This window comes from Glycine soja, chromosome 11 (genome assembly GCF_004193775.1).
Source record: "Glycine soja cultivar W05 chromosome 11, ASM419377v2, whole genome shotgun sequence".
NCBI lineage: Eukaryota > Viridiplantae > Streptophyta > Magnoliopsida > Fabales > Fabaceae > Glycine > Glycine soja.
The window spans coordinates 7,430,016-7,530,991 of record NC_041012.1 but is presented as its reverse complement, the minus strand read 5'-3'; the positions used below and the strand labels follow the sequence as shown (position 1 = coordinate 7,530,991).

Here is a 100,976-nt window from a genome sequence, read left to right as displayed (position 1 = left end):
TACAACACATTAGAGTTCTACCCAGAAAAAAAGATGAGAATAGAGTTCGCGTTGTACATAATGCGGCAGAATACTACCACCTAATCTCCACCGTGAATGACAGCGACTTCATTGAAGAACTCGATGTAGGGTAGTTGGGGTTCGAGCAATTGTTGAACAGTTTCTCAGTTTGAAACAAACAATTACCAAACGCTTCAAAGCAAAAAATACTCAATATTTCACCTCTATAATTCAATTTCTGTCCCTGAATTGATCTTACCTTTTTTCTTTTTACTAAATCCAATAATTGCGATTCTGCATAGAAAATGCAGTATCTTCTGCATAATTATGATCATTTGGTCCAATAATTGCGATTCTGCATAGAAAATGCAGTATCTTCTGCATAATTATGATCATTTGGTCCATTCATAGGTTCAAACATGGTTAGTGTTCCGGACTTCTTTCAACATATATAAATAAAAGCTGAACCTTTTGTTCTTGGTTTTTTTTTATAAATAATTTAATCTAAACACAAAAAAATTACAGTATAACTCAATTATAAACTTCTATAAAAGAGTTCTAAAGATTAACTTTTAGCGTTATTTTAAAAATCATATTTAAATAATTTCTAATTAAGTGACAATATAAAAATATTTAAACTTGACAATACAAACATTAAACTCAATTAAAACCATTAAAGAATATGCTCGTAGATTAGAAACTCTAATCAATGATTAAGATTTAATAAGATAACAATTGGTGAAAGTGAATTAAAATTCGAAATTCGTATTTGTAAAAGACTATTTATGATAGCCAAGCTCCATACACTTTTTATTTTTTTATAATCGTAACCTATTATTCTATTTTATATTGATACATGGTGAAATTCTGCACTAGAATAGGAATCCCTCATCCTCTTGCCTGGCAATACCAAACGAAGTGGTAATCTGTTAGGAAGAAGATGCTCTGCCATGGAAATCTGTCATAGGGGTAGTTATCATTCTAGTAACGGTTATTGTAGTGGGGGTGCGGTTATTGTAGAGGTTATTATAGCGGTTATTGTAGTGGTTATTATAGCGGTTATTGTAATAATTATTGTAGCAGTTATTTTAGTGGAAATATAGACATGCAATTGTGTATAAAAGCTCTAAGAATCAATGAATAAGGCAGAAAGAGAAGAATTTAGAAAATTAGTTTGTAAGGAGGTTTTGGTCCTCGAAACCAAGTAGTGTAGTTTTCTTCCCCTCCCTTCTGCTCCTAACAATTGGTTCGACTTGCCACTCTTCAATGGCAGACACAGAACTTTCCACCGCCTGTGTGGATCGTCTCGAGGCCGCCATGGCCAAACTCGTTGCAATTCAAACTTCCACTGCTGCAGACCAAACTTCCATTACTTCCAAACTTGATGTCATTATTCGGATATTGAATACCATGGTACCTAAAAAGCCCTCTCCATCTTCTGCCTCTGCGAAGTCACCACCCACGCCATCTCTGCTTCCCAAGACAACCAACCCAACTTCTTCCTCTGCTAAGCCACCACCAACAGCAGAAACCACGCCGCCTCCACCAACAGCAGAAACCACGTTGCCTCCCCTTTCCATGGCAACTTTCCACCTTCCCGTTAACAAGCACCACACACTCTCCTTCGAATCCCTCCCGGTCGCCAGTCATTGGTCCCACACAGAGTCCTCTAGTCTGGCATCCTTCCCTCTGACATCCACTTCTCCCTTTCTGTTGTGTGTGCTGCCACGGTCAGGGACACAAATCTCAACCACCCCTTCCTCCTCCTCATCTTCGTCATTCTCGTTGCTGCCAAAGGGCTCTGTCTCCACAATCATCTTCAGGCACTAATTCTTACACCCATTTTCATTTGGGATCCAGGTTCTGTTTTCTACACCCAACACCTTGAGGACAAAGTGTTTTTGATGGGCTAGGGAATGTTAGAAAGAAGATGCTCTGCCATGGAAACCTGTCATAGGGGTAGTTATCATTCTAGTAGCGGTTATTGTAGTGGGGGTGCGATTATTGTAGAGGTTATTATAGCGGTTATTGTAGTGGTTATTGTAGTAGTTATTATAGCGGTTATTGTAATGATTATTGTAGCGGTTATTTTAGTGGGAATATAGACATGTAATTGTGTATAAAAGCTCTAAGATTCAATGAATAAGGCATAAAGAGAAGAATTTAGAAAATTAGTTTGTAAGAAGGTCTTAGTCCTCGAAACCAAGTAGTGTAATTTTCTCCCCCTCCCTCTGCTCCTAACTAACATAATCACCATGTCAAGTTACGATTGCACCATGTCAGTTCAGTACCCAAAATTGAGGAAATAAGTCTGTTTATACAGTATTTTCCAGAGTTCTTTAAAAGCCAATTAAATTCCAGACCAATAAGCTTTGGCTATATTTAAGGTTGTTTCCTTGCCCGGTAACGCATTTGTTTGGATCACTCATATAAATGCCTTGTAACCAGGATTGTCGTTTACTTTGCTGGCAACTTTTACCTATGTAATTTTCCTGGGTATTCCTTATACCTGGTTATTTATATAAATACTTTATTGCTCACCCAAAATAAAAATATGATAAGTAAACTACGATTTCACTTACATGATAGTCCATTTGCCACAAATTTCGAACTATGGTTAAAATCAAGTATTTGACATCCCTTGCACAATTGTGTCAAACTTGTCTACCTTTAGAATAGGTCCTGATCAAGCGGAACCAAGACAGCATTGGGCACAATCACCATCACCGACTCACCGTGGCACGGTGCATGGCCATACAAAAAGAATTCATTAACTACCGACAATCATGCAACACACTACCTATGTATTATCCCCAAGTTGATGAGTGGCGACAACCTTTTCTCCTAAAAAAGAAAAAGATAAATATGAAGAAGCACAAAGAACGGTCAGAAAAAAATTCGCATTTATATAACACAAGGAATACCTAGCTACATAGTGAAAGAAGACTGACAAATTGGCACTGTGAAATTCTGTACAATTAATAATGTGCTCTTTTGTCTACATCAAATCTTATAAGAAATTCTCTCCTTGCAGCAATCCAGGATAGACACACGATATCATCTGTTTTAGGGAGTTGCGAGATGCTTTTAGAAAAGCATGACCCTCCAATGCTGCACAACGCATCAAGAAATATTAGCACTTCTTCAGAAGACAAAAATAACAAAAGGGCAATGGAATCAAACACAGGTACTACATACGGATGAAGAATAATATTACCATTAAATAAAGATTTGGCTTCCTTTGAAAAATCCTCTTACAGGTCTTATGCCACAAATTTGCAACAATAAGTTGCAAACATCCTGTGTTTCTTGGGAGACCTTCAGTTTGTTGGCTTCACAGAGCTCTGTAGTAATGAAAATAGCTTGACCCTGTACCCAAAAGAAAATAAAGCTCAGACAGACATCCAATAATTTGCTTCTTGGATTCAGGCATCCCATAAAAAAGCATTTTTGGCATAAAGCAACCCTTAAGCACACCCATAAATCAAATCATTGACAGAACTTCACATACTTCTAAATTTGGGCTTATTATAAAAATGTAAACATTATATGCATGTGATCTGTGAAGATCATAGTACCTGTAGTCCATGCAAGATTTCTGGCATTGGAAGCTCGGGAAAATGTGCAAGATCAACAAACCCAACCTCCTCAGCCCTTTTAGCAGCACACTCAGTTTGTAAACAGAGAAACTTTAAAAGGAGAAATGCTATTCTATATACCTGCAAGGCAACAGTATCAGAGAAGCCTGTTTTTGGAGCAGGATCAGTACTCTCAGTTGCTTGACCATAGGTAGATAATGCAGTTGAGAAAGAAGAGATCTTTGGTTTTGGCACACATCCAAGTGGTGAAAGAGCAAACCACCCATTTCTGCTATTGACATAAGAAGGTTTTAAGCAAATTTCAAAATCCTCTTTCACAGTAGGTGGGCATAAAAGAGGGGCATTTCTGCTTGACAATTCACCAAGGCGTTGAGATCCCCTGCTAATGAAGGCTAAAAGATGGATACACTTCTCTCTAAGCTTTCTATCCACATTTCTTATGGCCTTAATCCATGAATTCCAATGTTTTGCAAGCTCACACATGAGCATCAAAGTATGTTCAGTTTCTTTAAGAGTGGCTAAAGAAATCCATGCCCTCTGTGCCTGAGGTCTTTTCTTGTCATGATCATCAGAAGGAAAGTCTGGGGCATTTAGAGAATTAAAAATAAGATGAGCTTTCTCTGAAAAAAAGTACTGTATCATGCTGTCCACAATAGCAGTGCCAGAAGAATTGTCTCTCAAGGATTTAACCATAGCAGTAACCACAGCTAATCCAAGTCCCCAAATATCCTGAGGTATTACAAACTTCTCACATGAGCTTCCCAGATTCTCACTGCCAATTCTCGAGAAATCCTCACCAGATTCAGCAAATAGCGCTCTCACAGAAGACAAGAAGCCAGAACAATAAAGCATCTCAGCACCTCCTCTAACCCGTGCAAGGGTCAAAAAGAACTTCAGTATTATTGGAATAGAGGCAGAATTTTTATCATCAAGTTTGAGCATAACAATTGGCACTTGGAGATGATTCTGCAGGACAGGTAACCAAGTCCTGGGTGTCAAGAAGCACCTCAGTATCAAGTCCATAACTGACAGGGATAGCATGCAATGCTCAGAAGTTGCAAAGAATGGGTAGTAGTCCCAGGGTTGCATTTGAAACCTTTGAGAAGTCCTCACCAGAACTCTCATTAGTTGCCCCACCTGAATGTGCATTAAGGGAATCGGACTGTAGTACTGAAAGCAGCAATGTGAGTAAAAGTTTCATGATCACATTAGCCTCAGAAGGTAACGGCTTAAGTGCACTAAATAGTTTAAGACCAGAACTAGAACATTTCAGAACAAGTAGGGATACATGTAAGGCGAGGCTTTTAAAGACAGTTCTTGTCAACTGGAGGAGTAATTCTACTTGACATGCAAGAAAGTTGAGAATATCCTCAGAGGCATCTAGAGCAGATGATAATGTCTCTACGGTGGCAAGGAAAGATTGGCATATATTATCCATGAAAGTGAATATCCTCCCTCCAGTTGTAGCCCTCCCTTGTGACTGCAAGATCATGTGAAAAATGAAAATTTAAAGACAAGTCAGAACCAAATGGCAGGAAGAAGAAAGTTACTCATTCATAAATGACAAAACCATACAATTATATATATATAAACTAAGGAAAGTACATGAAACCTGGAACATCAATGTTTAAACAACTTTTCATGCTACAATGTTTCTAATGGTCCATAGTCAAATTTTCCTTTCCCCTATGTAATTTAATATTGGCCCATTGGGATAAACTCATGCAAGAACTTGAATGCAATTCTTGTTCCAATGTTAACAGAAACCAACCACAAATTATGGACAAAATTGATATGGTACCTTTCTCAAAATAATTAACAAAACCTTTAAATCTCATCTCATGATGCCATCCCTGAGAAATAAAATACTGGATTTGCAACAAGAACCATGCAGTAACTATATCCTTACAAAGAACCAAATTGAAAATAAATGGTCAATTAAACTTAACCAACTTACAGTGTTAAAAGTCACCAATCTACTAAGCAGGTCAAGTGTATAAACAACTTCATCCTTGCTATTCAAATACATCTCTTGGGCCAAATGTAGGAGTAACACAAACATTCCAGATGGTGAATACTAGAAAAAAGAAGAATTTGTCAGGACGAATTCAAAATCTGAGATAATATTGATAAGATATAAATCCCACCCCAAGTAAGTTCAAACTAAGGTAAAATTTATAAGGCGTGTAAAGCACAAGCAACATTTATAATTGCCAACTAAACAACATTTGAAGACTGGAAACTGAAACACCATCATTTATTTGATTATCACTGTTGAAAATATATAGTTTTAGATATTGAGGGAGGAAAAGAGTTAAAAGAAAATGAAACACTGAATTTATATTTACTGAGATGTATTACAATGTATTGATATATTCATAAAACCTATAGTACTAACCCTTATTTATACTAATCATAATCCTAGCTAATTATGGAAATAAATCATGATAAAATAAAGAAATATGGTAACTAATCCTAAGGCATAAAGAGGAAAAAGGGAAACTGATCTTAAAGGATAATCATAGATATGGTAAAGTATTTACATATATTCTAGCAATCACTGAAGAATAATATTTCAAATTGCAAACCAATTACTAAAGAATTTACAGATAATTTCTATTAGGAACTTTTAGAACAGGCCTCACATGATATGATTGGGAGAATTTTCAGGTTATTGGTTATTCCCATCCAAGTCCAATGCAAAGAGGAGACAGAAAAGAAATACTAGAACAAGCAATAACACTTTAAAAAAAATAACTCATTTATTTCCACGCCACCATAAATGAGTTGTGAAGAAAATTTATTATTATAGATGAAGGTACAGGAAACACTTAGAAATGTAAACTAAAGCATCGTAAATTAGTAGCAATATTAGCATAATTCACCTCCCATCGTACAAGGGCAGTGTTCTCTCCAACAACTCTCAAGACACGCCCACGAGTTCCAGCTGGAATAAAGAAACCTTCAACCCCAGGAACTTGCACTGCCTGTAGTGCCTCAACTACCTCCAAATCACTATTAATCTCAAACAAGGATGATATACCAACAGACCTATTTAGAAAGTTATACCTGTTGAAAAAATGCATCCATAAGAAAGGCTACCAAGGGCTCGAGAAACAAAAATGTTCCTTTGGCTTTGAGACACCAATGGTACTGTTATTCCAATTTTACAAGATAACAGAAAAAACATGAATTATTTATTTACTTACACACTCTGTAGGCCAAGTTCCTTCACAAAGGGATGACAGGAGTCGTACAATTTCAAGTGTCCTGAAAGGGAACTCACTCTCTAGGTTGCAAAGAAGAGACCGAATTGGACCATCAATAAAACTTTCCTTGTCCCAAAACTGAATACATAATGATTCCTGAAAGTTAAGGAGCAGTCCTTGAATTGATAAATGATCACTGGCAGATATCATGACAATGAAGCAATGAGTGAAATGAACGATTATACATCCAAACCTCTCCACGGTAAATCTTGCAAAGAATATCCAGTATCAAAGTGCAGTTACTGTCCTCAGGCTGTACGTTTATTGAAGCAGAACAAATGAGAAAGACGTAAATAATCTCTCAAAAAATAACTACAGATTTTACAACCATACCTGAAGCTTGAATTCATAAGATGCAACAAATGCAGATATGAATGTCCTCAAAACACCGCGATATCCAGACACTGAGCCCTGATGGAAGGGGGGAAATCATTATAGTATAATTTATACAGAAGAACATACAAAATTAAGAATATATACACTATACTACCATTATAGTATGAATATAAATATTAGAATATATCATGCTTAGTTTGCTTTTTACAAACACAATTTAGTATAGTAGAAAGCTGAATGATTCATAATAGAAAAGAAAGGAATTGCTCAAGGTTTAACAAAAACTAATCCACTATAACAAGTTATGCTACCCAAGTCTGAATGACGCACATCGTAATCCTTCAAAATGTCACATTCAAGAATTTCAAGACAATAACGCAAGGATCCAGCCTCAATGGCTTGACGAACATAACTAATGTGATCAATCTCCTGGATGCAGAGAAAAGAAAAAGGGTTAAACTTTGTAATACACTCACATGATAAGTAGTAAACCAAAAATTCACATAAAACTTAACCACAACCATCAGCTCATTGTTTTCATCTTTTTCCACAAGTGTCAAGAGTAGATAAAGAAATACTGCCCATGCTAGAACTAGAGGACCAGCTTCTTTCATTTCAAAAGCATTGAACGTAGAAACTAATGCATCCATATCTTGAACATCAGTCATGGAAAAAGTAGACACACCTTTCCTGGGAAATCCAAATTCCAAACAGATTTTGCAACATTCAACAAAACTTATTAATTAAAAAATCAATTGTAAAATACAGACAGGCAATTTATGCCACACGATGTAACTAATATAATAAGATCATATGTACTACACTATGAATGGAGAATTTGACTCAATACCCACAGATCTAGGCAAAGAATATCACTACATGAAACTAACCAAATGAACATGTTCCATATCCAAAGCTGATAAATAACACAAAATTAAAATAGACATGGAATTATTGGCAAAATCAACGAACTCTAACAATGAATTATAGCATATAACTTTGCTATTTTGAACGCCCAGAATTAGAAGTCTTAGAATGTGGTTTTATGCCTAACTCAACCCCAAAAGCTAACTCAAAGGGTGAGGGTCGTCCCTCACTTATATACTCTATCTTGGCAGTATCTCTAGCCTATGTGCGACTTGAGAGGCAACCTTCACCCTATGAGCTAGCTTTTAGAATTGAATTAGGCCCACAACCCACATTCTAAGTTGTTATCAAAGCCTATTCTAGATCCATTCAAAGGGTCACACACCATGTTGTCCACGCACCAAGCCCAAAAGTGTTGGGCATGAAGGGGTGGATTGGGAAAAACCCAAGTCTCATATCGGCTAGAAAGAATATATAAGTGGGAGGCAACACTCATCCTGTGAGCTAGCTTTAGGGGTTGAGTTAGGCCCAAAGCCACATTCTAAGAAGAAGCAACAAAACAAGAACATTTAAGGTGAGAGATTGATAGATTTCAATGAAGAACAGAATAGGACAAAGTATGCAATTTCTTATCCAGTTACAAATTGAAATTCTACTTGGTTAATGAATGAAATGACATATTTAAGGAAGGCAAGCCTCAAAGAATAGAACATCTGTCTCATGATTGCCTTAGGGCTTAGACCACAAGATATTTCCTATAACAAAGAGAAATTTATAAGCCTAGAAGACCACATTCAGTTCAGCATTCAGCCAGTCATTGCATCAAACAACGAGGTTTCAGATTATGGCCTGGCAATTCACACTTCATAGTACTTCATGGTTTAACCAAACTGTTCGGCAACATGTTTTCTTCATAACTTTGAAGTACTCATCATGGTATAAATAAATACTAGGCTAACCTGTAAGGTACTTCATCATGAACCATTTGAAGAACATTCTCCAGGTTCAGGGTTTCTATTAAAATAAGCAGCAGCTGAACTTTAGCATGATAAGACAACTGTTGTGTTTCTGTAGTAATTGCTAGCTTTCCCAAATTATAATCACCAGCTAAGATTCCCTGGATCAAAAAAATGATTTTAAGCAACGATTTGATTTAAGAAAATATCACAAGCCCCAGCAGAAGTATAACATTATACCTCGTAAAGAGAACCAAACTTCTTCCACATTTCACCGCCACAGGTACAGAACGAATCATAATATGCCAGGTAAAGGATGTCTAAAACCAAGTTGTCTTCAATTAGAGTCTCCTCAGCCCACAGAGTAAAAAAATCAGCATCCTTCAACCATTCCACAATTCACACATGTTGAATCATCAAGCAATAAATTTTTCATTCAAAAATTCACTTGATCCATATTATAATTTACAGTCACAACATCCTATGGCTTGGAGATACATAATACATTAATCAAGAATATGAAAGAATAGGGCAAGAAGGCAATGCCATACAACAAGATTCAGCCATTAATGTTAGGATGGAGACTGAACATAGATCAAAGTAATTGCATCAAAGTTATGTGAGGATCACATACCAAACACAAGTTAACTACCCATCTAATATAATCATGCAAAATTAAAAAATAGTAGATGGAGACTGAACATACCATTTGCTCTGGGTAGCTACTTGACAAAATATTGTTAAAGAACAATATTAATTTATTTTCCAGTCCATCATGAAACAGTTTTCTTGCCTCCTCCTTCATAGTATTGTCTTCAGACACAGAACCATTGTGTACTGCATGTAAAGTCAAAATCCAAAGAAATATCACCAAGTCAATTAAGATAAAGTAGAAATGTTTATTAAACCTATACAAACTGAATATGTGTGTGCTCACAAAGGCGTATCTTCCAATATATATAATTAACAAAACAATTACTAAGTGGCCATAAAATCAACATGATACACTTACAAGCATGCATGAGAATCCACCTGATGCACTTCAGCAAGCACTGTCACTCCATGTAATATTGAATTAACATCTTCATAAAAAGAAAGAAAAGAAATCAGAAACAGGAACTAAAAGCAAGTATCACAGAGAAAATACTGTCAGCAAGCCCATTTCACTTTTTGGGCAAACAATTTTCTAAATGAACTATCTATATCAAATTAGACCTTATCAAGTTCAGAAGCAGCTAAATACCAGTATATTTTGAACTCTCGAATATGCAATGAAGGCAATCTAAAGAAGCAGAATATGATTAATAACACAAACTATTAGATTTAGGAACCTAGAAACAGGTTTTAAGCTTTCAGAGAGATGAGAAATACAAGGAAAGGAAAACATAATACTTTGATATTACTTATTATTTATTAAATAACATACATGGTGTAATGCCCCTAATTGTCGACTTTTTAGTGACTCACACACTACGACATTTCACACAATGACACTTCACTCAACATTTTCATTGGTCAGAACCCTCCGTAGGGAACCATTTCTGAGACTTTGACAATTTGTTTCGTCTGTTTTCAGGATTAATGACTATTCCCACAAACCAACACGAGACTTTTCAACGTGTTTTGTCGTCACTCACACGTTTTTCGAGAACTTTCAAAAAAGTTACTCATCTAATAACTACTCCAAGTCAAACATGCTTAATTGTGGAGTTCTTAAGTAATAAGTTACCAAAAAGTAAATGTATCTTGTTGGTATAGGTAATACCAATTAATTCCTATAAGTCATTGCCAACTATATAGTCTCATACTTGCACAACCCCTGGATCCCTCTCATTATGGTGTGATTCGTCTAGGATGTTACATGTTCACCTGTTTTCGCCTGGTTCGTCCTCGAATCATACCGTGTTAGAAGAGAGGTCTGCTATGATACCATTTGTAACGCCCTTGATTGTCGACTTCTTGGCGGCTCATGCACTACGACACTTCACACAGTGAAACTTCACTCAACATTCGTTGGTCAAAACCCTCCGTAGGTAGCCCTGTTCAAGACCTGGACAATCTGTTTTGGATGCTTTCAGGATCAATGACTATTCCCACAAACCAACACGAAACATTTCAGTGTGTTTTGTCCTCACTCTCACATTTTCCAGAAAACTTGTCAGAAGGCCACTCATTCCATAACTACTTCAAGCCAAGCATGCTTAATTGTAAAGTTCTTAAGTGATGGGCTACAGAAAAATAAATGTATTTTGTTGGTATAGGTAATATCAATTAATTCCTTTAAGTCATTGTCAATTATACAGTCTCATACCTACACAACCTCTGGATCCCTCTCATTCTGGTGTAATTCGTTTGGAATGTTACACATGGGACCAATGGAGAGGATTTTCCTTCCAAAGGTTTGCCTTTCACAAAGGTTTGCCCTTTACAGTTTACACAATAGAGCCTTTGCTCAGTTCTCAAATCTAAACTCCTAAAGGCCTTTGCTCCAGCTATTTAAACGCCTATGCCTAACAAACTATCGACTAGTTAGATTCTAACTAAAACTAGCTAAACAAACATCCAATCATCTAACTAACTCTGACCTTGTTCCCATTTATTCTTTTGGGTCCTATAATGAACCCATTAATGGAACAAGAGGGGAAAAGGAAGAACCTAAAAGGTTTCTAGTTGGCAGAACACACGCACATATCATGTTCTGAGGTTCAACGGCAAAAATACAAGAACAAGGAATCTATGGAATAGATAATCAAGGATTACTACCTCTTAAGATAACTCATCATGCTATACAACACCCAAATGAGGGATCAAAGCAAGGTTATCAATAGCATGCTTTTGCAATGGTGCATGGCAGAGCAGCTGTTGGCCTGTCCATGGAACACGAATAGTAGTGTGTTTATAGTTCACAAGTGTCAAGCATACCAAAAAGCAGGGTTTCTCAAAGAGGCTATACAAAATGTCATTCTAGCCCCCAAAACCGCATCATTTTAAGCAGCCCAAAAGACAGGGTTTCTCAGAGAGGCTATACAAAATCCCATTTCTCTTAAAGGTTAAAACTTTAAAAACCCTAAGGGCTATACAAACTTTAGTTTTACACACTTCTCTCTGTTTGAGACATCTCTTCTCTTTGTTCTGATTTTGTGCAACCAGAGTGATCGTTTTCAGGCAACAAACCTTCACTCTTCTTTGTGAGCATTTATATGCATATAGCATAAATTATACAATTCGTATAAAAAATATATCACAATAGCAGCCATGCCACTATGTGCTATACCACTATAGCATTTTTGTAATCAGTCACTATCCGAGATTGATAACTATATACAGAAGTCCAACGTGTGACTTGAAATGCATTGTCTGTATGAGTATAAATCATTTAAATTATTACACTAAACTTCCAAACTCTACTATATTCCAGAACAATGAGTGTCATAAAAGTTAAAAATAGTTTTTGGGAATCCATCCAACTATGACTTCCCAGTTCTCACAATCCACTAAAGTTACTCATTTGAAAGTATAGTAAAAACATATTGGATCAGCCAAATCCTTCTTATTATTTACAAAGTATGACCATTGTAGAAATCAGCACTCGACTGCATCAATAATGTACAGAAAAAGGGGATTAAGCTACTGACCATGTGAAGAAACTCTGGAGCCATGGAATCAGCCGCAACAGCATTATTATATTTCACAGACCTTTCGACAATAATGTATGACTGAACCTCGTCTAGCAGCTGAAATTATCAGCATAACTCACTGGATAGTGGATAACGGACATTAATAGGTAAATTCCCAATAATAATACAGATAATGAAAAACAACATTATCCCCTCCCCACCCCACCCCCCCCCCCCCCCCACACACACACACACAGAGTAGCAACAACATTATCCCCACCCCACCCCCCCCCCCCCCCCCCCACACACACACAGTAGCAACCAAATCAAGGATAACATCACTTACAATAAACTTTCAAACTTCAATGTCAACTTTTCTCTCATCAATTGAAACTTTTCATTCTATTGTAAACACCCGAATCCCCATGTAATGATCATAAAGCGAGCACAAACAAGGAACTACTGACCAGACAGGAGCTAATCTGCAACGCTTTATCTTTCAGGTGAGGTTGAATAGTGAGCTGGTGAGATCCAATTTTCAGCGTTTTTGAACTCAAAGCTTCCTTGGAACTCTGATTGGGCGGCTTGAAGCGCGTTAGTGTGTCCACGAACCATGCATGGTTGTCTTTCAACTTCTTCGCCTAAATAAACATCAAAAGGATTCATGTAAGTGCACAAATTCAGACACATACGAAGGCAAACGGAGATTGTTGAAAGTGTACCAAATTCGGGGGGAGATCTGAGGTCAGAGAGGAATTCTCAAGCTCAGAGAAGAGGACAGTGAATGAGTCCCACCACAGAGACGCGTCGACGGAACTGGTATCAGCCATTGTTAGAGGAGAGAACGAGAACGAAGAAGAGAAAGTTAAACCCAAACACTGCGAAACACACAGCAATGGAAGGGTTTAGTTTAATTTATTTTTTTTTCATTTGATTTTTTTCCTTTTCGCGATTTCCTTGCTCTGACCGATTGCGATTGTCTTGTGTTGCCCGAGCTGCTGGCTTACAATGTATTTATGCATCATTTTCTAACTTTCTTATTTTTAATTCATATTTTCGTTCCTCTAAAAAAATTATATATTACAATAATTTATATAATATTATTTTATGTGTCTATCTTTCTATGTATCATTTGTTACATTTTATTTTTTTTCCTTTTTTTATTATAAGATTTGTTGTTTAAATATAATTTTTCAAAAATTTATATTTTTTTCTTATCATCATATTAGTGCTTCCAAAAATAATCCTTAGTGATTAATTTTTATTAAAATTGTGAGTACACTTAAAAATAAATATTTTTTTCTTAACATAATTTATTCTATATTCAAAAATTAAATAAATTCAAATCTTAGATTACTCGATTACAAGTTATATTACTTATCAACCAGTTGATTCTTTAAAAAAATCATATTTTAGTTTAATTTTGTAGCTTTGTTTAAATTAAGTTTATTATCTCAAAATTTTATTCAATAATTAATAAAAATATATAATGTAAACTTGTATAAATTCATAAAATTAAAATATATAAAATATTTAAATAAAAATTATAATAACAAAATATTTCAAAAAAAAAATATTTTTTGCCTTGAATATATTTTTAATCAATAAAATATGATATTTTATATTTTTATTTTTATTTTTCTATAATAAAAAAAAAGGTAGTGTAGTTTTTTTTTTGTTTCTTACAAAAATTAAGGTATTTCGTTGATAATATTTGGGTAAACACATGAGGGGTGTAATGATAAACTTTGACATCTGATGCCTTCCTTGCAAGCAAGTATGCAACAGAATTAACTTATCTCTTTATAAATTCCACTTTAAAATTTGGGTTCTGCACAAATATGGCTTTACAATCAGCAATGATATATCCAATCTTAGTAACATCTCTAACAAAATAGTTAATTTTATCAACAAATATTTTGCAATTGGACTCCAAAACAACATGAGAAAGGCTGAGATCTGTCATCCATTAGAGAGCTTTTCCTTCAGTGTTATTCCTTCATGGATACTCTGAGTCTGTCCTGGCTAGCATAAAAGCCCCAGATTCATCTCTACAACAAAATCACCAACCGGTAGTATTTCCCACTTTCAGCAAAACTCAGGAACTGCATATACTCCTCCATGAATAAGTGGATTGTGACCTAAGTTTGCATCCAAATATTCTTCCCAAGAAAGTATTTGGCTCTTAAAATCCTAGCAACCTGAGCATTACATGTTTCTAAATCCCACTCCCCCTTCATCTTTACTTATTGAGAGATTATCACAAGACAACCATTGTATGCCTTTGTGGCCACGACTTTTTGCCCCCCACCAAAAAAAATTCATCATCTTCTGCAATTCGCCACCCAGTGAGTGACGGAAGAGATACACACTGGTAAAATTTGGCACTGCATGCGCAATAGCTTTGATAAGAACTTCCCTTCTAGCAACTGAGATTGATAGTCCCTTCCATGAGTTTAGCTTGCTCCACAATCAATCCTTGATATATTTAATATGTCACGTGATAAGAATTTATTATGTCACGTGACAAGATTTTATTTTAATATACAATTAACTCGATTGTGAAAATATATTCATAATTTCAAAATCACCTAAAATTTTACATATTCTCATTAAGCACTAATTAATAAGTGATCAAACTTTAAAATATATATATATATACTTAAGTATCACTTTTATCCACATAAAATATCCTATTTTTTAAGTTCTTCAATAATTTGTGTACAATTTTTTTATTATATTTTAGTTCCTATAAAATTTATAATTTTAGTTTTTATTGTCAGATAATGACATAACAATGATCTATTAACTTCTCATATTATGAATGAGTTTGACACAGAATAATCTTATAATTTTTTTGTTTTAATCTCTCATTAACTAATCAAACATCATCCATTGTTATAAACATACATTAAAAACACAATGACTAGATGAGTTGTCAACATCGATGTTATCATCCGTTAATGTTGTACTTAACAAAGGGACAAAAGACCAAAAAGAAAAAAAAAATACTATGACTAAAATTGCCTAAAAATGACATGTAGTTGGAAGCAGGTCTAATTGTCATTATAATGTCATGATCTCGAAGAGAATAATGGATAAGAAATATGGTTGATGTCAATCAAATTTATCTTTTTTAAGTTATATATTTTTATTTATCAATTAAATTTAATTAGTGTAACGCTTTTTGTAAATATGTCACTAAGCTTTAGTCTCTATACATCTTTTTTAATACTTAAAAATAGGCATTTTTTATTTTATTTTAGTCTTTGTATTTTTTTGCTTTTAATTCCTACAAATATATATATCACATATTTTATTTTAACCTATGTAAGTATGCTAATTTTTGTTTTTAATTCTTACAAAATTGTCTTTTTTTATTTTGAGTTCTTGCGAATATTTTTTATTTTAGTTATTGTAAATATGTAATTTATTAGTGCTTACGACGTCACATGATATTTTTTATGATGTCATTCTTTCTTAATTAAGCAAATTAGATTATATGGTACGTGATGACATAATTGTTACACATTTAATTAAACATATTTATCATATAAATTAAAACCAAAATTTTTTTTATCAGGAACTAAAAAAAATAAAAGGAACCAAAACTAAAACATCCTTATTTTATGGATACTAACAAATTCATTTAAGCTCTTGATTAGTCGATATTTTTTGCTGATTTAAATCTTATAAAAATTTATTTATTTATTACACTCATTATTTTTTTAGCTTTATATTTTCTTGTCACATCACATGATATTATATATTGCACTACAGTTCTGATCTTATTTCTTTTTATATCGAAGTGTTTATTATCAGGTGCCTAGTCCTCTAAATGAAAAAAAAAAATGGTTATGAAAGAAAACTTTAGTAAAAGTTATTTGATCATATTTGTTTTTGGAACAACTAGTTATAAATGAATAGGACTAATAGATATTTTACCGTAGAAAGATGGTGACAATAAAATATCGGTTAAACTTATTGTATTTCGCAACTGAGACTTTAAGTATAAAAAAAAAAACATATTAATTAAAATGCATGGTTGTTGCTATTAAATGAGCATAAATGAACTCTTATTCTTTGAAGAGATATTAGAAAACTTAACTATCCAATCACAATGCATTTGTATACACATGAAATTAATTAAAAATAAATACAATGATCTGGGTTGTCTAACTTGCCCCGATGATGATCTTCATTCGAGAACAACAATATTGATCACACTCATACTTCACATCACTTTAAACTTCTTAATCATATCGCTCTATTTTAGTTTAAATTTTATTTATATTCTCACCCCAGGCTCATCACATGCCCTATCCTTCCAAGGCTTTATTAGCAACAAATAGACTTCCTCAATATACTTGATCATACGGAAAGCACAAAAAAGAAGACAGAAAAAATGCATGCATATTTTGCAGACCCAACAAGAGTAATCATCTACCTCTGCAATATTAATATATAAAGCCTAAGGATGAGAGGAAGAAGGTGGTACTGGGAACCATTTGGGGTGATGGAAAAAGTGCTTTGGAGGAAGTTTGGGAAGAGGTGGAAGTGGCTTGAGTGGAGGCAACTTAGGGAGTGGAGGAAGAGGTGGAAGTGGCTTCTTGTAGATTGGAACTGGATGAAGTGGTGGAAACTTAGGGAGTGGAGGAAGAGGTGGAAGTGGCTTCTTGTAGATTGGAACTGGATGAAGTGGTGGAAACTTAGGGAGTGGAGGAAGAGGTGGAAGTGGCTTCTTGTAGATTGGAACTGGATGAAGTGGTGGCAACTTAGGGAGTGGAGGAAGAGGTGGAAGTGGCTTCTTGTAGATTGGAACTGGAGGAAGTGGTGGCAACTTAGGGATTGGTGGAAGTGGTTTCTTGAAGATTGGTGGACATGGCTTCTTTGGCGGTGTTGGAGGAGGCTCCTTTGGTGGTGTTGGTGGCTCCTTTGGTGGTTTTGGTGGAAGAGGAGGAGGATTCTTTGGTGGTTTTGGTGGAAGTGGAGGCACAACCTTTGGTGGGCTTGGTGGTTTCTTCGGTGGTTTTGGTGGATGAGGAGGCTCAACCTTTGGTGGTTTTGGTGGATGTGGAGGCTTAACCTTTGGTGGGCATGGTGGTTTCTTCGGTGGTTTTGGTGGATGAGGAGGCTCAACCTTTGGTGGTTTTGGTGGATGTGGAGGCTTAACCTTTGGTGGGCTTGGTGGTTTCTTTGGTGGATGTGGTGGATGAGGAGGCTTAACCTTTGGTGGTTTTGGTGGATGAGGAGGCTCAACCTTTGGTGGGCATGGTGGCTTAACTGGTGGTTTTGGTGGAGGCTTAACCGGTGGTGGTTTTGGTGGAGGCACAACCTTTGGAGGGCATGGTGGAGGTTTCTCAGGTACAGGTGGAGGGGGTTTCTTCTCAGGTACAGGTGGAGGAGTATAAACAGGTACAGGTGGAGGAGTATAGACAGGAGGAGGTGGTTTATGGAAAATCAGTGGTGGAAGTGGTGGAAATGTTATAGGAGGGATGGTGATAGGTGGATGAGGGGGAAAGAGAGGGTGCTTCCAGAAGAAGGCTGAAGCACATGTTTGTGATGAAAACTTGAGTTTCCCAGCAGGACCAAGGGTGTGTTTCTCATTATTAGTTTTTGACTTTATCACTATTTTGTGGCTCAATGGGCCATCATGGGTAGGACAAGGTGCAGCTGATGCACTAAGTAGCTGAGCATAGCATTCTTCTATCAGTTTATCGTCTTTTACAGTGTCATGAGGAAGGGAAACTTTGAAGTTTCCATATTCATCAAGCTCACCGACCCCTCTCCTTTCAAAGTTTCCACTTGCTGCCTTGCAGTCTACTGTCACACGTAAACCTACACAAATGTAATGCACATTAATATATATTATTGATTCTATTTGACCCAGCTAACATCCGATATATAAGAATAAAAATATGGACAGAAATAATAAATATTAATTGAATGTTTGATATATACGAGTATTATATGTAATCTAAAATTTAGCTTCTATACTATAGTCTATTTAAAACCAATTAGCTGGGTAGGAGAAGCATGAGAGTAAAATTGTCGGCCACGCGTTACACAGTATATATAAATTTATAGTATATACCCCCACAAAAATGGACGTGTAACAATGGGTACATTTCTGTGTGCTGACAAGTAAACAATACAACTGTGGTTAAAAAAATCTACAATACATATGCATGTACTATATATGTCTCTGAGACAAGACAATATAATGTACCTGAGAAAGCCTGGCTAGTTTGAATGTTTTTCTCCTTGCAATCTGCGCATTCTCCCAACCCTACTACCTCGACTGTACTATGGTCACCATAGCAAAAGTCTACTACCACAAAAAGCACAGACAACCAGAAGCACAAAAATGCTCCTTGGCGCCGCGTTAAAATCTGCATTAGGAACTGCAATCACAGTTCCTAATGAGTAGTATATATATATATAAGCAAATACTATATATATAACGGGAGAGAAAAGAATAAAAGCAGACTTAGCTTAGAACTCAGAAGCTGTTAATTAAACTTCTATGGAAGTGTGTGTGAGTATAGTGTTGGATTCGCAGGCCTAATATATAACACTGGGATTATCAAACCGACACCGAAATTAAGAACTTCACATGGGTGCAAGGGGCCAATACGTGCAAAGAAAAAGACAATAACGTGCACACACCAGCTTTCATATACAAGTTACCATCCAATTCATTGAATGCAATGGTTTCTCAACCGCACAGCTAAACGCCATATCTTTATGTGAAATATCTGTCACAACCTACACTAATAAATACTTTTTACGTACATTACTGAAATAGTAATAATGTTAATTGTTTTGACAAAAGAAATTCCGATATTGTTTCTACTCATGAAATGAAAGGATACATGTGAAGTTTGCTAACGGCCAACAGAATTTCCGAGCTAGCATGAGCTGTTAGATTAATTAACGTGAGCAATTCAAGTCAACTGTTTCTTTGTAGTCCCTACCACACATTTGGAAAATTTATAGAAGATGGTGAAAATAGTGTTGTTGCTAACTACTGAGGAAAGAAAAAAGACAACGTATATACTAACTATGTATGTAGTCACGTACACTAACACGCATGTAGTTAATTATTCAATTTTTTTTATAGTTTTATGACTTGATGACCTTTGAGTAAGATATTTCTTTTTAATTTTTTTTTTATCTATAACTCAAATTCAACATATTACTAAAGAATGAGATCAGTGAAATCAAAACTTTTTTTTTCATCAAAATTAAATTCAGGTAAATTAATTTTGTTAATTCAAAAAACATTACTCAATCAATTGAATTTAGACTCTGGTAAATCAACGCCTTATTGGTTACAAAGTTATCTTCAATTTTAAAACTTCTTCAAGAAAAACACATCCGTTAGACACAATAGGAGGTATGTAACCCGATCGAAAGGATATAGCTATATAGTCCATTCAAATTACAGATTTTAATATACATATGTGATTATTTATGTTATTGAATAATAACCTGTCTGGGAAAAAAATTATAAAACGAGTTTAGTGCACATATGTTTCTAAGTGAAAAAACAAAAGCACGTACACACCCAGATCAATATAATCAAGTAGATGCGCTATACCAAACTTGATAAAACTCTCAACGGACCTTACACCAGTGATCCAACTTAATTATTACATGTCATCCAAACTCAAAAATTCATTTAAAATTTCATAAATTAATTAATCAAGTATTGTAATCAAATTAATAATCTTCATAATTAATTAGCCCTATTTCATAAATAATTTAATACTAATTAAGTTCTTTTCTCTTCATTTTTTCATGTGAGAGCGAACTCTGTCGTAAGGACTCAAAAATATTCTTCGCCAAAGTATGACTTTCGAAAGGTTAATTACCTCTCACAGACAGGGTCTCCTTAATTAGTTTCACAAAATATTATACCAACAAAGCAAGATCTAGGAATCATTTTTTTTATCTAATCTTTTTCTTTTTTAAAAAAGGAGCCAACTAACTGAAATATTATTGGATTTTTACAACTGTAAAATGCATTTAAATAACCAAACAACAATTAATACAAATGATAACGACTTGTTTGGTCAATATTTCAAAACCCTCTAAATAGTTAGGCACTATTCCAGTAGCATACAGTGAATATTTTCTTCCACTTCCAGCAAAACCGAATAGTATCATGTGTAATGTATCACACAAATTAAAACAGCAGTAAAACAATGAGGTATCATTTTTCTTAAAGTATCGAGAGATACTTTTCCTCAAGATCTTATATTTAATAGCCGCTTTTCCTGTTCTGGTTTTGCATTTCAATACTTAAAATATGCCTATCCATCTCTTTCTTCGTTGATTGACTTTGATACATATATAATTGATGGTTTTATAGAGCTGTGTTCATCAATTCAATTTTGGTGGAAAGCAAGGAGAGCTCTATCAATTTTAGAAACAAATGTGACATTCTGCTAATTGCTACGAAAGTATTGTAGTTGGCAATCACTTTCGCGCTGAATCCAACTCTTGTTTATTTTAGTACATAGCTATACTTTATTAGGGGCTAATCATATCCTCCAACTATGTCCGGAAATGTTTTAAATATAAGCTCAGAGACTAAGCATTTACTAATAAGTACAATGGATGGATGCAGTGGCCCCAAGTGCCATATGTGATTAACATGACTTCCTCAGATATTTATGAAATATTTACTTTGCGAGATTTATTGGTACTATACTCTCTTGTAACCTTCTTTCAGTAATTAAGACACTGTTTTTAATGAAATTAATTAGGACACTAGCTGGTTGAAGGATAGCCATTTTTTTTAATTAAAAATTATGTTGAAATTTATAATGAGAATGCATTAATAATATTTTTTTGATAGTTTTTATTTTTATTCATTTAAAATTTTTTATAGAGCAATGTTATATATATCTTGTTAATTATAACATTTTTTTATTAAGTCTCTGAACAGTCAATGTCATATAAAAATATTGAATAATGTAATTAATATAATAAAATATATAAAATGTTGGTTTATGTTTTAACAAAAAAAAAAGGATTACTAAGAGAATATAATAGAAGGATTTGGCATTATTTTTATAGAAATACGTATAGAGATTTATGAAACATTAAGTAACACAAACCAACGTGCTGCTACATTCCGGACACAATCAGTCGTCGTGTAGGCTGTAGGCATTTGCTGTAACAGATAATTGACAGGTATATAAATCGTGATTGAATATTTGAATACAAGTGTTACTGTGTGTTAGTTGTCAATGATCGAGCAATTAATCCTTAATTATAGAGATTTACTGATTTAACATATTGTTTTAAGTTTAAAGAAAGAAAAAAGGATTGTCTACTGTACATCATTAATGCAACTTAGATACCATGTGTTATTTTACACCAATTTTAGAGAAAAATATACTTTGGTTAATACACAGCAATAGAAAATTTCATAAATACTAGTACTAGCCATATACATTCTGAAGTAAAATCTTTTCTAATAAAAAAGATTATAAGTCTTCAAAATCATTTTAAAAAATAGCGGTGTTTGTCATACATTTGTTGTTTTTATTTTTTAAAAATAATTTAAAATAAAACAAATCATTTAAAGTGAAAGTTATTTTAAAATAAAAGTATATAAAAGAATTTTGATAAAAAAAATTAAGAATACTTGATAAGAAATTAAAAAAAAATACATCATTAAATTCATTTAGAAATTTGAATTCTTTTCATTAAATATTTTTATTTATCAATCCTTAAAAGTATCTTAATTCATTATTTGCATTTAACAAAATATAACAATTTGGTAAAAGAAAATGTTTAATTAATCATTTGATCTTATAGTTTCATCATTTAATTTGTACATTTTAGTCTTTATATAGTTTATATTTTAATTATTTTTTAGTTTAATTGAAAGTGATTTTTTTAATCCTTATCATTTGCATTTTAATTCTGTGTCCCTATAATTGGAAGTGATCTTTTTAGTCCTTATACTTTATATTTTAATTCCTTTTTAATCTTTATCATCAAAATATTAGATATACTATCAATTACAATAAACTAAAAAAAAACATTAACAAATAATTTATAACTAATTTAGCGCAAGATAACTTGTAATAAAAAATAATTTATAATTTATAACTAATTTGTAACTAATTATTTTTATAAAATTTTTGTAATAAGAATTAAAAGTTAATTAAAACACAAATTATAGAAACTAAAAATATCACCTTCGAACTAGAATGATTAAAAAAGAATTAAAATATAAATTATTAGGACTAAAAAATCATTTTTTAAACTATATAGACTAAAAAAAATTAAAATATAAACTATAAAGACTTAAAAAATCACTTTCAAACTATATGAATTAAAAGATATAGATTGTGAAATTATAAGAACCAAATGAGTAATTTAAAAAAGAAATAATGATTGAATTTTTGTCTGTATATTTAGAAATGAAGGAAAAATCAGATGAAAGAAAATAAAAATAATGATTACTTTACATGACATTATTTGATTTATAAGAAAAAAAAACAATAAACTTTATCTCCTTTTCTCAAATTATACTTTTTAGAGAGAAACAAAAATCAATACTAATATCATTTTAGAAATTAAGGTCTGGGAAAAAAAATATTCAGTCATATCCCTCATTAATAATTCTACAAACAATTACAATTAAAACCATCTCAATACTTAAATGAAACAAGATGGAATTAAATAAAGACAATTAATTTGTCAACTTCAACCGTTTTGTGCATGTTTGATTGAGATGAGAACTCAAAAGTACTTTTATTTCCAAAACAACACATTCTTCCTTCTCCACTTTTTGATGTATTAAAATTAGCAAAATTACCATACATTGATGGACTAGATGAATTCTTAAGAAAGAACCAAAAACATACAAAACCTTTAAAAGGATAGGATAGATACCTATTAGCTGCATTCTCAATGTCTCCCTCCCGGGTACTTTTCCACACCCAATCAAACTTGCCTTCAACATCATCGGTACCCCGAAAACTATGGTTTAAGAGGAAGTTCAACGTTAAACCCTTCCCACCCACCCCATTGATCCGCATTCAAATTCATGATTTTTTTACCAATAAGTCATTAATCTAAGTAAAACCAAATTCCAATCTCCTTAAACAATCCTCAACAAAACCAGTAGATATTCTATTTCCATTCTGATGACATGATAACAAAAAAAATCCATAATTTTGTTTCATTGCGTTATATTGCATTTCTTTCAACACCAAAGATTTCATTCCTCTGTTTTCCCAAAGTTTTCTCACCACCCAAAAAGTTCGTGTTTTCAACTTGTACAAGAGTCAACATGCCACTTTGAAAGGATTTCTCTCCTCACTTTTATTTCTTCCTGTGTTCTATGGTTCCAAATAATACCAGCACCACATAAATATCTTGCAACAATAGTCCTATCCCACTAGGTCAAGATAATATCTTACATCCCCTACGAATTTACTTTCAATCAATCCCATGTCTATAACTTCCATTCCACTAATAAGCTCCGTCATAATAAATATATAAAATGAGGAAAAGGCATAGACTAGAAACCAAAAATCCAAATTCACCCACAAACACAGGATATAGGTAAAAGTAAAACAAACGTTATCTAATAAAAATTATGCCACATCTCAAAAGTTGTATCCTTCCTAACTGAAATCCTTGTTAGTTTAGAAAAAGCTCAACTTCATTCAAATGTAGAAAAGTAAAAATTCTTAAGCTACAACAGAAAGCTGGATCTTTCAGCCAAAATTTCACAACTACTTCCTCGTGTTCTCTCATACTCAACCCTAGTCAGTTACAGGATTCTGTATTCCATATCCATGGTAGAGTCTAGTGAGTGGCTGAACGTGAGAAATTGTTTATCTACTTCTTCTTCTTTGACTTGCTTGACAGAGACTGAGTATAAGCAGTTCCCTGTGTGTCAAAATAAAAGGAATAGGAAGAGATTTCATAAATCCAATAATGTTACATTGCAGGTTTAAGCATCAAATATGACATCAAAATATGTATATTATTTTATCCTGATTTTCAACATTATATAAAACCGTAAAGCATACGAACAGACCTGTAGCCATTCATCTGTTGAAGCATCAGTAGTCTTAGTCCCAACTTCAACTTTTGGAGCCCTCTTTGTTTTCTGACCAAATATTCATTTGCAGGAATGAAATTATCAGAAAGAGTAAGCAAATAAGTGACTTAAGTGGGAAACAAAAAGAAACACTTGAGATTTTCTTTTAAATGAAAATTCTGATCAGCTGCCTTTCTTAATATTGTATATGCATGAGATCTGAAAAACTCATCAAATTAAGAGAGAGGCTCTTGTATGCTCCAGGAGTAAATGGATTCTCTTGCTTTAGATAACTAAAAACCCACACCAAATCACACAAATCACATCAGTTATAGCTTAAAACCATGCAAACATGACTTCTCCTAGAAAGCTGCTGATTATTTTACAGACCTCTCCGTCCTAGACCATCTAACAATCTCCCGCAAAGGACAATTTCATAGTAGTCTTCGTTACGGAAATGGATATAAGGTAGAACTCTAAAATTAATACACTGCCAAATCGCAGTTAGTATGAACTATGAAGTAGTGTTTGGCAAGAATTTTGAATGAACCATGGAGTTAGGCAAAAATAATCAAATAACAAGAAAACCAAATAATTCTGAGTTCTGACTTATGATCTCATGACACATTGTAGTTAGCAAACCAAACAAGTGCAAAGTCTGAGTATAAATCAGGACATATTATGAGGAGTACCATTAGCAAACTCTAATAGTGAAGGCAATCCTTGATAGCACATTATTTGAAAAAGATAAAGATTTTAGTACCTTAGATAGGTACTGTATTTGGCCATGAATCCATAGCCCCAGGAGGACAAGGAGTGCAACCCCAAGAGTAACAAGAAAAACGGATTCCATGCTAAGAAAAGCACCAGATTCAACAACCTCAACAGTGCCATTAAAAAAGGTGCTTTGATATGGATGTTCATCTATCTCGTATATAATAGTGCCCACAAGGTCAAAAGTTCCTGCCTGCAAAACAGAAAAATTATTAGGCATAATGAGTATAATAGTCCCTAGTGATGCTTTCCCTTGTGATGCGTTACTCACTGAGAAACTAAAAGCGTTGGCCTTTAGAGCCATGGAGATACCTGCAAGAACTTACTGACTGCAAATAAATATGGGAAAGTAGCTTGTGCTGAGGCTGGTACAGAACCATTGTTAAAACCCTGCAATTAAAACAAAAGCTTGCATTTAAAATATTTATGAGCAATACCATTTGCTGAATCAGAGAATAAGCTGAATAATGTGATACTGACGTATTAACCAAAAGTTCCCAAAGTAATTTGTTCAAGGTAATTCAATGTTCCCAAATGAACTTGCAGAACTACTTAGACGGTTGGCATTATCTAGCCTGACAAAATCATTGGCTCTCATATTTTATGGGGAACATGGACTCTGGATGAAATAAAAAGGAAATGAAAAATATCACAAAACATCTATTCACCCTTTTAGCATACAGGAGTGGCGGCGACAACTCTATGATATGCATACACAAATATGCTGAAAAACCATTGTCAATACAAGGGCCAAATATAGCATTCCTTGTCATATGAATATTTATAGTTCTAGTATTTTAAAACCTGGTCTTTGAAGGGGAGAGTATGAAGTGGAAAACTATTAAGAGTTTCTTCAAACTCTTGGACCCAAACAACATATACTTTACATTTTATTACCCAAACTATTTTCAGGAATATTTGAAACTCTCTTTTTAGAATAAATAATTAGCTTATTCCCAGTATTGATTCTAATTCTATAGAATCTTCATTAATTTTTATCAAGCATAACTAATCCTTCAAAATAATATGGGCAGTATAATTCTTAATCACAAATAAATAGCCACGTTTAATTTCGAAATTCAGCAACTTATTACCTGTGCAGTAAGATTTTGAACCAGCATACGGTGATCAAAAGGAAGGTGAACACTAGCCTTGATCGCAATAACATTCAAGCTTGAATCCCCTGTTTTCATTCCACACAACGAATGGAATTAGCCAATCTGCTAATGCATGAATACCTCTATTTTCTTTTTTTGTTTCCACTCTCTCCGTATATCAATAAGAAAATTATGTAGAAGAATAATGAAAAATGAAGATATGTTCCAGTGTCATACGAAAAATGAAAGGCATAACTACTGAATAGTGACAAACATAACAGTTAACAAAGTCAAAAGCATCAAACTGCAAGCTAAAATACAACAATGAGTATCAAATTTGATTGACTTACCATCATTTTTAACACCAACAAGCAGCTCTGTCTCTTCTCCAGCTGTTATCACTGCATCGAATTTACATGAAAAAGCAAATTCAACCCACTATCAAACAAAACAAAAGAATGCATTATGAACCATACTTTTGGTGAACTAGACAGAACCATTCTTACATCTCGCACTATTTTTTGGAAAAACACTTATTGTTTCAATTCCTGGAGCAGAAGGGAAGGTCCCATCACCAAAGTCTTGGACATCATCACCAACAATGCCGATATCACTTGATTCTTCAGCAGCCTCCACTACATCTTCGGAGTCTGACTGACACCTAGCAACTAGCAAGTAGAAAAAACCACATCTAATCATGACCATGCACAAAATGCATGAAAACATGCATATGAAGTTATTAGACAGATCCAATGGGGCAAATAAAATAATAAATAGCAGAGAGTAAGAGACATGCTGAATTTTTAACATCTATGTATCTTTGACAGACAAACTTAACACAGCGCAACAAACATAACCAGATTCCAGATAAACATAGCATTATACCATCAATCCACCCCTATAAGTCAATCTAGCTCGGGAATTCAATTTTGAAATCTATGTTAAAAGATACAAATTTTCGACAATTGTAAAATGCCCATCCCTAAAAAAGCGATCTTTTCACTCTCCTTGATATCAAAGCAGGAATGCAGTGCAAGCAAAAACACATGGTCCCAGCAAAGATCAGAATCCAAAAAAACAATAATAAAGCAGATCAGAGCTCAAAGGGGCAGCTGGAAAGGGAACGATTGGGTCGGCACCAAAGTAAAAATAGGAACCTTTTTATAAATCTAATAAGAAATCACGATAATCGTGACATGCAAGGATCGAAGGAGAAACAGATCTGGATCTAGAAAGAGAGGGAGCAGACCTTGGAGGAGAGGGGAGGCAAGGAGGAGAAGAGCGAGGGCAAAAGCCCAAAATTTGTCTACGGAGGCCATGGTGGTGTAGGGTTGGTGTCACGATTTCCAAATTTCAATTCAACGTGTGAATTTTCAACCCTGAAATACAGAGAATTGTAATGGGGTGTGTTTTAGGGAAAGAAGTTGCGCATTCCACGAACGATGTCGTTTAAATATAGGGCGTACTCTCTTTGCTTAGATGTTGGAATTGTCGCTTTTCATTGGTCGTTTCACGTGGCACTTGGTGACTCACTTATCCTACTCATGTATACTAAGACCATAAAAATACGATATAAAAAAATGTTTTCTTTTATTTTAATCAATTATTTGACTATTATTTTATTGTATGATTAACTAATATTTTAATTTGTGTAATGTGCAGTATAAATATTTATTTTATGTAATTAAAATTTATAATAAAAAAATATTTTTAAACATATAATTTATATTTTAAAATCATAATAAATAATTTATATTATGATATAAAGTTATTTTAGTTTTTGATAAATTATTTTAAAAAGTATAAAATTTTAATTTAAAAATAAATATGACAATAATATATTAAAAGAGATGAAAATTAAGAAAAAATTATTGCTAAACAAAAAATCATAAAAACACTTATTGAATAATTGTTCTTAGAAATTGCTCTTATAAAGATATATATAATTGTCCTTTGAAATTGATCTTATAAAGATATATATTCATTATTTAATTACAATTATATATTATATTTAATTAAAGTAGTTTTTTGTGGATATTTAATTAAAGTAGTTATTATATATAACTAGATAGTACCCTTGTGATGTAAGGATCGCACAGGAAAATTTGGAGGAAAATTTTTTAGATTATATAAAAAATATATTAACAATTTTATTCATTTTTATATTATTAAAAAAATCAATTCACATGTCTATAAGTTTTTTTTATTAATTGGAAATAAGAAAACATAATTGAATGTGATTAATTTTTAATACAACTATAAAATAATCTTGATAATATTACTCTCCCAAAGTCAAAGAAATATGTTTAAAAATATGAAACTACGTAATAAAACTCCAATGTAAATTATAATAAATCATTTTTATTAAAAAAAAATTAAATTGTTCAATTATAATCACTTTTTATGCAGATCATTAATTTAATCCTGTAAAAATAAAAAAAAATTAAGTGAATGAATGAAAAAAAATATAAAATTGATAACATGGACTTAAATGATTGAAAGTAAATGCAATAATACGTAGTATGTGTGTCCGTGCATTATGTGTGAGGTAATAATAAATAAATGTAATTTAGAAAAAAAATTGATAACTTAAAAAGAATAATAATAAACAAATATAATTTTATAAAAGTTAATTTGGCATTACAACATTTTAGTTTTACTTCTTACGTTCAATTAACCTCTAACCCGTACATTATGTGTGGGATAATACTTTTTATTATTTACAAATTTTAATTTAATAATAAATAAATATAAATATGGTTATATTAAAGTTAATTTGGCATTATAATATTTTAGTTTAGCCTTTTATGTTCATTAACCTCTAAGTACATTTTTTCTTCAAACAAAATAAAGGATGATTATTCTTGAAGGACAACAATCACTTCAATTACAAATAGTTTGCCGCACATGAAAAATCTTGATTCTATTAGAACTATATTATCTTCATATGTAACTGTTGTGTTAAGAGAATATATTAGTTGATTGGATATAAAATATTTGTAAGTTTTAATATATTAGTGTTTGGTTACATTTTTATTAAAAAAAAAACAGCATCTCATGAGTCATATAACCTCCCTAGCAAGCTGCCAAGGTTTCTAAAGGATACTATAAATCAATATATTATATGAAAGATATTTGTTGACTAAGACTGTCGAACATTTTTAAAATAGGTCCTGCCTTTTTTCATCTTAATTTTTTTCATATTAATTGTGTAATTAATTTTTTTATTAGATAATATTTTTTTTCAAGAAAAATAAAAGTTTAAAATTAAAAAATGATAATGTATTATCAATAATTCAATATTGATTCCAATTGATTTGTTTCCATTTAACCCAATTATATCTAGGATAAGTATAGAAAGATTTTTTTAGTATCATTTATGTTATTTTTAATTTCAATCAAAATTTGAATCAATCAAAATATCATTAAAAGTATAATAATTATGTTAAGAAAATATGATAGTTAATTAAATATAAAATATTATGTGTGTTTTAATTTACTAGTGTTTGATTATATTTTTATTAAAAGAACCACATCTCATGAGTCATATCATAGCCTCCCTAGCATGCCAAGGTTTCTAAAAATACTATAAAATAGCGAGAGAGAAAAATATTCAATCGAATTAAATATATATTACTAATAGTAATTAATTGTTTCAATCAATAATTAATAACAAAAATGTTTTACAAAATTAATTTTATCTCATTTTCTTATTTTTGGTGTAGAAATTTTTGGGGGTTTTAATCTCGTTTATTTTTAAATTTCAAATGTGTATATTCAGAATATAATAAATTGTTTTAGGATTTCTCAAGGTCAATTATCATAGATGCATTGGTGGGTTTTTGTGGAGAAATTTATGTGGTTTTTAATTTCTATTTATTTTCAATTTTTAAATGTGTATTGAAAATATTTTAAATCTGAATTAGCCACAATATTTCTCATCAGCCTTTGCTTCTATATATTCTTCACAAATCTGAACGTTCCCCCCTTCTCCATGAGATCATAACCAACAAATGTTTTCAAATATAATTTTTCTATATCAGCTTGTGCGACCCTTTGGTCTTCTATCTTCGCTCTCATTATTCACAAGTTTATGCTACTTTGGCTTAATAAGGTAAGTTTCAATTACTGATTTCGTGGAGAGAAAAAATGTGAGCAAAAAACTATCCTTTCCATCTCTCCATATTATCATTTTATTTTATCTTATTAAATTTTGTGTTATCATTTGTATTACTGCTGTCGTTTACTCCCCAAAAGTTAAGATGTAATTTTGATATTATTTTTGCGAAATAAAATCCATATAACCCATTGCGGAAAAAATAATCTTTACATTTATTTGTCTTATGGTAAAGATATGTTCTCCATATAACCTAGTGTGCTTATGATACAGTCTAGTTCTGCATGTTTCATTAAGTGAGAAAGAAAGAGAGCAAAATGGGGTGGTTCTATACAAAGAAGAAAAGTGCAGAATGGAAGCAGGAATGCATATTGCAAGAGCAGACCATAGACACTGCTGCTTCTCTTTCTCCAACTCTTCACTTGCTTGTGATATTAGGCATTGTCCTTAGCTTGTTGTGGCTCTCCCAATACACCACCTACAAGGCTCAGCAGAATCACACAGCCATCTACATTCAGTCATTCCTCTTCCTTTCGCCCTTCATGTTTGGATTCTTCTTGCTCTCATATTACACCTGTAGAAGGCTCAACTTTTGCTGCATGCATTCCAGGCACGAGTCATTCCATCGAGTTGTCGTGTCTCCCTCCAAGCTGGAACGTACTCATCTTGCTGCTACCGCTGCCACTGCTATCACTTTGTTATTAATCTTTATTTTATTCTAAGTGGTTTTTAGGATCTCTCAGAGAAGGAGACAGAATTCCCATATGTTATCACCACACACACAAGTATAAGGCAGCTTTTGTTGAAATTCTTGTTCTTGTTCATATGCAGGTCAGATATACATATATTGATATATTACTGAATTATTTGCTGACATTCTGTATGTAAATTAACTTGTGAAAATAATGGAACTTGATCTCCACGTAGCAATTCAATGGTTTGTTCTTGCTATCGTTTTCTTGTGCTTATGTTGGTGAGATTTATGAAAGCATGAGTAGTTAGTTTAATGGGAATGCGTAACAAGTAACAACTATTTTCCCTTGTGAACGAAAACCTTTTATGGCTTCAAATAAATTGTTTTCTTTTTAAGCATTATATCGTAATTCATTATGCTTTTCATTCACTAGTCTCTTCCAATCTCCGGTTGAAGTTGATATGCCATGAAACTTGCCAATGTTAAATTCAAATCTACATAAAGATAAAATACGCCTCTAAAATTGTTGTAGAAAATGCATTATAATATTATTTTTTTATGATTTGACCTGCATGAGTGAAAAATAATTTCATCAATAATCTGGACATATTTTCTTTTGAATTGACCCGAGAGTTACCATGAATAAAAATAAAAAATAAAAAACTGGTGCGAATAACCAAGCTTTTTAGAGTTAGAGCAGTTACATAATTTTATGACGATGGTTGAGTCAAGTTTCTTAAAATATTAGAATTACTTGTTTTTATTTTGTCATGACTTGTGAAATCGCTTTTGTTTAATCAAATTTAACGTAAAAGAACATATGCAAGGAAGCAGCAACCCTCTTTTCCAACTAAAAAAAATTAAGAAAAACTCAGAATCTCAGTTTCATCTTATCTTTGCGATCATTTAGAAGGGACACACACAGCTATATGAGAATCACCTAACCACCTTTAACATGATTCATATATTATATTCATACAAGCACCGTCACATATGTATCTACATATTTACAAATTACACTACTCAAAGGATTTTTCCACAGACTCCTAGTTAGTAAAAACCAAAAATCAAAAGGCACAGAAAAATAAAACCAACCTATAGAGAAAAAATCAAAATCAAAGAAACCAGCTATCAAGAAAGTTGGATTGATATTGCACCATTATCAGCAACACCGGGATCAAAGCAGCCCCACCCCATGGAGAGCTCCTTTCTGAAGGGGCTTAGTGAATTCTCCAGCCGCGCCTTTCCCCTGGTAACGAAGCATAGAGGAACCAATCTGAATTTTCCATTGATGATGATAACTAACTAACTATGAGAATTAGCACCACTGGGGTGGCAAACAGTAACCAACCCAATTGTTGTTCAGCAGTTTCAACCGCTTATTCTTAGGAAAAGTACCATGAAAGGCCAAGCAAGATGAAGATCAGTGCTAAGATTAACAGAACAGGATATGGCAAAGGGATTCAGAGTGAAGCCATCCAAAACAGCGGAGGCTCTGCTTCTACCATAAGCCATTGAATTTTATGGTCTTTTGGGTATGGGAGTTCTGAATTTTGTTAGATTTTATTAAAATATTTTTGCGCGACTATTTAATCTCATTTTTTAAAGAATATTTAATCACAGACTGTGATATTCTTAAACATTGAGTTTGTAATAACTACTTTATGGATTTAATTTGGATACATGGAACAAAAAATTGTATACTATTAATCAATTGGGTGGTGATTGGTATTATATAGCAATGTAAAAAGCTTTTATTTGGTTGATTATTTTTTATACGAACTTAAATTGATATCGACTTAGAAAAAAGAAAGAAAGAAAAATTGATAACGATTTGTATCAAAAGTATGATTCTCTTTAGTGTCTCTTTCGCCCACTTCCCTCTCGAGTGATTGCATCTATTATGTTCAACAAAAAATGATTACCTCAAACAACACTATTTGCATTTTTAACGCATTTTAGATGTCTCTGTCCAACTTCTTCAAATACCTCTGTCTCATTTCTGCTAGAATTTAACCAGTGCTAATTTTGTGTTGTCCACTTCAATGCTGAAACTGATACCGCATTAGAATGAATCAGAGATAGCTATCATAAAAAAATAATGGAGCTAGTGTGGGGACGGATGGGCCATTACCTACTTTATAAATAAAGTCACACTTTTCCGGTTTTCCCCTTCTTTCTACCCCTTTTGAGTTTTGACCTTCTCTCATAAGTTCTTACGTGCTATTCTCCATGAAAAAACTGAGTTTACACAAAACATGACATGTTTGTTTAGTTGGAAAAAAAAAGATCTTTTTTTTTTTTACCAGCTCTCTCTAAAAGATAACAAGGAATTATTAGTTTTTTTGAAAATAAATAAAACGAAGCACGTAACCTCAACAAAGAAAAATGCTAAACATACACCCAATTTTTCTTCTTATTCCTCTCTTTATTACATATATTAGTTTATTGATTTATTTCTCTTCCTAATTTCCACCATACACTCAATAAATGTGGTGCACCGGTATCATGAATAGTCTGTACAGCTGTTTTAATATTGTAAATTAGAGGGTACACCATTTTTCATCGCAAGGATCACGGATAAACTCGTGTTGATCATGCAGTTGTGATTCTGTTTTCCTACGGTTTACGGTATATCAGCAAACTGCAATCCAAAAGAAGAATTCATTCCTTCCAAGTTCCAACTCTAATCTATCTATCTAGCTAAAAGCATAACTAATAACAATTTAACTGAACACAGAATGGTCACTTCAAAAATGCTAGCTAGAAAATTCAATCATACAGCATAACATATTTAAATTATAATGTGACTTGACCGATAAGAATATATGAAATAGGAACATTATATATAATTACTGTCCCGTAATACATTAGTAACATAAAATTTTGGTGCACCGACAATATGAAACAATAAATTACATGTTCATCATTGTCTTATTAAGACAATAGTAAAGATAACAAAGATGATAGAGCACAATACCATTTATCCTCATCCATCAGCAAGGTATTGGACAATTTTTTTTATTTTTTTATATCTCTAGCGAATAGTCAACGACTAATTCTTTAAAATACTAAAATTTATTTAAAAATTTAATTTCACACATATAAACTTAGAGATCAAATCCGTGATCACGGCGATAGCACTATCTGTAACAGTAGCAGGCATACGTACACTGACAATATGGTGGCTTGACACAAACCCTTCTTCTGCTTGAACCTCCCAAAAAGGACAACAAAAGCAGGATGAGTACTACGATTATTGGCACCACAAAAGGTGAGGTGTTATTCGTTTCTTCTTCTTCCTCTGCTTCACCTGAGAAGAGCTTTGGTGCACATAGAAGAAGCAAGGCCACGGCCAAGATCAGAACAACATTGGGAGTACGAGTATCACAAGGCCTGGGTTTACAATAATAGTAACCCATTGAAGGCCTGAGAAAATTAATAACAAGGTTTATAGAAGAAGAGATTTAGAACGATAAAGTCAAAGCATAGCATACAATTACAATAGCAAGCAAGGAAATTAAGGCTCTACCCATGTGACATGGATTTTTTATCACTACATATAAAACAAATCAAAGGGAATCTCAACAAGAAGGAAGGAAGGAACATATTAATAGGCATTATTTGTCCTCCACACAATAATTTGGTACGTAGTTGCTCTTTTTATATTATCTACTAGGCTATCATATTCCGTGAGAATGACGATATTATCATCACACATACCAAATTGTGGGGTCAACTAGCACGTATAGATGATGCAAATTGCGAGGACCTATGGAACTCTTTCGAGCTTAACATTATTTAATTTCAATTTGCTTCAAAATTATATATAAAACATACACAAATCTTATTCACCCCTCGTTGTCAAAATTCATTAAACCGTGTAGTTCTTTGCACCGACAAATTGAATTGAACCGAATGGATGAAATCCGATTTTTGTAATTGGCTCCATTGTCAGATTCATATTTATTGAAAATGAAACGATCCGTATTATTTTAGAAAAATATATTTAAATGATCAATTTCCACTAAACTTATATTTTAAATGGTTTTTTAAATTCAAACCAAACCGGACCATTTGATTTTGATTGGTTGAGTTTTTTTATTTTTTTTCCCAAACCAAATTGACATGTTCTGTGCACCCTCAACGAAGTGGGTGATTATTGTTCTCCCCTTCACAAGACAAACTGGCTTGATCGTGCAAAGTTAAAACAAACAGGTTATGTGATTGATTTGCATGACAAATGATCACAGACTGACAGTCTCTAATAATTCACAACTTTTTTTGCAAAAAAGTCGGTGTCCTGTGAAATTCTGAAAAAGGGTTGGTTATGGCTTTGATCATTGTATATATTATATCATTTCTACCCCTTTTGAGTTGCTATGGAGAGTTAACCTATGATGCTATATTTGTGTGTAGGTGTTTGTAAGAGACTTTGTCCCTAGTGCTTTGGTTTTTCTGATGAAGGGGGAACCTGAAATTGTTAGAAATTTTATCTTGAAGACCCTTCGCCTTCAATCATGGGAGAAAACTATTGATAAGTTTCACCTAGAAGAAGGAGTAATGCCAGCAAGTTTTAAAGTACTTCATGATCCAGTCAGAAACCATGAGACCTTGATAGCAGACTTTGGTGAAAGTGCAATAGGCAGGGTTTCCCATATTGATTCGGGATTTTGGTGTGCATACACAAAGTCCACAGGAGACAATTCCTTGGCTGAACTGCCTGAATGTCAGAAGGGCATGCGCTTGATTTTGAATTTATGCCTTTCCGAGGGATTTGACACCTTCCCCACTCTACTATGTGCGGATGGATGCTGCATGATAGATCGTAGAATGGTGACTTTGTTGAACTCTATAAGAACTGCACCATCATATTTTACATTGTCTAGGGAATAAAACAAGGCATTAGCTGTAGGAAAACATTATTGTTCTAGTTCTAGGTTTCTCAATTTTTGCAGATTAATATTTTGAAGAGTTCAATCCAATTTATAAGTCAAGAACAATCCAATCTTGTGCTTCCATTAATACAACACATCCACAGTTTCCGTAATTTTTCTTACTTCCATTTTTTTGACATATTAGGGTGTTTACGGTTATTCAATTGAGATTCAATCACTTTTCTTCATGGCTTTAGGGTGTGCCTTGCTATTGCTAAAGGAAGATGCTGAAGGCGAGGAGTTCAGAGAACGAATTACCACACGCTTGCATGCCTTAAGCTATCACCTGAGAAGCTATTTTTGGTTGGATTTGAAGCAACTTAACGATGTATATCACTTCAAAACAGAAGAATACTCACATACTGCAGTCAACAAGTTTAATGTCATTCCTGATTCTCTACCTGATTGGGTTTTTGATTTCATGCCACTTAAAGGTGGTTAATTTATTGGGAATGATAGTCCTGCTAGGATGGATTTCCGTTGGTTTTGCCTTGGTAATTGCATAGCAATTTTGTCCAGCTTGACTACTCCTGAGCAATCCATTGCAATCATGGATCTCATCGAATCTCGGTGGCAGGAACTGATTGGGGAGATGCCTCTAAAAGTTTGTTATCCAGCCCTTGAAAACCATGAGTGGCGGATCATAACATGATGTGACCCAAAAAACACCAGATGGAGAGTTACCACAATGGAGGATCTTGGCCAGGTATCAGTTCTTCTGCCCTTAGGCCACATTTGCATTGAACTATGTTACAAATTTGAATTTTCAGTTACTATTGCATACAATACTTTTATTTGAAAAGATTATTGATTCTATTATTTAGATTAGAACAGTGAATGGTATTGCATACACTACAGCATGTTATTTAATTAGGTACTGAAATGAGATACACAGTCTTTTATCTAGTGTAAACATATCTCATGAGGTCCTTTGAGGCAAGGGGGCATTTAGCATATAGTTGAAGAAATTCTGAGTTACATTTTTGGATATTGTGGTGGATGCAGTTCTTCTATGGCTTCTTGTTGCTGCCTCTATCAAGACAGGACGACCCCACATTGCAAAACGAGCCCTTGAAATTGCTGAAACTAGGTTGCTCAAGGACAACTGGACCGAATATTATGATGGAAAGCTTGGTCGTTACATTGGGAAGCAGGCCCGCAAATACCAAACTTGGTCCATTGCTGGTTACTTGGTGGCTAAGATGTTTTTGGACGATCCATCACATTTAGGTATGGTGGCACTAGAGGAAGACAAACACCAAAAGCCTGTGCTCAGAAGATCAAATTCATTGCAAGTTGATTTTGACTTGTAATGGCAAAAAAGGATTAAGAAGGTCGAGGTGGAGGGCAACACTGAAAAGAAGCTCAAGATTTTGTTTCTTACTTTTAGGTTCTACGTACTATTTTTCTGAGATGCGTTGTGTTAAGTATCTCTAGCTAATTGCATTGTGCTAGAGTTCGTTCTTAGAGAATTGCATGAATTTCTTAGTGGATGATATGTACAACTAGATCGAGATCGTTAAACACTAGACATAGAATGTATTTTGCTGATATATATAGTTGGCGTCACCACACAAAATGTGATATACAATTCATATCATTAATTCTGCAATATAATGCCTATCAAGTCTCCATCCTTTTATCAGTTTATGTTAAAGTAGAATAGACTACATACTGATTGTGTCCAGATCTCTTACCTAATAAATGCTAATTATTTTTTTGTGAGGCCAGTGGACCAAACGATATAAATATGAAACAGTGTTATATCCTATGAAATTTCATCTACGAAATCTATTCACGAGTGAAGTGTTACCAAATCAAATGTTTCAAATATTATATAGAAAAATCATTGGTGCCAAAAACTCCTTTCTACGAAAACTGTTTCGTGCTAATGATAATTTCCCTAAAATTATCATCTATTTAGTTGTCACTCATTAGGATTATTTATGATTAATAATTGGGGTCAGGGACCAATTGTAGATTTGAAAAATCAAAGACTTACAAATTCCATGCATATGTTATAGTATTTTAATTTACAATTATGTTACTTAATTGTCGCCATTAATGAATCGGGCAAAGAGAATTTAAAAAATTAATGAAAAATTAATTTCTATACTTTTAGTTATTGGAAAAGTATGTTAAACTAGTATTCTAATGTTTATTTTAATATTAACTAAAATTTATAATAAATAAACATTTTTAAATATGTAAATTATACATTAGTGATTGAAAATATTCATGATAGATTTTTTTTATATCTATTTTTGATTTGATATAATAGATATTTTAGAATATTTGTTTTTTTAAGTAATATCCTTAGGGTTTAGAGGGAACATATTGGTGTTTGTTTATCATAAAATTAAAAATAGTACAATCCATCAATCTGTTTGAGTTGAATTGAAACTTTTGGAGAGAGAAAAGAAAACAAAAACAAAACATCAATCTGCATTTTGGCATTGGGCTCTTCTTGTTTAGTTTGTTTGTTCCAATCCAACGTTGGTTTGGTTGTGTGTGTGTGTTTGTGTTGGGAAGAATAGGAATAGCATTGGGAATCAATCAGCGACCCCATGAGACCTCAGAGAACGTCGATCCACGCCGTCACGACATGGGTGAGGCGACAGCCCCCAAAGGTGAAGGCTTTTCTCGCCGTCGTTTCCGGCATGGCGGCTCTCGTGCTCCTTCGCTTCATCGTCCACGATCATGACAACCTCTTCGTCGCTGCCGAGGCCGTCCACTCCCTCGGAATTTCCGTCCTCATCTATAAGCTCATGAAGGAGAAGACATGTGCTGGTAATAAACATTATCTTCTATTTCTATTTGTTAATTAATTGGGTAGGCTTGGTTAGGTTAGAGTTTCTCCTTATTCAGTTCTTTCAACTCTAAATTGCATGCTGAGAAAATAAAAATTAGAAGCATCAGTTTTTTGGAGATTTTAATTTAATCCGTCTAGATTTCCTTAACCAAAATTTGATTTTTATTTTTAAGATTGTTATTTTCTTGTATACTTTCCAATTTATTTGTTTATTTTTTACAATTTGGTCGGCATTGTTTGGCTGATTTGATTTGCGTGTGTGTGTGTGTTGGCTCAAACAATTCAATGTCTTGTCTTTTGTTATTGGACATAAGAAAGAGGTGTGTGTGTATAAAGAAAGAGGTGTCTTGTATGTGTGTGTGTGTATTAGGTTTACATTTTGCTAATGGTTTTGAATGATGCACACAGGGTTATCACTCAAATCCCAGGAATTAACAGCTATCTTTTTAGCTGTAAGGCTGTACTGCAGTTTTGTCATGGAATACGATATCCACACCTTACTTGATTTCGCTACTTTCGTAACAACAGTGTGGGTTATATATATGATTCGTTTTAAGCTCAAGGCTAGCTACATGGAGGAGAAGGATAACTTTGCAATATACTATGTGGTAAGTTCCAGTGCTCCACCTATTGTTTCATCCTAAGGTTAGAAGCCTATCCCCATCTATATTGTCCTTTCTGTGACATTGTATTAGGTGAAGCATTTTTTAATATTGTTAATTCTGGTGGAATTGGAAATTTGACCTTCTTGAGTTTGAACGTTTCATATAGATGGTAGCAATGTCCTATGGGATGTCTCCCTGTTTGAATAAGTCATGAGTTGTGAGATTTGGTAGTGTAGTGTACATTGCTGATACTGAAAATGATAGTGTACATTGAAATACTGAAAATCATACTTTCTCACGCTTGAGTTGTTTTCTAATTTTCTGTTATATTGAAATAGTCATATTATTGATATGATACCAATGCAATCAGCCTTCTACATGAATAATACCATAAAATCTGGATCTGTAGAGTGACACGGGAGAATTGTTTCCCATGACATTGTATGAAGTGGACTTTCTATTTTTGTGAACAAAAAAACTTGAAGCTCATCCTATTCCGCCACACTAGAGTGGGGTTTGGGATGTTCTATACATATGGTTTACTACGATGCTCTTATTTTAATAGAGCCGAGTGCCATCATGTCAAATAAAACTGCTGCAGACCATATCTGAATGTGGCTTTCATTTTACTCCGTCTTTCTTCCTTTCTTTTGCTTGTCGGTTTACTTTGAAGGATTTGATTTATTCCTTTTCATAAATCTGTGATTTTGTTACTCATTGCTTGTAACTTTTGCATTTACCTTTAATCTGAGTCAGCCTTCTTTACTTTTGAAATTGAATGCAGGTGGCACCATGTGCTATGTTAGCCTTACTCATTCATCCATCAACTTCTCATCATTTATTAAACAGGATTTCCTGGGCATTCTGTGTATATCTAGAAGCTGTCTCAGTCCTGCCCCAACTGCGGGTCATGCAGAACACCAAGGTATTATTTCCTAACTTAAGAATCTCTGTCCAACATTTCGTGTATGGGTTCTGATTCTATTTTTCTGTTTCATTTTATACTTTCAGATTGTTGAGCCATTCACAGCTCACTACGTATTTGCACTGGGTGTTGCAAGATTCTTGAGCTGTGCTCATTGGGTTCTTCAGGTCTGTTCATAAAAACTCAAAAATGCATTAGTCAATTCTTTGATTCATTTGCAAATTTGATGCTCACTTGTTTTCTGACACATGCTGGTGATCAGTGTCTCTAAGACCAATATCTATTTGGAATGCCTATCTTGTTTAAAGGACTGAAACGTGAACATTATTCATAAATTTTAGTTTCTCTTTCATTTTAAATAGTACAGTTAAGACATCTTTCCTCTAGCAGAACTTTACAAGGGCATGTGTTGGTATCTAATTTCCCTTTGAATGTTGGTGTTCTTCGTTTTTCTAAATTAATTTAAAATCATTTTGATAGTAAACCAGTTACATGATTGCTGCTTTTATTAATTTGTTTCTTTTTATGGTGTATCTTACTGGATTTTCCAACTGTTGGTCTCCTACCAACTTATTGTTTCTTTCTACAGGTGTTAGATAGCCGTGGGCATTTGTTGGTGGCCTTGGGGTATGGTTTATGGCCATCAATGGTTCTTATCTCGGAAATTGTCCAGACCTTCATCTTAGCAGATTTCTGTTACTATTATGTCAAAAGGTTGGTTTAGTTTCTAATATAGCTGTTTTCTTTCTTTCCCATGTCAGTCATTTTACAGTCTGAAGAGTTTCTCAAGATCGTTCCAGCATGACTCTTGTCCAGTTGTCCTCATGATTTTTTTTAATCGGCAAATGTTAATTGTTAGTTTGTTAGTTTTTTGTTAACAGGAGAGATCAAATCCATGACCTTTCCCCTCCTTCACTTTCTTCTTAATCAGCCAACCAACCTTATAAGTTATATATCCTGTCCTCATGATATTTATTTTCATTTAAATTGCAGTGTCTTCGGGGGACAGCTTGTTCTACGTCTTCCCTCTGGAGTGGTGTGATTGAAGATCTGCTTTGGTGTGTACTGTCACATTTGATTTTAACTTAATCAGGCATTATGGTTGGTTACCCTTGTTCGAGTACATTGTGTTGACACACTTGTTTGGTTCCTTGGTGGAATGTAAAGTTGGGGATGAAAGAAACTAAAGATATTTATGTTTAGGTTACTGTTATATATGGTTGGAAGTGCTTTACACGTAAAGTCTCTATTTGCTTGGACTCTTGGAATTTAGTTATTGTTATAACTATTCCATGTGCTCAAGTTCTACAGTAAGTCTTAGATTGAACCCTGCCTACGTAAAAATATGTGGACTGTGCGCGGTTTTGATCTATTGCATGCAGTTGAATACTGCGAGTTTTATGTATGTTGCATTGCAGAAAACAAATCTGAATTATTGAGTCCAGAGATGTTATCTTAAATCTTAATGTTGCAATTCCTCGTTGTGAATCCCGCTCATGATGCACGAAGAGTTCTTACTGATCTACGAAAATGGTTGCATTCTGTTTTTGGAATTCTCTTTTTGAGGCCTTCCTAGATTTTAAATCATGGTGCATAGGGGGACATAGAAGAAAGTAAAACAAAGAGCAGAGCATATTTGTTTGTAATTGTCTTTGCTTGAATTGAAATTGCACAAGGCATGGTATCAATTCTATACAACGTAAAAAACGGTTACAATGGCAAATGTTCCGGTGATTGTTTTGTTGAATTTGATTAATGTTTGCCCAAAATAGGCCGATAAGAAACAAAAAGTACAGCCAAAGTTCAAAACAGCTTTTTTGATGAAAGTTCTTCTTGCAATAATATAACAAGCTATCTGTACAAACTGAACCAAACTTGCAGAAACTTGCTGATAACTTATTTTTCTAACGGTGCCTCGGTGAAAAGTGAAAACTCTAGTTTTTCTAGTTGAATTAATTATAAATATTGAAATCCCGATTCAGTTCAGTTTAAGTGTTATTGCCTGCTCTAATCCGAGGTTTCACAGTATTACTCAAATAGATAATCTTTAGTTTATTCTTTTATCAAAATTGATCCTTTCCATTTTTATTATGTAGCATCCTAATTCCTAATGTTTTCATTAGTTGAATGTATCACATGTGCTTGGCATCCATCCTGTGAATAAAGGAATTCCGATCTTTAAAAGTTATATTAAGTGCTGATAAATTTGCGAAGGGATTCATCACAAAACTGCTTTGAAAGGATTTTGCGGTTAAAGTTTTTATTTAAGACTTTTCTTCTTTTGATCATTATAGTCTTGAATATGCTTTTGATGGAGTCACGTATCACATAAACACATCTTGTGATAATAATATCATCAAGCACACAAGTTCCTGGCAAGAATTCCCTCAAATGTAATCCCTGGTCCAAAAGCAAGTATTAAGCCCCATTCAAGATCTCCTCTGGCATCCTTTCTAATCTTGAGACCTTCCTCTATCATATACTCAAGCACATACACAATGGTGTTACTGCTAGCATTGCCATAATCCATGAGAGCCCTTCTACTTGCACTCAGCTTCTCTGGCAACAAATCAAGCCTCTTTTCAATGCGGTTCAAGATGGCAGGACCCCCCGGATGAACAGCCCAAAACATCTTGTTGTACTCCTTGTTCTCAAACCCAACAACACTTATTAACTTGTCACAGAATCCTTCAACATTGTCTTCAATTATTTGAGGAAGTTCCCTTGCTAACTTGAAGCTTATTCCTTCTTCTGTCAGCCTCCCATCTATTTTCTTCTCAGTGTGTGGCAAAAACTCCTGAACTGCAGTGTGAAGCTCAAAGAGAGGCTTCTCAGACTCCAATATTGGGTCTGAGCCAATTATCATTGCACCAGCACCATCCCCAAAGAGTGCCACCCCAACTAGATCATAAGGTCTATCTGCACTTGGTGGCTTGAACCCAATAATTGTAGTTTCTGAGGTAGCAATCAGCACTCGGCTTCCAGGGTTGTTCTCAGCTATGTCTTTCGCAACACGTAAGCCGGCCACGCCTCCCGAACAACCAGCAAAATAGAGCATGACTCGTTGAGTATCAGGGCTCAGTCCTAGTCCTTTGGCTAGGTAAAGGTCACCACCGGGTAATCTAGCTTCACTGGATGACACATAAACTAAGTGTGTTATGTCTGATAAAGATCCACCCCAGTTGTTGATGCAAGCTTGGGAAGCTTCAATGGCCATTTCTGTCACTGCCTCATTGCATATCTCTAGTCGTTGCTTTACTGTGGGGATGCCTTCAGCCGCAAGTTCTGGATACTTTTTCAGTATCTCCTCTGACATTACCACATACCTTGTTTTCACTGTGGTTGTCTTGCCTGTTTATATACCACATTAAGCCGAAGTCAGTGTCTCATTCGGCTGCCTTGTACATACATTAGTCTTATTAAAGTCAGTTTCGCGATATGTTTGGTTTCTGTTTTGTAATTTTGCATTATGGCTTTAAATCAATTTTCAGATGAAAGCAACATCTGGGTTACTTTAAAAACTTAATTTTGCAAACTTTAATCCGAACACACATAACATGTTTAGCAAAAGCCATTGTTGGTTGTATTTAAACACGATTTTAGCCATCAAAACTTGGTTTGCAAACTATAATCTAAACATGTGTGAGAACCAACTGCTTAAAGGGTGAGAGGTAGCGTAATTAATAAAAGAGTGCACAAATCACTTTGCATTGAGTCTCAATTATCCCTATATAGAGAAGGGGAAAGGGGGGAAAGCTTATTTATGTACTTACAAAGTCTAGTGAGCTTCTGCTTGAGTTCAGGACTGTCACAGTTTGTGTCCCTGAAATATCCATCAACTAAATACTCTTGCATGACAAGCTGATGAGGGAAAGCCTTGCCAAGAGCTAATATGGTAGCCTTCCCGGGGGTAACACCATTCATAATACCTTCATTTCCCATATTTCTTCTTTAATTGGTGCTGATATCAGATGCATATGCAGGACCAGTCATATATATAATCTCCAAATTAAAGCATGCCTATGAGGAATTCTGGCGTTACAAGTTTGTTATGGGTGAGACATATATGATGCACGTAACTGTTATTATACATATAAAATGTGGGTTAGTTAGGAGGCAAGTCGTTCATGGAGATAGTATTATATTAGTCATTAGGAAGTTGGTATTTAATTTTCAGTTGAAGTTATATCAACCACACAAATTGCAGCAACCGTGAGCATACCAAGAAGAAGCAGTTGCTGATAACATACTTTGCGAATGCACAGATACAAGTATGTGAAAATGGTAGTAGGTATAAAGATGATGGAGGGATTTTAAAGAACTTATTCGAAACTTGGACTCAAATAAACTTCGATTCTTATAAACTTTTTTGAGCTTATTTTAATAACTTTTATAATTAATTATAAGATAAAAAATAATCTTATATAATATAAATTAATTGAATAAGTACTTATCATGAAAAAATTAATTAAAATATTTATGTGATTGAGCAAACTCAAAGCTGAGTGAGATGCCATGTATGATTTCGGTGACAATGGTCTTGATTTGGTTACTAAGTACAAACTAAATAAACATGCCTCCCGAGAACTAAGTGCATGTTTAGATATTAGTTAGAAGAGGTTAAAAATATATTTCAAATAGTTTTATTCCTAAAAATCGGCCGAAAATCTTAAATATTAAAACTTCAGTTATTTGAAACTGTGTTTTAAACTCCAAATTCATCCTTCTTTATTTATGTCTTGGAATTTAAAAATGCACATTAAATTCTCCAAAAATACATTTTCAGCTTTTTATTTTTTATCTGCAAGTAAGATATTCCTACGGAAAAGCATGGGACTAACTTTCGTAGAGATCTCAAGACCTTGTTGGTAGCTTTTTATCCAAACATAGCTTAATTAGTAATGTTGGCACTTCGATACCAACCAGAAATTAACCTAATTTTATAGCCAAAACCATACAATGAGCCTGTTCCGTGAGGATAGTCCAAAGTGGGCCCACTTGTAGTAACATTGCATGCATTCATTTTGCATTCCCGTTGAATATTTCTCTGTTTTCCAACGAAAGAAAATGCTGAGAAATCTCCGATCCCGTCGTCACCCCCGTTACGGCGTGTTCCTGTGCGTCGTCGTGGTCGTCGTTTCGGGTCTCCTTCTGTTGGCGTGCGTCACCGTCTCCCTCCTCCACAGCCCGCACTCCCACCCCTCCTCTCGCGATTTCAACTACGACTCCCTCGTCTCCGATTCCGGCAACGACGACTCCGTCGCCGACGACGAAACCCTCGACACCATCGACACCCTCGACGTTGTGGAGGACGAGCCAGAGGACACCATCGACGCCGATGTCGACACCGACGACGAGGAGTCCCTCGACCAGAACGCCGCCGCCTCGGGGTACTTCTTCCACCACGCCGAGGGCGTGATCCGAAGGGCCTTCAGCAAGAGCTCATTCATCAATTACGACAACAACAAACCCTTCGTGGACCCCACGGAGGATCGCAGCAAGACCGCGTTTGGCTCCGACGACGTCGCCGTTGAGGAGAACGTGCGATCCAAGGCGATTCAAGTGAAGGGCGTTGAGGACGCGCTTTTGTTGAAGAGCACGGGAAGGAGGGTTTCTCCTTTAAGAGAAGGTTGGGGTGATTGGTTTGATAAAAAAGTTGACTTTTTGAGAAAGGATAAGATGTTGAGGTCTAATTTAGAGGGTTTGAATCCTCTGCGTAATCCCATTCTTCAAGATCCTGATGCTCTTGGTCTCACTGGGATCACCAAAGCTGATAGAATTATTAGGAATTCTCTATTACGTGACCTTAAGACTAAGAAGCTTCCCTATTTTCCTCCTAGGAAGATCATTCAATACCACAACAACTTGCTCTAATAACTCATTAGTGTTTTTTTTTCCCACGACTGAAAGTCATGGGATTAATCTAATACTCGAGGTGTAGAAATTACCGAGGTGGATTTTGTCAATCGGATCCTTGTCAGTATGCTCAAGGATCATCTACCAACTGTGGTTAATAACTCATTAGTTTAGGTGCAGCAAACTAATCAATTTTACACTGAAATCATACATGTGTAATGATCATTTGCTCATATCATTTATTTCTTAGCCCTAGTTTCCAACTAGGTTTATCTATAGCATGCAATGTTGATATAGTTTTCAAGTGACCATTGTATGTTTGTAAACATTCATGCCAGATTCCACTTATGATTCATAACTTCATGTTGTATATATGCAAGAGTAAATATTATTATCAGTTTGTAAGACTACGGAGAACCAACTCAAAATGCTTATGTATGATCATTGATGTGAAGTTTTTAAAATTTAAATTTTTTGGCAATTTATTATTTATTGAAGAAGTCAAAATGCAGGTCTAAAACAAATGTTGTTAGTCATTTGTTAGACTAAGGAGAACCAACTCAAAATACAGGTCTGAAAACAAAATGTTAGATACGTTCACTAGTTGTCTAACAAGTTACAATCACCTAAATACTACTATCTAAAAGCTTCTACAGAAAGAAAACATTTTGGTGACACAATCCATTTTAGTCAAATAAAAAGAAAATATGGGAGTTTAAGCAAATTCATGCGTGGGCAATCCATTACCTTGGCTATGAGATTTTTATTTTTTAACTTCCACTGAGGTTAACTCATTATAATGGATCTGCTTAAAAAGTCTAGAAGCAAACAAAGGATATACCTATTTCAGCCTATTTGGTAACCATTTTCATTTCCACTGAGATTGGAATTAAAAATTTAAATCAAAATAGTATTCATTATTGGTACTATGCTCTAATTGTAATGTTATTTGACAAATTAAAGATCACATTCATCAGAAAAGAAATGTGATGTTTTATTTATTAGTGGCTAAACATTTTGTTCAAATGAACAAATTTATATCACAGGATTTGAATCATGTTGTCACTTGAGTATATAATAAATCGTGTTAGGAGAAAAATAATTATCTTATGTATTCTAAAGATTAATTATCACGTCCGACAAAATTTATTTTGTACCAATATCATAACCAACAAAAAAAAAGATAAAATACTTAAATATTTTTTAGTCTTTTAGATTTAATTAGGTCAAATTTGATTTTAATTTCTCAAATAAAAAGGTAATTTTTTAGTTTCTTAATTTAAAAACCGTCTATTTTGATCCTTAAATTGTGATTTTTTTTAGTACCTGATCAGAATCAAAAGTAATTTATTTCCAAATTAGAATACTAAAAGAATTTAAAAAAAAATGAGATAAAAATAAGCCTGGCTCAAATTTGAGAGAGAGAAAAAATCAAGCCAAGATAAAATTATGCATATTCCAATCTTGGTAACCACAGAGGATACTGCGAATTGATCTGGTCAAGACCTATCTTTACAGTATATACCTAAAATATGCCCTCTAAATTCAATGCCGCGTGGCTTTGTGTGTGTGTCTATATATATATAATAACACAAATCAGAAACCACCAACAACAATATGTAATATCACTAATCCTTTTTCATTGGACGATAATGTGTTTTTAAACAGAGTCTTGATATTATGATTTTAATAGTATTATTTTACACATTCATCACGAAGTAGTTTACTTTTGAATATTTCATTGTCGAAATGCAGGGATTGCATAGGTCCAAAAATTGACTTTGTTCACAGCGAAAAAGTTGGAGAGAACTAGAAATAATATCTCCTTGTTACATAGAAGGGAATTAATTGAGCTCAAACCTATCCATGTCTTAGACATTCACGCAGCTACACTATTCCATCAAACCATTGTGCAGTCATTGTGCTATACGTGACATGTAAAACGGACCAACACCACCATCACTTATTTTGGCATCTATAACTCGTACTCTAGCTATCTTCAAATGCTATGGCCAAAGCTATATAAATAGCATTTTAGATTTCATTCACCTGTACCCTTAGTGTGGCTAAATATGCTTTGAAAAAAATAGTTCTACAAATAGAATCTAACCATCCTTTTTCTTAGTCTAAAATCCCTGGGCAAATGGATTCAGCTAATTCCCATGTTGTTGTTAAACAACTTCCGTGTTCTGTTCAGACCAGCAAACCAATCTGTTTGATGGGAAAGAACTCTTTAAAGCGAAAGTGTTTTGCTTCTATTGGGGCACATGAGATTTTCAGACCAGAGGTATATATAAATATTAATACAAAATTTAGTCATTATGTTCTTTTTAGATCCTCTTATATTTATCTTTAGTTAGATTCTAGCATATATATATATATATATATATATATATATATAAGTTTAGCTGCCCAACATCTACTAGCATTAGGAGACATGATGAATTAATGGTGATGAGCAGATGTTTGAACAATCTTAACCTAAAAGCTGTTAAGTGATAAAGAAACAAAATGCCCTCTTTTTTTTCTTGCTTCTAGCTCGAGAATTATAAAAGGCTGTCTCATGCCCCGCCGTTAAGTGCTATGCACAATAGCATATACCTTAAATGTGCCATGCATATAGACTATGATTCTCTAGTCTGTACGATAAAAAATTATTAGTATAACAGGCAGAGGTGGATACCTATTATTATTATATGAGAAAACGAAACCTAAGTATGTATACCCTCAAAAGAAAACAATCATATAGAACGACAAAATATGATATCATTTTATTCATTTATAATGACGAACTCATCTGTTATGAAATACAAATATCACACCCAGTTTTGTTACTTATTATGATATGATACACGTTTGAGTGTTGTTATCAGTTGAATAAATGGCGATCTGCTGGATTTACTTTGAATTATTTAATTGTAGATAAGATGCATTAGTCCAAAGAATTGCCTTAATTTGTTCTCAGGGATAAACGTCTAGAACTAAAATCGTATTCCTTTATTTTTGCACAGTGAATATTCTTACAGGTGAAAGCATATTACTGTCCTTTTTGTCATAAGCCTCAAACATTTAGCTAGCTAGCTAGTATGATAGTAATTGATAAGACAGTGAATTATTTGAAAATAAAATTATGTTTATACCAAAATTTATTGCACGTGCGACCTTTTTTGTATCACTTTTTCAGCGTAAGCATTAACTGGTTCCTGCGTATAACCTACAAAAATAGGCCAATTATTTCTAAGCAAGAGTTAAAGTGATATCTAAATAATAATGTACTAATTTTATATTAATTATTAAAATTTATTATGTAAAATATATACCAGTTTAAATGTATTAATAAAATAAAATACAGCAACAAACTCACATCATTGAAAATATAGTAGGTGACATATGCAAGTGCAACTAAAAAAGTTGTTCAATTTCTTGTCACTCACTAACGAAGAGTAGGAAAGAATAACATTTCTCATTAATATATTTCCTTGTTAATTTCAGATGTGGAAAGCAGCACTAACAGAATTAACAGCCACTGCCTCTCTAATGTTCACCTTGACAACTTCCATCATTGCATGCTTGGACTCACATGAGATCGATCCTAAGCTTCTTGTTCCCTTTGCAGTCTTCACAATAGCCTTTTTGTTCCTAATTGTGACGGTTCCTCTCACGGGAGGCCACATGAGTCCTGTTTTCACATTCATTGCTGCTTTAAAGGGTGTTGTGACTCTCACCCGTGCCCTCATTTACGTGCTAGCACAATGCATTGGTTCAATAATTGGTTTCTTTATACTAAAATGTGTCATGGACCCAAAATTAGCTTACACATATTCCTTGGGAGGTTGTGCCATCAGTGGCCAAGGAGTGATCAATTCTTCTTCTGGTGGTATTAAGCCACTAGATGCTTTGTTAGTGGAATTCACTTGCACATTTGTGGTACTCTTTGTGGGGGTAACATTGGCATTTGATAAGAAAAGGTCAAGGGATTTGGGCTTGCCAATGGTGTGCTTGGTGGTGGCAGGAGCTATGGCATTGGCGGTATTTGTGTCCATAACTGTAACTGGGCGGGCCGGTTATGCGGGTGTGGGCTTGAACCCTGCAAGATGCTTAGGCCCAGCGTTGCTTCATGGAGGGTTACTCTGGGAAGGGCATTGGGTTTTCTGGCTTGGGCCCTTCTTGGCATGTGTAGTCTATTATGCTGTGTCTATTAACCTACCAAGGGAGGGTTTGGTTTGGGTGGATGGAGAATATGATGTGTTGAAATTGGCTCTCGGTTCTTGTGGGAATGTCCATAATACTTCCGTTTCAAAGGATCATCAACTAGAAGAACCAAGTGCAGGGTTCCAAGTCTAAGTATGAAAGGAAATTAAGAAGCAGTTTCATAACTTCATTATTTGCCTCTGTATTAATATTCTAGTAACACGAACTTATGAAAGGTTGAACGGGACAAATACATTTGCATCTAGTTTTGATGGAAGTCAATGTATGGATTTTTGGCTAGTCATTTTGGTTTGACACAACCAATATTAATTAATGTGCTTTCAGTGATCGGTCAAGGTTTTTAACTTTCAATGTGAATAAAATTGGTTTTGAGCATAGATTTTAAAAATAGGATTAAATGTAAACCTTTTCAAATCATTAAACCGATTAAAAATAGGATTTATTATCTTTTTCATCTCTAAAATTTTTTTAATTTGTATTTTTAGTTCCCTAATCTAAATTTTTATGGGTCAATGGATCAAAGTTCTACAACTTTTCTTATATTATTATTTTTAGTCTCTACTATCAAGTAACAACTTTAATTGATCTAATAACAACATTAACAGTTAATTAACTTGTAATATCATCAAATAATTAGATGTAAAAGTTATATATAAATATTTTTTGAAAGTTAATTCCTTAAACAAAACAAAATTCTTCAACTTAAATTTGTATTTGGTAAGATAATTGGGTAACTGATAGGTTGGTCATTTAACCTACTGGAGACCATTAAAAGAAAAATTTAACTTAGAGATGAAATAATTTATGTGATTTTTTTTATAAAAAAAAAAAAACTATTAACATTAAAGTTCTAATTTGACAAGCTAATGAAAGTAATATATGATTCATAAGTTAGAAATTGTATAATATTTTAGTTCCTGTTATTTTGAAAAAAGACGATTTCTTTTTAGCTCTGATAAGACCATTCTATTATTTTAACAATTTATATGTGTATACTTAATCGCCTTTCTTTCTCTCTACAAAATATATGTATTTTAGCTAATAATAATAGCAACAACGATTATAATGAATTATATAAAAAATTATTTAATTTTAATTACTATATGTGTGTATAAAAGTATATATTTTTATATTATTCTATATATATTTAATAAATTATTTTATCAAATGAGTAAATTATTTTTAGAGTTGTGAAATGGGTCAGTTTGACTTAATTTGAATTTCGTATCAAGCATGGACATCGCACTTTGCACAGAAGAGTTCTTCAATTTTTCATTAGTAATAACAAGGGCTTGACTAAGAAACAAGAGTTAATCATAAATCATGGCTATCTACTTTTAAAGTGATTATAATTAAATTCAATAAATTTATTGTAAATGGTGAATTATGATTAGATGATGGTACAAAATTATTTTATCTTCTCGGTACTTATAATTTATTTTCTCAAGAAATAATAGCAGTTTTTCTTTAATTCCTTGTTTCAGACGTGGAAAACAGCTATGGTAGAGTTAATTGCAACTGCTGCACTAATGCTCACCCTAACGAGTTGCAATATGCATGTTTGGAGTCACACAATGTCAATCCCAAGCTTCTTATTCCCTTTTGCAGTCTTCATCATAGTATTCTTGTTTCTAATTGTGATAGTTCCTCTATCCGGGGGTCATATGAACCCTATTTTCACATTCATTGCGGCTTTAAAGGGTGTTGTGACCCTTTCTCGTGCTCTCCTTTACGTGTCAGCACAATGCATTGGCTCAATAATTGGTTTCTTTGTGCTCAAGAGTGTGATGGAGCCAAAATTAGCAGACACATATTCTTTGGGAGGTTGTGCCCTTGGTGATCTCAAAGGAAAAATTCCTGGCATAAAGCCACAAGATGCTTTGTTGTTGGAATTCTCTTGCACATTCTTAGTACTCTTTTTGGGTCTAACGTTGGCTTTTGATAAGAAAAGGTGCAAGGAATTGGGCTTGCCAATGGTTTGTTTGGTGGTAGCAGCATCCTTGGCACTGGCAGTGTTTGTGTCCATAACTGTAACTGGGAGGCCTGGCTATGCAGGTGCTGGGCTTAGCCCGGCAAGATGCCTAGGCCCAGCGTTGCTTCTTGGAGGCCCACTATGGAATGGGCATTGGGTTTTCTGGCTTGGACCTTTCTTGGCCTGCATAATCTATTATAGTGTCTCCATTAATCTACCAAAGAAGGATTTGGATGGGGTAGATGGAGAATATGATGTCTTAAAATTGGCTCTGGGTTCTTGTGGGACTATCTCTAACAATGTTGTTATCAATGATCTTCCTTGACTCTCAAGTCTGAAAAGAAATAGACAACTTCGTGATTTTGATGCCATTATATTTAGTTAACAAATAAATGTGGGTTTAAGTCACTTTAGAAGCGTTTGTTTGATTTTATTTTTTTAAAACAGTTAATGTGATATTTATATGTTCGCGGTCACTCGACTGATTGCGTGCATTTATTAATATGTAAATAGTATAAAATTTGATTGAGGGGTTTAACAATCCCATTTTCACATTCATTGCTATTTGCTACTAGAAGAAATTATCACATGGGATATAAATCAATATTACTTCATATTATATAGAGCAGCTAGGATATAATCACATCACATCTGAAAATATCCATAATGGTTTGATAATGTATGCATTATAGTAAAATAATTAATCTTACTCTTTTTAGGTTACGATCAAACAGCCTGAACGATGACTCAAGTACAACACCATTTAAATTTGACAGCTCAAAACACAAATTATGCCAGTAATAATTTACATAGAATAAAAATTTTATTATATTGCTCGGTTCTTTTACCCATCATATACTTAAACAACACAGCTATGCTGCTGTTTCACTAGGGGATGGCTGCAGAAGTGTAGAAGAAGAGTCTAGTGGCTCGTGTACTACCGAATTTGAAGAAACTGATATGGGATTTCCCTCCAACTGCAACATTATGTTCCCCAGTATTTCAGTTAATAGTTTCTTGAATTCGTCTTCTTTCACCACCTTCGCATCATCTGCATTCACCATCTTAAAGACTTCACCAATAACCTTGTCCATCTGTAAAATCAAGCACATGCGTGAATGTTCAATAAATGGCCAAGAAAGCACACCCACACTTCAAAAGAATTTGTTACACTGCATTCTATAAACTTGTATACACACAAATGATAGTAACATTTTATTTTGTCTACACTGACTCGTCCTAACCTTTGAATATAAACACACTCTTTTGATTTAAAGGAAGTGTTTTATACTAGTACTGGTTTTATTAATGGTATAATTGAACTTATAATTTTTAAAATTTGCCATATACATTTTGCTGAGATAGTATTTGGGGTCTTGAACTATATAATTCTTATTAAAAAAATGAAAAATTTAAATACATATCATATAAAAATAGGTTAAGACTATAGTCAGGTGGTCCAAGATCAGTTAAATAAGACTTAAATATATTTTTTATTTTTATAATTTAGTATTTTGTTTTGTTTCTGTAGAAAAAATTTCATTTTAATCATTACAGTATGTAATTTTTTTATTTTTTATCTTTAAAGTACTTTGTTTTTTTACTATTCAAAATACTTTTTTTACTGTTTAAATGATTATCTAAAACAATGTAAAAACAAAAAATAAAACAAATCCATCTTGTAAGGATAAGACTAAAAGAAAAAAAAATACAAAAACGAAAACAAAAAAAGAAAAGTTAAATTGTACGGACGAACATGTGATTTAAGCCACTAAATAAATTTTCCATGTTGCTTGTCTTATTTGTACTTCCTAATTAATGACTCAGGATTAAGAAGCATTAACTGTATGTTATAATAAATCATATGCCACGTAGGGACTTATCATAAAATCAAATTACTCCCGGACTAATTATATAGCATTTCAAGAGAGAATGTGACAACTAAAAGTTAAAACTGATCCACAATATATTTTCAGCATGGATTAGTACTTCACCTTGAATGCTATCTAGCAACTTCAATAGAGTAGAGAGTTAAAGCAACAAAAGAGTAGATAAATCCAAAATAATGAAAGAAACTGAAGATGAATTGGCAGTGTATGTATTAACAACATATATACCTCTTCAATTGCACCAACAGGAGGTAAACCAGCAGATGGAGCCACCGTGTCCAGTGCCACCCTTAGATACTCCTTTGAAAGCTTTCCATTTCGATCTTTTGGCATAGTCTCCATGGCTGAGTTCAAAATCTGCATCCCACGATATTTTGGTGAATTCCATATAAGGAAGTTCATGAAAAGTTGAGAGAACTAGAAAAGATATATATGTATTTCAAGCAAAATATATATATATATATATATATATATATATATAATATAAACAAAAATATAGACCTTGTCCAATTCAAACTTGTTGGATAATAGTCTCTTAACACCACTTCCATCAAAGGTGTTCTCACTGTGAGCAACTATGACAGGTTGCTCCTTAAGACGATTAGCCACACTCATTGCCACTATCTTAAATTCCTCCAAAAATGTCTCTTGAGAAACGGACTTATCCAAATCAGAGCCAGCTTGAGATAGCAGTGCGGGTTCCATAATGTTGCTCAAAACCTAAACAAAAAACATAAAGATAAGCCAAGCGAGGAAGGAACAACAAGTTTGAGATTTTTATATATGTTTCTTGGTTATTAAAGTATAAAATAAAGCTTCTTCGCAACAAATGAAAATTTGTTTTAATTTTTCATGTCTTTTTTTGATAACATGAGTACATGTGTAAAGAAAGTCAACGATATATATATATATATATATATATATATATATATATATATATATATATATATATGTATGTATGTATAATTTGGCTACCCAAGAATCTGATGTAGGAGGAATTCCTTGTTCAACAGTGAGCTTGCCAAGAGCTTCAATTATATGATCATGAAGTGATCTGTTAGGGGACTCAATCTGAGAGAATATGGAATTCATTTCAGCTTCATAACCTGAACCATTAACAAACTCCAAAAGATCTTCTCCATCAATGCGAAGTATCACAATTGGATCACGCTTCAGTCCAGCAGCCATACCCAAAAGAATGTCTGAGAGAACCTCTTTGAACTCACTCTTGCTCACGTTTTCCTGCTTCCCATGTGTGAATTCATTCAACACCTATGGAATAATAAGTCATTCCACATGTCAATTCTTGCTTCCCAATTGGCTCAAAACATATTGGCCAATCAAAGTCTTGCTCACACAAATATAATTAATCTTGTGGACGAAATGAAAAAAATAATAAAGAGATTAGTAATACATTTAATCCTCATTATGTCACGTTATTTTAGAACTAATTGCTACTTGTGACTTTATAAATTTATTGCTTGCCCAACTTTAGTAGTTAGGTGAGAAAGGTTTTAACTAAAGTATGCCGCTAAGGAAAAGGAAAACCTTTTGCCCTGTCCCCACATGAACATTGCCTTGTGTTCTGAATGCAGCTAGCAGCCAAGGCCTTGTAATTTATCATTGACTATAATAATAGCGGTTTGACTTTTTGCACTCTAAAGTCTAACTCAACTTATTCTTAGGTTTAAATTCAAGTATATTTTAAGTTTAAATAGATATTATTAAAACACCTCAGAGGTCAAAATTCTAGCTTATATCTGTAGTTTCTACCACATTCCTCGCTAGATTCCTCCTAAGAAGGAGATAAGAAAATGACCACAAAAAGTTAAGTAGCGCAGAGAAATCAATTGCAAGTTTGCAATCAAAAGCCAAGTCCCACAGGACCGACCATTTTATCATATTGAAGGATAAGTCCAAAATATCATGAACAGATTAGGATGCATCTGGGACCAACTACAAGTCAAAATCTTGACAAAATTAAACTTGCTCCATAATTGCCCGAAAAGGATATAAATTCCAAAATAAAATAAATGATTATACAAAACCTTATTGGAAAAATCAATTTAGGTCTGCCTCTCCATCAACATCTGAAGCATTAAAAGCGCATAAAAATGTTGCAAATGAGCCAAAGACATTGGATAGAACAAAGTTTAAAGTCTTAAACCACAAACGAACAATATTTTAATAAAGAAAAAACAACAGACATTGAAACCGAAACAAATCAGATGAAGATATAATGATATCACAAAGATGATATATAAGTCAATTATATATTCCCCCCTTGGACACGATAATAATTTATCACACACATAGAAAATTCCCAATACAACCAAAACTAAAGCCACAGAAAAAAGTTTCAAGCATATACGCCACATTATTTCCTTATCAAATACATGGCAACAGATTTGTCTTCCGGTCTTTCTCTGAGCAGTGAGAAGGATATCTACTTAATCTTAGTTCTTATTTTAGCTGAAATTAGTAAATTTTTTCTCTAGTAACTGTGTGGTGAAAACTCAAAACTCAGGTAGAAAAATTACAAGGTTTGTGCAAAGAAAGAAAAAAAAATCTTTCTTTGCCAAATGTAGCAGAATCCTAGGAAATCAATCAAAGTAAATCACATAACTTTGATGTTGAACCCACCATAGTCATAGCATTGTCAAAATTCCAAGGCAGTTATAATAGATATATAGTTGCATAAGCAGCAAATTAAGGAAGAGAAAAGTTAAAAGTTTTGTGTGTGTGTGTGTGTGTATAATGAACACAACAAAGAACATAAGAGCTGTGCAAAGTGCAAACTAGATAGAAGAGTTAGTAGTTAGTTTAAGCAAGAGAAGATGAGTGAGTAGAAAGAAAAAGAGAAACCTCGGAATAGATGTGATCAGAATCAGGATTAGTGCCGTGAGCAGGCAAACCAAGAGCAGCTCCTATGTCAGCAACAGCAGGCTGGAGCTCTTTGACAGAGAGTTTGCCATCTTTGTCTGTGTCTAACTCGTGAAACTTATGGTCCACGAAGGTGGTGAAAACTTGCTGGTTTCCAACCAACTCCATAATATTAGAACCGTCTAGAACCTGTCCGTTTCCACCACCACTTTTCTTCCTGCTCAGCTTGCCCGAACCTCTCTCCATTCTTGTGACTCTTGTGACTTCCCCTTGCTGCTCTCGTGACTCCCACACCGCCAAAAGTCAGATCAGAACCACCATCACCCTTACTCCTTCCTTAGTTATACTATTATAGTAGTACTTATCAACCATCTAGTTTCTCCTTCTCCATTACTCATCATGTGCCTTTATTTATTAGTAACTATTGCTCCCCAAAATTATTTTATTTTATTTAATTAATTGCAATTTGATCTTATTTTCACATTTTATATTATTTTATCACATCAACTCTAAATTGACTTCTGATTACTCCATAACTATATTTCGATTCCCACATCAAACTTAAATAGTATCCTAACAATTTAATCTTAAATTTTAATATGTTAATCTCAATCATTTAATTTAATAAAAATCCTAAAGTTATATTCTTATAACTATCCTGTCAGTATTTTATCAACACATAAACATTTATAATTAAATACTAAACATTAAATTAACAGATAAACTAAAATTATATAATGAAAGAAAATAATGGTATAGAATTTTTGAAAAATGAAAAGATCAAATTCACTAAAGAATAATAATATGAAACTAAAAAAACACAAGTAAAAGTTTTAAATTTATATAGTTTTTTAGAAAGAGATTTTTTTTAACTTACTAGATAATTAAATGTTGAATATCAGCATCCGATTAAAAGTTAAAAAATCTAAACGTTTGTTAGTTGAACAATAGTCTCGTAAACAAATAAATAATATTAAAAATATTGAATAGTAATATAAATACTGAGGAGTTAGTATTGTTAAGGTTTTAGTCTTACAATTTTTAGATAACTTTATTTATGTTATCGAGTAATATTTTGACCTTCTTATAATTTTATTTAAATAGAGAATCTTATAAAGGCGTGGTAAAATTAATTTATTTTAATTGTACAAAGGTGAAAATTCTTTACAGCAACGCAATGAAAACCAAGATGATTTACAAACTACACGTGTACTGTATTATATTGGCCCATCGAGAGAAACGATATATAGAGATCATGGAAATCTTTCTGTGGTGTGAATGTGAAATGTGATTCTGTGAAGTGTGAACCGAGAAAGTAGAAACCCACACGTTTCTCAAAATGAATGAATACACACATGGTCATGATTGGTCGGCGAGTAGTAAGTAACTCTTTTCTTCAGTTTTTGTGTTCTACTTCCTTTTAAATTTGCAATTTTGTTTTTTTTTTAAATTAATCTTAATAAAACATTATATGATGTGAATAATTGAATAAATTGATTTTTGACCTAATGAATTTTTTAAAAATTAAATGCAGTTAATTTCGGTTAAAACAATGGTAAGCCATTATTAATGTATTTATAATATGTACTAGAATTAATTCCAGTCATAAATTTTATATTGAGATGGATATGATATACTATTTTTAGTTAAAAGTGTTAATCTAAAAAATAATACTGGTAATGTTTATATTTTTATCCATAAACAAAATAAGTATTCTAAAAATAATTGGAATGTAACTTTTTTAAAAAAATCTCCACATACACGTAGTGATAATTTCAAATTAAAATTGATTTTAAGAGAATTTTATGTAATAAATAAATACAATTTCAAGTGTACTTATATCAAAATGAGATTAATTTTGCAAAATGATTGTGAACATTTTAAAAATGATATTTTTAATGAATATGAAAGTCCCTGGACTTGCTCCATTAGGCTCTAGGACCACTACCAATTTGTGTTACTTGTTGATTATGATGACAAGAAACAAACAAACAAGTTGATAGGAAAAAAGAATGGTTAGACTTTAGTTTAGAGTATGAAAAAAGGAAAATAATGGTTAGTGAATGAAATTGTGGCTGGGACACGTGGGGCGGTTGGCCTCTCCGTCAAGTGCCAACAGACCACTAGACTCCAAATTTCATTTTATCTGCTCCACTTTCATCTGATTGATTGGGTTAGTTTAGTAGAAATGTATTTATGGATTGTTGCCTTGCCTTCCTCAACATTCCCTAGCTTCCACTCTAGGTCATTCTTTTGTTTCTTCAACCCAAATCAATCTTAACTCTCTGTAACTTTTTCAATATGATTGGTTTGCAAAATGTTACTGTCTATATATTTGGTTTTCTCGACTTTTTATTTTATAAGTGATACAAATTAGAAGACTTCACACATTTTAAAATACTCAAGATGCAAAATAAACAACGCATATATATAATATAATTGAATCTCTTCTACTCTAAGGTTAAAAAAATATGTAAAATATCTGATCAAATCTTCTACTTATACTATGTGGGATTTCAATTTCATTCTCAGATTTATTATGTTGGTAGTCTATATGTATATAATATTATAAATTTTCGTTGAGGTTGGTTTTAAAAACAAAACATATTTAGAGAGTTACATAGCATCTGATATATAAATAAAGCAAAATTATGTGCAACAATTAAACAAATAAGAGAAAGATAAATAAATTAAAAGTTATATATTTTCTTATTTAATTATAGTATACTCAACTCTAAAATGGCTTCAAGCAGAATTGTTATTTGTTGCCACCAGAGTCATGACGCAATATCGAAATCTTAAAACAACAAGTTTTGAAGAATTAGAGTTGTAATTCACCAAAAAAAAAAAAAAGAGTAGAGTTGTCAACCATATTTGTTGAGAAAACGTTAAAAGCCTCATTTTAATTTTGTTCAAAACTAAATTTGGTTTCAAGAGTCAATTAAAAATACTATCACTCTATGATGTCTATTGAAAACGATTACCCCTAATTAACTAAGCATATTATTAACAAATTTTAAAATATTTATCTCACCCTAATATAATAAAAAAATTAGTTTAAAAAAGACTTGTAATTTAATTGTAATTATACTGTGAAGATTAATGAAAATTTAATTGTAATTTTACTTTTATTTTGGTTATTAGTACTAATCAGTGAATCAATTTAAGGACCTGTGCACAAATTTAAAATATTTTAATTTATTTTGTATTTTTACTTATGTTTTATTTTATTATTATTTTAACTAATTTAGTAATTCTTGCATAAGAGAGGGGGGAAAAGAGTCAAACAGTGATGCTCAAGTATGTACAACTTTTCAAATAAATGAGAATATAAAACATTCAAATGAATTCAAGTTTAGCCCCAGATTGTAACAACTTAACCCAAACCAATGAAAAATGGGCTTGGCCCACGCTAGCAAAGAAATACAAACAGAAAAGAATGCCATGGCGGCATTTACGAAGATAATTTGGGGGGAAATAAAAATTTTCTAACTCTGTTTTTTATGTCTTAGCTTTTTATTTTTTTCAAAAAATAATAGATATTTTAGAATTTTAAAATTTAATTAATATTTTTTCTCTTAAATATACTCTTATTTAGTGGTGTAAGTGTTATAGATCAGTATATTAAATAAAGATCTTTTAGTTCAAATATATCAATTTTTAGTTTCATTAAATATTTTTAATTTATGTGAAATAAATTTAAATATAAAAAAATGAAAAGGAGGAAGTAACTTATTTTTTAAATAATTATTTTAAAGATAATAAATATAAACATATGCATATTCAAAACTTTAAAATATGAAAACATATTCCATTTAATAAAAATAGCTTAATTTCATTTTACAGATATCTTATTAAATTTAATGCTTATTGAAAAATTAATTAATAGATAAATTAATACTGAGTTTATTTTATTTAATTTAGAAGCTTATAAGTTATAACACATGTCACAATACGAAAAAGACATACAATATTGTAACTGATTAAATTAGAGGAAGTATGATACGATTTTGTGAGAGTTAAAACTGAGTTCTTAAAATATATGTGTATAAGAAAGATATGTGGCTGAATAAGGATAAGATAGATTCATAAAAAAAATACTCTAGTACATAAAATGGAAGCCACGTTATGCAATGCTTTTATTGTATTATTACTTGGACGGTAAGGCTAGTCGAAGGAAGCACTAAAACTATGACTAGCAACGTAGCGTGCTAGACCGCTATTACAAAGATATATATAGCTAATTATCTAGATTCTGATGGTGTTTATTTCTTAGGTGCTTCCTATATGGTAAAAAGGTTAATCAATTGCATTCGACTGTTTTTTTTTTCACAAACCAAAAGTGGTCCTAGATAGCTAAGGTTTGAAAGGAAGCACCGAATAGAGATATTCATTATTACTTCTCATACACCGGACAAGCCTAGAATTAGAGGACGTGCGTTCAGAGAGCTACTCAAAGTGTCATAGAAATTGATTTGATTGCTTATGATACAAGCAATAATTGACGTCCAAATATGGTAGTTTGTAATTTGTAGGACTTTGCTCACTCACGGGTCCAATAATATTGATGTGTTTGGATGGCCATCTATAGAATAAAGTTTAGATGAAGTAATTTTGTAGAACTGAGTTTGAATAAAAATGAATTTAAATTACTTTAAAGTAACTAAAGTAATTTAAAATGAATTCGAAAGTAAATCTCAAAAGAATTGAATTTAAAGTAACGTGATTGATTTTTATTTGAATAACATCTATAAGAAAAACGTGACCTTGATGTAACTAAAAATTTAAAAAACAAAGTCTATTTTTATTTATGTAATAACAACTAAAAATTAAAATGTTATTTGAGTACTTTATTTAGAATTTCTTTCTGGAGTGTGTAATTATTAAAATATAAGGCTGTAATGTTCGAGTATAATTATGGTTAGATTTCTTTATGTTATAACTGACTATTTTGATATATGCGTAAACAAATAAAATAAATAAATAGATTTGTAGCAAATTTTCCATTCAAGTTAATTTAAGAAATTCAAAATAAAATATATGCAAGAAATCTCTTAAAAATTAAATGAAATGGGCAACAGAAATAAACAAAGACAACTGCAAAAGTAACAGAAGTTGTTACATTTTCATCACGGCAAGAAATCTCTGAAATTCAATAATAAAGTGGTAAGATTGAGCGACAAGAAGAAACAATCATTTTATTTTTACCACCAAATGTAACATCCATTGCAGGAATTAAGGAAGTTGCAATCCATATCAGAATAAGGAAAGAGCACCATAAATGTTGGATGCTGCACTTTACTCGTTGCTAATCAGTAGACAAGAACGTCCAACTATCTGCCTATTTGGTTTCACTCTTCTTTTTTTGTTATTTTGACTTGAATTTTATATGAACAGAATTCATTGACGGGAATCCAAATATACACAATGATGAGCATGTTTGTTTGCATGTTAAATTCATCCCGAACGATCCACGTATGTGAGAAGCAACAATAAGTATGTTCCAAGTTCCAAACATGCACTTATGTCTATTTTAGACTCTAGTCAAAGATAATATCGAGTTTGACTAACTTTAAATTTTGGTTTCCAACATGAAACTAATCACGGAATTTTGTAAGACAAAATAAGTGTGGTAATTAATTACAACACTTGAGATGTCAATCTATATGTCATTGTTCATGCTCTAGTCTTCTACTATTGTAGCTTGCTTCGTAGTGGTCAAACGCTGGATTACCATACTTGTTAAGCTGATTACTTGGACAAAGAATAAACATGACGAACACAGCTGATGTAAGCAACTTGTCAACTTGTTTTCTTCACATGCACACTATTGATATTACTGGATACACATTGGTTATTACTTATTAGTAGCTATTTTAAGACTTGGGATTCGTCCGCATTTCTGTTTCGGCATGACTAAACTTCATTTAATGTTATGGCAGTGAGGAGAGCAGGGTCAATCAACACATTTACAATGCTGAATCTCGAATGGGTTATGTCGTCCAGAACTCAGAAAATTTGGCATTTGTAGAAAAGACAATATCATGGCCTACCTCTAGAAATTTATACTTGGGGGGAAACATTTTTAACTAATGATCCATTCGCATGATCTTTCAACATAATCCTACTCATACTGCCTAAGAATATACAAAAATTAAACCCTCATATACAGGGAGCAGGAACAATGGCTTCAGCTAGATCCACATTAAAAAGACAAGATGATTGATGAGCATCTATGGATGCAAGTCATACTCATTGTAGAACTCAGTCTCTTTCTGGGGCATCGCCAGACACTCTTCTTGCACTGAGGTTTCCCGCGTATGACCAAACCCTCTCAAACTCAGATGTGGCCAACTTATCTGTCTTCGAGTCTGCACCCTCCTTTGGAGCATTCCTTTTCACATCATGTATCCTTGCAGGACTGCAAGGGCTCCCAGTAACAGGAGTGGAGGAACAGAATGTTGGCGTTGCAAATGGGGAGGCATATGGGGTGTGTTGAATTGAGAAGGGACTAGGAGAGAATCGCTTCTGGATGGGCATGCCACCAAAACCTCCCCTGCTGAACAATGAGAGAGAATCTGCAGCTGCGCATCGCTTTATACTATCGTCTACATATAGGACATCATCAATCCTGGCCATTATGTTAAAGGCCAAGCTCTCCATCACTCTTGAATAACTTTCAAGAATAGACTGTCCGACATCCTGCAACGAAAAGAAATTCCACAGAAGCTTATTTTCTATTCCCAGCCATCTTCTCCCAACCACAATCCTCTTAGTAATTGTACACTAATCACAAACCATTTATAACACCAGAATAGGTAAAAATGGTCACTTGTACTCATGGTTTCAATTAAATATTGACAGAAATCGTACACTGTAAAATGCTATAATCAATCATCAATGTGGACAACGAAATCAAGAAAACACTACTATGTATTCTGCGTGGAAATTATAAGCATTTAACCTCAGAAAATCCTTCATATTCTCTTACTAATTACTTATGCAAAGAAATGCCAATAGTTGTTTAAACCATTGTCAGGATTCTACCTTGGAATGGTTGCTCAAAAGTTTGAACTAACTGCCACTAACAATAGAATTTCTCCAATCATATGCACATAAATTATTCCACATAGCCAATGCCTTGACACAAACGCTTAGCTAGTCAACATATATTCCAAGCAGTGGCCACATCTTGTACATGAACTGAACAAATTATGAGTTCAATCCAAACTAAGGATTAGGGGGGAAAGTAGCATACCTTATTATATTGAATTTTGGCCATATCTAGTGCAGTCTGAGGGAGCCCTGGAAATCGGTGTTTTAAGCTTTCTAGAAGTGTCTCTGCCCGTTGGGCAAGAAAGTTGTTCTTGTTCTTCTCACTGTCAGCAACAAGTCCCTTCACCTTTCCACCCCAAGGCCGTCTGGATTTTGCTGAACTTAGATGTTTCTTATGGTCCTTCAGCCTCCATACATGTATAGCAGCCTCAATTCTATTAGCTATATCCAGAGTGTGGTGCTCTGACGAAAGATCCAGGCAATCAAGGAGACATTCAGGCGAGAACTGGTCTGCCGTTATGTATCGATAGATTATATCCCCTAGACAAGCCTTTCCATTCTGCATTTCAGTTGTCCAAAAGAACACAAAGCCATTTCATTCAGTCTTCAGCAACTTCTAGCCTATTTTCAAGAATCAATCATTCCAACTACCTATCAAGACATTACTGAATTCCTGCCAATATTTTACTTGAACCATGATTTGAGTACTCAAACTAGACATTTGATTTGACAAAATTAGAAGTATTGGGCCACTCATAAATGCATGATCATAATTTATAATTGATGTCTTTCTGACCATTTGTAGCATTATACTCACATTATAACTAAACAAAAATTATGGCCAGGAGCTTTTTTTATTTCCTTTTTTGCAGCGCAAAGCATCATTACTTACCTTGGGCAAGGACTCAATGTAGGCACCCGGAATTTCCATTTCAGCAAGAACAGAAGTATTAATTGCCACAGCAGCTTTTAGAATCTGATTTGTGCAATCCCTACACTGCTGCAACCTTTTCCTGCTTTCCTCGGACAAGCCATTTGGGGGAAGCTTGGGAGAGGGAAGCCACCATTTCTCCTCTTGCCTAACCGAAGGTCTACCATAGGCATCACAATCCTTGGAATCGCCCAATATAATTCCCCGGTCAACATACCAAAACTGTGTGTCATGAAACCCATCAAGCATACTAAGCAGCATCCCATCAAGCTTCTTCAGAGCCGGAAGATTGATATACAAATCTGAGCGAGGCCGCGTCGCCATCACCTCATAGGTTCCACCCCCAGGAAACTGCTGCACAGATGGCACTAACTCCACAATGGAATCACTCACACATAACAGCCACTCCATTTCTCTACGCCACATAGCTTTCTTCTGTGGCGCCAGCGGCTCTAACCTCCACAGTTCGCCAAACACAGTTGCTGCAATCACAATCCAAAGTCATATTTCACACCTTGAGTAATCACTTTTAAGCTCTATTTACATAAACTTCTCCGTAAGTACTGATAGGAGGACAAAAAAAATCAAGTTTCTTTCTTTGGTAAACCAAAATCAACTTATACACTTACTTTTATAGAAACTATTTCATCTAAATTCTCAAATCATTTTAACATGTTATTTTTCTTCTTTTACAAGTGCTGGTAGTCAAATTTTATCAACGACATTGGGCAAATTAATTAGTTAATTAGCACATGAGAGAGTCACTAACCAGAGAGATTGGTTATTGCATTGGAGATTGCAAGTGCAGTACACACCCCTTTTCCACCACCAGACATATCCTCTCCCAGAAGCAGCTTAGCGAACCTCTCCTTCATCATTTCCACTTCTGCAAAAAAAGAAAAAATGTAATTGCTCTTCAAATTCAACATAACATTCTCAGTTAAAAGATATCAGCAAAACGGAAGGCGAGAGAAAGAGTACCAGACAAATCGAGATCACGCTTGTGATCCCAAACGAAGACGTCTTTGCCGCCAATGACGGGAAGCAAGACCTGCGCCGGCGGGAAGTTAAAGTGAGCAGCGACGGGGCGCGGTGAGAGGTTGGCTGAACTGGAAGCTCCCTCGGCGTCGAAGCGGCGGGCGGAGAAGCTGCTGCAGCTCTCCGACTCGCTGACATCAGCACTGAGACTATAACTCCCACAACGGTTGCTCATGTGGTCTGAAGCATCTTCGGACGAAACGCTCCCCATTGTTCCCACACAGATCTCACAACATTGATTGATATCACACAATGCCGTTACTGCAACAGTAAAAAGAGAAGAAGCAGCGAGGGTTAATTGGTAACGTTGTCTGAGATGAGATGGGGGCAAAAGCAAGAAACGAAACGCCGTTTGCAGAGAGTGTCTTTCCGTGACCCTAGGGTCCAGCTCATGACGTGGCATGCGCTGGTTGGGGAATATCTCATCTTCAACAACCATTGGATCAGTGGATATGTGGGGCCCTTTGTTATAAAAATGGCATGGCGCAGACAATAGTGACATTGTGATTTGCGATTTCTATCACGTTAGCTAGCCTTTTATTACGCATGCATTGCATAGCCATTTTTCTACAATGCGCTAATGTGTTTAGTACAGAACAGGAAAACCAAGCACGCCTCGCCTCCTCGACCCAGAAATCTTTTGCGTCACCAAAATCGTTTGCAAATCAGAGGGGCTTGCTTTTTCATCCAATTGGTAATGCTACCCGTTGATTTTTTCAGTCCACCACCACACTAGTGTAACCTGTTTCTATATGTGTATAAGTGTTGTACCCCTAGTTTTTATGTTTTGGTCCTAGTCCCTGTAATTTTTTGCAAAGAAAGTGTCTATACTTAGTCAATTTTAGGTCTTAGTTCTTAATGTGATAATTTTTTGGAGGTCCTGATTTGATGATCATCATTGAGATCTCTTCGTTCACCAGAGGTCCTCCATCAATAGAGTCAAGGGTAGATATTCTGAAATGGAGAAACTGACAAATCATGTTTTATCATATTCACGTATAATCATATGATATAATGGGTAAATAAGCTTGTAAATAATGAAATTTCAATGCGGTTGAAGAGGGAGGGTTGACTCATATATCATTGCAATTGTGCTGATACAAGATTCAAATAATTTGAGCTTTCAAATTATTTAACCAAATAAGATTAACATAATTGAGTTCATCTGCATTGAGAATTACTAACAAGAAAAGACTAAGCACCAGCATTCCAACAAACACACAGAAATACAAAAGATGCTTTTGCTTCAATCATAAAAAGGAACTAGAAACACGATTTATGCTAATTGCAATTTAATATACGGATACAGTTCTTCATCACTTCTTCTATGTGATCACTTGTTGAATGATCAAATAAATAAATGAAATATGAACGGTGGAGATGTCCTAAAGTCCAAAAGAAATTAAGAAATTAATTCTTATGCACTCTTGACACCCAAATGCCTAGACATTATTTTGTATTTTTTGGTGTACAGCCTAGACATTATTATAAATTGAATATGACAGAATAAGCTCAATAAAATCTGACATGGCTCTTTCGAAGCAATAATTACTTTAATAATTTATAGATAACGCGTATGCGTACAGCCATTCCCTTTTACAAGCCAAAACAATGCACTTAAGCTTCTTCTTTCAATAACTTTACTACTCCATGGACCACACTCAGTTTAGCTTTTTTATTAAATCTAGTTTCATTAGAATCTTTAATTAATGAGTTCAAGACCCTATTTAGCAACTTAAAGCAAATTCTGGTTTTAAAAGCTTACTTGGACCTACATAATTATCTACATAATCTTCATTTTAAGGTCGTAGTTTACACTAATTAAAATTCAATTGTAAAGCATCTCAGGGCTATTATTTTGACGGTAAGAATTACAATGGATTAAAAAGAATATGTATAATGATTAAAATGAATAATTTTTAAGATAGAAACTAAAACATAAATATTATGAAAATAAAGGTACCAAATATTAAACCTTTAACTTTTATTTAACAAAGTGCAAAAACGTGGTTTCGTATAATGTGTGAAATAAGTCTTCGATACCAACCGTGTGTTTGGAAATGATGCGGGAACGTGAAAAATCACGTCTGCCTTGAAACAATATATATGCAGTAGCATTTACCAATAATATATTAGCTTCCATGTATTATAACTCTTGGACGTGGAGAGGGAAGACTAATTCACGTTCTAAAGTCCGTTCCAAACACGCACTAAATAACATTTCTCATTTTAAAAAAAAAAAAAAAATAGCATTCCTCGAGAAGAAAACGAACCCTAACACACGGGCAGATCTGATTCTGATTATTGGCCCACTTGTCTAAATAACTTTTTTTGGGTCAGAACGTGGGCTAACATTCCTGCTTGGGTTCCATGGGCTTTTGTGGGCCCTTAACCCAATGTTTTTAGGACTTGCCTTTCACAATTATACAGAGTATTTTTTTTATCTCTTTCTATCCTTCCAATTTGGGAACTATGTTATTATAGATACTTATCTCTTAATTTTAACGGAAAGATAGTATGATAGCTAAATAATATGAGGTGGAAATAAACTTCTCAAACTTGTAAAAATCTGAGTAGTAATTATAAATCTATGCCAACAATTCAGTGTTACAGGTAAAGAATAGACGCCGAGATTGTTATATTAGGATGATGCTTTTTATAATATAAAAAAATTAATATAATTTTTTATCTGTGACCTTATTTTTATGATTTTTTAATCATTTTAATTCACTTTTAGTTAATGATTCCTCCGCTTTCTTTAATTTTCCATTTGAAAATATATAATTTTGATATAAATAAAAATAACTCATGTTGTAGTCGATTTCAAATTTTAGTGATGAAAATTGTAGGAAGGACTCACAATAGTGAATAGTCTAATATGAACTCATTATAAATCATGGTCGTGAGATGTATGAGAAGTAATGGGAGGCAAAGGGAGAGCCCTACGAAACATGGTAGTTCCTAAAAGCATAAATTACACATTCATTTGAATGACCGAACGATTAAGAAAGAAGTATTTGAACGTTGCAAAATTTTAAAACAAGGGTTGTGTCTCAGTGTGTCTCAAATACTTGAATTATCAGGTCAAACAACAATACAATGCTTCAAATGCAAACACAACACTTCAATTTTACTTAAGTGTACACATGTAGAATTGTAGATGGATCAAACAAGTTGTGTCATTCTATTATGACAAACTAGAACACAAGTTTGCTAACGCATCAGAAAAATAAATTTATTTGAAAAAATAAATCAATTGTGACAAATTAATTATTATGACAACAAGATGGTGATTTGGTAGTAATACAAAGAAATGGTAGACGAATTTGTAAAGAATGGGACCAAGTTGGTCCCTACATAGCTAGGTTGTTGATAAACATCTTTGTTATGAGGGATTTGATTCTCATAGAGATCACCTGGTTGTCCTGCCTGCAGCTTTGCCACAAAGAAGAGCATTCTTGGGAATTGGATATTCATCCCTAATGGATCCAACTGGTGAATACACTCTCAAATAGAATTGTTGTCCAAGGTATTGGCGTGCCCAAAATTCACTCCTCATGTTCCACATACCCACATTATCTAATGCCATGTAAATTGCGGTCCATGACTTAGGATATACCTGAGACACAAAATTTATCATTAAGTTGTTGTTTGCTGCAATTGGATTATGATCACCTGAAAAATGCCAATTGCCAATCAAATACAACTAACTAACTAAGAATTAACCTGTGTTGTGCTCCTCGATACTGCATCTCTGAGGTTGTATTGGTTACGACTATTAGGCGTCCACACACCACCGTCCATTCTACATCATCATAAATTGATGTCACGTTAAAATTTTAGTGTTATGAAAGTATAAAACTAAAGAATGGTGGAGATAGTATATATAGTGAATGTGAGATATGAAAGCAGCTTACCCTACAACCCAAAATGAGTACCCATCAATGTGCCAGCTCTGGATGATGTTTTCATGGTTCTGAAACACGACCTCGACGAAGGCTCGAAAGTCGGCACCCATGACTGAGGTGTCAAGATACATGGGTCTACCAGAAGGGCTATCTGGGATGCTTCCAACTTGGAAAATCCCTCCAATGTTAAAGTAATCTGCTAGCTTCAAAGGAGTGTCAGCAGGTGTGAATGAAACACTGTTCACTGCGTATCTTTGTTTCTTGTTCACTTGTGCTGTTGAGCTCACCAAGGTAATTGTCCTACTAATGTTTATTAATCCATAGTGGTAGGAGCCTTGTGGATTTGGCCTTGGTCCACTCGCTGTCAAGTTTGTCCTGCAAATTGCACATGTTTATTGTGACTTGTGAGACAAGGCAATTAAGGTCTACAAAAAATTATTCATTAAATGATATAATGTGACAATAAATAAATAATGTGTCAGTGCATTGTGCTAATAAAGGAAGGGAACTAATTACCTTATTGAACGAGCTTGTTTGATTGACCAATCGATTTGAGTGGTTGGGCCACTAGGAATTGGGCCAAAAACAGATTGTTGGGAGTTACTGTAGTGAAGGATAGCAGTGCTTGTGAGAATTTTGTTAGTGAAACGTGTAGACACTACAATGTAGTAGTCCTTGGGTGCTTGATCAACCGTGATAAGCACAGAATAAGATTGTCCCACGTGAACGTCTAATGAAGAATATGTGGTTTGTATGGTGTGAGTTCCCTCAACTTCCACCAACTTCATGTCATGACCTTGAATCCTAAAGTTTAGTGTATTTTGAAGTCCAACATTTGATATTCTAAGCCTATATGTTTTCCCTGTCAGACATTAAAACATGGCAATATAAAACATTATCATACAAATAAAACTCATTAGCCTTACACAAAAAATGCAAAATCCACATATGTAAAGTAAAGAAATATGACATAATAATTTAGAAAGGCATATATACCTTGCTCAACTGTGAATGTTGTGCCACTTGGACGACCATTGATGAGAACGGCTTGAGGGAATGGAAGTCTGTGTCCAAAATCTAGAACACTCTGAAGCTTCTGAATTCATATAAATAAATCACATGTTAATGATAAATGTGGAGGTAAGAGAAACAAGGGGCTTATAAAGCTATATAAAGCAAAAAATTCGAGAACAATGTTTGTGTTTGATTGTTACCTTGTGATTGATTTGGTACCAATCACCAATAAGAAGGGAGAAATCACCAGCTGGGTCTGGGAACGGGACAGGGATCCTTGGCCTGCTAAGGATTTTGATGGCTCCAAAACCACCAGCTGCCTTGTGGAAAGCAAGAGATGGGAAATAGAAGAAACTTCCAATTTGATCTTTGACTTGAAGTGTGTAGGTGAAGTTCTTCCCAGGAGGGATGGGGCATGTGGTGCCATAAACTCCATCTTGATAAGAATTTCTCCTTTGTTGAACACCATTCCTGTCGCATTCATCAAAACAAGAATTAAAGTACCATAATGTAAATTTATTATCCTTTTCTAGTTTTTTTTATTCATTCATGTCTCATTAATATGCATGTTATTGACAAAGAAATTGTTGGTGCGAATGATACTGAAATTGATCCCCTTAAATAAGGTTTCAAATTTGAGTTTTATGGATAAAAAAATATTTAGGAAGAAAGAATATCAATGAAAGTGGTCATTCATGTTCTTTAACGAAAATTAATCATCGATAAAACTAATGAATATTCCATACTAATAATATGGTTAAAAAAAATATGCATGTTAATGCTGTTATTGTCGTTATATGCGAATTATTTGTTCAATCAAATATAGTTTCTGTTAAAATAACAAGAATTTTTGTGTTTGGGTTTAAGGCAAATGTAAATGCGCAATTGCCCATTGACATTAATGAGTCCAAAAGAAGGATGGGCCTCACTCGTGAAGAATTTTACTACGATATGAGACATGACTTAATAATTACTTAAGGGTCTCACTCGTGAATAACGGATGTTCCTGTTAGGTGGGCTTGTAGTTGAATGGGTTTGGTCCGTGACATAACTTAAAAGGCCGAAGTGATGGGTGAGAGACACATTTATTAAGTCCGTGTCTTGTTTTTATATACATCTGTCATTGAATAAAAGGATCATATCCTCTCTCTTCATCAATGACGGCAAGAAAAAGAAATATGGAGTTGCTTGCTTGCGGCCTTTCGAATCTAACATTAGACAAATTGTGGAAAGAGGCTTCTAAATTCTAATATACAAAAGTAGTACTAATTAAGATTGTAGCAGAACAGTCTAAATTGATTGGGAACAGGTTTATCAGTCTCAAGTTTGCACAATTTAAAATATTGGTGACTAAAAAATCCGTAAAGAATGACCAAAAGTAGATAAAAAATTAATTCCAAAAATTAGTTTAAACTATTGTTTTTTTTATAAAAGAAAGCGGTTTTTTATATTTAAAAAAAGAAAAACATGCTTATAAAAATTACACAATTATTATCTATATATTTATTATGATTTTATATCATATGTATATATATATATATATATATATATATATATATGATATTTTATGTTAATTTAAACTTTTATTTAACTTATTTTTTATAACTTTATATTAATCCGCTCTTTAATATATTATACAATAGTATCTATAATTAGTCATATATCTTATCAATCTTAGTTCCCTTTTTTATTTCCTTTTTAAAGTTAAACATTGAAGATTGTAATTTTTTTCTAGATATATTGTAATAAAAAAAAAATTTGCTTAAAAAATGAACTAAAAAAGGTAATAATTAAATATATATGTGTATATATATTATTACTAGTACTTGTTTTAACTTAGATTCGTCTACAGTTGAATGGTTTAACTAATTGATGAGTTAACGAGTTCTATAATTAAAAACAAGGTTATCCTACCAAGGTACTGATAAAAAAGGACAAATCAAATAGAATATGAAACTTAAGCATAACTAGTTCTATTGAAATAAAAAGGAAAACAGAATAAGACATTTTGGACTAAGCAAGCCATGCTTTAGTTAAAAAAGTGCACCACTTTGCCAGTTGGATTACGTTTAACATTTCTAGAAGTGGCCACGTTAACCATGGCTTGCACTGAAGAAACTTGTTTTTCACCCTACTTTTTATGTACATTTCCACATTTCTAACCTCGCTAATCAATCAGAGCAATAAACATGTTAGGCAACAAGTATATTTATTGTAACTTGACGTACCATTCTATATGTGTTCTTAATTAATTCTTTGTAGTTCGGCGAAAGATATTGACATTGAGACAGTTAAATTAAAAAATGAAGCGTTAAAACAGAGAAAGAGAGAGTTGTTACCATGATAGAAGAAACGGCTCGGTCAAGTTATTGTGCACGTTAATGATCAAATTGTCATTGGTAACAGAATAGATTTCAGGGCCTGGGAATTGGCCATTGATAAGAATACCCTGCTAGTGCAAAACATAAACATTAATCACATATTATCAAAAGAAAACTAACAAATTTTAAAAAAAGAACGAAGAAAGCAACCATATTAATCAGTTAATGACCTGTTGTTTAACTCCTAGGGGATAAATGTCACCATAGGTAATGGTCCAGTCGAAGAATCTATAAGGGTCCTCCGCAGCCACGAAAGCTAATTCCAAGAGCAGCAAAATGGAGCAGAAAAGGCTCAAGAGGGAACGTAGTTGCGATGGTTTATTGATCAACTTCATGTTGATCGGAGCAAAAAATGGTTTGGACTTTGGTGTTTGACAAAGAAAGGATGGGCAATAAATTAAATGAAGGAAAGAGAAGGGTTAGAGTTGAAGTAACGAGACACACAGACACACCTTGTATATATATTAATAGTGAAGGTTACAAGCCTTGTAGGTAAGGTAAACTAACTATAAAACAATAATTTGAATGTTTTTTTGCTAATAGAAAATTGAAAAGTGCAAGAGGGAATGAAACTGGTTGTTGGTGTGGCACGAGTAAAAACGGTGGGAAAAGGGAATGGAAAATAGAGGCGGTGGCTGCGTGTGGTTATATAACTTTCTATTTATTTACTTTGCAACTTAGCAATGAGCAATGGTGAAGCTGTAGGCCGCGAAATCTGACGCGACACGCGGTATCATAATCCGATTTAATTTTTTCCCCAAACAATGACATTTGTACGCGGAAACAATTATAATGGCTTTGTCGCTTCTGGGACATTCTATGTATAATGTTTAGCTGTTGGGTGTTCCTTCTCTTCTTTTCATTGATTGGAGTTAGAAAGAATAATACTACTAAAAATAAGAATTGGAACTTGGAAGCTCCATGTGACCGCGGAAATCAATGTACACTCCTATAGTTATGTGAATGTGTAGAAACTTCGATTATTGTTGACTGTCTAATGACAACCTGGTGGATTTGACTATTTGGTGTACAATTACATTTACAAATAATGAGTTAAAATAGTCATACACTTTAATGCTTTATTTCATTTCATACACGGTATCTGAGATTTGGTTTATGTAATATATGTAATCTTTGGTTAGTTTTAAATGAGTCACATGCGAGTTTGCCCGTTTCATATGCTCCAACATGGACAAATGACATTTCAATTGACATATTTTATAAGTGGGATTATTTTTCATTTTCTTTGTCAAGGGTTATGGTATTCATAAATCAACTTGAATGATTTTCCACCTTGATTGAAGCGTGTTTTTTTTTTTTGTACAAAGCTTGATTGAAGCGTATGAGCTGGTGCAAGGAAAACAAAAATGTCCACACGTACTAATATTTTTGGTGGCGTATAAAACATTTCACTTCATCCGTTATTTTATTGTATTTTTTTTTTCTAATGATTAAAACAACCAGCAGAATACACGAAGGCCCAAACCAGCAGTAGAGAACGGGCTAAACAACACAAAACAAGGGCAATTGCACGTATCCCATTTTTTGCTTGTGCACCTCCCAAAAGCCCCAAAACAGTCCAAAAATACCCCTAAACCCTAGCACCTCCTCTTCCATACCAATTCCTACGCCGACCAAGTACCCCTGTCACTCGGCACCACCGCAATGACCTCATCAAGTGCTTCAGTGCACTTGTCAAGCTCGACACGTTGAACTTGAAGCATGCCTCCACCACATTATGCAACACCACTTGCTTCTTGTACTCTTCAATTGAATTGAGCATGTTATTGTAGTGCTCCTGGCTTGTCGGGAGCACATCGACGACGTCCTTGGAGTTGTCGAGCATCATGGAGAGAAAGTTTATGAGGGTTGAGGTTATCTACACATGTTTTTGTGTTATGATGATCTCTACCTCGAAGATTCATAAATGTCAAATTTATCGAAATTTCATATGCACTTTGTGACATTTATTTGGTATTTCAGTTAATTTTATGTCTTGTTTTGAATCAAATTAGTTTTAAATTCAATTTTTACTTTGTCTTAGATAGGATTTTATTTTTGTTATTTTTAATGAATTTTTTTATAGTTTTTCAACACAAATAGGTCATTTTGCCCAAAGCTTTAGAGGCTCAAATTCAAAAAAAAAAAATTGTGGAAATTGAAGATAAAAACTAAGAAAATCAAAAGCAAAAAAAAATCTAAGGATAAATTAGCTGAAAAAGTATATAATTATTTTAATTAATTAGAGATATAATTTGTTTGAAATTTCTTATGATTATCTCTTTAATTATACCTAGCTACAATTTTATAAATATGAAGTTATGCATTCATTGTAACAGTGTGTGTAGAAGTCCCAACCAATTTTTAGAATTATACTTTAGACTTCCACCTACTAGACGCCTCCAATATTCTATTAAACACTCTAGGTTTCATTATATTATTTTTATAAGTGCAATTTCTTTCACCTAGGAGAGGAAATGATGAACCTTATAGATGAATTCAAGAATTGACTTATGATTTGGCAAGCCTTGTTGAAACCCAAACATGAATCAAGAACTTCATTGGAATTATCTTTAGGAATAGAATAATCTTAGTTAAGTCTCACTGATTCTCAACCATTAATGTTGATTGCTTGTGTCAATATATCCAAAAGATTGAGTATCGAGAAAGTAGTGTAGAATCTGCAATCATACGGGAGCTAGGGTAAAATACATCAATGAATTAGGAAAGAACAAGAGAGATGAGTAAAGAATTGTGAAGTTATAATCGATCGAGCGAATTCCAAATCCAAACCTAGACACTCATTCATTGAGATCGACAACATTATTTCAAGTATAATATTTTTATCTTTACTTAATCATTTTATTGTAATTTATTTTTTTTATTGTATTTTATTTCATGACAATCACAAAACAAAAATACAAAAACTTAGTTCTTAGTTAAATAATTACATGAAATCTTTCTTTTGTTCCTTTCGAAGATGATCTGAATGGTAATTCAGTTACTACATCATGATTAAGTTACACTTGACTTATAAGTTAAATCTAATATGAAATAAAATTCAAATAAAGACCTTGTAGTTGTTGAAGTTGGCCAAGTCCACCACCGCACCTAAGGATGGTCTTGTAGCAAACATTGAGGTTGGTGTTGGGCTTGCAAAGAGGTTATAGATGGGGTGTGGAGGATGAAGGAGATAGGGAGACACTAAGTTTTAGTCAAGAAGATAAAAGTTAGAGAAAAAAAAGTGTGACATTAAATTTTGATACCTTTGATCCTATTAAGAATTATTAAATTGATAATGCATTTTTTTTTTTTGTATAATGGATTGATCAAATATCCATGTATCAACTAAATTAATTAAAATTGAAACCAAAATCTGAAATGTTTGAGGTTAGAAATGATGAAACATCCATATTGATTTAAGTAGGAATAGAATAGTTTTAGAACAAATATCCATATGCATACACATATATGTATGCGTGTATTAGTTTAAGATAAACTAATTCTTTTTTAAAAGAAGTTAAACTATTCTTAAAAAAACTGAAACTAAAACTAATTTAATTATTTCAAAATAAACCTACAAACTCTTCGATTATGAAAAATATTAAAAAAGAACAAAATAAAAAACACAGGAAAGCCCATAAAAACTCGCTGCAACTTGGGAATTATAAGCAAAATTTTTATTCATATTTTAAACAACTTGGAAGCATTATCATGGCCCTTTCATTTGAATGGCACGACCCACATTTAAGGAAAAGAAGGTGATATCATTCTTTTTTATCTCTAACATAGGTAGATAGTTAAAATGCAACTAGATTTACACAGAATTCAAATTATATAAACTAATAAAGATAAAATCTAAGTAATAGAGCCACAAATTCATTGGATGATTCCTTTTCCAGTTTTCCGGATATATGCACAAAAATTGTTCCTCGAAAAAGTTGTGGCTAGAATTGTTACATTGAATTAAAATAATAGGAAAAGAAGAGGCTCCAGTTAGGCAATTAGGCTTTGGTCCCATCCAATCGCAACCAGGAAATGGATGTGGTTCCTTATCCAGTAACACCCCCAAACCTCATTTCTCTGCCACATGAACCCTCCCAAACACAGAAACCATAGCAAAAAGAAACCCAGATTATTGATTATTAATAATGGAAGCCATATTCGTCACCAAACCCGCTTCCCATTCTCTCCTCTTAACTAAACTCTCTCCGAATCCCAAACACTTGTTCCCTCCACACCAACAATCCTTTCACAACATCCGCCACAAACCCACGCGCTTCCGCCCCGTCATCGCTGTTTTCCAAAACCAACATCAACAAGATGCAGCTGCAGCTTCCAACCACACCGAAGATGAGTCCTACGGCGAAGTCAAAGGCATCATTGGAAGCAGAGCCTTGGAAGCCGCCACCGGAATGGAGTACCTCATCGAGTGGAACGACGGCCACGCGCCGTCCTGGGTTCCCGCCGACTTCATAGCCAAAGACGTCGTCGCCGAGTACGAAACTCCCTGGTGGACTGCCGCCAAGAAAGCCGACGAGTCCGCGTTGAAAAACTTAATCGAATCCGACGACGGCCGCGACGTCGACGCCGTTGACGCCGACGGCCGCACTGCGCTCCTCTTCGTCGCCGGACTCGGCTCGGAGTCCTGCGTGAAGCTGCTAGCGGAGGCCGGCGCTAATCTGGACCACCGAGACCGGAGCGGCGGCCTCGCGGCTCTGCACATGGCGGCGGGGTACGTCAGGCCCGGCGTGGCGAAGGTTCTCTTGGATCTCGGCGCGGATCCCGAGGTGGCGGACGACCGCGGGAGAACGGCGTTGGATCTGGCGAGGGAGATTCTGAAGGTGACGCCGAAGGGGAATCCGATGCAGTTCGGACGCAGGATTGGACTGGAAGGTGTGATTAGGGTTTTGGAAGGGGCAGTGTTCGAGTACGCGGAGGTGCAGGAGATTCTGGAACGGAGAGGAAAGGGTGAGAATTTGGAGTATCTTGTGCGGTGGAAGGACGGTGGTGCCAACGAGTGGGTGAAGGCGAAGTTTGTGGCGGAGGATTTGGTGAAAGACTACGAGGCTGGCCTCGAGTACGCCGTCGCTGAGGCGGTGCTCGCGAAAAGGGTAGCGGATGAAGGGACGCCGGAGTTTTTGGTTAAATGGGCCGATTTGGAGGAGCCCACATGGGAGCCCGAGGAGAATGTGGACCCAGAGCTTGTCAAAGCTTTCGAGGGAAGTAACAACCAGGCCCAGCCCAGTAGTAATGGGCCCGCTGTGGTCTTTTCCAATCAGGATAGCCCTAGCCTGTGATTTTTCATAGTTTGTTTGGACTGGGATTTTGTTGCAAAATTTCGGGAGCAAATTAATTAATAATTGTTTTGTACCAAATCAAGTTGTGGACATGAAAAAGCTAATCAAATCCAATACATATTTTCCTCCTGGTTTTAGATCGTACTTTGAATGTTTTAGGGAAGAAAATAATGCGTCTTACCTATTTAACAGCAACCAAGGATATAGTATGAATTAGGACTTGTATGAAAGTACAAGGCTGGGGTTACAATAAGTTTTCTTATAATTATTATGCTTTAGTTTGGTCTTTGATGGTATCGATCGAGTCACGGTGCATATTTATGCGTATGATATGGTTCTAGTTGGTGTTAGATTACAGAGGCTAATACAATTAACTAATTATAGAATGATTTTAATTTTAATAATAATTAAAAGATGCTCAATTTGAGAGATGTAATTTTTTTTTGTCAAAACATGGGAAAACCCCTTTGGGTAAGGAACAGACAGAACATCCGCATTTAACGGAACAACAATAAAGTCAAAGCAAAACTTAGACAGTGTTGGCTTCGCAAAAGTCAAAGCATCCCCAATCAGTGGTATAGTCAACAATGGTCTTCCCTATCGGAAAACACACATGCAAAGGCATACAACCATCTTTAGGCACTTATTTTAAGTAGAGAAAAAATATTTGAAGTTGTTAATATAGATCCTTCAGTTTTCACTTCATTAAAAGTAGTTGGGCTTTAAAGATTTTTTTTTTTTTATAACAAATGTGGGTTACAAAGGTTGTTAGTAAGGGAGATAACTTCCTTCTAAGAAAAAGAGACTTCAAAAAACTTATTCTACAAGTGATAAAAGGTCATAATTATCAAAGTGTCTAATTTATGAAACATTAAAATTAAAAATGAAAAGTATAGATGTTGTACGCATGTAGACATCAATACTACCCTAATTTTGTTGGCCTATCATTTCATCTTGCTATAGATTATTTTTTAGTTTGTCGAACTTGTTTTACCTCCATAATAGTGATGTTAAAAATATTGAAATTGGCGAAACGTTTACAAAACATGGTCATCAGTGACCAATGAAATACTATGGAAAAGTTGATGTTAGAAAAGTTACACGTGAAAAAAATTATTTAAAATAATACATGGTCATATAAGATAGACTGTATTTTTTTCTGCTGCAGATCTTATATATAACATGGTTAAAATATGTGGCACAAATATTTCTCTTCATTTGTTGTATGAAGTGTGAAATTCTATGATAGAAAAGGTGAAGACAAATATCTAAAGTTGTATGATATAAAATATTATTTTATATAATTAATTTAAATCGCTTTGGCTTAACAGTTATGAATGAAAATAAATGTTATATGATATGTATGTATGCATGATAAAAATATTTTACTTGATTAAACATGTTGAACTTAAATAATTATATTGTTTAATTTAAACATATACTTCAGTTTTTATTAGTTCTTCCAAATGTCTTCTAACATAAACTAATTCCAATTATTTATTCTCAAAACTAAACTCTTACACGAAGTACTGATACATAAACTAAAATAAGAGACTACCCTATCATGTTTTAAATTAACTCTACGTCGAGATAAAAAAAAAAAACACAGTAAACTATCAGGAAAAAATGTAGTATTAAATAAACATTACTAAATTAATTTTCATCGAGTCAAATATCAATTTATTGCATCCTAACCAGTTCTACTTGCGCTGGCACATCTTGCCACCTAATTTTGTAATAGAAACTCGATCTATGTGCAAGTCTAGCGAAAGTTTTGTTTATATTAGGTAGAAACTCTGTTTTATCATTGGAGAGAATTTTCATTTCCAACAAACATGTACTGTAGCTCGTGTTGAGAACTAACATCTTCCCTTGACTTGCTCAGTTTTTTTCTTTGAAAGATCGACTTGCTCAGTTCTTTTTGTCTAAATTTATTTCCAATAATGTTTTGTTTTTACCGAAAAGTTTAGGAATAAGGTGAAATTTTTTATTGACACCTATATACATAATAATATTTTCAAGATTCCCTTACATTACGAAAGTATTTTTATTTACATGTATTACCTTTTAAATTTTTTATTCGTACATCATTTTTCTAAATGTAATATTAAAACATTTTCTTATATCAAACGTTACCCAAGAGTGATATAAACAAGCTATTTGTTTTTGACATTGACACCATCCAATAAGAATTTGTCAATTTAGTTCTGTATATTTGAAAGAAATTAAAAAACATATAGACATTGACTTTAATTGTTAATCAATTTAGTTTTTAAAATTAAAAGTAATAATCAATTTAATACTTAACATCATCAAATTAGTCACTTTATTCAGTAGAACTGACCGCATTATTTAACAGATATTATAATGATGTAATTAGGAACTAAATCAAGTAATGCAATATGCATATAAAAATAAGGGTCTAAAGTAGCTAATACTTATGAAAGTTATACGAGCTAGAAATGAGTTTACCAAGTCAATTCCCAAGATTCCGTTGTTTTCATAAATTTTAGGTGGTAAAATAATCAAATTTCAGAATTTGATGTGATGTTTTCACTCAATTTTCTTTGGGATGCATGGATGTTTTTTGCTGGACTGGAGCGGTTTCACAGCTCATTGGGAAATTTGTATTGTGTACTGTTGCCCACATCGCTATGGTCGTTTTCATACCAATTAAATAATAATAAAATATCTATAATTATCATACCAATTAAATATTTCAACTATATAATAAAATAAAATGATAAATCATAAATTTCACAGTACCTAAATAATCAAGTTCAGGAATGTATCACTGTTAGATAATAATTTAAAGATGTTATAGTAGTGGTAGAGCATTACTATCGAGGGTTTGATGTTATTAAAGGTGTGAGTTTTTTTTTATTCGGGAATAATATATTAAATAAAAGTATGTTGAACACTAAATAGATATAAAACAACCCAAAATGATTTACGTTTTAGTTTAATTTTTTAACTTACTGACTCAATAATTTGGTGGTAAACTCGAGAGTTTATCAAGTTTACTTGAAGTTTATCGAATCAATTCAAAGTTTACTAAAAAGAAAAGTTATACATGAGTAAACTCACACCTGATAAATGAACTCTTAAAGTTGTAAGATGCTTCAATACTATTACTATTATTACGTTGATGAGAACTAACGAAGAAACGTGGTATTGTGATATCTTGAGAGTTTATCAAATTTACTTGGAGTTTATCGAATTTATTCAAAATTTACTAAAAAGAAAAGTTATACATGAATAAACTCACACATGATAAATAAACTCTTAAAGTCATAAGATGTTTCAATAGTATTAGTTTGATGGGAACCAACGAAGAAGTGTGGTATTGTGGTAACTCGTGTTAGTAGACTCACAATAGCATATTGCATTGCATCTAAATTAGTTGTCAAATACATGCAGCGGTCTAGGCCCTTCGATTTTCGTCACTTTGTTCAACTAAATCTATAGGCCTTCACTTCAGAAAGTCATAAACTATGGACTTAACTTGTTGCAGTTTCAGCCCAAGCATTAAAAGCTGAACCGGATCTCAGTTTGGGAAAGGCTCCACAAACATGATCACAATTCACGACCGAAAAAGGATCCCTGGAGCCATTTTCATTATTAGAAAAAAGTTAATTTTTTTATCAATAAAAATTGAACATAATATTAAAAAATTTATAATAATCACACACTATTTAATTAATTAAGTTAAACTCCCTTATAGAAAAAAAGCTAGTTAATGGTTGTGATCGTTTTTTGTTATTAAATAAAACCATATCTCAGCTTTATTATCAATAAAAGTAAGACCTACAATATTCAATCATATATATATATATATATATATATATAACTTATTTTTATCATAAATGATATTTAATTTAAAGAATAAAAAATAGTTGTTAATGAAACCGCGTTGTACCAAATGCTCCTCCTCCAATTCTAACATTGCATTGCCGGCCCAAAACCGCAAGCTATGCCTTAGACTTCCTGTTATTTAATGCATGGAAAATCTAAAAGAATGACCCCACAATCCAAGTGTACCCGCGCATTCCTAACTCTTAACAAATCAAAGTTCAAACACAAAAAACTTTTATAATTTTGTTTGGATACGGAGAGAAAGAAGAAAGAAGAAAAAAACAGGCTAGAAAGAATAAAGATTTTTTTAGGATGTTTTGTAAATTCTAATTTTTGTAGGGATTTCAATAATAAAAGCTAAACTGAATCTTACAAATCAATAATTTTATTTCAATAATAAAATTACTTTTCTCTCTTTTCTCTTTCAACATATATTATCACTATTAAAAAATGGAAATAATATTACATAATAATTGTCATCTATTGAGTAAAATCAATATAAATTTAATGCGTGGTTTAATTTCGTTTTGTTTGCTTTAATTTCTACAACAAGAATAAAATAAATAAACCAAACCGGTAAAATATATGTATTTTTTTTTCAATTTTTGATACGATCGATTTCCAATTCATTTATTTTTAGATTGGTTTACTGTGTGTTTGGAAAAAATTAAATAACGTGGATCAATATCTTTTCTTTTCACGTCCACCATGGGACATATGCAGAAGCCAAAAAAAAAAAGTTGCTTCAGAAATTGATTGAATTTTAAATACACTAATATACCCGATTCCATCCATGTCCCTGATCAACCACATTGGAAAAATGGCCTCGTAAATCAGTACTTCCTCTCATCTTAAGTATATAAAAAAACATTTTGTCTTAAATATTTTTTAAAAACTATTGTTATCTTATTTAATGTTATTGTTTTTAAATATCTTTAATTCAAATTGAAGTGTTAGTTTCAGTATTTTTTATATTAAATTCTAATAAAAGATAAGTTAAGACAAAATAATTTTTAATTAAAATTGATACAATTATATATATATATATATATATATTATTTTTTTTTTGAGACTAAAGAGAAAAATATATATATGTTGCTACCAGAATGTGAAAGGGTAAACAAGACACTTGAAAATTAAACGAGTCCCTTCTTTTAACTGGGTTGTTTGGTGCTCCCATAACATGGATCAATGTAACGTAGCGTATGCAGTACGACACTGCGACAAAAAGAGGCAGCCATCTATTTCTAGTGCAAAATTTAAGACACCCCACAAATATGGTAACCTTTCTAGTTTGGTGTTCCCTTCACCAGTCACTAGATTTTGCCCGTTTCAAATTGCGTGTAGAAGGGAGAGAAAATAAAATAATTGTAAATTTTCTACAACGCACTTTTTTTAATAAAAAGTTAATAAAATCACAGGTATAAATATAATGTGGTATAATTGTTTAAATATTAAATATAAATATTTCTACAAGATCAAAATACTTATATCATATGATTAATATATTAATATTGACATAAAAATTATAAATTAATAATTCGTGCATCCTTGCATTAGATTGTGAATATCTGACCTTCTTTAATATTTAATGTTTTTAAATATTCTTATAAAGTAATAAATTAATGTAGTTGAATGATCTTATATTTTGAAAAATTATATTGTTTGTACAATAATATAATTTTTTATTTCTCACTGTGACGAGTGACGACGAAAGTTTCATGACACATTTTTTTTTGGAAAAAATTTGTACATTATAAGAAAATAATCAATTTTTTATATTACGAGTGGAAGTCATGTTAGCAAACAAAATATTTTGTCTTTCCCATTTGGTGATAGATGAAGAGAATAATTTATTTTCCAAAAGAAAAGAACACATTCACACTTGAGAATCTCATTTATTAAATGTTATTTAATTATTGAAAAATGAATTGCTAGTAATGCTGAAAGGAGAAAAGGCAATAATAATATTGATTTTATTTTGTTTCCTGTTGTAGCATATAAAATGCTTCCATCTTCTTGTTGTTGGCAGTGAGAAGAAAAATGGGAGGAAGAATGCACACGAAATCAGACTCGGAGGTTACGAGCAACAGCATGGAGCAGTCGTCACCGTCGCGTTCCCCTCCGCGGCGGCCACTCTACTACGTGCAGAGCCCTTCGAACCACGACGTGGAGAAAATGTCGTACGGTTCAAGCCCCATGGGTTCCCCACACCACCATTTCCACTACTACCTCTCTTCCCCCATCCACCACTCCCGCGAATCCTCCACCTCTCGCTTCTCCGCTTCCCTCAAAAACCCTCGCAGCAACTTCTCCTCCTCCTCCTCCTGGAAGAAGCTCCACCCACACCCCAACCCCGACGCCGGCCTCGACGACGACGACGACGACGACGACGGCGACGACGACCTCAACCACTTCCCCCGCAACCTCCGCCTCTACTTCTGCTTCTTCCTCCTCTTTCTTCTCTTTTTCACCCTCTTCTCTTTGATCCTATGGGGCACCAGCAAGAGCTACAAGCCTCGAATCATTGTCAAGGTAACCTCCCTCTCGAATCCCACATCGACTACACTAGTTACTCCATACAATTAAAATGGATTATATAAACAGAACATGCATTTACAGGTTAAAATGAGTTTCTAAGAGCCAAAACCTCCTTCATGCATTTTCCGAGTTCACTCGGTTTAATTACAATTTAATTTAATTATTTTTATTTATTATGCGTTGTGTGCATGCCTCACACATGGAATCGGTCCTTGGATTTGGAAAGGATGATGTAATCATTAATATATAAGAATTTACTATAGTGAAGTGGGGCCACTTTCTGATTTGATTCCTAGCTACTAGTATTCTTCTTCTTATGTTTCTTATAGGGGTCCTGTATTTGTTTTTATTTGGCTATAACATCCTAAACTAATGTAGTATTTTGTTGTGTTAAATGAATGAATGGGAGGACAGAGTATAGTGTTCGAGAACTTGAATGTTCAGTCAGGAAACGATGGAACTGGGGTACCCACTGATATGTTGTCGTTGAACTCAACGGTCAGAATTTTGTATAGAAACCCAGCCACTTTCTTCGGCGTTCATGTCACTTCTACCCCTCTTCACCTTAGCTATTACCAGCTTGCAATTGCCTCTGGCCAGGTACCTACCTACCTACCTTTCTGTTATTTTTAAATTGAGAAAAAGAAAAAAAAAGGTACATTTATATATCGTGGCAAAGCTAAAATCTTATTATGGGTGGCAGTTTCAATTATTGAAAAAGTGTTACTAGTATTATAGTTTTGATTTGACTTTTTAATTGATGCATAAAGAAACTAGTATTGTAAAAGTCTCTATAGCTAGCTATTGGAGGGTTAGGAAAGAGAAGAAGGAAGGGGTGTTTGTTTCGCTACGTCCAAGGGTTTCCTGCACTGCAAGAGTGTGTGGGTGGGGACAAATAATAAGCATTGATTCGTGTGTGGGAACAAGATTACTGAACAAGTCAGCGTGATTGGTCCTCTTTATTGGGCCTGGCCTAGGCCTTCCTAGTTGTGGGGGCCCACCAAACAATCTTTAAATCAAATTTTGATGATTCTTTATTTCTGAATACGCACAGAGACTTTATTGCTCATTGCAATGGCCAGGCACTCCCCGTACCCTCTCTCACGTGACTTTCACAGAAATTTCAGAATTTGAATTTAGATTAGAAATTAGAATTAGGGTAGCTATCAGCCCATTACTCGGTTCCCACAGACATTTCGGATATCCGTTGCACAGAACACGCTAGTTCTAGGTCACTGCTCTACCACATGTCATCGTCTTAATTGCTTCCTATAATACAAAATTTATATTTAAACTTTCAAAAGGCAAGTCAGCGCCTCACCCCGTGTCTTGCTTTTTTTGGATTGATGAAATGCAATTTTAATTTTAAAATGTTTCATTTTTGTGTGTACAATCACTGTAATAAAATTTAAACTTATAATTCCATATAAATTATTCAATTTTCTCATTGTTAAGTTGATTTTAGTAATATCTTTTTCTGTCAAAAAAGAGTTTATTTTACTAGTTTTTTTAACATGTTTTATTGTTTAGAATAGGTCTATTAAATTTAAGTTAGAATATAATGACCAATATTAGCCTAGTTGTGAGAGAATGGAACGTATTTATGGAGCTTTAAATTAAGAAAAAATAGATTATAATGGAGCTTTTTAACAAGTTTATTCCATTTTATTTTGTTGTTTTATTTCATACTCTTTATTTACAATTAGACATTTAAACATAATCTATTAGTATTAAAAGTCACGGAATTAAAATTAATTTTTATTAAAAATATTATTAGTATACGTCAATCGCCATTTTCGTTGCATTTTCAACTTAATTTTTAATTCATTCACTTAATATAACAATGCCTTGAGCTTAGCAGCATATACGGCTATTCTTTGTCTCATTATTCTGTAGGTTAGTTTAATACTAATAACCTATTAAGTCTATAGCTTATTGCGATTTTTATTGCCCGCCACACTAACTTTTCCAACACATAGCCTTGCATGTGACACAACTATATAAATAATCACATTAATAATTTCTGTGCAAATTATTGCACGATTTTTTTTTTCTTGAGTATATCCTTATCTTACATAAACCATCATACAGTATTTTTTTATTATTATCCAATAGTGTATCAAACTGTCTATCAATACAAAATGAACGGCGAAGTCTTAGGTGCAGATTAATTTAATATACTAATTAATATATAATATATATCTTATATCATACCCTGCAAGCTACGAGTTATTTCTATAGCACATTCCATGTTAGTATCATAGTATGTATTATTTCTACAACGCAATGTCTAGTGCATTCCTTCTTGTTTTCATAGTCTTGAAAAGTGAAACATGACATGGCTGTATGCGCGGGTCTTATCCTAGTAGCTGTGTTGTTAGACACTTTGAGACAAAGACATTCTGCTTCTGCATAGTGAGACACTTAGACACACTATAACAGGGCGTACACTCTGCATTTGCATATTGTTGATGCAACTAATTTGACTAATTTCTCATTGTCTATTGTAAATTGGCTACCAGATGCAGAAGTTCTATCAATCGAGGAAGAGTCAGCGGAAGTTGGCGGTAGTGGTGCTAGGACACCAGATTCCTCTCTATGGAGGAGTGTCAGTTCTTGGAAATACTAAAGAGCACTTGGAGAACGTTGCATTGCCACTAAAACTGACATTTGTAGTGAGATCAAGGGCTTTCATCTTGGGAAGATTAGTTAAGTCTAAATTCTATCGAAGAATCACATGTTCTGTCACTTTGCATGGCAACAAACTTGGAAAACATCTTAATTTGACGGATTCATGTGTCTACAAGTGATATATATTATTCCCTCAATCCTTAAAATGGTTCGGACATGCTATCACTTTATCACTTGTGAAGATAGCTGGTACATTTTTGGCTCGTTTTTCTTAGTTTTTTATTGCCCATCATCTAGCAGAACGAACTTGTCCTTTTGTCTCCGTAAATATCTGAACGCCAATTTTAATGTAATATGTGTTCATTTTGATTCCTTTTCTCTTGCTGGTCCTGCTCATACGCAATTCTAGCTGCTATGACCATGTACTGCCAATTTCATCCAGCCTAGTATCTCGTACAGTTCTGTTTAAATCTAAGCCCATCAAATAATGGGTGGCCATACGGGATATATGTTACATGGTTTGCCATTTAAAATAAGCAAACAGGATAAAAGAAAAAAAAAATAGGAATTGCGTTCACTAGAGTAATGATTTTATTTTGCATATGATAGCTCATAATGCATAACAAGTTTTGTATTTTCTTTGGCTTGTAAATTGTAGTTTGTTTTACTGCCAGCTGATATAGAATCCATGTTTGTCTTGCACGGTGCTTCTCCTTTTAGATACTAGTGAGAGTACTTAAAAGTATTGAAATCAAATGATTTTCGGTTAGTGCACATGTGAAGAATGTTTGAAAAATAATTTTTGTATGTTTGAGATTCTTAATTTCTTAGATTCTGTATCTAATAAAAGTTCCTCTTAAAGTTCCTAATTTGAGGTGAATTGGATACAACAAAGCAAAAGTGTTTCAGAAACCATATATTCATTGCAAATAAAAAGAAAAGAAGTGGCTTTGATTGAAAATGAAAAAATTATACTACATATTTATTAAACAATTTTTAAGGCTCCTGATCAATCTTTTAAACTTTGACATCATGTTCTTAAAACCAATGAGGATTTTGGGCTACTCCCTTCGTGTGTCGCGGTATACACCACACAAACTTTCAAGTTGCTTCATCCAATTTCTTTATTTTCTCATCTCAAACATGTTTCCAACGAGGTGAGCCAAAAATTTTGAAGTGACTCACCCTTGGCTTCTTTCGTGTCTATACTTCATCTTGTGTGATCTCTTCTAGCTTCTTTGTAGGTGATTTATTGAGTATATAGGCAACTGTGGTGACTGCTTCTCCCCAATGTTCCTTTGGCAGCCCCTTCAATTTTAGCATGCTCCTCGCCATGTTCAACAAAGTTTTGTTCCTTCTCTCAGCCAAACCATTGTGCTGACTAGTATAAGGTGTTGTAACTTCATATACTATGCTTTTGCTTTCACAAAAGTCTTCGAATTCCTTAGAGGTGTATTCTTCTCCCCTATTTTTCCTTAAGATCTTCAAGGTTGCTCCACTTTGCTTTTCTGCATATGCCTTAAATTTTTGAAAAATAGCAAACACCTCACTCTTCCTTTTGATTGGATAAACCTACAACTTTCTTGTGAACTCATCTACAAAGATTAAAAAATATAAATTTCCACCATATGTACAAGGTTCAATTGGACCATATACATCATAACAAACTACTTCCAGTGGTTCTTTAGCTCTAGGAGGCAAAAACACATTGAAGGAATTCCTATGTTATTTTCTTGCAACACAACCTTCACATGCTTCTGCTGGTGCTTTGATTTAAGGCATATCACTGACCATGTGTTTAGCAACTAATCTACTTAAACCTTGGAAGCTTAGATGTCCATACCTGAAATGCCAAAGCCAATTGACATCATTTCCTTCAGCAGTCATGCACTGAACATCTGCTACATTAAAATTTACCTTGAATGTTCAATTACTGGACATCTTGGCTTTCAAGATAAACCTTTGTTTTTTATCATATACTTTCAACATCAAGTCCTCCATCCTCATCTTATATCCCTTCTCAAGAAGCTATCCTAGACTCAGCAAATTACTATCCATTGTTAGACAATACATCACATTTTCAATTACACCTTCACAACTGATTAAAAAACTATCAACAAACCTCACTTTGCTGCCTTGTGAAGTATCAAGATTCATCAGCCAATGCTTGTTTCCAGTCATGTGGTTAGAGCAACCCATGTCCAAATACCAAACTTCTTATCTTCCTTTGTCAGATTTCTCAGTCACCAGTAGCAAAACCTGCTCAAAGTCACTATCAGCTCCTTTTGCCATATTTGCCTTATCACCAGCTTTGTTCCTCCCTTCTTTCTGTTTGTGAGTACATTCTAAGGTGAAGTGTCGATACTTAATACAATTGAAACACTTTACCTTTCTTTTATCAAATTTCTTTCCCTCCTTCTTCCAATTCTTCACTCCATTCTTGTGTTGTCCTGAAGATTCTCCAGTTTCTGATTGAGTTTCTTTAGAATTCTTGCTATAAGTTTTGTGACTTCCCATTTTCCTTTATCAGTGCTCCACTTCCCTCTTCCTTTTTTGTGTCTTTATCATTCAGCCTTTGCTCGTGTGCCTCCAATGAACCTTGCAACTCCTTTATCTTTAAATCCTCAAGATTCTTGGATTCTTCTATGGCACACACAATGTAATCAAACCGAGGTGAGAGTGACCTCAAGATTTTCTCCACAACCATCTTATCATCAAGCTTCTCTCCACAACCCTTCATCAAATTGGTAATGCTGAGAATTCTTGTGAAATAATCAGCTACCTTCTCAGTTGACTCCATTTGAATCATCTTATACTGTCTCCTTAGAGTCTGCAATTTCACCTTTTTTAACTTTGCATCTCCTGAATATGCCTTTTGCAAGATGCACCATGCCTTCTTTGTTGTCTTTGCATGAGCAATCTTCTAGAAATTCGCCTTGTCCACACTTTGATGAATAAAAAATAGAGCCTTGCAATCATGTTTCTTGGCATCTTTGCATGTGGCTTTCTGCGGATCACTTGATTGCTTTTCAAGTTCTACAATTCCACATTCCACAACCTCAAGAACATCTTGAAATCCAAATACAACTTGCATCTGAATTCGCCATTCTCCCCAATTTGTTTCATCAAGAATTGGAAGATTGCTCATGAGATTTCAATTCAAGCCTGTCATGATCACGATCATGTTATGTTGATGAAGCTATTGCGAAATTGATGATTCTACCTCCACGAACTCACGAATCTTTTACAGCGAAAAACAATAATTCGAACCTATGCTCTATGATACTAGATATTGAAATTTCAAGAATGGAGATGAAAGCATTTTTAAGAAGGAATAGTGAAACTTTCATATATCAAGTTCATTAGAAAATAGTTTTATATCAAAACATGCGGGATCACGAACCAAAACTATTAAAAGCTGACCAAAGCAACCTAACTCACTTGACTTTTGTGCCAAAACTTTAGTTAATAACGACTACTTTCTTTCTTTTCTATTTTTTTTATTATTTTTCTAAACTAGAATTATATAAATACATCAACATGAGACACTCTTATTCCAAAATGATTATTGTGAAATAGTTATTTCCAAATATGAAAATCTACATTATGAAATAACTAGTCTTGGATACCAAAAATTACATTAGAGAATACGGTGCATTTCCAAAATAGCTATTTCAGAATATATAGTTTTCTGTATTTCAAAATAGCAATTAGGTGACCATATCCTATTTCGGAATAGGCGGCAGAACCCCCACATGGTTTGGGCCACGAGGGAGTTCTCTAGCACCTGCAGGGCCTGGCTGCGGTTCAGCTTCTACAGGTCGCTGAAGACGGTGTGGGAATGGAGTGGAGGACGCGTGACTGTGCCTGGAGGAACTTCACGTATTTGTAGTTTTCTTCCAGAAGCGTCGCCTGGTCCATTTTCTTCTCCCACGGCATCAGCTTCAAGAGACACCGCATTTTCTCGCTCAACTGCGAGCCAAGTTACTCTGCGGGATCACCAGAGGACACTGCGACTCCACGGGCTGCCGCTTCTGCTCCGGCTAGCAAAGGGGAGGGAGGCGGTGGTGGTATTGAGGGAAGAAGTTGAAGGGCTCGGTATTGCGTGAAAGGGAAGGTGCACACTACAGGAGTGTAGGATTCAAAACCCAACATGGCGGATTCAATTTTTTTTTTTTTTTTTTTTATCAAAGTGGGCTTTAGTATCTTATGTAATCCAATTATCAAATACTACACAAAGTACTCCGCCTTGTAATAGAATATATATATATATATATATATATATATATATATATATATATATATATATATATATATATATATATATATATATATATATTTTAAAAATAACCTTTTTCGGAAAAAAAAATTCCAAAAAATATTAAAATTTAATACCTCTGGAAACTACTATCCGAAAGCAAAAATAGGAGTTGTATAAATATGTTAATGGAGACATTAATTAAACGTAATTGTCTTGAAATCCATCCTCTACACTGTCACGAAGCCATTCTCCTTGATGTTAGTCCTCCACTATGCACCCTTTTCCTGTCACACTTGTTTGGTCCTCAGCCTCTTTTGCATCATTGAATTCGCATTCAAGAGGTAGATTTACACCTTCTACTTAAGTGCAATCACTCCTCCCACTCGTCAAAGAGATGTAGTGAAAAAAAGTGATTGCACGGAAAGTAAGTGTACGAATATAAATGTTGACACAAAGTCAATCATATGATACAGATTTAGGATGGAATAACACATATGACAACATTTTATTGTTGGTTTCAAATTCATCATGTAAAATATTATTAATAGATTTTTTTATTTGTAATTTATAACAATCAGGCATCCTATACACCACACTTGAACTAGATCTCTTGATTATTTACGAATAAATTTATATGTATTGCTAATAATATATTTGAGTTTTGCTTTGTCGTCATTCAAGTTAAATTATATTTTAAAATTGGCTGGGAAGATCATAATTATTTAATACTTTTATATTTGTGAGATAATATAATAAAGTGAGACTTAACAATTTTTCCCCTTCTATATCAATTTTGAAATTAAGCTTTATATGTCTTAAAAGTAATGTTATTCTTACATAAGTTTTTTATAATACTTTAATTTTTTTTTTCTTCTCTATGTCACGTTTCAGTGTCTTTTTCCTCCTTTAATTGTAAAAAAATTGGTAATAAGATGGAGCTTCTAGAATTTTTCATGTCCTACTGGAGGCCCCCCTCCTCCATCTACCCCCCAAAAAAGAGAGAATACACGATAAAAGCAGACCAAAAGAAAAGAAGAAGCATATATAGAATAGCAAAAATATATAGCAACAAAGTGAGAAAAATTTCTCGCGGCCCCCTTGCAAGTATGCATGCGCGCGCATAGGCACCCAGGAAAAGTTGAAAAAGAAATTAAAGAACGACTGAGACAGTGGAAGATCAACGGAAAGACATCGAACACAAATATGTTTAACGTGTTGAGAAGAAAATGTAATAAACTCGAATGATAAGTATGTTTGGCGTACATAAAAGATAAAGAAAAATGATAAATATGATCAGTATTATAATATGAATATATGATAATAATTAAGAGAGATACAAAAATTCAAAACTTAACGTTTGTATTACTGGAGTATCATGTTCAAAAATGATTTTCTGTATATCACTAACAGTAGATTAAAATAAATTGTTGGCAATATACTAGTTGCTGTTGGATGGCATAATATTAATTGTTATGGTTTGAAGAAGTTAGCATCTAGGCCATTGAGAGCTAGAGTCCGTATAGCTGCAGCTACCAAAAGAGCACTGAGAAGCATCCCTACACAACCGAGTGCAACGTTGAAGCACCAAACAAAACCTCTTGGACGAGGCTTCTTGAGGGATAGCCACATGAAACAAGGGTATGCATATGTAATGGGCACAAGGGTCATGCTTCCGAGTAGTGCTGATAGGCGTGGAAGGAATGGGAACGTGACCGAAATAAAAAATGTCAACCCCCCAAAGAATAGTCTTATGCATGTTCTCACCAATCGTGGACATCTCTGATTCTTTATGCTCGTGTATCTTATCTCCAGGTTGTCAAAAACAGGCATCGCATATATTTGAAAGCTGGTTAAACAATGTATTATTACTAGAACATATATTGCACCCATAGAGAATTTTGTGATTTGCCTCTTGTGGAATTGTGGGAACGAAGTTAACAATCCCCCGTCATTTATCTGGAACATGCATATAAATTGATTAATCAATCAACCAAATAAAAAAAGTTGTTGGTAATCAGGGAATATTGATCAATTTATGGACTATTGTTTGAAATAATTGTGCTGGGAGTGCTTGCCTGGTTTCCATAGGCCCAAAATCCGGCAATTGCGAGGGGAAACATGCACATGGAAATGAGTACATATGATATGCTAACTCCTCTTCGCATTGGTCTTTTGGATGTTTGTTCGAAATTTGAAGGCAGCGTCCCCTGCAAAACCAACATCCCAAACACTGCTCTTTAGCTTAGGCTATGCCATGTACATATATTGTTTCATGAAATGAAGGCATTCATAGTCGAGAAATACTGACAATACATTATCTAACATATTTTTTTTTATTAATTAAAATTTATAGAAAACACAAAAAAATAAAATTGGAAATCTTATTAGTTTCACTTGCAATTTCATAGTTTCTAATAAATTTTAGTGAAAAAATAATAATAATAATAACTGTACTATAAGAAATAAGAAATGTACGTACCGGAGAATATATTCCCGACACTTAAAATGCACAATTGCAACACGCTCTATATATTGACATATCGCATAGTATCAAACTAGTACTATATTTATAAGAACCTTGTTCATGCAATGTGTATACTATACACTAGTGTATGCAAACTTGAAATACTTGCCTGTATTTCGGGCAAAACATTGTGTCCTCTGAAGGCTAGCACAATGATTCCAATGGCATTGAGAACGCCATTGATCTTAGCCACTGGTGTGTGTTCTTGGGACTGCAGGGATGAGCTATAGGATACGTTGTTGGGCCTACCATTCTTAACAGAGAGAACCCAAAAGAGGGTGCAATAAGTAACGGAGGTAACGGCGCCGACGAGAGAAACCATGGCCATTGAGTTGAGGTTGGGCAACTGTGCAATGAGAATGGCGACACAGGTAAACACCAAGAACCACTCAGCCCCGCTAAGCGCGTGGGCATTACATGTTATTTGCTCATGAACATGATCATCGTTGTCGCAAAGCGTCTTCAATAATTGTTTCAGGGTCCCACCACCGGTGATGATTATCATGACGCATGTGCCTCCTGAAAGGTACATTACCGGGAATAATGCTGCCACCTTCCCTAACTTTTTACCTAATCATGCATTCATACCTAACAATGTTAGGGTCCCTTTGATAACAAACCAAAAAGTAGTTGCATAAAAATAAATAAAAGAAAAAGAAAATTAGTGATATATAATTTAAAAAAATAAATGTCTAATCCCATAATTTTTTCTAATTTTCCAACTTTATTTTGACTCCACCACACAACACGCGTTAGTAGAATTCCTTAGCAACCAATGAAAAGTGCTAGCTTTAATTCATTTTTTTACTGACCCGTTCACGACACAAAATTAAATTCCACGTTTCTTTAAATAAACATTTGTTATCTTTTCTTAATGTTGAAAAGCTTTCCTTAGCCTTGGGTAATAAATAATATTATAATTAGTACTACAACTAACCAATGTTGACATTTTATATTTAAAAAAATTACGCTATCTGTGGAAAAAAACGAACTGATGATGGGATATTGATCCAATCGTAGTAGAGCCTTATCTAAAGTGTGTATGCACCTAAGAAAAGATAATGCAGTGGCATAGCGTAATTTAACTGTGGCTGTTGATGAAGAATGGAGAAAAAAAATACTAGTAAAAAGTAGACAGCACTTTCTAAACAAACAAAAAAGGAATCAAGAATATAATAATTAAATGTGTGTGAACTTGGCGGAAATGAACTTGAGTTAATTGGTTTAATTTGTGCTTACCGAAGGCAGCCATGGCAAGGAAGAGGTATCTGCTGTGACGAATTCCGGGGACGGATTCGTGAAGCTGAACAAGAAGAAATATGGCATAGAGTTGCCAAACAAATGCTAGTGACAAACATACTGTACCCCATGCCCTGCAAATCATTGATATTATTCAGTACTACATATAATCAGTGGTGATCTACATGAAGGATAATGAGAGCAATTCCCTTCATAAAATAAAATTTTTTACTTGTATATATTAAATAAATATTTTTTCCCATAAAAAAATAGATGTTATCTTCACATGATAACTTTTTATAATAAAATGTATATAAATAATTATAAAAGATAAAAAAAATAATATTAGTTTTATATATCTTATCTTTTTAAATTTTACTGTTTTTTTTTTTATTTTTTTATAATCATTTTAAATAAAACTCACATAATTGTTTTTTGAAAAAATATTAAACTATTTTTTATTCCCACTGAAAAAAAGTTTATAAATTCTTCACTGCAATGATGTAAGCCATACGTAGGGTCAGCCTTATTTGCATTTATTTGTTTTTATATACTTGGCATAATTTGCATGTATGCAAGTCATCATTGATAATTATTTATCTATCTGATAGTGAAAGTTAGACAAGTAGAGCTTTGAAGAATATCTTGACTTTGGGTGCAGCCGGTGCATGGATGTGTTGTCTTCCTTGTATAAGAAATTTGGACTCTAAGATACCTACCTATAGAAGAATGACTATCAGAGCTCAAATTTCTAATTAAGACTTTATTGGACCTATTCTGCTTTGAATTTTCAACAAAATTAGTCTCCCAATGAAACTTATAATATACTAGAAGAAATTAATCTCCCAATGAAACATCCATCCTTACACATACGTGTACAACACTACAACAAGAGATCAATGGAATTAGAAGGGGAGGTTGATTGATTGTGTCCTGGGGCTGAAAATTAAAAGGGTATCATTATGTCTGCTGTAACGAATTTGATGTTTCTTATATATAAAATTTGCGTTCAGTTATATATATATATATATATAAAACCTGATTTAAAATGTATTTTATAATAAAACCTTAAAATATAACAATTACATATATTTATAAATAATAATCATCACCAAAGCAGAATAAATAATCAAGTTGATCGAGAAAGGGTTTTTTTTTAATGGTACATAAAATCTTGTATTTTTAATTAAATAAATTTAAAAAATACTTAATTTAATTTATTGAATAAAATAAAATATGGTGGCAAGGTTGCCGTGGTGGGCTTACACATGATAGAGCAAGAAGGTACGTACCAACCAAGAGTGGCGAAGGCAACGGGAAGCATGAGAGCCTGGAATCCAATGTTGGAATTAAGAATATGAAAGGCTGCATAATAGGCATTTCCATTTCTTGATTCAGTGATTGGAAGCCAGGCATCTTTGGGATGCTGCTCCTGCTGATGGTGCTGAGAAGTGGGTGATGGATCAGATTCTGATGCAGAACAAGTGTGGCCATTGGGTATTATGAGTGGATCAATGTGTATCAACAGAGAAGAAAGTGGGGGTTTGAAGGTTGCATCCGAGTAATTCAATAGAGCTATTTCTGATCTGAAATATTGACCTTCATCAGCCACTTCTCCCATGTCTTCCCTAGCTTGTGAAAAACTAAATACTAATGAACGAAAGCAATTTCAGCTGCAAATCAGTTTTTTGGTATATGTAGTTATGTATATATATATATACCTTAAAAGCACGTTCTAAAACACGCTTTATTGGAAGAAATTGAAGCTTCCTTTCTTTCTTTCCAATGTACCAAAAGAGAGAAAAAAAGAAAAAATGATGAAACTGCTTACTACTTTACGTCTTAGCTTTGAAGATGAACGAAAAGAAACAGCTAACTCTTTTATATACACCAAACATAAACATGGATTTTTAGTCCCAACGCGTGGACTCCACTCTAAGAATGACATCACCTTGCTGATCTCATCATCTGACATGACAATTGGACGTAGTAAATTAATTATTTTATTAAAGAGTTTAATTGTAGAAAACACTGAAATTTAAGTATTATTTATCTATTTTGTTTTTCATAAAATATTTCTTCCCTATGGTATTTATTGTGAAAATACTGACACTTTATCACTCTTTTAAGACAAATATACTATTTTTTAATAAATATTTTTTTTATAATCTTCATTGTAGAAATAATTATATTTTGACCTTTTTTAAACAAAATATTTTAGTGGTATTTTCTTTTATAATATATTTTAAAGATTATAAATATTTATATTTGTAATCAAATAAATTTATTATTTTCTTTTTTTATATATATTGATGTGATAATAATTGATTTGAGGAATTAAATAATATTACTATTTAATCTTAACCTTTATCCATAAGATAAGTTTACAAATAATACATAAAACTATTTAATAACTTGTATCTTGACATTATTTGTCTTTAATCTACTTCTATCTTTAAATGTATAAGTCTATCTTTAAATTAATTTATGACTCTAAGCATCATTATATAAACTTTAAAAACACACATTAAATATTAAGGTGTACCATACATTTATCCAAATTTACTTTAATAAATTTTTGTAGCATCATTAATTGGATTTTTTTTATAAAAATGTAATTAATTAAGTTTTTAGTATAAATTTATCTAAATTATATATGGTCCTTCCTAACTTTTCCTCCTAGGTTCACCCCTGATGACAATCCAGATTTTTTTTCTTTTTCGAGATTGACGGAAAATGAAACGCCAAACTCATAATATATGTCATCGTAAAATGTAACTAAAACAATAACATAATTTGCCGATAATCTTATTTTTTAAATAATAATTAAGGTTCTATATGTACATGAAAAAATATTTATTAAAAGATATTAATTCTATAGATAGATCTTAAGAGATATAATACTTTAGTTCACCCAATATCAATGTAAAAAAAGATTTATAATGTTAAATTATTTTATAAATCTATTTTTACATTGATATTTCTTTAAAATTAAATCCCGCATACATTGTCGGTAGTTATGTATTAGCCTTTTGTTTCATTAAAAGTCATGAAAATAAATAATAAATTAAGGCTTGTTCTTTGTAAAGATTAAACAGTTGTTTTTCAAAAGTTTTGTCAAATTTGAATTGAATGTTTTGACAATTTAGTGTCAGTTAAATTAAAAATCTTGGATAGGTAGAATAATTTATATTTTTATTTTTAAATTGCAGAAAAAGATAGAAATGGATGTGAATGAAATGACTTGCATGTGTATGGTTCAATTTTCTTTTCCGAGAGAAGCTACCAAACAAGTTCAGAGAGTTGAATTCCATCGCGGCTGGCTGCAACGGTTAAAGAAAAAAGAAAGGTCGAAAGAAAACGACATCTTTTTTCCTCGACTTATGAGAATCTTGGTCTGTTGGTGTTGTTCAATATTCCTTTCTCCATTCTGCCATTTACCTTGTAAAACTAGAGTGACTGAAGCAGCTTCTGGTTACACATAAGGGTGTGTTTCATACAAAGAAAATAAATAATATATTAAGAAAATTTTGTATTTTGTATTTTTATTTTCTCCTCTAAACTAAATACACCTTGAGTTAAGTGTAATAAATATGCTTTTTTTTTCCACGCAAAACACCAACATTATTAAAATTATGTCTGATAAAAGTAATTAATAATTAAATACTACTATAAAAATTCATTGAAAATTATTGATTTAATGTTATTTTATAAACAAATTAGTAATATAAAATTTTATATATTTAATGAGATGACTATACTATCTATTGAAAATGACAAAGTAAAATACATCTTGATACTGGAAAGATGAGTTATATGTTCCTAAATATAATAAATTCGGTATCAACAACTTGTTAAATGGTACGTGTAAAATTAGTTTCAATTTTTTAAAATAAAATTTTAAGTTTAAGTTTTATAAAATGAAAATACATAATACATGTTTGATTTACCATTACAAATAGACGTTGGTAGAAAAAACGATTTTTGTAAAAGCATTTACACTAATTCTTTCACATTCAATTTTTGTTAGATCATTGGATTTTGTCTCGAAATATAGGTGCATGACAAATTGAATGATAAACCAAACATATGTGTAGTTTAGTTGGTCGGTGGAATTAGATTTTGTTAATGAATATTAATGATTATTCAAAAAATTTGTAATGTTTATTTATTTTATCTAATTGAATCTAAAACCTAATATATTCATTTAAGATAAAAATAAAGAAATAAATATATGCAAAATTAGGAATTAAATCAAAATTGTTTTTTTAAATATAAAGACTAAAATTATAAAAAAAAACTAAAATTACAAATTAAAATTAAAATAGACTTAAAATTATAATTGCCAACAATTACGGTCTCTACCTTGGAATCTTACGTTCAACCATGCACTTAGAGTAGCCAATCAATGTGCAGATTGGCTAGCAAAGCACGGTGCATCTAATAATGATTTATTTAAAGTTTTTCAGTTCTATCCCTCCTGTATGAAGCACTCTTTGTTCGCAGATGCTTCTGGGATTTCCTTCCTTAGGGAATAGTTTCCTTCTTCTTGTCTTTTATTTCCCACTCATAAAAAACAAATTATAATTGCCATTAATATATCACTAGATGCTACGTATACACAACTAATTGTAGTTATAAAACCATCTTTAACAGGAAATTGGCTAACTTTTGACACCCTACGAGGTGAGAAGTAAATGTCTACAGTTCCTTTTGCGGTTTGAAATTCAGCTATTGGAATAGTTTTGGTAAACACCTAAGCTAATTGGTGTTAGCTCGAAACATGAACCAGTTTGATAGC

General features: G+C 33.4%; 12 protein-coding genes, 1 long non-coding RNA gene and 3 pseudogenes across 15 annotated transcripts; 7 read left to right on the top strand and 9 right to left on the bottom strand.

Annotated features, from left to right (window-relative positions):
* Positions 1-2,297: 2,297 nt before the first annotated feature.
* On the bottom strand, positions 2,298-13,624 carry LOC114377464 (annotated as a pseudogene).
* A 3,079-nt stretch (positions 13,625-16,703) lies between these two features.
* On the bottom strand, positions 16,704-19,185 carry LOC114377118 (proline-rich extensin-like protein EPR1). The gene is made up of 2 exons (XM_028335516.1): positions 18,874-19,185; positions 16,704-18,482 (listed from the first exon to the last, which is right to left on the bottom strand). Exons 1-2 carry the CDS (start codon positions 19,040-19,042, stop codon positions 17,116-17,118), a joined length of 1,536 nt encoding a protein of 511 aa, XP_028191317.1. The 5' UTR covers positions 19,043-19,185; the 3' UTR covers positions 16,704-17,115.
* A 5,051-nt stretch (positions 19,186-24,236) lies between these two features.
* Positions 24,237-28,028, bottom strand: LOC114376994 (translocon-associated protein subunit alpha-like). The gene is made up of 8 exons (XM_028335352.1): positions 27,844-28,028; positions 27,101-27,262; positions 26,945-26,995; positions 26,592-26,680; positions 25,810-25,887; positions 25,487-25,690; positions 24,721-24,792; positions 24,237-24,569 (listed from the first exon to the last, which is right to left on the bottom strand). Exons 1-8 carry the CDS (start codon positions 27,911-27,913, stop codon positions 24,519-24,521), a joined length of 777 nt encoding a protein of 258 aa, XP_028191153.1. The 5' UTR covers positions 27,914-28,028; the 3' UTR covers positions 24,237-24,518.
* A 4,305-nt stretch (positions 28,029-32,333) lies between these two features.
* On the bottom strand, positions 32,334-34,691 carry LOC114376934. Of its 3 annotated transcripts, none has more exons than XR_003659026.1 (4): positions 34,578-34,691; positions 33,540-33,646; positions 33,331-33,459; positions 32,334-32,654 (listed from the first exon to the last, which is right to left on the bottom strand). It is a non-coding gene; the product is annotated as an uncharacterized LOC114376934 (long non-coding RNA). The 3 variants fall into 3 exon arrangements; XR_003659027.1 differs by having other exon boundaries at positions 33,331-33,453; XR_003659028.1 differs by having other exon boundaries at positions 33,544-33,646.
* Positions 34,692-35,735: 1,044 nt separating this feature from the next.
* On the top strand, positions 35,736-37,980 carry LOC114376911 (annotated as a pseudogene).
* Positions 37,981-38,647: 667 nt separating this feature from the next.
* Positions 38,648-42,164, top strand: LOC114377394 (putative ER lumen protein-retaining receptor C28H8.4). The gene is made up of 6 exons (XM_028335878.1): positions 38,648-39,132; positions 39,563-39,762; positions 40,544-40,684; positions 40,771-40,851; positions 41,274-41,398; positions 41,678-42,164. The coding sequence occupies exons 1-6, from the start codon at positions 38,910-38,912 to the stop codon at positions 41,724-41,726; spliced, it is 819 nt and encodes a 272-aa protein (XP_028191679.1). The 5' UTR covers positions 38,648-38,909; the 3' UTR covers positions 41,727-42,164.
* Positions 42,165-43,003: 839 nt separating this feature from the next.
* On the bottom strand, positions 43,004-44,684 carry LOC114373934 (type III polyketide synthase B-like). The gene is made up of 2 exons (XM_028331513.1): positions 44,458-44,684; positions 43,004-44,035 (listed from the first exon to the last, which is right to left on the bottom strand). Exons 1-2 carry the CDS (start codon positions 44,624-44,626, stop codon positions 43,041-43,043), a joined length of 1,164 nt encoding a protein of 387 aa, XP_028187314.1. The 5' UTR covers positions 44,627-44,684; the 3' UTR covers positions 43,004-43,040.
* Positions 44,685-45,751: 1,067 nt separating this feature from the next.
* On the top strand, positions 45,752-46,558 carry LOC114376910 (uncharacterized protein At4g19900-like). Its single transcript, XM_028335230.1, has one exon. The coding sequence runs from the start codon at positions 45,752-45,754 to the stop codon at positions 46,556-46,558; it is 807 nt and encodes a 268-aa protein (XP_028191031.1).
* A 2,035-nt stretch (positions 46,559-48,593) lies between these two features.
* Positions 48,594-51,079, top strand: LOC114373900 (aquaporin TIP1-2-like). The gene is made up of 2 exons (XM_028331468.1): positions 48,594-48,827; positions 50,033-51,079. Exons 1-2 carry the CDS (start codon positions 48,684-48,686, stop codon positions 50,882-50,884), a joined length of 996 nt encoding a protein of 331 aa, XP_028187269.1. The 5' UTR covers positions 48,594-48,683; the 3' UTR covers positions 50,885-51,079.
* A 906-nt stretch (positions 51,080-51,985) lies between these two features.
* Positions 51,986-53,049, top strand: LOC114376909 (annotated as a pseudogene).
* A 271-nt stretch (positions 53,050-53,320) lies between these two features.
* LOC114376169 lies at positions 53,321-57,891 on the bottom strand. Its single transcript, XM_028334134.1, has 5 exons — positions 57,479-57,891; positions 55,589-55,885; positions 55,115-55,333; positions 54,842-54,970; positions 53,321-53,818 (listed from the first exon to the last, which is right to left on the bottom strand). Exons 1-5 carry the CDS (start codon positions 57,740-57,742, stop codon positions 53,597-53,599), a joined length of 1,131 nt encoding a protein of 376 aa, XP_028189935.1. The 5' UTR covers positions 57,743-57,891; the 3' UTR covers positions 53,321-53,596.
* Positions 57,892-62,668: 4,777 nt separating this feature from the next.
* On the bottom strand, positions 62,669-66,871 carry LOC114373156 (rop guanine nucleotide exchange factor 1-like). The gene is made up of 5 exons (XM_028330689.1): positions 66,465-66,871; positions 66,253-66,369; positions 65,445-65,965; positions 64,755-65,111; positions 62,669-64,198 (listed from the first exon to the last, which is right to left on the bottom strand). Exons 1-5 carry the CDS (start codon positions 66,730-66,732, stop codon positions 63,761-63,763), a joined length of 1,701 nt encoding a protein of 566 aa, XP_028186490.1. The 5' UTR covers positions 66,733-66,871; the 3' UTR covers positions 62,669-63,760.
* A 2,707-nt stretch (positions 66,872-69,578) lies between these two features.
* LOC114377462 (L-ascorbate oxidase homolog) lies at positions 69,579-74,435 on the bottom strand. The gene is made up of 8 exons (XM_028335977.1): positions 73,995-74,435; positions 73,783-73,892; positions 71,644-71,914; positions 71,426-71,525; positions 70,946-71,291; positions 70,439-70,804; positions 70,248-70,326; positions 69,579-70,140 (listed from the first exon to the last, which is right to left on the bottom strand). The coding sequence occupies exons 1-8, from the start codon at positions 74,157-74,159 to the stop codon at positions 69,934-69,936; spliced, it is 1,644 nt and encodes a 547-aa protein (XP_028191778.1). The 5' UTR covers positions 74,160-74,435; the 3' UTR covers positions 69,579-69,933.
* Positions 74,436-77,771: 3,336 nt separating this feature from the next.
* Positions 77,772-79,268, top strand: LOC114376426 (signal recognition particle 43 kDa protein, chloroplastic-like). Its single transcript, XM_028334535.1, has one exon. The coding sequence runs from the start codon at positions 77,976-77,978 to the stop codon at positions 79,122-79,124; it is 1,149 nt and encodes a 382-aa protein (XP_028190336.1). The 5' UTR covers positions 77,772-77,975; the 3' UTR covers positions 79,125-79,268.
* A 5,680-nt stretch (positions 79,269-84,948) lies between these two features.
* On the top strand, positions 84,949-88,849 carry LOC114374018. The gene is made up of 3 exons (XM_028331601.1): positions 84,949-85,514; positions 85,935-86,120; positions 88,043-88,849. The coding sequence occupies exons 1-3, from the start codon at positions 85,023-85,025 to the stop codon at positions 88,328-88,330; spliced, it is 966 nt and encodes a 321-aa protein (XP_028187402.1). The 5' UTR covers positions 84,949-85,022; the 3' UTR covers positions 88,331-88,849.
* Positions 88,850-93,700: 4,851 nt separating this feature from the next.
* LOC114373218 (lysine histidine transporter-like 8) lies at positions 93,701-98,011 on the bottom strand. Its single transcript, XM_028330737.1, has 6 exons — positions 97,897-98,011; positions 97,468-97,825; positions 96,176-96,309; positions 95,046-95,506; positions 94,488-94,619; positions 93,701-94,368 (listed from the first exon to the last, which is right to left on the bottom strand). Exons 2-6 carry the CDS (start codon positions 97,794-97,796, stop codon positions 93,883-93,885), a joined length of 1,542 nt encoding a protein of 513 aa, XP_028186538.1. The 5' UTR covers positions 97,797-97,825; positions 97,897-98,011; the 3' UTR covers positions 93,701-93,882.
* Positions 98,012-100,976: the final 2,965 nt, after the last annotated feature.

Coding starts and splice junctions, on each gene's coding strand:
- LOC114374018 (XM_028331601.1), top strand. CDS start 85,023: ATGGGAGGAAGAATGCACACGAAATCAGACTCGGAGGTTACGAGCAAC. Junction 85,515..85,934: donor AGCCTCGAATCATTGTCAAG/GTAACCTCCCTC, acceptor ATGGGAGGACAG/AGTATAGTGTTCGAGAACTT. Junction 86,121..88,042: donor TTGCAATTGCCTCTGGCCAG/GTACCTACCTAC, acceptor ATTGGCTACCAG/ATGCAGAAGTTCTATCAATC.
- LOC114373900 (XM_028331468.1), top strand. CDS start 48,684: ATGGATTCAGCTAATTCCCATGTTGTTGTTAAACAACTTCCGTGTTCT. Junction 48,828..50,032: donor ATGAGATTTTCAGACCAGAG/GTATATATAAAT, acceptor TGTTAATTTCAG/ATGTGGAAAGCAGCACTAAC.
- LOC114377394 (XM_028335878.1), top strand. CDS start 38,910: ATGAGACCTCAGAGAACGTCGATCCACGCCGTCACGACATGGGTGAGG. Junction 39,763..40,543: donor ACTTTGCAATATACTATGTG/GTAAGTTCCAGT, acceptor AATTGAATGCAG/GTGGCACCATGTGCTATGTT. Junction 40,685..40,770: donor GGGTCATGCAGAACACCAAG/GTATTATTTCCT, acceptor TTATACTTTCAG/ATTGTTGAGCCATTCACAGC.
- LOC114373934 (XM_028331513.1), bottom strand. CDS start 44,626: ATGGGAAATGAAGGTATTATGAATGGTGTTACCCCCGGGAAGGCTACC. Junction 44,036..44,457: donor GCAGAAGCTCACTAGACTTT/GTAAGTACATAA, acceptor GTATATAAACAG/GCAAGACAACCACAGTGAAA.
- LOC114376994 (XM_028335352.1), bottom strand. CDS start 27,913: ATGGCCTCCGTAGACAAATTTTGGGCTTTTGCCCTCGCTCTTCTCCTC. Junction 25,691..25,809: donor CAGTCAGTAAGTTCTTGCAG/GTATCTCCATGG, acceptor TCTGTTTTGCAG/GCAGGAACTTTTGACCTTGT. Junction 24,570..24,720: donor CAACAGATGAATGGCTACAG/GTCTGTTCGTAT, acceptor TTTGACACACAG/GGAACTGCTTATACTCAGTC.
- LOC114373218 (XM_028330737.1), bottom strand. CDS start 97,796: ATGGGAGAAGTGGCTGATGAAGGTCAATATTTCAGATCAGAAATAGCT. Junction 94,620..95,045: donor ATGTTTTGCCCGAAATACAG/GCAAGTATTTCA, acceptor TTGGTTTTGCAG/GGGACGCTGCCTTCAAATTT. Junction 94,369..94,487: donor TTTGGGCCTATGGAAACCAG/GCAAGCACTCCC, acceptor TGCATGTTCCAG/ATAAATGACGGGGGATTGTT.
- LOC114376426 (XM_028334535.1), top strand. CDS start 77,976: ATGGAAGCCATATTCGTCACCAAACCCGCTTCCCATTCTCTCCTCTTA.
- LOC114376169 (XM_028334134.1), bottom strand. CDS start 57,742: ATGGAGAGAGGTTCGGGCAAGCTGAGCAGGAAGAAAAGTGGTGGTGGA. Junction 55,886..57,478: donor CTGATCACATCTATTCCGAG/GTTTCTCTTTTT, acceptor ATTATTCCATAG/GTGTTGAATGAATTCACACA. Junction 55,334..55,588: donor CTCCTACATCAGATTCTTGG/GTAGCCAAATTA, acceptor TTTTTTGTTTAG/GTTTTGAGCAACATTATGGA.
- LOC114373156 (XM_028330689.1), bottom strand. CDS start 66,732: ATGGGGAGCGTTTCGTCCGAAGATGCTTCAGACCACATGAGCAACCGT. Junction 65,966..66,252: donor TGCAATAACCAATCTCTCTG/GTTAGTGACTCT, acceptor TTGTGATTGCAG/CAACTGTGTTTGGCGAACTG. Junction 65,112..65,444: donor ACATTGAGTCCTTGCCCAAG/GTAAGTAATGAT, acceptor ACTGAAATGCAG/AATGGAAAGGCTTGTCTAGG.
- LOC114376910 (XM_028335230.1), top strand. CDS start 45,752: ATGCTGAGAAATCTCCGATCCCGTCGTCACCCCCGTTACGGCGTGTTC.
- LOC114377462 (XM_028335977.1), bottom strand. CDS start 74,159: ATGAAGTTGATCAATAAACCATCGCAACTACGTTCCCTCTTGAGCCTT. Junction 71,526..71,643: donor GGTACCAAATCAATCACAAG/GTAACAATCAAA, acceptor ATATGAATTCAG/AAGCTTCAGAGTGTTCTAGA. Junction 70,141..70,247: donor TATCGAGGAGCACAACACAG/GTTAATTCTTAG, acceptor TTTGTGTCTCAG/GTATATCCTAAGTCATGGAC.
- LOC114377118 (XM_028335516.1), bottom strand. CDS start 19,042: ATGCAGATTTTAACGCGGCGCCAAGGAGCATTTTTGTGCTTCTGGTTG. Junction 18,483..18,873: donor AACTAGCCAGGCTTTCTCAG/GTACATTATATT, acceptor ACATTTGTGTAG/GTTTACGTGTGACAGTAGAC.